Source organism: Anomaloglossus baeobatrachus, chromosome 4 (assembly GCF_048569485.1).
Source record: "Anomaloglossus baeobatrachus isolate aAnoBae1 chromosome 4, aAnoBae1.hap1, whole genome shotgun sequence".
In the NCBI taxonomy this organism is placed as follows: Eukaryota; Metazoa; Chordata; class Amphibia; order Anura; family Aromobatidae; genus Anomaloglossus; species Anomaloglossus baeobatrachus.
The window spans coordinates 169566322-169710500 of NC_134356.1; the positions used below are offsets into that span (position 1 = coordinate 169566322).

Consider the following 144179-nt stretch of genomic DNA (forward strand, 5'->3'; position numbering starts at 1 on the left):
TGCTGCCAGGGCTAATAAAATAATGGGATGTATTAAAAGAGGTATAAGTGTTCATGAAAAAAATATAGTTCTACCTCTGTACAAGTCACTAGTGCGACCGCACGTAGAATACTGTGTACAATTCTGGTCACCGATATATAAGAAGGACATAGCTGAACTGGAGAGGGTGCAAAGAAGAGCGACCAAGATTATTAGAGGAATGGGGGGGCTGCAATACGAAGACAGGTTATTAAACTTGGGTTTATTTAGTCTGGAAAAACGAAGGCTTAGGGGAGATCTAATCACAATGTATAAATATATGAGGGGACAGTACAGAGACCTTTCCAAAGATCTATTTACACCTAGGCCTGCGACTGGAACACGGGGGCATCCGCTACGTCTTGAGGAAAGAAGGTTTAATCATAATCACAGACGAGGATTCTTTACTGTACGAGCAGTGAGACTATGGAATTCTCTGCCGCATGATGTTGTAATGAGTGATTCACTACTAACATTTAAGCAGAGCCTGGATGCCTTTCTTGAAAAATTTAATATAACCAGTTATGTATATTAGATTTTATGACAGGGTATTGATCCAGGGAACTAGTCTGATTGCCGGATGTGGAGTCAGGAAGGAAATTTTTTCCCCATTGGAACTTGTTTGCCACATTGGGGTTTTTTGCCTTCCTCTGGATCAACATGTTAGGCTACAGGTTGAACTAGATGGACTTAGAGTCTCCCTTCAACCTTAAAACTATGATACTATGATACTATGATACTCTTTAATGGTTTGGCAGGATTAGTGCTCTCAGGATGACGGCCTTACCGCGACTGCTATACTTAATACAGACGGTTCCGGTCTACATCCCGGCAGCTTATTGGGCCAAGATACAGAGCTTATTCAATCAATTTGTCTGGTCAAAGAGACGCGCTCGCAGTTGTAGTGCAGTTGCAGTGCAGTTGCAGTGTCTTAACAAGGACCAGGAACGCGGGAGGAGCGGATTTGCCCGATTGTAGGCGGTATTACATGGCAACCGCCTACGCCAGGGTCCTGGACCTTCTGCACTGCTCTGGGTCTAGGCTCTGGGTCGGCATGGCGCAAGATCTATGCCCGTTATCAATACCGACCCTGCCGTGGACCTGGCCTCTCCTCACCAAACATAAAATTGAAATGTCTTATAGCACCAAACAAACATTGAAAACGATACACTCCATGTCATCACGCAATCTCATGATCCAACCTAGAGGACCCCTTATGCCACTAACTGACAATCCAGAGTTTCTACCGGGAGCATTGTCCAATAATTTTCTGGGCAGCACGAAACTAAACCCCCTGAGATTAAATCAGGTGACCCCGGAGGGATCCCTCCTTCCGCTCCGGGAGATTGTAGAGAATCGGAACTTCAGAATACAATTTAATTTTGAATACGCCCAACTCAAACACTTCATAACCTCCCAGGACACTGTCATGGCCAACCATCCTTGCTCACATATATTATACACACAGACTATATATAAGCACACACTGTATAATATATATATTATATAGAGATATACACACTGAATGCAGCATATATTACACACACACATAGACTATATATAAGCACACACTGTATACAATATATATTATATAGATATATCATATACACACTGAATGCAGCATACAGTTAGGTCCAGAAATATTTGGACAGTGACACAAGTTTTGTTATTTTAGCTGTTTACAAAAACATGTTCAGAAATACAATTATATATATAATATGGGCTGAAAGTGCACACTCCCAGCTGCAATATGAGAGTTTTCACATCCAAATCGGAGAAAGGGTTTAGGAATCATAGCTCTGTAATGCATAGCCTCCTCTTTTTCAAGGGACCAAAAGTAATTGGACAAGGGACTCTAAGGGCTGCAATTAACTCTGAAGGCGTCTCCCTCGTTAACCTGTAATCAATGAAGTAGTTAAAAGGTCTGGGGTTGATTACAGGTGTGTGGTATTGCATTTGGAAGCTGTTGCTGTGACCAGACAACATGCGGTCTAAGGAACTCTCAATTGAGGTGAAGCAGAACATCCTGAGGCTGAAAAAAAAGAAAAAATCCATCAGAGAGATAGCAGACATGCTTGGAGTAGCAAAATCAACAGTCGGGTACATTCTGAGAAAAAAGGAATTGACTGGTGAGCTTGGGAACTCAAAAAGGCCTGGGCGTCCACGGATGACAACAGTGGTGGATGATCGCCGCATACTTTCTTTGGTGAAGAAGAACCCGTTCACAACATCAACTGAAGTCCAGAACACTCTCAGTGAAGTAGGTGTATCTGTCTCTAAGTCAACAGTAAAGAGAAGACTCCATGAAAGTAAATACAAAGGGTTCACATCTAGATGCAAACCATTCATCAATTCCAAAAATAGACAGGCCAGAGTTAAATTTGCTGAAAAACACCTCATGAAGCCAGCTCAGTTCTGGAAAAGTATTCTATGGACAGATGAGACAAAGATCAACCTGTACCAGAATGATGGGAAGAAAAAAGTTTGGAGAAGAAAGGGAACGGCACATGATCCAAGGCACACCACATCCTCTGTAAAACATGGTGGAGGCAAAGTGATGGCATGGGCATGCATGGCTTTCAATGGCACTGGGTCACTTGTGTTTATTGATGACATAACAGCAGACAAGAGTAGCCGGATGAATTCTGAAGTGTACCGGGATATACTTTCAGCCCAGATTCAGCCAAATGCCGCAAAGTTGATCGGACGGCGCTTCATAGTACAGATGGACAATGACCCCAAGCATACAGCCAAAGCTACCCAGGAGTTCATGAGTGCAAAAAAGTGGAACATTCTGCAATGGCCAAGTCAATCACCAGATCTTAACCCAATTGAGCATGCATTTCACTTGCTCAAATCCAGACTTAAGACGGAAAGACCCACAAACAAGCAAGACCTGAAGGCTGCAGCTGTAAAGGCCTGGCAAAGCATTAAGAAGGAGGAAACCCAGCGTTTGGTGATGTCCATGGGTTCCAGACTTAAGGCAGTGATTGCCTCCAAAGGATTCGCAACAAAATATTGAAAATAAAAATATTTTGTTTGGGTTTGGTTTATTTGTCCAATTACTTTTGACCTCCTAAAATGTGGAGTGTTTGTAAAGAAATGTGTACAATTCCTACAATTTCTATATTTTTGTTCAAACCTTCAAATTAAACGTTACAATCTGCACTTGAATTCTGTTGTAGAGATTTCATTTCAAATCCAATGTGGTGGCATGCAGAGCCCAACTCGCGAAAATTGTGTCACTGTCCAAATATTTCTGGACCTAACTGTACCCTTTCTTCCCTTTTTCCGACCTGCTCTTCCCCCTCCACTTCCTGACTGCCACTTTCCTTTACCTTTCTTCTTTCTTTTTACTATCTTCTATGGTTTAAAATGATTATCCATGTTCTATTGCAATCATTTATATTCCCCTATGAAGCCCATGACGGTTTGTTATCGCTCAGACTGTCGTGGAGTATTTATTTGTTACAACATGGATTCGTGTTCTGTGCATGTATGCCTTTGAAAAATTCAATAAAACTTTAAATTTGAAGAAAAAAAAAGAAGAATGCGCAGCCACGCCCTTATATGGAATGTTGGCGTGTCACAATGCAGACAGGGAAAGAGACAGACACAGACAGGGAAAGAGGCAGACACAGACAGGGTAAGAAACAGACATAGACAGGGTAAGAGACAGACACAAAGAGACAGGCACAGACAAAGAGACAGACTGACAGGGAAAGAGACAGACCGGGAAAGAGAGAGACAGGTTAAGAGACAGACACAGACAGGTAAAGAGACAGACACAGACAAAGAGACAGAGACATACACATGGAAAAAGACAGACAGGGAAAGAGAGGGAGACAGACAGGGTAAGAGACAAAGACAGGTAAAGAGACAGACACAGGGAAAGAGACAGAGGGAAAGAGACAGAGGGAAAGAGACAGACAGGGAAAGAAACAGACAGGGAAAGAAACAGACAGGGAAAGAGACAGACAGGGAAAGTGACAGACAAAGAGATAGAGAGACAGACAGGGAAAGAGATAGACACATAGGGAAAGAGATCGAGACAGACGAAGAAAGAGACAGAGACAGACAGGGAAAGAGACAGACAAAGAGATAGAGAGACTGAGAGATATATACAGAGGGGGAGACAGACAGGGAAAAAGATAGAGAGAGATATATATATATATATATATATATATATATACAGAGGGGGAGACAGACAGAGTATGGGAGAGAAACAGAGAGACAGTTACTATCCCGGGCAGCCCTGGGTGCTATGTTGTGAGGTGAAATTTTAACCCAGCGCGTTCCAATTTAGCAATCAATATTGCCCCTATCTACATAATGGGGAAAAAGTGAAATGAAAAGTGTTGGGGGCAAATTGACAGCTGCCAGATGTGAACAAGGGGGACTTAAAGAATGAGAGCGATGGCGCCAAAGAGTATATACCGTACAGCTGCTAAGGTGGGGCCCCAACATGGGATACTCACCACACTCGGGGATATGAACACACACAAAATGCGCCACACACTACCACGTGCTTGAACACATATACCACCTGCATACCTCCCAACCGTCCCGGATACAGCGGGACTATCACGCTTTGCATTGTTTGTCCCGTTGCCACGGGCGGGATGGCCGTCTCGCAGGCTCCGCCCACCCACTCTCTCCCCGCCTCCCTGCTTTTCCCTCCTACCATCCTAACACGTGACGTGGCATAACAGAGAGGAGCGCGCTGCCCGAAACTGCTCTGTGCTGCTGCTAAGGTATGTAAACATAATCTCCCCAGTGCTGATTCCCCTCCCTCCCCCCCCCGGCCGGAGCCTCTCTGTGCGGTCTGAATAGGATAACTGAAGTGAGCACTAATATATATATTATGAGTGCAAGCCAAAAATTACATACTATATACGGATAAGGCTGCACATCAAACTTAGATAATAGTATAATGCCTCAAGCATATGGACAAATATTGGAATATACAATGAAAAATGCTACTTGCTAATTTGAACATGTGAATAATGAATTGCATACCTGCCATGAATATTAGGAAAAAGGAGATATTTAGCAATCGCATTGATCAATGTAACTGAGCCCCAAGGCCTCGTCAAGGCATATCTCTATATTGGGGTCCCTAGCTCTGTGACCCTAACTGTGTGTCATCTCATTGCAATTAAAAACTGCTATGGGTGGAGAGGGGTAACTAAGGACTTTCTTATATAGGAGATGGAAAAAACATGGCCGAAAGGGGCGGAGCTGTGTTCACATTCAGAAAAAAACTACATATAATATAATCTCTGTGCGGTCGGCCGTCCGCCTGTCTCTGCGGTCGGCCGTCCGCCTGTCTCTGCGGTCGGCCCGGCCGCCTGTCTCTGCGGCCGGCCGCCTGTTTCTGCGGGCGGACGGCCGCCTGTCTGTGCGGGCGGACGGCCGCCTGTCTGTGCGGGCGGACGGCCGCCTGTCTCTGCGGGCGGACGGCCGCCTGTCTGTGCGGGCGGCCCGCCGCCTCTCTGTGCGGTCGGCCGGCCGCCTCTCTGTGCGGTCGGCCGCCGCCTGTCTGTGCGGGCGCCCCCCGCCGCCTGTCTGTGCGGGCACCCCCCGCTGCCTGTCTGTGCGAGCGCCCCCCCGCCGCCTGTCTGTGCGGGCGCCCCCCGCCGCCTGTCTGTGCGGGCGCCCCCCGCCGCCTTTCTGTGCGGGCGGCCGGCCTCCTGTCTCTGCGGGCGCCCCCCGCCGCCTGTCTGTGCGGGCGCCCCCACCGCCTGTCTGTGCGGGCGCCCCCCACCGCCTGTCTGTGCGGGCGCCCCCCACCGCTTGTCTGTGCGAGCGCCCCCGGTGCCTGTCTGTGCGGGCGCCCCCCGCCGCCTGTCTGTGCGGGCGCCCCCCACTGGCTGTCTGTGCGGGCGCCCCCCCACCGCCTGTCTGTGCGAGCGCCCCCCCGCCGCCTGTCTGTGCGGGCGCCCCCCACCGCCTGTCTGTGCGAGCGCCCCCGGTGCCTGTCTGTGAGGGCGCCCCCCGCCGCCTGTCTGTGCGGGCGCCCCCCACCACCTGTCTGTGCGAGCGTCCCCGCCGCCTGTCTGTGCGGGCGCCCCCCGCCGCCTGTCTGTGCGAGCGCCCCCGCCGCTGCCTGTCTGTGCGGGCGCCCCCCCGCTGCCTGTCTGTGCGGGCGCCCCCCGCCGCCTGTCTGTGCGGGCGGCCGGCTGCCTGTCTCTGCGGGCGCCCCCCGCCGCCTGTCTGTGTGGGCGCCCCCCACCGCCTGTCTGTGCGAGCGCCCCCCGCTGCCTGTCTGTGCGGGCGCCCCCCACCGCCTGTCTGTGCGAGCGCCCCCGGTGCCTGTCTGTGCGGGCGCCCCCCCGCTGCCTGTCTGTGCGGGCGCCCCCCACCGCCTGTCTGTGCGAGCGTCCCCGCCCCCTGCCTGTGCGGGCGCCCCCCGCCGCCTGTCTGTGCGAGCGCCCCCGCCGCCTGTCTGTGCGGGCGCCCCCCGCCGCCTGTCTGTGCGGGCGCCCCCCGCCGCCTTTCTGTGCGGGCGGCCGGCCTCCTGTCTCTGCGGGCGCCCCCCGCCGCCTGTCTGTGCGGGCGCACCCACCGCCTGTCTGTGCGGGCGCCCCCCACCGCCTGTCTGTGCGGGCGCCCCCCCACCGCTTGTCTGTGCGAGCGCCCCTGGTGCCTGTCTGTGCGGGCGCCCCCCGCCGCCTGTCTGTGCGGGCGCCCCCCACTGGCTGTCTGTGCGGGCGCCCCCCACCGCCTGTCTGTGCGGGCGCCCCCCGCCGCCTGTCTGTGCGAGCGCCCCCGGTGCCTGTCTGTGAGGGCGCCCCCCGCCGCCTGTCTGTGCGGGCGCCCCCCACCACCTGTCTGTGCGAGCGTCCCCGCCGCCTGTCTGTGCGGGCGTCCCCCGCCGCCTGTCTGTGCGAGCGCCCCCCCCGCTGCCTGTCTGTGCGGGCGCCCCCCGCTGCCTGTCTGTGCGGGCGCCCCCCACCGCCTGTCTGTGCGGGCGGCCGGCTGCCTGTCTCTGCGGGCGCCCCCCGCCGCCTGTCTGTGCGGGCGCCCCCCACCGCCTGTCTGTGCGAGCGCCCCCCCCGCTGCCTGTCTGTGCGGGCGCCCCCCACCGCCTGTCTGTGCGAGCGCCCCCGGTGCCTGTCTGTGCGGGCGCCCCCCGCCGCCTGTCTGTGCGGGCGCCCCCCACCGCTTGTCTGTGCGAGCGTCCCCGCCCCCTGCCTGTGCGGGCGCCCCCCGCCGCCTGTCTGTGCGAGCGCCCCCGCCGCCTGTCTGTGCGGGCGCCCCCCGCCGCCTGTCTGTGCGGGCGCCCCCCGCCGCCTGTCTGTGCGGGCGCCCCCCGCCGCCTGTCTGTGCGGGCGGCCGGCCGCCTGTCTCTGCGGACGCCCCCCGCCACCTGTCTGTGCGGGCGCCCCCCGCCGCCTATCTGTGCGGGCGGCCGGCCGCCTGTCTCTGCGGACGCCCCCCGCCGCCTGTCTGTGCGGGCGCCCCCCGCCGCCTGTCTGTGCGAGCGCCCCCCGCCGCCTGTCTGTGCGAGCGCCCCCGGTGCCTGTCTGTGCGGGCGCCCCCCGCCGCCTGTCTGTGCGGGCGGCCGGCCGCCTCTCTGTGAAGGCGGGCGGCCGGCCACCTGTCTGTGAAGGCGACCGGCCGCCTCACTGTGCGGGGGACCGGCCGCCTCACTGTGGCTGCCTGCGTGTCCGTGCTGGAGGCCCGCCGGCTGCCTGCGTGTCCATGCTGGAGGCCCGCCGGCTGCCTGCGTGTCCATGCTGGAGGCCCGCCGGCTGCCTGCGTGTCCATGCTGGAGGCCCGCCGGCTGCCTGCGTGTCCATGCTGGAGGCCCGCCGGCTGCCTGCGTGTCCATGCTGGAGGCCCGCCGGCTGCCTGCGTGTCCATGCTGGAGGCCCGCCGGCTGCCTGCGTGTCCATGCTGAATGGGTGTGGATGGGGAGTGGATATGGGCGTGACTGTGAAATGGGTGTGGTTAGGGGGCGAGGCCTAAAAATTTGCCACGGCGCGCTATGCGCGCCGCAAACTTTATCCCTCTTTTCCTTCTTTAAAAGTTGGGAGGTATGCACCTGTCTATTATGTGTATGTGTGAGCTAATATATACTTTCAAGGGGAGGGCTTTCTGTTGCCTGGAGATTTATCAGGCTGCCAATAGCAACCAATCACAGCTTAGCTTCTATTTTGCTACAGTTAATTAATCTGAGCTCTGATTGGTTAATATAGGCAACAATTTAATAATTACATTTCTATCTGTTTTGTGTTTTTTGTGTGCAGAATAACATTTTTGTTAATACATTCTATTTTGTTAACAGCAGTTATTAACCCGGGCGAAGCCGTGTAGTACAGCTAGAATATTATAAAGAGCTATACACACTGAATGCAGCATATATTACACACACAGACTATATATAAGCACTGTATACAATATATATTATATAGAGCTATACACACTGAATGCAGCATATATTACACACATAGACTATATATAAGCACACACTGTATACAATATATATTATATAGAGCTATACACACTGAATGCAGCATATATTACACACACAGACTATATATAAGCACTGTATACAATATATATTATATAGAGAGCTATACACGCTGAATGCAGCATATATTACACACACAGACTATATATAAGCACACACTGTATACAATATATATTATATAGAGCTATACACACTGAATGCAGCATATATTACACACACAGACTATATATAAGCACTGTATACAATATATATTATATAGAGAGCTATACACGCTGAATGCAGCATATATTACACACACAGACTATACATAAGCACACACTGTATACAATATATATTATATAGAGAGCTATACACACTGAATGCAGCATATATTACACACAGACTATATATAAGCACTGTATACAATATATATTATATAGAGCTATACACGCTGAATGCAGCATATATTACACACACAGACTATATATAAGCACACACTGTATACAATATATATTATATAGAGAGCTATACACACTGAATGCAGCATATATTACACACATAGACTATATATAAGCACTGTATACAATATATATTATATAGAGCTATACACACTGAATGCAGCATATATTACACACAGACTATATATAAGCACACACTGTATACAATATATATTATATAGAGAGCTATACACACTGAATGCAGCATATATTACACACAGACTATATATAAGCACTGTATACAATATATATTATATAGAGCTATACACGCTGAATGCAGCATATATTACACACATAGACTATATATAAGCACTGTATACAATATATATTATATAGAGCTATACACGCTGAATGCAGCATATATTACACACACAGACTATATATAAGCACACACTGTATACAATATATATTATATAGAGCTATACACACTGAATGCAGCATATATTACACACAGACTATATATAAGCACTGTATACAATATATATTATATAGAGAGCTATACACGCTGAATGCAGCATATATTACACACACAGACTATATATAAGCACACACTGTATACAATATATATTATATAGAGCTATACACACTGAATGCAGCATATATTACACACATAGACTATATATAAGCACTGTATACAATATATATTATATAGAGAGCTATACACGCTGAATGCAGCATATATTACAGTGTCACAGGCTATATGTAAGCACACACTGTCTGCAATATATATTATATAGAGCTATACACACTGAATGCAGCATATATTACACACAGACTATATATAAGCACACACTGTATACAATATATATTATATAGAGAGCTATACACGCTGAATGCAGCATATATTACACACACAGACTATATATAAGCACTGTATACAATATATATTATATAGAGCTATACACGCTGAATGCAGCATATATTACACACACAGACTATATATAAGCACACACTGTATACAATATATATTATATAGAGCTATACACACTGAATGCAGCATATATTACACACAGACTATATATAAGCACTGTATACAATATATATTATATAGAGAGCTATACACGCTGAATGCAGCATATATTACACACACAGACTATATATAAGCACACACTGTATACAATATATATTATATAGAGCTATACACACTGAATGCAGCATATATTACACACATAGACTATATATAAGCACTGTATACAATATATATTATATAGAGAGCTATACACGCTGAATGCAGCATATATTACAGTGTCACAGGCTATATGTAAGCACACACTGTCTGCAATATATATTATATAGAGCTATACACACTGAATGCAGCATATATTACACACAGACTATATATAAGCACACACTGTATACAATATATATTATATAGAGAGCTATACACGCTGAATGCAGCATATATTACACACACAGACTATATATAAGCACTGTATACAATATATATTATATAGAGCTATACACGCTGAATGCAGCATATATTACACACACAGACTATATATAAGCACACACTGTATACAATATATATTATATAGAGCTATACACACTGAATGCAGCATATATTACACACATAGACTATATATAAGCACTGTATACAATATATATTATATAGAGAGCTATACACGCTGAATGCAGCATATATTACAGTGTCACAGGCTATATGTAAGCACACACTGTCTGCAATATATATTATATAGAGCTATACACACTGAATGCAGCATATATTACACACAGACTATATATAAGCACACACTGTATACAATATATATTATATAGAGAGCTATACACGCTGAATGCAGCATATATTACACACACAGACTATATATAAGCACTGTATACAATATATATTATATAGAGCTATACACGCTGAATGCAGCATATATTACACACACAGACTATATATAAGCACACACTGTATACAATATATATTATATAGAGCTATACACACTGAATGCAGCATATATTACACACATAGACTATATATAAGCACTGTATACAATATATATCATATAGAGAGCTATACACGCTGAATGCAGCATATATTACACAGACTATATATAAGCACTGTATACAATATATATTATATAGAGCTATACACACTGAATGCAGCATATATTACACACACAGACTATATATAAGCACACACTGTATACAATATATATTATATAGAGAGCTATACACGCTGAATGCAGCATATATTACACACACAGACAATATATAAGCACTGTATACAATATATATTATATAGAGAGCTACACACACTGAATGCAGCATATATTACACACAGACTATATATAAGCACTGTATACAATATATATTATATAGAGCTATACACACTGAATGCAGCATATATTACACACACAGACTATATATAAGCACACACTGTATACAATATATATTATATAGAGAGCTATACACGCTGAATGCAGCATATATTACACACACAGACTATATATAAGCACTGTATACAATATATATTATATAGAGAGCTATACACTCTGAATGCAGCATATATTACACACAGACTATATATAAGCACTGTATACAATATATATTATATAGAGCTATACACACTGAATGCAGCATATATTACACACACAGACTATATATAAGCACACACTGTATACAATATATATTATATAGAGAGCTATACACGCTGAATGCAGCATATATTACACACACAGACTATATATAAGCACTGTATACAATATATATTATATAGAGCTATACACGCTGAATGCAGCATATATTACACACATAGACTATATATAAGCACTGTATACAATATATATTATATAGAGCTATACACGCTGAATGCAGCATATATTACACACACAGACTATATATAAGCACACACTGTATACAATATATATTATATAGAGCTATACACACTGAATGCAGCATATATTACACACATAGACTATATATAAGCACTGTATACAATATATATTATATAGAGAGCAATACACGCTGAATGCAGCATATATTACACACAGACTATATATAAGCACTGTATACAATATATATTATATAGAGCTATACACGCTGAATGCAGCATATATTACACACACAGACTATATATAAGCACACACTGTATACAATATATATTATATAGAGCTATACACACTGAATGCAGCATATATTACACACACAGACTATATATAAGCACACACTGTATACAATATATATTATAAAGAGCTATACACACTGAATGCAGCATATATTACACACACAGACTATATATAAGCACACACTGTATACAATATATATTATATAGAGCTATACACACTGAATGCAGCATATATTACACACACAGACTATATATAAGCACTGTATACAATATATATTATATAGAGAGCTATACACGCTGAATGCAGCATATATTACAGTGTCACAGGCTATATGTAAGCACACACTGTCTGCTATTTGAGACTGAATAAGAACTGGATGTTCGAAACGCGTCCTCTCTGACATGGGCTTGACCACTATAGCATGGACTTTTTAATGATAAGAAAATAAAGGAATTTTTATTTTAAAGAACAAAATGCCTGGAGTTTTGTGCTGGTGAAACCCTTCAACCATTTTCTATATATAAGCACTGTATACAATATATGTTATATAGAGAGCTATACACGCTGAATGCAGCATATATTACACACACAGACTATATATAAGCACTGTATACAATATATATTATATAGAGAGCTATACACGCTGAATGCAGCATATATTACACACACAGACTATATATAAGCACTGTATACAATATATGTTATATAGAGAGCTATACAAGCTGAATGCAGCATATATTACACACACAGACTATATATAAGCACTGTATACAATATATATTATATAGATGTCAGGGCCAGGTGGACGGGCAGACCCAGGAGGTGGATCCACTGGGCCGAACTCCTAGATGGTGGTAAGGGGTCCGGTAGCTGGAGCACTATAGACAGCAGAACAGTCCGTGCACACGAGGATAACGGAGAAGTCCCTGGGACCACGGAGTCACTGGTGGTAGTCCGGGTGACGCAGCTCAGGTTCGGAAGCCGAGATGATGTCAAGCGGGGTCCGGAACCTTTGGAGCGAGATGACGGGTCACTGCAGGGATCCGAGATGGTATGGACTGTCAGGATGGCAGATGGACAGCGTTCGGGGTTCGGGATTCGGTCAGGACCGGATGGCGAGGCAGGCAGGGCTCTACAAGAGAGATAGGTGAGTATATCACAAAAACACCAGGAGACCTGACTCCTAGCTTAGGAAACACGAAGATCAGGCCCCGCCCCCTTGGACAATAAACCCCTTTATACCCTGTACCTGTTTTGCATCATTTCCTGTTAATGGACGCTGGCCCTTTAAGAAAGGGTCAGTGACCGCGCGCGCGCCCTAATGCGCATGCGCGCGGCCCGGGTGCCAGAAGCCAGGGAAGGAAGCTGAGAGGAGGACGCAGGGGAGCCGGCCAGGACCTGGGAAGCCGTCGGGCGCCGGGAGCGGAGACAAGGGGGCCTGGGAAGGACGGGCACCGGAGGCTGGAGAGCGGGGAGCGTGGCAGGTGAGCCGGGGAGCGGAGCTGAGGACCCGGGGAGCGGAGCAGAGGACCCGGGGAGGGGAGCCGAGGACCCGGGGAGCGTGACAGTACCCCCCCCCCACGCCCCCCTCCCCGCAACCGGGACATGAAGGCACGGATCAGAGGAGTGCCCACATTCTCCCTGGGCTCCCAGGACCTATCCTCAGGACCATACCCCTCCCAGTCCACCAGGAAGAACTGTCGACCCCGTACGGTCTTCATGGCCACGATATCCCTTACCGCATAGATGTCGTCATCGGCAATAGGTGGAGGAGCCGGACTGGCAGCAGCGGAGAAGGGACCAAGGACAACCGGCTTGAGCAGGGAGACGTGGAATGAGTTGGGTATCCTCATCGTGGCCGGGAGCTGTAGCTTGTAGGAGACCTCATTGATCTTGTTGAGGACTTTAAACGGCCCGATGTAGCGAGGACCCAGCTTGTATGATGGTATCTTCAATCGGACGTACTTGGAAGCAAGCCAGACGAGATCTCCAGGAGAGAAACACGGAGGGTCCAGACGTCTCTTGTCTGCGTGTCGTTTCATCCGTAGGGAAGCACGCCCAAGGGACGCCTTGACAGAGTCCCAAATGGTTGCAAAGTCACGGGCTACATTATCAGCAGCAGGGACATCCGAAGAAGGGGATACAGGCAATGGGACAGAGGGCTGGAGTCCGTAAACGACATGGAAGGGAGAGCTGGAGGACGACTCACTGATGTGGTGGTTATGGGAGAATTCAGCCCAAGGAAGAAGCGTGGACCAGTCGTCGTGATGGGCGTTGACATAGTGACGTAAAAAAGAGGTCAAGATTTGATTGACCCTCTCCACTTGGCCATTAGACTGAGGATGGTATGCAGATGAAAAGTCCAGAGTCACTCCCAGATGTTTGCAGAGAGCCCTCCAGAAGCGGGAGGTGAACTGAGTTTCTCTGTCGGATACGATGTGTAATGGAAAGCCATGCAAGCGGAAGATGTGATGTATATAGGCATCCGCGAGTTCTTGAGCAGAGGGCAGTCCAGCCATAGGGACGAAATGAGCCATTTTAGAGAACCGATCCACCACGACCCATATGACTGTGTGCCCGGAGGACAATGGCAAGTCCGTAATAAAGTCCATCGCTATGTGTTGCCACGGAACTGAGGGTATCGGCAGAGGCAGAAGACGGCCATATGGCAGGTGTTTGGGCGTCTTGTTCCTGGCACAAGAGGAGCAGGCAGAGACAAAAGCAGCGACGTCCGTGCGAAGGGATGGCCACCAGTAGTGACGTACAATCGCACTCCAAGTTCTCTTCTGACCAGCATGACCGGCTGTTTTCGAGGCATGACCCCAGTGTAACACTTTTTGCCTGTCTGTCTCAGAGACATAGGTCTTCCCGGGCGGTATCTGGGCCAGGGTGACAGGGGCCACCGGAATGATTTTGCTAGGACAGATGATGGGTTGGGTAGTCTCTTCCTCCTGCTCCATGGGCATGAAAGACCTGGACAAGGCATCAGCGCGTACATTCTTGTCCGCGGGTCGGAAATGGAGCTGGAAATCAAACCTGGCAAAGAATAAGGACCACCTGGCTTGCCGTGGGTTCAGTCGCTGAGCGGACCGTAGGTATTCCAGGTTCTTGTGGTCCGTGTAAATAATCACGGGGTATACTGCTCCTTCCAGAAGGTAGCGCCATTCCTCCAGAGCCAGTTTGACTGCCAAGAGCTCTCGGTCACCGATGGTGTAGTTGCGTTCAGGCGCTGAGAAGCTCTTGGAGAAGAATCCGCAAGTCACCATCTTCCCGGAGGAGGACTTCTGCATGAGCACTGCTCCGGCTCCTGAGGAGGAGGCATCCACCTCCAAGGTGAACTGGCGGTTTAACTCCGGACGGTGGAGTACAGGAGAGGAGGCAAATGCCCGCTTCAGAGAGCCAAACGCGGCGTCGGCCGCCGGGGACCAGTCCTTGGGATTAGCCTCTTTCCTGGTCAAAGCGGAGAGAGGAGCAGTCAGAGCAGAGAAGTGAGGGATGAACTGGCGGTAGTAGTTGGCGAATCCCAGGAAGCGTTGGATTGCCTTCAGTCCAGAAGGAGGAGGCCAGTTGAGAATGGAGGAGACCTTCTTTGGATCCATCTGCAGTCCAGTATCAGAGATGATGTACCCCAGGAAGGGGAGAGAAGACTGCTCAAAGACACACTTCTCGTACTTGGCGTACAGGCGATTCTCTCTCAGTCTTTGTAGAACCAGTTGTACGTTCTCTCTGTGGGTCTGGAGGTCCGGTGAGAAGACAAGATTGTCATCCAGATACACTACTACACAGACGTAAAGAAGGTCCCGGAAAACGTCGTTCACCAGTTCTTGAAAGACGGCTGGGGCGTTACACAGGCCGAAGGGCATCACGCAGTATTCATAGTGCCCATCGCGCGTATTGAACGCGGTCTTCCATTCGTCCCCAGAGCGGATGCGTACCAGATTGTAAGCACCCCGAAGATCCAGCTTGGTGAACACACGAGCTCCTCTAAGCCGGTCAAACAATTCGGGGATGAGCGGCAGAGGGTACTTGTTTTTTACGGTGATTTGATTCAAACCCCGGTAGTCTATGCATGGGCGTAAGTCGCCCTCTTTCTTCTTGACGAAGAAGAAACCTGCTCCAGCAGGAGAGGAGGATCTCCGAATGAATCCCCTTGCCAGGCTCTCTGTGATGTAAGTAGACATGGCCCTTGTTTCGGCTGGAGACAATGGATATATCCGTCCTCGAGGTGGTGTTGTTCCAGGGAGCAGGTCGATGGCACAATCGTAAGGACGATGTGGCGGAAGTACCTCGGATTGCTTTTTATCAAAGACGTCTGCAAAGGACCAATAGGCCGAGGGCAGCCCCGGTAGGTTCTCTGGAACCGGAGGTCGTCGGATGGGTTGTATAGTCTTCAGGCACTTCTCATGGCACGAAGAGCCCCATCGGGTGATTTCGCCAGTGCCCCAGCTGACTGACGGTTCGTGTGTCCGTAACCAGGGAAGTCCCAGCAGGATTTGATGGGACATGTGTGGGAGGACGTAGAAAGCGATGTTCTCGGTGTGCAGGGCACCGATACGCAGTTCCACCGGCTTGGTGATCCAGGAGATGGTGTCAGAGAGGGGTCTCCCATCCACAGAGGCAATCACGAGGGGCTTGTCGAGTGGAGTAACAGGCACCTGGTACTTGTCCACCGTGGCCTGCTGGATGAAATTGCCTGCTGCCCCGGAATCGAGGTATGCCTCAGCCGTGAACCGCGTCTCTCCCGTTGTCACTTGCACAGTCCACGTAACCGGGTCTGAGAGAGTCCCAGCACCTAGGGTGGCCTCTCCTACCAACCCTAGGCTTTGGAGTTTCCCGGCCTCTCTGGACAGGAGCGTAGCAGGTGTGTGTCCTCTCCGCAGTAAAAGCAGAGGCCCTTGGCGAGCCGCTCAGCTCGACGTTGTTCAGACTGCCGCACTCTGTCGATCTGCATGGGCTCGTGAATGGGAACCCCAGCTGTCGATGACTGAAGTACGGCGGGCTTCTGCGGAGGAGAGGAATGCCGTACCGGACGTCTCTCACGGGACACTTCCTTGGATCGCTCCTGAAAACGAATGTCCACTCGAGTCGCAAGGGCGATCAGGGCATCCAGGGTGGTCGGTACGTCACGACCCGCCAGCTCGTCTTTAATTCGCCCCGAGAGTCCTTCCCAGAAGGCGGCGGTTAGGGCCTCGTTGTTCCACCCGAGTTCCGAAGCCAAGGTGCGAAACCGGATGGCGTATTGGCCCACCGTCAGAGTCCCCTGACGTAACCGGAGAAGAGACGAAGCGGACGCGGAGGCGCGTCCGGGCTCATCAAAGGTGCCACGGAAAGCCTGCAGGAACTCCTGGATGTTCGTGGTCACAGGATCCCCCTTCTCCCACAAGGGGTTCATCCACGCCAGTGCCTCACCCTCTAGATGGGACATGATGAAGGCGACCTTGGCTTGATCGGAGGCAAACAAATGCGGCAGCTGCGTGAAATGAAGGGAGCATTGGTTTAAGAATCCCCTGCAGGTCTTGGGGTCTCCGGCGTACCGGGGTGGTGAGGCCAAACGAAGTCTGGAAGTATCTGAAGATGTCGCCACGGGAGCTGGAGCCGTGGACTGACTAGTGGAAGCCCGGGATGCTGAAGACGTAACTGCCGCTTGTAGCGTGTTCAGGCGGGCGTCCACAGAAGACATGAATTGCAGCATGCGGGTCTGAGTCTCACGCTGGCGTTGGAGTTCCTCCTGTACGGCTGCTAGTGCTGCAGCGGGATCCATGGCCTGATCTTACTGTCAGGGCCAGGTGGACGGGCAGACCCAGGAGGTGGATCCACTGGGCCGAACTCCTAGATGGTGGTAAGGGGTCCGGTAGCTGGAGCACTATAGACAGCAGAACAGTCCGTGCACACGAGGATAACGGAGAAGTCCCTGGCACCACGGAGTCACTGGTGGTAGTCCGGGTGACGCAGCTCAGGTTCGGAAGCCGAGATGATGTCAAGCGGGGTCCGGAACCTTTGGAGCGAGATGACGGGTTACCGCAGGGATCCGAGATGGTACGGACTGTCAGGATGGCAGATGGACAGCGTTCGGGGTTCGGGATTCGGTCAGGACCGGATGGCGAGGCAGGCACGGCTCTACAAGAGAGATAGGTGAGTATATCACAAAAACACCAGGAGACCTGACTCCTAGCTTAGGAAACACGAAGATCAGGTCCCGCCCCCTTGGACAATAAACCCCTTTATACCCTGTACCTGTTTTGCATCATTTCCTGTTAATGGACGCTGGCCCTTTAAGAAAGGGTCAGTGACCGCGCGCGCGCCCTAATGCGCATGCGCGCGGCCCGGGTGCCAGAAGCCAGGGAAGGAAGCTGAGAGGAGGACGCAGGGGAGCCGGCCAGGACCTGGGAAGCCGTCGGGCGCCGGGAGCGGAGACCAGGGGGCCTGGGAAGGACGGGCACCGGAGGCTGGAGAGCGGGGAGCGTGGCAGGTGAGCCGGGGAGCGGAGCTGAGGACCCGGGGAGCGGAGCAGAGGACCCGGGGAGGGGAGCCGAGGACCCGGGGAGCGTGACAATAGAGAGCTATACACGCTGAATGCAGCATATATTACAGTGTCACAGGCTATATGTAAGCACACACTGTCTGCAATATATATTATAAAGAGCTATACACACTGAATGCAGCATATATTACACACAGACTATATATAAGCACACACTGTATACAATATATATTATATAGAGCTATACACGCTGAATGCAGCATATATTCCACACACAGACTATATATAAGCACTGTATACAATATATATTATATAGAGCTATACACGCTGAATGCAGCATATATTACACACAGACAATATATAAGCACACACTGTATACAATATATATTATATAGAGAGCTATACACGCTGAATGCAGCATATATTACACACAGACTATATATAAGCACTGTATACAATATATATTATATAGAGAGCTATACACACTGAATGCAGCATATATTACACACAGACTATATATAAGCACTGTATACAATATATATTATATAGAGAGCTATACACGCTGAATGCAGCATATATTACACACATAGACTATATATAAGCACTGCATACAATATATATTATATAGAGCTATACACACTGAATGCAGCATATATTACACACAGACTATATATAAGCACTGTATACAATATATATTATATAGAGCTATACACACTGAATGCAGCATATATTACACACATAGACTATATATAAGCACTGTATACAATATATATTATATAGAGCTATACACGCTGAATGCAGCATATATTACACACACAGACTATATATAAGCACACACTGTATACAATATATATTATATAGAGCTATACACACTGAATGCAGCATATATTACACACACAGACTATATATAAGCACTGTATACAATATATATTATATAGAGAGCTATACACGCTGAATGCAGCATATATTACACACATAGACTATATATAAGCACTGTATACAATATATATTATATAGAGAGCTATACACACTGAATGCAGCATATATTACACACAGACTATATATAAGCACTGTATACAATATATATTATATAGAGAGCTATACACGCTGAATGCAGCATATATTACACACAGACTATATATAAGCACTGTATACAATATATATTATATAGAGCTATACACACTGAATGCAGCATATATTACACACATAGACTATATATAAGCACTGTATACAATATATATTATATAGAGAGCTATACACACTGAATGCAGCATATATTACACACACAGACTATACATAAGCACTGTATACAATATATATATTATATAGAGAGCTATACACACTGAATGCAGCATATATTACACACAGACTATATATAAGCACTGTATACAATATATATTATATAGAGCTATACACGCTGAATGCAGCATATATTACACACACAGACTATATATAAGCACTGTATACAATATATATTATATAGAGAGCTATACACGCTGAATGCAGCATATATTACACACACAGACTATATATAAGCACTGTATACAATATATATCATATAGAGAGCTATACACGCTGAATGCAGCATATATTACACACACAGACTATATATAAGCACACACTGTATACAATATATATTATATAGAGCTATACACACTGAATGCAGCATATATTACACACACAGACTATATATAAGCACTGTATACAATATATATTATATAGAGAGCTATACACGCTGAATGCAGCATATATTACACACATAGACTATATATAAGCACTGTATACAATATATATTATATAGAGAGCTATACACACTGAATGCAGCATATATTACACACAGACTATATATAAGCACTGTATACAATATATATTATATAGAGAGCTATACACGCTGAATGCAGCATATATTACACACACAGACTATATATAAGCACTGTATACAATATATATTATATAGAGAGCTATACACACTGAATGCAGCATATATTACACACATAGACTATATATAAGCACTGTATACAATATATATCATATAGAGAGCTATACACGCTGAATGCAGCATATATTACACACACACAGACTATATATAAGCACTGTATACAATATATATTATATAGAGAGCTATACACGCTGAATGCAGCATATATTACACACACACAGACTATATATAAGCACTGTATACAATATATATTATATAGAGAGCTATACACACTGAATGCAGCATATATTACACACACAGACTATATATAAGCACTGTATACAATATATATTATATAGAGAGCTATACACGCTGAATGCAGCATATATTACACACACAGACTATATATAAGCACTGTATACAATATATATTATATAGAGAGCTATACACACTGAATGCAGCATATATTACACACAGACTATATATAAGCACTGTATACAATATATATTATATAGAGCTATACACACTGAATGCAGCATATATTACACACATAGACTATATATAAGCACTGTATACAATATATATTATATAGAGAGCTATACACACTGAATGCAGCATATATTACACACACAGACTATACATAAGCACTGTATACAATATATATTATATAGAGAGCTATACACACTGAATGCAGCATATATTACACACAGACTATATATAAGCACTGTATACAATATATATTATATAGAGCTATACACGCTGAATGCAGCATATATTACACACACAGACTATATATAAGCACTGTATACAATATATATCATATAGAGAGCTATACACGCTGAATGCAGCATATATTACACACACAGACTATATATAAGCACTGTATACAATATATATCATATAGAGCTATACACGCTGAATGCAGCATATATTCCACACGGCGATGTTTGTGTGCACAGCCTCAGTCTCCTCCTCGCTGTGCTCCCTCCCCCTCCATTGGGCAGTGTTATCATCTCTGGATCATTCTCCCATCTGTCTCCTCGGCCGCCGCCGTTTTGCTGTGCTCGCTCTCGGGTCTGTACTTGGCCTCTGTCCGTGTCACCTCCATCTGACATGTCGGAGCAGAGCAGCAGTAGATACCAGCAGGTGAGTGCGAGGAGGGGCGGGAGGTGTCTGAGCCCGGGAATGAGCCGCCATGTACTAGGCCCGGCGCGGCTCTACTGCAGCCTGAGCCCCGGAAGCCAGGCGGCCGTGTCTGCGGATAGGACCGGCGACACCGACATACAGGAGATACAGACATACGTGTATGTGCGCTGCCACGTATGATATGGGCTCTATATACATTATATACGTGTATGTGCGCTGCCACGTATGATATGGGCTCTATATACATTATATACGTGTATGTGCGCTGCAACGTATGATATGGGCTCTATATCCATTATATACGTGTATGTGCGCTGCCACGTATGATATGGGCTCTATATCCATTATATACGTGTATGTGCGCTGCCACGTATGATATGGGCTCTATATACATTATATACGTGTATGTGCGCTGCCACGTATGATATGGGCTCTATATACATTATATACGTGTATGTGCGCTGCAACGTATGATATGGGCTCTATATACATTATATACGTGTATGTGCGCTGCCACGTATGATATGGGCTCTATATACATTATATACGTGTATGTGCGCTGCCATGTATGATATGGGCTCTATATACATTATATACGTGTATGTGCGCTGCCATGTATGATATGGGCTCTTTATACATTATATACGTGTATGTGCGCTGCCATGTATGATATGGGCTCTATATATAATATACGTGTATCTGCGCTGCCATGTATGATATGGGCTCTATATACATTATATACGTGTATCTGCGCTGCCATGTATGATATGGGCTCTTTATACATTATATACGTGTATGTGCGCTGCCATGTATGATATGGGCTCTATATATATTATATACGTGTATCTGCGCTGCCATGTATGATATGGGCTCTATATACATTATATACGTGTATGTGCGCTGCCATGTATGATATGGGCTCTATATACATTATATACGTGTATGTGCGCTGCCATGTATGATATGGGCTCTATATACATTATATACGTGTATCTGCGCTGCCATGTATGATATGGGCTCTATATATATTATATACGTGTATCTGCGCTGCCATGTATGATATGGGCTCTATATATATTATATACGTGTATGTGCACTGCCATGTATGATATGGGCTCTATATATATTATATACGTGTATCTGCGCTGCCATGTATGATATGGGCTCTATATACATTATATACGTGTATGTGCGCTGCCATGTATGATATGGGCTCTATATACATTATATACGTGTATGTGCGCTGTCACGTATGGTGCTGTGCTCTCTATATACATTATATACGTGTAGGTGCGCTGCCACCTATGGTATGCTCTTTATATACATTATATATGTGTATGGGCACTGTTGCCTATGGTGCTGTGCTCTATATACATTATATGTGTATGTGCGCTGCCACCTATGGTATGCTTTCTATATACATTATATACGTGTATGTGCGCTGCCGCCTATGGTGCTGTGCTCTATATACATTATGTGTATGTGCGCTGTTGCCTATGGTGCTGTGCTCTATATACATTATGTGTATGTGCGCTGTTGCCTATGGTGCTGTGCTCTATATACATTATGTGTATGTGCCCTGTTGCCTATGGTGCTGTGCTCTATATACATTATATATGTGTATGTGCGCTGTTGCCTATGGTGCTGTGCTCTATATACATTATGTGTATGTGCGCTGTTGCCTATGGTGCTGTGCTCTATATACATTATGTGTATGTGCGCTGTTGCCTATGGTGCTGTGCTCTATATACATTATGTGTATGTGCCCTGTTGCCTATGGTGCTGTGCTCTATATACATTATATATGTGTATGTGCGCTGTTGCCTATGGTGCTGTGCTCTATATACATTGTGTATGTGCCCTGTTGCCTATGGTGCTGTGCTCTATATACATTATATATGTGTATGTGCCCTGTTGCCTATGGTGCTGTGCTCTATATACATTATATGTGTATGTGCCCTGTTGCCTATGGTGCTGTGCTCTATATACATTATATATGTGTATGTGCCCTGTTGCCTATGGTGCTGTGCTCTATATACATTATATATGTGTATGTGCCCTGTTGCCTATGGTGCTGTGCTCTATATACATTATATATGTGTATGTGCCCTGTTGCCTATGGTGCTGTGCTCTATATACATTATATATGTGTATGTGCCCTGTTGCCTATGGTGCTGTGCTCTCTATACATTATATACGTGTATGTGCGCTGTTGCCTATGGTGCTGTGCTCTCTATACATTATATACGTGTATGTGCGCTGTTGCCTATGGTGCTGTGCTCTCTATACATTATATACGTGTATGTGCGCTGTTGCCTATGGTGCTGTGCTCTCTATACATTATATACGTGTATGTGCGCTGTTGCCTATGGTGCTGTGCTCTCTATACATTATATACGTGTATGTGCGCTGTTGCCTATGGTGCTGTGCTCTCTATACATTATATACGTGTATGTGCGCTGTTGCCTATGGTGCTGTGCTCTCTATACATTATATACGTGTATGTGCGCTGTTGCCTATGGTGCTGTGCTCTCTATACATTATATACGTGTATGTGCGCTGTTGCCTATGGTGCTGTGCTCTCTATACATTATATACGTGTATGTGCGCTGTTGCCTATGGTGCTGTGCTCTCTATACATTATATACGTGTATGTGCGCTGTTGCCTATGGTGCTGTGCTCTCTATACATTATATACGTGTATGTGCGCTGTTGCCTATGGTGCTGTGCTCTCTATACATTATATACGTGTATGTGCGCTGTTGCCTATGGTGCTGTGCTCTCTATACATTATATACGTGTATGTGCGCTGTTGCCTATGGTGCTGTGCTCTCTATACATTATATACGTGTATGTGCGCTGTTGCCTATGGTGCTGTGCTCTCTATACATTATATACGTGTATGTGCGCTGTTGCCTATGGTGCTGTGCTCTCTATACATTATATACGTGTATGTGCGCTGTTGCCTATGGTGCTGTGCTCTCTATACATTATATACGTGTATGTGCGCTGTTGCCTATGGTGCTGTGCTCTCTATACATTATATACGTGTATGTGCGCTGTTGCCTATGGTGCTGTGCTCTCTATACATTATATACGTGTATGTGCGCTGTTGCCTATGGTGCTGTGCTCTCTATACATTATATACGTGTATGTGCGCTGTTGCCTATGGTGCTGTGCTCTCTATACATTATATACGTGTATGTGCGCTGTTGCCTATGGTGCTGTGCTCTCTATACATTATATACGTGTATGTGCGCTGTTGCCTATGGTGCTGTGCTCTCTATACATTATATACGTGTATGTGCGCTGTTGCCTATGGTGCTGTGCTCTCTATACATTATATACGTGTATGTGCGCTGTTGCCTATGGTGCTGTGCTCTCTATACATTATATACGTGTATGTGCGCTGTTGCCTATGGTGCTGTGCTCTCTATACATTATATACGTGTATGTGCGCTGTTGCCTATGGTGCTGTGCTCTCTATACATTATATACGTGTATGTGCGCTGTTGCCTATGGTGCTGTGCTCTCTATACATTATATACGTGTATGTGCGCTGCTGCCTATGGTGCTGTGCTCTCTATACATTATATACGTGTATGTGCGCTGCTGCCTATGGTGCTGTGCTCTCTATACATTATATACGTGTATGTGCGCTGCTGCCTATGGTGCTGTGCTCTCTATACATTATATACGTGTATGTGCGCTGCTGCCTATGGTGCTGTGCTCTCTATACATTATATACGTGTATGTGCGCTGCTGCCTATGGTGCTGTGCTCTCTATACATTATATACGTGTATGTGCGCTGCTGCCTATGGTGCTGTGCTCTCTATACATTATATACGTGTATGTGCGCTGCTGCCTATGGTGCTGTGCTCTCTATACATTATATACGTGTATGTGCGCTGCTGCCTATGGTGCTGTGCTCTCTATACATTATATACGTGTATGTGCGCTGTTGCCTATGGTGCTGTGCTCTCTATACATTATATACGTGTATGTGCGCTGTTGCCTATGGTGCTGTGCTCTCTATACATTATATACGTGTATGTGCGCTGTTGCCTATGGTGCTGTGCTCTCTATACATTATATACGTGTATGTGCGCTGTTGCCTATGGTGCTGTGCTCTCTATACATTATATACGTGTATGTGCGCTGTTGCCTATGGTGCTGTGCTCTCTATACATTATATACGTGTATGTGCGCTGTTGCCTATGGTGCTGTGCTCTCTATACATTATATACGTGTATGTGCGCTGTTGCCTATGGTGCTGTGCTCTCTATACATTATATACGTGTATGTGCGCTGTTGCCTATGGTGCTGTGCTCTCTATACATTATATACGTGTATGTGCGCTGTTGCCTATGGTGCTGTGCTCTCTATACATTATATACGTGTATGTGCGCTGTTGCCTATGGTGCTGTGCTCTCTATACATTATATACGTGTATGTGCGCTGTTGCCTATGGTGCTGTGCTCTCTATACATTATATACGTGTATGTGCGCTGTTGCCTATGGTGCTGTGCTCTCTATACATTATATACGTGTATGTGCGCTGTTGCCTATGGTGCTGTGCTCTCTATACATTATATACGTGTATGTGCGCTGTTGCCTATGGTGCTGTGCTCTCTATACATTATATACGTGTATGTGCGCTGCTGCCTATGGTGCTGTGCTCTCTATACATTATATACGTGTATGTGCGCTGCTGCCTATGGTGCTGTGCTCTCTATACATTATATACGTGTATGTGCGCTGCTGCCTATGGTGCTGTGCTCTCTATACATTATATACGTGTATGTGCGCTGCTGCCTATGGTGCTGTGCTCTCTATACATTATATACGTGTATGTGCGCTGCTGCCTATGGTGAATGTGTTCTGTGTATTCACCATATGTTCTGCAACCTATACTGATTGATTTTATATATACAGTGCATATATATATATATATATATATATATATATATATATATATATATATATATATATATATATATATATATATATATATATCTCTATATCTCTATATCTCTATCTCTCGCGTAACAGCACTTCAGCCAATTGCTGGCAAATTTCTGAAGATTAGTCCTTCTTTGGGGAGCCTTTGGAGGAGTTTTTTTCTTTTTTCCTAAGGCTATATGCGCATTCGGCAGTTTAAACTGCACCTTGTCCAAGAGAGCCTGGAAATTGTAAAAAAACCCAAACCCCTGCTTGTACTGATGGTGCGTTTGTTAATTCTGAATTTGATGCGGTTTTTTTTTTTTTTTGGTAAAAAATAGTGATGATTGGACCGGACTGTGAAGTCCGACCCCTGCGGATTGAAAAGCACCCGCGGGGGTTGGACACACGGGAAATAAAAATAAAGTAAAGCTAAAGGAAAAAAATAATAAAGCCAGCGCAATTTACTTACCGAGTCACCTGCGCGGCTGTAAACTGCTCCCGCAGCCGCTCAATTTTCTAAAGCCACTCATTAGGCTCATGCTTATTCACTGCATCCCCCGCCCACCAGTGTCTGTGATTGGTTGCAGTCAGACAGCCTGTCTGTCTCTTCCAATCACAGAACCGGTCTGCTAATCTATAACATACAGTAAAATAAATATTTAATAAAAAAAAAATGGCGTTGGGTCACCCCAATTTTGATAAGCAGACAAGATAAAGCCAGACAGCTGGGGGCTGGTATTCTCAGGCTGGTGAGACCCATGTTATTGGGAGCCCCCAAGCCTAAAAATATCAGCGTGCAGCCACCCAGGATTGCCCATTGATTAGATTCGACAACCCCAGCACTTTACCCGGCTCTTCCTGATTGCCCTGGTGCGGTGGCAGTCGGGGTAATGAGGGGTTAGTCTCAGCTCACAGCTGACACAAAGTCCTAAATTAGTAAGGGGAGGTGTCTGAGAAACCCCGTCACTAATCTGCAAGTGAAAAGAAATAAACATAAACAGCCCAAAAATCTTTTATTTGAAATAAATACAAAGACAGACCCTCTTTCACCCCTTTATTTACCCCCAAAATGTCCCTGCAGGTCCGACGTAATCCACACGAGGTCCCACGACGAATCAACTCTGCTACATCTGAGCCTGGAGAGACTGAAAACATACTCGATGGCTCCAGGAAACACTGACAAGTGGGTCCTGGCTGGCAGCAGTGACATTACTCACTTCACCGGGTTCTCATGATATGACCTCTGGGGACCTGTGTACCGCACTCTGGTCACCGTACCCCCCCCTCCCCTCCTTCCTCGGCCAACATTGTCATTGTTAAAGGGCTGGCGAGGTTAAACAGTGACAGTGCGCGGCTGAGCCTAATGAGCGGCCCCGAAAGAAGAATGAGAGGCCGCGGGAGCAGTGTGACAGCCGCGCTGGTGTTCGGTGAGTATGAAGCGCTTGCTCCTTCCACCTTTTGCGCACGGTTCTGGTCCCCATAGATTATATGGTGATCGGCATCCGGCCAGATACCGGGGATCAATCCACGAGTCAGCGGGAGATTGATCTGCCAGTCCTCCCATTACTAGTGAGAAAGCACGGACAAGACGCAAAAAGATAGTACGTGCTTTTTTTTTTTTTTTCTTTTGGCATGTTTGCGACCGATAAACTGCAAATAAAAAAACTGCAATGTGTGCACAGCAAATCTGACTTATAGACTTTGCTGGAAAGTCAAGACTTTCTGACATCAATACTGCACTTAAAAATGCAAATGTAGCGTGCGCGTATAGCCTAAAGGGTTTCCTGAGCCTGTGTTTGATGACATTTTGAAGGTTTTTTGTTTTTTTTTTGAAGCCTTCTTTGCTGCCCTTTTATTAGACAGTGCCTAGTTTGGAGTGCTTAAAGGGAACCTGTCACCAGAATTTTCGCTATTAAACTAAAAGATTCCCCTTCTGCAGTTCCTGGGCTGCATTCTAGAAAGGTTCCTCTTGCTACTGGCCCCCCTTTCAGACCTAAATAACAACTTTATAAAATCGTACCTTTTGCTATGGCAATGACATTTGCTGGCCCCGTGGGCGGGCTGTATTTCGTCCGTTATCCCCCTCCTGCCCCTGTTCGCCGTCCCCCAGCGTTTTATTTACATAGATGAGGCCGCCACCCTCATCTTCCGCAGTGCTCCGGGAGTCTCGCGCATGCTCAGTGGCACTATTGCGGGACTGAGCACTTTTTTCAAATCGCGTGCGTCGGTGATGTTATTGCGCAGGTGCGAGTTTATGGGCGGCGCTGTGAATGTCATCACCAGCGTCATCCAAGTACCCGCCCATAATCTCGCGCCTGCGCAATAACATCACTGGCGCTCGCGATTTGAAAACAATGCTCAGTCCCGCGATAGTGCCACTGCGCAGGCGCGAGACTCCCAGAGCACCGGCCTCATCTATGTAAATGAACACTGGGGGACGGTGAACAGCGGTAGGAGGGGGATAACGGACGAAATACAGCCCGCCCACCGGGCCAGCAAATCTCATTACCATAGCAAAAGGTAAGATTTTATAAAGTTATTTAGGAAACCCGAATAACAACTATTCGGGCTTCCCATAGACTTACATTGCGCATTGAATATTCGCATAGCGGCGACCTATTCGTCGGATAGTCGCGAAGCCGAATATTTGAGGTATTCGATCATCCCTATTAAGCATGCATGGCGCACGGATGTCGTCAGTGTGCTGTGCATGGTTTTTCACGGAGCCATTGTATGGGTCCATGTGTCTGTGCTGCTGGTGAAAAGCGGACATTCCTCCTTGTGGATCACAGGGACACGGTTTGTGTGAAAACGTGGAGGTGTGAAGATCCCCTTGTATTGTCATTAGTATGCATGTGAACACGTCTCTAGTAGGTATGAAAATGGATGCCACACTTACTGGAAACACAGACTTGTGAAGGGGGCCTAAATCTGTGTATATGGTGTATTGTCATTGTGTCAATATACTCACCTACCACCGTCTTCTCTGGCATCCAGCACCGTTCTGCTCCTTTTTTCAGTGACGTCACTGTGTAACTTTGTTGGTCCCATCTTCTAGTGGGGCTCCAAAACGTTGCTCACTTGCTTGGCCTGGCGTAAAACTGCCCACAATCTCAACATGTTTGCACGGCTGTGAGCTGCCTAAATATTTTGTGACATTTCCTCCTTTATTTGCGGAGTCGGCTCCAGAGTGTGTCACTGCCGGGACTCCCAGTGATCAGCTGTAATCTGTGGGAGCTATGCCAATGTCTCTGTGGTGCCACTGCATGACTTAAAGAATAATGAAACTAAGACGTTATTCCTGGACAATAAAAATAGCATGCAATTACTTTCCAAATCCCTGCTGTTTCCTCATGTGTTTGCCTGCCTTTAGTAACATTGATGTACTCATTTGGAGTACAGATGATTGCAGTGAGAAGGTCAGCAGCCGACTCTTCAAAGTCTAGTGCTAAGGCCGGGGTCACCATTCGATGTGAGAGCCTTGGATGATATGGTGATGATGAGTCTGCTCCGGCTCTGCTGCGAGTGTGAGCCCAGTGTCATTATACTGTGATCTGATGCTCACATGCCAGAACCGGAGCACAGGTGAGGAGATTAATCTCTCCATCTTCTCCACTGTCTGTCTCTGCATATATCGGACCGATAGTATCACAAATCCATTCACACATCTGTAAGAATGACGGGTTTGAGAATGAGATCTGTGCAGTGTAAAGCCCAACCTATTCTGATCCGATGTTCCGGATTACAATAGGGCATACACAGGCGGTCTGTGTGCTGTCTGATGGAAAATTGGGCAGCACACGGACATTGCACCTTATCCAAAGAGTAAGGGCTTATCAGGTGTCTGATATTGTGAAAAAAAATGGATCACACCCGGCCTGTCAGAAAGGAGAAGGTGGAGGAGCTTTTTTTCTCTCTACAGATGAATTTTTTTTTTCTTACGCCTGGTAAAAATGGACATCTGAATGAGGCCTCAGCTGACACTTTCACTGCGATCACCTGTGCTCCAATAAGTACAACTGGTATGAATGCAGCTGAAGTCCAGCAAATAGACTGGGGGTAAGCAGGGGTTTGGAAGCCACGGACATGCAATTCTTGGCTAACGCACCCTGGTTTTAGAGGGGGAAAAATAGGAAAATAAAATTTTAAGCAAAAAATGTGGGCATGACACACTGTTATGGGGCGAGGATCTGCTGCTGACACTGTTATGGAGGTGGTGTCCACAAATTCTCTACTAAGGTACTCCATCCTGGTAATGATCCTCCTGCCTTGTATATGATCCCCATCCTGATAAATACCCCCATCCTGGTATGTGCCCCCATCCTGGAATATGCTCTCATCCTCGTATATGGCCCGCATCCTGTGGCACACGTAAAAAAAATAAACGCTTATACTCGCCTTTCCTCACTCCACTCAGCATCGCTCGTTCTCTTGTCTGTGCCAGCAGCAGCGCCGCTGACCTGTGTGGAGCTATGATGTCATCCCTGTGCGCACCTCTCTCCACACACATCAGAGGCCAGGCAGACAGGAGGACATCGCGATGCTGCAGGGATTGGTGGCTGGTGAGTATACTTATTCACTGCCCCCCGCGCTGATGATGATGATGATGATGCGCGGGGGGCAGTGAATATAGCCGCACATGATCACTCCAGGCTGTGGGAGCCAGGGATGATCACGCGGGCCGGCTGTTTAGTATGCGCGCACCCCCCGCCCATCATCCCGCCCACCTCTCAGCGCCGGCTTCAGGGCTGAGATGATGGGCGTTGGGATGCAGTGCATATGAAAAGAGGCAAATGAGCGGGCCCACATGGTCACTGTAGGCACTGCTACAGCCTGCTACTGCCTCTGATGACCCCCTTCCCCGCAGCCATTGGACTATAAGATGCACCCCCCCTACTTTCCCCAAAAATTTTGGGGAAAAAAAGTGCGTCTTATAGTCTGAAAAATACGGTACATTGCATGATGCTATGTCAGGCTATGTGCGCACGTTGAGAGAGGGGAGCCAGCACGATCTGAAATTGACATGCATCATATAAAAAGTGAAATTCACAGATTTATTCCAACTGTACTACAATAAAAAAAAATGAGATTTTTATCAAATAATTGATCAATTTTTTGAGCCACCCCTGCCAACGTCACGGCAAATCTCAATAGGGGGGTCCTACTCTACATTCTGTATTTCATGTGCCATGCGGCCTCCTAGATAAAGTTAAAAGCAGAACCATAATAGAGCACACATACCTGTAACCTGTATATAACCGCTTCTATGTTGCAAAAAAGGCACTTGTGGATAGAGACCAGCCCAGGTCCCAGCATGTGGAGCAAGCTCTGCACTATACCAGGACTATATCAGAACTGATCCTCCCAGTGTCAACCAGCAACCATTGATAAAGGCGAACCAGATCCAAGATGGTGCCTAATTAGCATTGCCTGTGGAAAGGGGTGAGGTAACTGAATCTGAACAGCTACCAACAGGAGGAATACATAGCAAACCAAAATCAGGCGTGCATGGCATGGTGGTGACCGGCCACCAGAATTTGTAGCATAACTACGACCAAACAGAGAGAGAGGGGAGCCAGCACGATCTGAAATTGGCATGCATCATATAAAAAACCAACCCCCTGCTCGGTGCAGCATTCATTAAACCATCTCATAAAGTTGTCTGTCCAGCTTTTGTTTGAAGACTTCCAGGGTGGATTGATTTAAATCACGCCGATTTAAATCATGATTTAAATCACGATTTAAATCAAAAGATTTTTTTCTATTTAAATCGGATCGATTTAAATCATGATTTTAATCATGATTTAAATCACTGATTTAAATCAAAAGGTTTTTTTTTAATATAAATCACGATTAAAATGAGAAGTGAGAGCAGTGTGCATGTGCGCCCATAGTTACACGGACGAAACTAGGGGCAACGATCTAACGCCAGGGTGAGGGGGGGACCCCAAAGTAAGTAAAAATCTTTTTTGTTTTACTATATGTCAATAGGTAGGTGTTTAAAAGCAGCATGTCTTAATTGTGTAAACTATTAATAGCCTCCACATTTTGTTCATACTGCTCCTTTAATTCCACACTTCTAGCTTGGTTTCAGTTTTGGTTTAGTTTCTTTTTCCCTGCATTCAGTTGACATGCCCAAACTTGTTGGATAGTCAGCAGTACTTGGCTCAGGCTGTAGTACCATCAGCAGTGCTTGGCTCAGGCTGTAGTAACAATCAAACTTCATAAGTGATCTGTGTGAGCCATGGCAGCAGGTCGTAAGAGAGACCCTATTTGGGTTCATTTTGTTGAGATGTCAGCAGCAGATCTTGGAAAGAAAGGTGCAAGAGCAAAGTGCAAATGCTGTCAAAAGGATATCCAAGGACTTGTTTGCCGTTTGAAATCACATTATGAAAACTGCAACCAGAAGGGAAATGAAGATGTTGATAGTGATACAACTAATGTCAATGAACCCCCACAGCTTCTTATGCACCAGGAGCCTAGTACTAGTGGTAAGTCTGGCAATTAATTTACAACCTATTTTTTTAACAGACATTTTACTGGGATGGTTAAAGTCTATGAAAAGAAACATTTCTAGCACTGGTAGTTCTGGAGTATAGAATTTAAATTTATGTTAAGGCAATATTTCACAGAAAATTAACGCTAAAGGACATGTGCACCTTTATTTTTTTAAGGTGCACATGTGTCCCCCCCGCAGCGCTCTTACCTCCGATCCCCGCAGCGCTGAGATCCGTGGCTTCGTTTTGACCGTCCGCCTCCCGTCCTCCGGTTGCGGCCTACTCGCAGTGATCCAGTGGCGTGACGTCAGCGGGCCGCACGCTCCATTGAAATGAATGGACGCGCGCTCGCGGACGGGCAGAACGAAGCCACGGATCCCCGCAGCGCTGACATCGGAGGTAAGAGAGCTGCGGGGGGAGGACATGTGCACACTGTGACTGGCTGCACCTTAAAAAATAAAGGTGCACATGTCCTTTAAGTAAAAATAAAGTGTGTATACGCTTATTTTTTTTTTATTGTAGGCTGCAATTCACTTTTGAAGTCTGCCAAATTGACCATTTTAAAAAAAAAACATTTTTAAAACTTTTGTGACATAATTTTTTTCAGTTGCTGAGGCTCTGATATTAGTTACCAGTATTACAGCAACCTCACCGGAAAACTTGAGTAGCATAACTTTTGAGACAGCCCTTATAGGACGAGGACCATTACATTGTTCAAAAAGTTTGTTTCAATATTTTCGTTATATTTCTTCAAATACGCAGTCGATTTATATTTTTAATTTCTGTGCTTTCAGGGTCAAATATGGCTTGTGCTGCACGTGACAATCAATATCTGGGTACAACTTCAACAAAGCAGCCCAAAAAAAAACTTTGCGTGCAACAAAGTGTAGAAAAATTCATCTTAAAGACTACGACGAGCCAGAAAGAACATTTTGATGAATTAATTGCTAAATTCATATTTGCAACCAATTCTTCTTTCCGACTAGTTGAGCACCCATTGTTTGTACAAATGATCGAAGGAATTAGACCAGGCTACAAACCACCAAGTAGATTTGATATCTCAGGAAAACATCTTCAGGCTGTATACGACATAGAAAGAGCGGCTTGTACAAAATATTTGAAAGACAAGGTTGTTAACATGAGCTTGGATGGTTGGAGCAACATCCACAACGACCCCATAATTTGCACTTGTGTCACAACAGAAGATGGTGAAACTTACCTTACAGACACAATCGACACATCTGGAAATTCACATACTGCTGAATATTGACTTGAAATTGCTAAGAACTCAATTCACCAATGCCAAGAACAGTTTGGATGTAAAGTAAGGAGCTTAGTTACTGATAACGCAAGCAATGTGGCAAAAATGCGAGCGGAACTGGCACAGGATGACACAAATGTCATTACATACGGTTGTTCTGCCCATTTGTTGCATCTTTTGGCAAAAGACCTGTATATTTTGGGTGTCAAGGAACATGTTGTAGAAATTGTTAAATATTTCCGCAATAATCATTTTGCACATGCAACCTACAAGGAAATGGGAGGACTGAAGTTGGTTCTACCACAAGATGTTAGATGGAATACCTTGGCTGACTGCTTGGAACTGTTTATTAACAACTGGTCAAAATTACTGTCCATTTGCGAAACACATCGGGATAAAATTGATGCTAATATACGAAGCAAAGTATTAAATCTTGGTGTGAAGAGAAATGCCGAGGACCTTTTGGAAAGGTTAAAGCCAATATCGATTGCGTTGGATAAAATGCAGAAAGATACTGCAACCATAGCTGATGCCACAGAAGTTTGGAAAGATTTAGAAGGTTCTCTAGATCTCTTGAACCTCTCAAACAATGTAAAGGTTGCAATACAGCACCGCAAGGACCAAGCATTAAAAGAAGAACACTATTTAGCCAATATCTTGCATCCCATCTACAGAGGGAAAAAATTATCTGAGGCGGAAATCAACTCTGCAATGGAGTGGCTCGCCAATACTAACCATGACATTGTGGCAACTGTGCTGAAATTGAAGTGTGAATCTGCACCATTTCAAAAATACATGTTTGCAGATAACGTCGTTAATGAACTAAAACCACTGGACTGGTGGAAGTCGCAATCACTTGTTCTTCCAGCAAAGATAATAAATCTAGCTACTCAGCTACTGACTGCATCGGCTTCATCCGCAGGAGTAGAGAGATTGTTTTCTTCATTTGGTTTTGTGCACACAACAGTCCGAAACCGCTTAGGAACTGCTAAAGCAGGATAACTGGTTTTCCTATTAAAAGTCCTAAATAAACAGTAGGCTTAAAGGACTGATGTATTCACTGAAGATGTTTGCTTACTTCAAACGTTAGAGATAGGCTATTGTTAAAAAGTACTTACTCTCTGTAGTTCAATTCTGAGTGTTTAATAGTGCAAATAAAAATTATTAGGTTTCATAATCAACTGTTTTAATATTTTTATTTGTGTAAAACAATTAGATTTGCAAAAAGACAAAGTTTTGCTTGTGTACAACTTGATTAAAAAATCTGATTTAAATCAAATGATTTAAATCAAAAAAATCTGATTTAAATCAAAAAAATCTGATTTTTTTTAAAAAAATCAAGATTTTTATCCACCCTGAAGACTTCCATTGAAAGAGAACTCGCCACCTCTCATGGCAGCCTGTTAAACCCATTGATCACTCTCACTGTCAAGTTTTGTCCAATATCTAATGTGCATTTTCTCCCTTTCAGTTTCTTTCCATTGCTTTGCATCTTTCCTTGTGCAAATTAGAATAAGGATGATCCCTCTATAGTGTGACAGCCCTTGAGATATTTGTGATACTTGTAGAGATCTATTAGGTTTTACCTTGGCCTTCTTTTTGCAAGCTAAACATTCCCAATTCCTGTAACCGTTCCTAATAGGACATGGTTTGTAGACCAGTCACCATCCTGGTCGCTCTTCTTTGAATTTGCTACAGTTTGTAGATGTCTTTTGTAACATGTGATGCCCAGAACTGGACACAGTATTCCAGATGAGGTCTGACCAAAGAGAAGTAGAGCGGGATAATTACTTCATGTGATCTAGCCTCTATGCTTTTCTTAATACATCCCAGAGCTAGGTTTGCCTTTTTTGCTGCTGCATCACACTGCGGACTCATGTGCAGTCTGTGTTCTATTAGTATACCCAAGTCTTTTTCACAGGTGTTATTGTTTAGTTCTATTCCTCCAACTCTGTGCTGCTATTGTTGTTTTTCTTGCCTAGATGTAGAATTTGCATTTCTCCCTGTAAAAAATAATTCTATTAGTCGCTGCCCATTTTTGTCAGCTTATCTAGATCCTTTTAAATCCTTTCTCTGTCTTGACTAGTGTTAAGGTCCAGTCACACTAAGCAACTTACCAGCGATCCCAACAACGATAGGGATCGCTGGTAAGTTGCTAGGAGGTTGCTGGTGAGATGTCACACTGCGACGCTCCAGCGATCCCACCAGCAACCTGACCTGGCAGGGATCGCTGGAGCGTCGCTACACAAGTTGCTGGTGAGCTCACCAGCAACCAGTGACAAGCCCCCAGCGCAGCGTGGAAGATGCTGCGCTTGGTAACTAAGGTAAATATCGGGTAACCAACCCGATATTTACCTTGGTTACCACCGCACGGAGCTACACGTGCAGAGAGCAGGGAGCAGCGCACACTGAGCGCTGGCTCCTTGCTCTCCTAGTTGCAGCACACATCGGGTTAATTACCCGATGTGTGCTGCAGCTAAATGTGCACAGAGCAGGGAGCAGCGCACACTGCTTAGCGCTGGCTCCTTGCTCTCCTAGTTACAGCACACATCGGGTTAATTAACCTGATGTGTGCTGCAGCTAAATGTGCACAGAGCAGGGAGCAGCGCACACTGCTTAGCGCTGGCTCCTTGCTCTCTTAGTTACAGCACACATCGGGTTAATTAACCCGATGTGTGCTGCAGCTACATGTGCACAGAGCAGGAGCCGGCACTGACAGTGAGAGTGGAGGAGGCTGGTATCGAAGGTAAATATCGGGTAACCAAGGACAGGGCTTCTTGGTTACCCGATGTTTACATTGGTTACCAGCCTCTGCAGGAGCCGGCTCCTGCTGCCTGCACATTTAGTTGTTGCTGTCTCGCTGTCACACACAGCGATCTGTGCTTCACAGCGGGAGAGCAACAACTAAAAAATGGCCCAGGACATTCAGCAACAACCAACGACCTCACAGCAGGGGCCAGGTTGTTGCTGGATGTCACACACAGCAACATCGCTAGCAACGTCACAAAAGTTGTTCGTTAGCAGCGATGTTGCTTAGTGTGACGGGGCCTTTAGCCCTCCTAGCTGTGCATCGTCCACATATTTAATTAGTTTAATAACCAAATATCCATATAGAACAAGGGGGAGATAAAGTCACCCCACACTAGCACACTCTGGAAAATATGAAAAAAACAGAGTAAGGTGCAAAATAAATAAATTTATTGTGACCAATTGCAGGAAGATTGGAAGATATTTTGAATGTATTAGTGTATGTCTTGTACCATCATTTGTATTATCCACGTCACACATTGTCCATAGATTGATCTGCCAAATCTTCCTGATGTGCCATTGTTCACAATAAATTTATTTATTTTGCACTTTTATCTGTTATATTTCTCCTGTGTTTTTTTTTTTTTTTTCTTCTCAAATTTAATTAGTTTACCTAGAGTTCCTTTATATGGATCATTTATAAAAATGCTGAACAATACTTAGGCCAAGACAAAGCCTTGAGGTACCCCACTTGAAACACTTTTCCATTTAGATTTGCTACCATTTGTTGCCTCTTTTTGAGTACCTTCACTAAGCCAGTGATAAATCCACCTAACTGTAGCCTTGTCAATCCCATACTTGGTCATTTTTTTAATAAGGATAGTATGAGATTCTTTATTAACCCTTTCATGACCTTTGACGGATATATCCGTCATGGAGCGTGTGACGTTGAGCCCCACCCCTGCCGCTGGTAGGATGCGGCGATCCACGCACATATCAGTTGTTTTCAACAGCTGACATGTGTGCCTACTTGTTACGAGTGGAATCGCATTCCACCCGTAACATTAACCCCTTACATCTCGCTGCCAAATTCTGGCAGCGAGATGTATATACGCGCGGCCATGATTTTCACTTACCGCCGCCCCCACCGGAAGTCACGTGAGTGGTTGCCATGGTAGCACAGGATCATGTAATGACGCCTGTAGCTATGACGAGTCACTTTCGTTTTCACTCGGCCCGGAGCCGAATGAATCAGGAAGTGACTGTATCTGCTGTTTACAGCTGTATAGCTGTGATCAGCAGATAGGGCAGAGCGATCGGATTGCTGATCTCTATAGCCCCCTAGGGGGACTAGTTAAATAAAAAAAAGTAAAAAAAAAGTTTAAAAAAAAAAACAACCTAAAGTTCAAATCACTCCCCTTTTACCCCATTGAAAATTAAAGGGTTAAAAAAATAAAATAAATACACACATATTTGGTATCGCCACGTTCAGAAATGCCCGATCTATCAAAATATAAAATCAATCTGTTTGGAATTTTTTTGCCACTACGCCGTTCACCAAATGCCAAAATTACGTTTTTTGGTCGCCGCAAGTTTTACGCAAAATGCAATAACAGGCGATCAAAACGTAGCATCTGCCAAAAATGGTACCGTTAAAAATGTCAGCTCGAGACGCAAAAAATAAGCCTTCACTGAGCCATAGATCCCAAAAAATGAGAACACTACGGGTTTTGGAAAATGGCGCAAAATGTACGCCACTTTTTTATTGGACAAGCTTGTGATTTTTTTTTTAACCCCTTAGATACAAGTAAACCTATACATGTTTGGTGTCTACAAACTCGCACCGACCTCAGGCATCATACCCACACATTAGTTTGACCATATAGTGAACACTGTGAATAAAACATCCCAAAAACCTTTTCCAGTACACTATATGGTACAACTTATGGTTTCATTTAAAATTATGACTTGTCCCGCAAAAAACAAGCCCTCATATGGCAAGATTGACGGTAAAATAAAAGTTACGGCTCTCGGAAGAAGGGGAGCAAAAAACGAAAATGCAAAAACGGAAAGTGCCCGGGGGCTGAAGGGGTTAAATACTTTGCTGATGTATCTACTGTATTTCCCTGATCCACCCAGTCAGTGATTACATAGAAGGAAATTAGAATAGTCTGGCATGACTTGTTTGCTACAAACCCTTGCTGGCGATGGTTAATAACTGTATTCTTATCCAAGTACTTACATGCTGTTTAATAACTTGTTTAAAGATCTTTCCTGGTATAAAGGTAGGGTTCACTGGCCTGTAATTTCCTGTCTCTATCTTCTTTCCTTATTTGAAGATAGGTACATTTACCCCTCTCTAATCTTCTGGGACTTCTGTTCTCCAGGAATTTTTAAAGATTCTGGCTAGAGGTTCTGCCATTTCCTCTGTTATCGTTCAGTACCCTAGGATGGGTACTCTTCCTCTTGTAATCCAAAATAACGAGATCGCTGCCTCCTAAATTCTTAGCCACCTTTACTTCCTCAACCATTTCCTCCCTGTTAGTAATAATTAGGTCCAAGATGGCAGATCCCCTTGTTCTCTTGTCTACCTCTTGAAAGATAAAGTTGGCAGTGAGGGAAGATACTAATTTTCGTGATCCATTACTTTTGCCTGAGAGAGTCCCAAGAAATATCTGGATAGTTAAAATCTCCCATGATCACTATGTCATACTTCTTCTTTTTTTCTTTTTAGGGCAAAGACATCTGATGTTACAAAGTGTTCATCCATATCTTCAGTGTCTCCAGATGGCCTATAGTAAATACCTACAATAGTGTGCTTTCTGTTCTTCTTTCCTTGGACGGAGCCGCTGAGCTCAGTTGTTTTCTGCAGTGTTGTCAATGTGACATCAGCGCTCTGCAGCCATTATCAGCCATCGGGAGCATTAACACAAAGTAATAAGAATATATGCTTCAGATTTATTATTTAATGGGAAATATAAGAATCTGCCAAAATATACCTGTCAGGAGGGCTTACTGGTCCTCTATCAACTCACAAGTCTGTAGTCACTCTATGTGAGGGCAGACTTGTGAATATTCACATTAAATTGTTCACTGTGAGGAGTCACAGTGTTGTCGTAGCTGGGAACGGTGGGCACATGACCTCAGGTATGAAACTATCCATACTCCCCGCCAGAATCCAACTAGACTGTTCCTGGCCTTGCGCAATACACTTGCATTGAGTGTGCCAGAAAAAAGTTGCATTGGATGCTTGTAGTCATGTGCCCGCTGTTCTCAGCACTGACATCAGGGAATCCTCGCAGTGCACGCGTCATGTGCCCGCTGTTCCTGGCACTGACATCAGGGAATCCTCGCAGTGCACGCGTCATGTGCCCGCTGTTCTCAGCACTGACATTAGGGAATCCTCGCAGTGCACGCGTCATGTGCCCGCTGTTCTCAGCACTGACATCAGGGAATCCTCGCAGTGCACGCGTCATGTGCTCGCTGTTCTCAGCACTGACATCAGGGAATCCTCGCAGTGCACGCGTCATGTGCCCGCTGTTCCTGGCACTGACATCAGGGAATCCTCGCAGTGCACGCGTCATGTGCCCGCTGTTCTCAGCACTGACATTAGGGAATCCTCGCAGTGCACGCGTCATGTGCCCGCTGTTCTCAGCACTGACATCAGGGAATCCTCGCAGTGCACGCGTCATGTGCTCGCTGTTCTCAGCACTGACATCAGGGAATCCTCGCAGTGCACGCGTCATGTGCCCGCTGTTCCTGGCACTGACATCAGGGAATCCTCGCAGTGCACGCGTCATGTGCTCGCTGTTCTCAGCACTGACATCAGGGAATCCTCGCAGTGCACGTGTCATGTGCTCGCTGTTCCTGGCACTGACATCAGGGAATCCTCGCAGTGCACGCGTCATGTTCCCTCTGTTCTCAGCACTGACATCAGGGAATCCTCGCAGTGCACGTGTCATGTGCTCGCTGTTCTCAGCACTGACATCAGGGAATCCTCGCAGTGCACGCGTCATGTGCTCGCTGTTCTCAGCACTGACATCAGGGAATCCTCGCAGTGCACGCGTCATGTGCCCGCTGTTCTCAGCACTGACATCAGGGAATCCTCGCAGTGCACGTGTCATGTGCTCGCTGTTCCTGGCACTGACATCAGGGAATCCTCGCAGTGCACGCGTCATGTTCCCTCTGTTCTCAGCACTGACATCAGGGAATCCTCGCAGTGCACGCGTCATGTGCCCGCTGTTCCTGGCACTGACATCAGGGAATCCTCGCAGTGCACGCGTCATGTGCCCGCTGTTCTCAGCACTGACATTAGGGAATCCTCGCAGTGCACGCGTCATGTGCTCGCTGTTCTCAGCACTGACATCAGGGAATCCTCGCAGTGCACGCGTCATGTGCCCGCTGTTCCTGGCACTGACATCAGGGAATCCTCGCAGTGCACGCGTCATGTGCTCGCTGTTCTCAGCACTGACATCAGGGAATCCTCGCAGTGCACGTGTCATGTGCTCGCTGTTCCTGGCACTGACATCAGGGAATCCTCGCAGTGCACGCGTCATGTTCCCTCTGTTCTCAGCACTGACATCAGGGAATCCTCGCAGTGCACGTGATGTGAGGATTCAGATAGAGTAACTGCAGACTTGTGGATTTAGACTGGACAACCCTTTTAAAAGTGCTGTCTGAACCACAGGCAATATGTATCAGAACCTGGCTGTGTAATTTCAGCCAAGTATGTTTTTCTCTGAAATGGACAGATAAAGCTTCATTTAAGGCTGGGGTCACACTAGCAAGAGAATCGGATGCGATATGCTAATGACACTTGGCCCCGACTCTGCAGCGAGTGTGATCAGTGTCATTCTCTCACATGTGAGTATCTGGTCATAGGTGCAGAGAAGATGGAGACTGCCCCTGGATATCATGTGTGCAGTCCGATGTTTCACACGCATCCATAGACTTGTATGGGTGCGTGTGATCCAACCCTGAATGCCAATCACACCATGCAGCGATTTCCCTCTGCCCCCCCCGCAGTTTGTGTAGAGCTGAGGAAAAACTGTCAGATCTGACCTGCATCATTGAATAACAGGGGGCCAGATGTCCTCACATTGCACTTATCTGGTTTATACGCTATATGTGAGCGAGACCTATACGCCATCCGGGCATCATGCTGCACAAGTGACTAGTCCAGAAGGCAGGTCTTTGGTGTCCTCTCCCAGCCTCACTCAGTTTTCAGTTTCCCTTCCAAGGGGTTACCCGGTGACAATATATTATCCCCTATCCACAGGTCCGGTGCTAAGCTATTGTCGTTGGGGTCTGACCTATGACCCCCACTGATCAGCAGAGGTTTTATTTCTCTTAGAATGACGTGGCAGGGCACATGCATGACCACTGCTTTATTCATTCTCTGTGGGGGTCCTCCATTGTACCGGGCATATAACCGCCCCTTCTGCTGACCGGTGTGGACAGATACGTGTATTTACAGGACAATCCTTTTAAGAATACATAGTGTGAAGAACGTACCTTTGGTGTTCTATGTCCCTGTATTTATTACTGTGATTCTTGGATCTGTAGTTTTTGAAGAGGATTTATCATCAGAAAATGATCTATTGATTTAAATAGCTGCGAATTTCCAGACTTCTGCTTACTATGGACCATGTGGCTACTGCTAACAGCCGGTAAGGAAAGATGGCCTCCCCCATAATCCTATCCAGAATGTGACATAAAAATAGCAAGTTACCACAGAAGTTCTGCCTCCGCATCTACTAGAATGCTCGATTCTACCGTCTTATTCCCGGGGATAGTCCTCTGCTGCGCTGGGCTGTGTGAGCCGGCTTTGATGTGAATGGTAATGCTCTCATAGACCTGTAATTACAGCAGGAGTGTTCCATAACGTCCCCACAGCGGTACGCACAATGTGCAAGTGGAAATGCAGGATATATCCCACTGTGCTTCACTATTTGTTTGTTGTGTCGCAGCATAAAATAGTCTGCTTTAGGCCCTGTGCGCACTGGAAAACGGAATTTTCTTAAGAAAATTCCGCAGGGTCTGAAAGATTACCGCACCCGCAGTAAAAAAACGCTGCAAACCGCACCCGAAAACCGCATGCGGTTTGCCGTGGTTTTACCGCGGTATTGTTCGCGGTATTGCCGCATGCTGGTTGGTACATGTGCTTTAATGCATTCAATGCAATAAAGCACATTGAAAAAAGAAAAAAAAAATTAATTTCCTTCTGAGATAGATAGTAGACAGAATAGATAAATAGACAGACAAATAGATAAATAGAGGGATAGGCAGAGGACAGATCGCTGCATTTCTCCCGAGCGGTAATGTGAGTTCACATTACCAGCCGTGGGAAATGCCCTGTGGTTACCTTTGCTGTCTCGTTGTGAGTCTGCATTCAGCTGTGTGTCAGTCGCGGCTGGATGCAAGCATCGCAGGACGTGGATTATGCTGGAGATGTGTGTTTCGGGGGGGGTTAATAAACGGGTAAACCAGGGGCTTTTTTGTGTTTTATTTAAAATAAAGGATTTTTCGGTGTGTGTTTATTCACTTATGGGTTGATCATGTCAGCTGTCACATAGATGCTAGAAAACAACAAGAAATGAATAATTGGGTCCATATTATTAAACACCTATATATATGAAGGGTCACCAAAAGAGAGCACAAAAAGAGAACACAAAAAGAGAAGAAAGAGAGACCTTCAACCATACATGATTACCGCACCAATGTCATAATAAATCCAGGAAAATTCCATTTCATGATCATAAGGTGCAATTTAATTCACATATAACAATACAATTTACCAATAGATTTAAAGGGATGTCATTTGGACACACAAAGTGCAGAAGTGCCTGTAAAAAATCACACCCAGGGAGGCGTGCCTGAAAAGGCAGATCCAGGGGTTTAATAAACCATAACATGCATGGGGATTATTGTAATTGCAAGCATGCAGTATTCTGTAGTACAACCATTGTATACAATTACATTACATCAGGTTAGCTGAGCATAAGATAATAACCACTATTCAGCAATCACAGCTCATGATAAAACATGATAACAGAATGGAACATTATCCTTGCATATGAGAAAGTGCATACAGAACAAGCTATTATCTCCATGTATGGAAAGGTGCTGTCACAGCCTGAATCATAGCCATGGCAATTGGGAAACAATAAGCTCCCTTGTGAATATAAGAGGCTGGACCGGCAGATAGGATAACCTACCACAGTAACCCCAGGACCTGGTACAGACACACCACCCTGCACCTCGACGCGTTTCGCTGTCGCTTCGTCGGGAGGTGCAGGAGTGATGTGAGTGGCTGCTATATATCCGAAAATATATCCCTTACCGTCCCTCATTGGCGCGCCGCAGCAATCCGATGCCCATCCTCCACACTGACCGGCGTCCCGGAAACCGAGGTGCGCATGCGCGCAACCCAGAGTCCTGGTAGGTCGCCAGACAGAAAGGAGGAGGGGAGATCGGACGGCCGTGCGCGCTCAGGACGGAAGCCGGTGACACCATATTTAGAGAGGGCAAAGAGATGGGCAGCACGATAATGCAGCACATAGCAGCAGAGACAAATAAGATCACATATACAGTAAGTCAATTTGTTAAACAACATAATAATGATGACGAGGATCCTTCTATTAGCAGATCTCTGTTGTGCTATAAATCCATATGAAACATATAGTTGTCTCTCTTCACTCTCCAGTGTCTCCCTTCTGGTAACCAATCAAATCAGGGGCAGCAGCCAGTCACATCTAAAAAATCATGTAATGGAAAAACATAAAAATTAATTAAAAACAAAAAATAAAAAATGGTGTATAGCCACCGGCACAATCACCCACAACCAATGCAGAGCCACGGTTAGTACATTTAGTTCTGTTCAAGCAGATCAATTCAAAAACGGCTTGTAACTAATCATGTCATTCAAACCCCTTGGTTTAACGGTGTCAAGTATAGTTATCCACCGAGTTTCTCTTTTAAGTAGTGTATTTTTAAGGTCACCACCTCTAGATCCAAGATGAACTTTATCAATTCCTCTGAACTTTAACAAACGCCAGTTACAGTCATGACATTCTTTAAAATGTTTAGGAATATTTTTTAAAAGGAAAATATCCTCTGGCCTGTGTAGTTTGGCCGCGTTTTTGATATCCCGGATGTGCTCCAAAATCCGCACCCTGAATTCCCGGGAAGTCAGCCCTACATAGACCAGACCACACGGGCAGACCGCCCAATAAATAATGCCTGACGAACGGCAGTTGATGAATTCTCTGATTTTATAGACATTTTTACGGCTTGAGTCCCAAAACTCCACCGCACGATCCATCTGAGGACACGCGCCACAATCCCCACAAGATCGAGAACCCCAGTTGGAACCCCTAGAACTGCCAAAAAAATTAGTAACAGTGGGAGTATAATGACTCCTCACAATTTGATCCTTTAATGTTTTTGATCTTCTTGGCGTAATAGCAGGTGTCGGACTTAAAATGTGAGATAAATCACTGTCAGTCTGAAGAATTGACCAGTGTTTTCTGACAATGTCCGACATCTCCCTCCACTGGGCATGGTAAGGGGTGATAAAGCGAATGACTTCATCATGGCACTTAATATGAGTTTTAAGTAATTCCTCACGTGGAGTATCCCTAGCCCTAATGTACCCATCTTGTATGGATCTATGATGGTAATGGCGGGCCCTGAACCTCTTTTTTAATTCATCAGATTGCTGCTCAAACAAGGCATCACTAGAACAGACACGTCGAACACGTAAGAACTGGCCAATAGGTATAGACTTAATCACCTGGGTTGGATGTGAAGATTTTGCGTTCAGGAGTGAATTCACCGCTGTTTGTTTACGAAATAAATCTGTGCATAAAGTTCCATCATTCCCTTTAAAAACCCGCACATCAAGGAAGTCGATTCTCTCACTGCTGTGGACATAAGTAAGATGAATATTAATAGAATTAGTGTTGAGTCGCTGCATAAAGGTGTCAAGCTGATCAATCTCCCCCTGCCAAATCAAAAAAATATCATCGATGTAGCGCAGCCACATGTGGACTGCGCCCATCTCAGAATCTGGAAAATAAATAGACCGCTCCCAATGTCCAAGAAAGAGGTTCGCGTATGAGGGCGCACAAGACGCCCCCATCGCAACTCCTCTCTCTTGGAGATAGAAGCGGTCCTTAAATAGAAAAAAATTATGAGTGAGAATAAATCTTAAAAGAAGCAGGAGGAGATCAATCAGCCGGGCATCCAACCCAGTGGTTTTCAGAAAAAAATTAACCGCTTCAACACCGTCATCATGCTTTATAGATGTGTATACCGACTCAACATCAGCGGTTATCATTACCACATCAGTTTCAAAGATTATACCATCAAGTCTATTTAGAAAATCGGTAGAGTCCCGGATGTACGAGGGAAGGGTATTAACCAAAGGTTTGAGGTAATAGTCAAGGAATCTGCAAGCAGGTTCACATAGACTGTTATTGCCAGAAACGATCGGTCTCCCTGGCGGACAGATTATGTTTTTATGTACCTTTGGTAGAAAGTAAATTGTGGGTACAATAGGATGTTCCACTATCAGTCCCTCAAAAATGGACTTAGGTATGATGTTTCTCTCAAATGCCAGAAAAAGCAGATCAAAAAGTTCACTCTGATATTTCCTTAATGGATTAGTCTCTAATTTAGTGTAACAGCTGGTGTCATGGAGTTGTCTAAAAGCTTCTGCTTCATATTTCTCTTTTCCCCACAATACTACATTCCCCCCCTTGTCGGATTGTTTTATGACAATATCATCCATATTTTTTAGTTCTTGCAAAGCCACTCGTTGATTACGGGTGAGGTTGTCATGTGTACGCCTACGAGGTAGGCGTCTAAATTCCTGTGTTACCACTTTCGTAAAGGTATCAATCACAGGACAAGTCGACAAGGGAGGAAATGCAGTAGATCTTTTTTTAATAAACGAGGGAAAGCCTGCCATGCTTCCATCCTCCTGTTCTGCCAATAGTGACTCCAATGTTCTCACTGCCTCCAATTCTTCAGGAGATAAGTCAGAGTGCAAACTCATCTCTTTTTTCCTGAAATACTTCTTAAATAGAAGCTTACGACCAAATAGATTAAGGTCCTTGATGGCAGTGAAAACATCGAAGTCAGCTACAGGTGAAAAAGAAAGACCCAACTGTAACACCTCAGCCTGATCATTTGTTAACAATTTGTCAGTAAGATTAATTACCTTAAGGGTATCCGCTGGGTTAGAGGATTTTTGTGCATTCTGGCGCTGCTTTTTCTTTGCAAAATTTCTCGTTTCCATCCTATATGTGAAGGGATTGTGTCTTCCATGACTACCAAAGGGAGGGCGGGAATGTGATATTCCCTCACCAGAGGAGAGTGATTCCGTGTTCGACTGTGACTTGGAGCGACTATTAGACCCAGACTTGAAGAATTTGTTATGATGCCATCTGAAAACATTCCCATTTTGATAATCAGTGACATCACGCTTGAATTTATGTGCCTTTTTCTGTTTGATATCTGCCTCCCATTCCTCAAATTCTTTGGCCAGCTCCCTGTCAAAATCTGAGAGGGCAGTTTCAGACATATTCTGCTTCAACTCATTATTGATTTTCTCAATTTCACATTCAAGTTCTTGAATTCTCTTTTTGTCATAACCTACAAGAAGCTCCAGCATGGTTCGGGAGCATAACATGCAGGCCTCTTCCCACCTGGTTTTGAACATATCATCATCTACCACAAAGGCAGGAAATGTCTGAATACGTAGCCCTCTTGGTATAATATTTTTACAAAGATATTGCTCTAGTGATGCCTTATTCCACCACGTCTTGGTCCGCTTGAACAGAAAGTTTTTCAATTTAACCTGGAGCTCGCGGTGCTGCACTGGGGGCGAGGGGCCAGGCTGGCCATCACCATTTCCAAACACATCCGACACCTGTGTTGCCCAATTGGCATCCCGACCTCGATAATCCATTGTTGGACCTATATTCCCCAAGAAACCAGAAAACAACAAGAAATGAATAATTGGGTCCATATTATTAAACACCTATATATATGAAGGGTCACCAAAAGAGAGCACAAAAAGAGAAGAAAGAGAGACCTTCAACCATACATGATTACCGCACCAATGTCATAATAAATCCAGGAAAATTCCATTTCATGATCATAAGGTGCAATTTAATTCACATATAACAATACAATTTACCAATAGATTTAAAGGGATGTCATTTGGACACACAAAGTGCAGAAGTGCCTGTAAAAAATCACACCCAGGGAGGCGTGCCTGAAAAGGCAGATCCAGGGGTTTAATAAACCATAACATGCATGGGGATTATTGTAATTGCAAGCATGCAGTATTCTGTAGTACAACCATTGTATACAATTACATTACATCAGGTTAGCTGAGCATAAGATAATAACCACTATTCAGCAATCACAGCTCATGATAAAACATGATAACAGAATGGAACATTATCCTTGCATATGAGAAAGTGCATACAGAACAAGCTATTATCTCCATGTATGGAAAGGTGCTGTCACAGCCTGAATCATAGCCATGGCAATTGGGAAACAATAAGCTCCCTTGTGAATATAAGAGGCTGGACCGGCAGATAGGGTCTGAAAGATTACCGCACCCGCAGTAAAAAACGCTGCAAACCGCACCCGAAAACCGCATGCGGTTTGCCGTGGTTTTACCGCGGTATTGTTCGCGGTATTGCCGCATGCTGGTTGGTACATGTGCTTTAATGCATTCAATGCAATAAAGCACATTGAAAAAAGAAAAAAAAAATTAATTTCCTTCTGAGATAGATAGTAGACAGAATAGATAAATAGACAGACAAATAGATAAATAGAGGGATAGGCAGAGGACAGATCGCTGCATTTCTCCCGAGCGGTAATGTGAGTTCACATTACCAGCCGTGGGAAATGCCCTGTGGTTACCTTTGCTGTCTCGTTGTGAGTCTGCATTCAGCTGTGTGTCAGTCGCGGCTGGATGCAAGCATCGCAGGACGTGGATTATGCTGGAGATGTGTGTTTCGGGGGGGGTTAATAAACGGGTAAACCAGGGGCTTTTTTGTGTTTTATTTAAAATAAAGGATTTTTCGGTGTGTGTTTATTCACTTATGGGTTGATCATGTCAGCTGTCACATAGATGCTGCCATGATCAAGCCTGGACTTAAATGGCGGCGATCCGCTGGCATTTAACTCGTTATTACCTGGATAGCCACCGCATCACGGCATCTGGAAGAGCCGTGGACACTCCGGTACTGTCGCATACTGGATGCGACAGTCCCGGGGCAGCTGCGGCTGATATTTTCGGTTGCGGGGGGGGGCATTAACCCTGCCCCTCGCCCACCCCAGCATAAGAATACTGGGCTGCCGCTGTGTGCTTACCTTGGCTGGACGGTAAAAATACGGCGGAGCCCACGTGGTTTTTTTTTTTTCTTTCTATATTTCCGTTTGCTTTCTATGTGTAATCTATGTGTCTGTGTCTGTGTGTTAGTGTGATCTGTGTGTATTCTATATGTCTGTGTATGTGATCTGTGTGTGTTTTATTCTCTGCACGGCTTCCTCTTCCTGTCATAATGACATCACTTCCCTGCAAAACCGCAGACAGGCGATGTACATTACCGCAGATAAACCGCGAAATACCGCAGGGAATAATGCAGGAAAACGCAATGAACCGCACAGAATTTGCTGCCTGCGGGATTTCACGATTACATTGCAGTCAATGGAGTGAAATCCTGCAGCGACGTGCAGAAAAGAAGTGACATGCAATTGTTTTTGCTGCGGGAATCCCGCAGCAAAACATGCAGCTGTCAAATTCCGCATAGTGCCCACAGCATTTTTTTCCATAGGTTTTGCTGGTGATTCACTGCAGAGATGTTATGAACATTTTTTGCAGCAAAATCGCAGGAAATCCGCGGCAAAAACCGGTAAGTGCGCACAGGGACTTGGGCCTCTTTCACACATCTGTGAAAATCATGCACGTTTTTCATGGACGTGTCAAAGGTGCATATTGCCCTCCGTGTGCTGTGTTTATGGCACATGTGTTCTCCGTGATAACACACGGAGAACAGGAACTTTCTGCTCACCTGTCCCTGGCGCTGCTGTCTGTGGCGCTGATCTGTCACACGCTGCTGCTTCTGACCCTCAGTGGAGTGACTATGCGATAAGCATAATGAGCGGGGGTCAGAAGCAAGTGACAGCAGCGGCAGAGACAGCAGGGCTGGAGAAGGTGAGTATAGAAATTCTTTTTATTCCACAGACACGTGTGTTTTCTCCAGTGCGTCTCACACGGATCACATCCATGCGGTCTGTGTGACACCCATGATGCCGAGAAAAACTGACATGTCTACGTGTGGAGCACACGGACAAACGTATGCTCCACATGGACACACAGTCCATGGCAAAACACGCACGTGAGCGCAGACACATTCATTTTAATGGGTCTACATGTGCCCGTGTCTCCGGCACGTGAGGAAAAGGACAAAACACGTACCGGAGACACGGACGTGTGAAGCAGGCCTTATGTGTAATCTGTTGTATTTGGTATTCTGACGATAATCCTATCAAATGTAAAGCATTCACTAATAATATTAGTATCCAAAAGAGCGTGCCAGTAATGTGAGTGCCTGTACCCAGCATGTTTTCTAGTGCTTGTGATCATTGCCTGATATATACCCTGGATATTACCCAATAATCGAGTGCAGACCACGTCTTCAGCAGGATCGGTCGGCATAATGCAGATAGTACTAATAAAGGGCATTAACAAAATACTGTCATAAAGAACAAACTACAAAGTACATACAGTTCTATAGTACTATAGACGTTCATATAGAAGTGGTCACTCCCTAAAATTAATAATAATCAGATACCATTGCATAATTTACATTTCTGGGATATACCTCAAATATGACAAGTGATCTACAGAGAACAGGAACATTCTGACTATTATGGCTGGTCTTATGGTCATTCAGAAAACTGTAGGATTTCAGTGGATAGTCACATTGATGAAATAATCATTCTATAATGACTAACTCTAATGCCATTACTGTATGGAGTGGCTAATCGGGTGAGCCAGTTCCATGCAATACATAGCAGGCTGGACCTGAGGGCAACGTATGCGCCCACCATAGATTAGAGCAGGGTTCTAGCTGGTGAGCTGTAATCACACTTATGTCTGATGTGCTCAGGGCACTGTGCGGCTCTGCTGAAAGCAGGCTGGCATTACCTCTCAGACCGGAGCAGTCTGTCTGGGGCTACACCTGTATCAGACGTAATGGCAGCTCTGATGTCACTGCACAGGTAGTAACGGGTGAGCACAACAGACAGAAGTGTGATTACTGACACATTTCCGGACACGCAGTGTGGGGGTGGGTGGTGGTGATGGTGGTGGAGAGTACAGCAGTGGACACCATGCTAGGAGAGCTGAAAGAAGGCTTTGTAATGTGACACAGCTAAACTCAGCTGCACTTCCCCTCCCCCCCACACTGACTCATGCAGGAGGCTAGACCTGGGGATCAGGGCTGTATCATTACATCTCCCCTACTGAGAAATCTGCTCTGCGCTATGGTGGGGGCGTGTTCTTTTTTGCTGTGTGCTTATGATTGGTCATCCAAGAGGCAGAAGTACTTGCCCCAGGCGCCAAATATTTGTTTGCTAATATCTCTTAAAGAGAGGGACAAAAAAAAACAAAAAAAAAAACCCCCACTTTTTATTCCACTTTACAGCCATTTTTACTTGGTGTGTTCAGTTCAACAATTTGGTGAAAGGACCTGGTTAGCACAGAAGTGTCTGTGTGTGTGTCTGCATGGCATTATGTATTTCTGTAAAGGTGGGCCGTTACCAGCTTGATGAGCCCCATATGCTGGATTATTGGGGGCAGTGTAGCCCAGCCCTATAAATGTCCCTCTGTCTATGAGGCTTTGTTTGAGCATTGCATAGTGGCTGGACCTGATGTCATATTCTTTCTTTCCTAATGTGTTCATCTTCACCATACTTTTATGAATTTTTTTTTTTTATTGGTTATTCTATCATTCTATCATTATTGTCACATTCCTTTTAAAGGGGTTTTTTTTGTAGAATATATATTTTTCCAAGCGGCTCTGAAGGGTTTAAAAAAAAAAAAAAAAAAAATGCACTACCTGAACCCAGCAGCTGTTTCTCCAGCTGTACCCATCGCTGCCCGCCAGCCTCTGTTGGAGTCCCAGCACAGACATGTGACTGCTGCAGCCAGTCACTGCCTGTGGTTGATGTATTACGTAAGGCTATATTATTACTAGAAGGTGGCCCGATTCTAACGCATCGGGTATTCTAGAATTTACGTATTGTGTAGTTAATGTATGATTTTTGTTATATATATGATGTTGTTGTGTGTAGTTGCCAAGTGTTTGTGTAGGGCACTGTAAATGTTCTGGGTGTTGTCTGGGTGGGTGTGAGAGCGGTGTTGTTTGTGGAGCGCTGTGTGTCTGCAGCATTGTGTGTGGTGCTGTGTGTGTTGCGCGGTTTGTGTGGGTGTGGCTGTGGGGTGCGTGCGTGTGTTTTGCGGGAAGGTATGTTTTGTGCAATGTGTGTGTTGCGCGGTATGTGCGTATATTTGTGTATGCCGCGGTATTTGGGTGTTGTGTGGGTGCGGCGTCGTGCTCCATCCCCCATGCTATAATAGTCCTCCTATTATACTCAGAGAGGAGTATAATAGGAGGACTATAATGGGAGGAGTAGTCTTGGGGAAAGAGGAGTATAATGGGAGCAGTAGTCCTGGGGGAAGAGGAGTATAATGGGAGGCGTAGTCCTGGGGAAAGAGGAGTATAATGGGAGGCGTAGTCCTGGGGGAAGAGGAGTATAATGGGAGGAGTAGTCCTGGGGAAAGAGGAGTATAATGGGAGGAGTGGTTCTGAGGGGGGAGGTGTATAGGTGCCCAACTTGGGGCGGGGCCGAGCGGGCTAACGCGTGCCAGGGGCGGGGCCGAGCGGCCAATCCATGCGGGGGGCGGGGCCAGGCCGAGCCCAGCGGCCAATCCGTGGGGGGGCGGGGCCAGGCTGAGCCCAGCGGCCAATTCGACAGTTGTCACTGTAACGACACTGTCACTGTAACGACACAATTTTGGAGCAAGACAGACAGACAGAATAAGGCAATTTTATATTTAGATGCTTGTCATCCTTCCACAAGGGTCACATTTTATGCTGCCCTCCCTAGTGTGCACTCACCTGAAATACCTTTCTATTCATACCTGACCATCCGTCCTTCAATGCTCTTGATGTGAAATACCTGACAATGATCAGACTTTGCTGCATTAGTAAATGGAGCAGTGCAGAAAAGCACTGAGAAATAGAAAAGCCTGGCTATAAATAGTAGGCCGTGCTAATCTAATCCGAGCAGTGAGATATCCCCTTTACAGAACCCGGCGGGCTTTGGCAGAAATCCACTTAGAGCTGCAGAGTTACTTTGTCCTTTGGCACGGCTCTGTCTTGTGCCACTCTGAAGCAACGCAAAATGAGCCTCATTAGGGCCCTCTGTTCATAAACCCCCAGCATATAGCTATATGATACATTGTGTCTGAAGGGACAATACAGTAAACATTTTTTTTCCCCAAATACTAACATTGGTGCAATGCCCTTTCTAGAGAAGTTTACATTGTACAGTATATACTATTGGCTCACTGCAAACTGGGGTCATGGCATCCATCTGCAATAGAATCCATGACTAATCCATTGTGTTTTCCCCAGTAGACTTCTAATGAATGTTAGGTCTACCTCTTCTTACTTGATATTGTAGCAAGACATGCCGCACTATTGTGACCAAAGCACCGGACACCGGACAGAAACTAAAGTGAGTGTAGTGGGAGCCTTCCACATTACAGTGGGCATACAAGTGATGGTCTCCGACGTCCAGTCACTACATGTAACATGGTTTACATGCTTATCGGTGTATTACCCATCTGATTCTTCATCCCTTCAGTTGTATCCATCCCCTGAATACTCTGTAGGTCTCTTCTCGCCATGTTTTCTTGATTTCCACGGCTTCTTTAATTGGCTTGATGTTGATTCCCGTGTCATTCTTGATGGTATCCAGCCCAACTGACTTTTCCTCCCTGCTACTTCTACCATTGACCTTGTCAAGTAGCTGCTCATTCTCTAATGAATTTGCCTTCAGCACATGTTCAGTTTCTATCTTGCCTTCCAGGGACAATTCTGCGTCCATGTGATCAAGAACATCTTTCTTGGTGGTCCTAGCTGTCCATGGGATTTTTAAAGGTTTTCTCCAACACCACAGCTCAAAGGTGTCAATGTTTCTAATGTCTTCCCTCATGAGTGTCCATGCCTCACAGCCATATGTGGCACTTGGGAATATAATAGCAATGACCAATCTTTGACAGTGATTGAGACGTCCTGGCACTTCCATATTTTTCCATGTTGCATGCCTTTGCGGTCAAACGACCACTACAGTTAATGAAGGACCCAAGAAAACAAAGTTATCCACCACTTCTTTCTTCCTCGTTGATGATGGTCAGGATTTTGGTCTTCCAAAATCTTGAATCAGTGATAAAAACTTGTGTTCGTGTACTAATTTATCCACTCTCACAAACTGATCTGTCCACCACTACAGCCCCTATTTGTACTGATTTTTGGAATTGTGCAAATGGGGCACACGCTGGCAATATTAATGGCGTTCTAAAGACTCATCTGGATGCTGCACAGAAAATCTGTAGAATAATTTGATTGGTGTTGTCGGTTTGATATCAGAAGCTGATTTCATCCCTTTAAAAAAAAAAAAAAAAAAATTCACTTGGTCTGCAAAAAAGCACAGACATGTGAATGTCACTGTTGTCCATATCTGGTATGGATTCTATGTGTGGGAATCGTGGCTAGAACGTGGATCTGAGAAACATACTTGAGTCTTTAAGTCGCCAGTAAACAGTACTGAAGGATCTGTGTGTATCCAACACTCCTGCCGGGCATCTAGCTGAGGGCTTGTTATCCAGCCACCCTTTATGCTAAACTCTAAAATGGGATGATGGCACCTGAGTATCCGCCACTGGACACATTCCACAACACATTTTAAAGGTGTTTGTGCTGGTGACGGGTGCGGTGCATGTAGATATCGTACTGCTTTTAATATTTTGTATTATGCATATGCATACACTGGCATACCGTAATGGTATGGCACTTTTGGGTATATAATATAGTGGTGTACTGCTATCGGGCTATGCGGCCCGTATATCGGGTGGGCCCACTACACCCCTTCTTGGCCAGTGTCTGTTTCAACGATATTTTCATCCTCAGGATACAGGTACAATGGTGCTGGAGGGATCTATTGGCTCGCTGCTCCCGCTATTCGGCCTGTGTGTCTGAATCCCAGCACAGCAGGTATGATTACACCCCGCTGTACAGACTAGAGCACTGCATTAGGGCAACAAGGTTGATTTTTTAAAATGTATCCATTACTTGTGGGTGAAAATGTGGGGTCATCATTCTGTTTGGGTGTGCTGTGGGAGTCATTATACTATGGGTGCAGTGGGTGTCCTGTTGGGCCATGATGCTATGGGGATATAGTGCTGTGGGGTTAATATACCATGTACGTTATACTGTGTGTGGGAGAATGTGTAGGCATAAAACCATATGAAGGGGCTTCATACAGCACCCTCCACACATTATAATGACCACCACAGTCCCCCACCTCCTACACACTGACAACTCATAGTGTGTGTGTGTGTGTGTGTGTGTGTGTGTGGGGGAGCCATCATACTGTGTATGTGCAGAGCTTTGGGGGATCATACTGTGTGACTGGGGTCATCATAGTGTGTATGGGGAAACTATGGGGACATCATACTATGGGGGAGCACTGTAGGGACATTATACTATGGTGGCTCTGGGGACATCATACTATGGGAAGGCACTGTAGTGGCATCATTCTTTGGTGGCTCTGGGGACATCATACTATATGGGGGCACTGTAGGGACATCATACTTTGGCTCTGTGGGTTCATCATACTATGCATGTGGGAGTAATCTTTTGGGGTGGAGTTCACTGTGTGGGTATTACACAGTGTAGGGGCAGTTTTGAATGCATCATACTCTTTGTGGACACTATATATTGCTGTATAATTTCATACAGAGGTCACATAAAGCTATACATTGCAGTTATGTGCAGTTGGATCACTTACAGCTCTTCTTCCAATGTCCTATAGGACCTATAACATCTTTCCTGTGACAGGCTTAGCACATGAGCCGGCCTGGCAGGGATGAGGACGAGCGTCTGTCACAATGTGTGGTTAGCTATGCATAGGGAAGTTACTTATTTATACGGTATAAACCATAACCCTTTATACATAAAGCCGGTTCCGGATGGAGATACCATTTCCCGCCCACGCTATTATAAGCAGCATAGAGTGCATCAGTCTGGTTTAGCTGGGGCATTTTGCAGCATTTTGGTTATTTAATAACCTTAGTTATATTTCTGAGATCACTTTCCACCATTGCTTCCAGACACAGTTTGGAAAGTCGGCACATCGGAGCGCTCCATATTATGCTGCCTCATTTCTGGAGAAATGGATGAGATTAGGTAATGTAAGGCAGGAAGAAAACATGTTCCTGATGTACAGCTTTTATTCTATTAAGTGCTCTCAGATGAAATGCTAAGATTACTGAATAATATATAAGATACTGCAGTTCTGCAGGGAAGAAGGGGTTACGTGCATATGCTGCGCTTGCTTTTAAAGAGAACTGCTCTGTAAAAACATCATGTTACTAGCAAATATGAATGGAATCGGAAGTAATCATTGTAGGCCTGAAATCCTTCTGGGGCTCTCATTTCCACTTTATATTTCATAAAAGAATTTGGTCCCTAAAAGCTGCTTATGGGGACTGTGTGTGTAGAGACTTTGCCCACTAGTATATGATGTATACCCATGGGACCCCAGTGATATGATGTAGTCCCTCAGGTTATGCAGTGGTCATAGACATGCAGTTTTGTGTCGCCCATAAAATATATATCCTGTGCTTATTAAACTTGCTCTTTCAGGTCATCCTAGGGACTATTACTTGATCTTTCAGGTCATCCTAGGGACTATTACTTGCTCTTTCAGGTCATCCTAGGGGCTATTACTTGCTCTTTCAGGTCATCCTAGGGGCTATTACTTGCTCTTTCAGGTTATCCTAGGGACTATTACTTGTTCTTTCAGGTCATCCTAGGGACTATTACTTGCTCTTTCAGGTTGTCCTAAGGACTTAGTACATGCATAGAAAGCAGTCATTAGTGCAGCTAAAGTTGCTTCTGTGATATGATTCTTGCAAATAAGTTAAGGTGCATTCCCAGGACCGTAACGTCCAGCCTGACTGAGTTTGCTGACCGACACCTACCGCCTCATTAATGCCTATATTGCTGTAAAGCTGACCATACACGTTAGATGGCTGTTGGCCAAACGGTCTTTCGGCTGACAGCCATCTCTCCTGTCTTCTCCAAACACGTGAATGCTTGGCTTGGTCAAACGTTCCTCTGCCATACTAAAGAATCAGGTGTTGCAATTCCATTTGTCAGATCTTTTCTCTCCTGACCTCATCTCTTGGAGCCCACACACGTTATCGGCTGACTTTTATCCAGTCTGTATGGAGGCTTAGACACGTTCCTCCATGTGCAGCTATTCAGGCATGGTGGTGGCCTCCATTATCATCTGCTTTAAATGTGTCTGTTGCAATGCTTTTATACAATGATGTTTCTGAATTGCAGTCCTTACCGATGTTTCTAATCACAGTTACAGAATGAAGAAGAACCCGTAGAAAGTCCCCAGGCTGCGTCAGACGCTCCCCCTCCATACAGCAGCATCGCTGGAGACAACGCAGGTGAATTCATTATGTTCCATTATAGGAAACATGTTAAAAATGTAAAGCAGAAACATACACATTAGTATCAGTACAAGCACCGCTCTCAGACCAGTCATATGTTACTGATCTTATCTGACGGCCACAAGGAAGATAGTATTGTCAGTTGTAACCCAAGTTTCCATAGCTGGGGGTTTCTTTTTATAAGCCATATAGACTTGATTAACTTATTAAAGTGGCTTATCCATATGTATTACATATTCACAGGAGCTTTCTTAAACATGTAATAGGTGGGTCTAAGACCCCCAACTATCTTTTCATGGGACTACATTGAAGATATGACACTGATACAATGTACAGTGTCAGTGTACAGCTTGTATAACAGTGTAAATTTAATGTGCCCTCTAAATAACTCAACACAGCTATTAATGTCTAAACTGCTGGCAATAAATGTGAGTACACCCACCCGCAAGTGAAAATGGGCAAATTTGCTCAATTAGCCATTTTCCCTCCTCAGGGTCATGTGACTCATTAGTGTTACAGATTTGAGGTGTGAATGTGGAGCACACGCTCTTACTGGTCACTGGAAGTTCATTATGGGACATCATAGGAAAAAATTCTGAGGCTCTGAAAAAATAATTGTTACTCTATGTAAATATGGCCTCAGCTATAAGTAAATTACCGTATTTTTCGGACCATAAGACGCACTTTTTTTCCCCCAAGTGTTGGGGGAAAGTTGGGGGTGCGTCTTATGGTCTGACTATAGGGCTGCGGCTGGGAATGAGGGTGCTGCGGGTCATCGGGGGCACGAGCAGGCAGCAGCAGCGCCTGCCGTGACTACGTGGGCCCGCTCATTACATATGCACGCCCATCCTCCCGGCCATCTCTCAGCGCTGAAGCCGGCACTGACAGGTGGGCGGGAGGACGAGCGGGGACGCGTGCATAGCAAAGAGCCGGCCGCATGATCACCCCTGGCAATTACAGCCTGGAGTGATCATGTGCGGCTGTATTCACTGCTCCCCGCGCGTCATTACCAGCGCGGGGTGCAGTGAATCAGTACACTCACCCGTCCCCGTGTGTGGAGCCGCCCCCCCTGCTGCACACGATGTCTTCCTGTCTGTGCCGGTCAGCTGATCTGTGCTGTGCCGGTCAGCTGATCTGTGCTGTGCCGGTCAGCTGATCTGTGCTGAGCCGGTCAGCTGATCTGTGCTGAGCCGGTCAGCTGATCTGTGCTGAGCCGGTCAGCTGATCTGTGCTGAGCCGGTCAGCTGATCTGTGCTGAGCCGGTCAGCTGATCTGTGCTGAGCCGGTCAGCTGATCTGTGCTGAGCCGGTCAGCTGATCGGCACAGACAGGAAGACATCGCGATGCAGCAGGGGAACGGCTCCACACACACAGATCAGCGTGCCAGAGAGGAAGATGTGATCGGTGCTGCAGGGAGTGAGGAAAAGGTGAGTATAAACGTTTATTTTTTTTCTCTGTGCTATAGGATACAGGCCATATACCAGGATGGTATATGAGCACGATGGGGGCATATAGCAGGATGGGAGTATATGAGCAGGAGGGGTATGTGAACAGGCTGGATGGGGGGGGTATGTGAACAGGCTGGATGGGGGGGGTATGTGAACAGGCTGGATGGGGGGGGTATGTGAACAGGCTGGATGGGGGGGGTATGTGAACAGGCTGGATGGGGGGGTATGTGAACAGGCTGGATGGGGGGGTATGTGAACAGGCTGGATGGGGGGGGTATGTGAACAGGCTGGATGGGGGGGGTATGTGAACAGGCTGGATGGGGGGGGGGGTATGTGAACAGGCTGGATGGGGGGGGGGGTGTATGTGAACAGGCTGGATGGGGGGGGGATGTGAACAGGCTGGATGGGGGGGGGGGGTTATGTGAACAGGCTGGATGGGGGGGGGTTATGTGAACAGGCTGGATGGGGGGGGTATGTGAACAGGCTGGATTGGGGGGGTATGTGAACAGGCTGGATGGGGGGGGTATGTGAACAGGCTGGATGGGGGGGGTATGTGAACAGGCTGGATGGGGGGGGGTATGTGAACAGGCTGGATGGGGGGGGGGATATGTGAACAGGATGGATGGGGGTTTATAGCAGGATCATATACAAGGCAGGAGGATCATTACCAGGATGGGGTACCTTAGTAGAGAATTTGGGGACATTACCCCCATAACAGTGTCAGCAGCAGATCCTCGCCCCATAACAGTGTGTCATGACCACATTTTTTGCTTAAAGTTTTATTTTCCCATTTTCCTCCTCTAAAACCAGGGTGCGTCTTATAGTCCGGTGCGTCTTATAGTCCGAAAAATACGGTACTAACACCCTGAAGCTGAGCTGCAGCAGAGTGGCCAAGACCATACAGCGGTTTAACAAGACAGGTTTCATTCAAAACAGGCCTTGCTATGGTCAGCCCAAGAGGTTGAGTGCACCGTCCGATCTAGAGGTTACCTTTTCTAAATAGACATGAGTTCTGCCAGCATTGCTGCAGAGATTAAAGGAGTAGGGGGGTTAGCCTATCAGTGCTAACACCATATGCTGCACACTGCATCAAATTTGTATGCATGGCTTTCATCCCAGAAGGAAGCCTTTGCTAAAGATAATGCACAGAAAAGACACCAAACTGCTGAAGACAAACAGACTAAGGGCATGGATTACTGGAAGTATGTCCTGTGCTCTGAGACCAAGATAAAACATATTTGCTTTAGATGGTTAAAGCGTGTGTGGTGGCAACCAGATGAGGAGTACAAAGACAAGTGTGTCTTGCCTATAGTCAAGCATGGTCATGGGAGTGTCATGGTTTGGGGCTGCATGAGTTCTGCCAGCTGTGGGGAGCTACAGTTCGTTGAAGGAACCATGAATGCCAACATGTGCCATGTACTATAACAAACTGAAGCAGAGCATGATCTCCTCCCTATGGAAACTGAGCCGCAGGACAGTATTCCAACATAACGACCCCAAACATACCTTTAAGATGACCACTACCTTACTAAAGAAACTGAGGTTAAAGGTGCTGGACTGGCCAAGCATGTCTCCAGAGCTAATCCCTTCTGAGCAGGGTGGAAAGAGGCTGTGTTCCCCATGTACACGCAGACATGCACATGCAGTGATACACATACAGGCATATGTACATATACATATTTTAAGAAAAACTCACAATAATGGTAAAAGCTGTGGAAAAAGAAGCACAATACCCAATAAAACCAACCGGTAATGAAAGGTAAAAAACACCTATAGGAGTTGTGCCAGTCACAACCCCTAGAATCGCATGTAGTTGCTGGTAAAAAAGCTGCAGCCCCGAGCTTAGTAATAGGCTGATGAGAAGGGGAATCGGGTTGTATTCCGCGCTATTTACCACTCCAGAAATAATGCTTGATTAATGTTTTTGTTTTCTTTGTCGCTCTATTGGGAGACCCAGACAATTGGGTGTATAGGCTATGCCTCCGGAGGCCGCACAAAGTATTACACTCAAAAGTGTTAAGCCCCTCCCCTTCTGCCTATACACCCCCCGTGCTCCCACGGGCTCCTCAGTTTTTTGCTTTGTGCGAAGGAGGTCAGACACGCACAGCACAGCTCCACAGATTAGTCAGCAGCAGCTGCTGACTATGTCGGTTGGAAGAAAAGTGGGCCCATATAGGGCCCCCAGCATGCTCCCTTCTCACCCCACTCTTGTCGGCGGTGTTGTTAAGGTTGAGGTATCCATTGCGGGTACAGAGGCTGGAGCCCACATGCTGCTTTCCTTCCCCATCCCCCTCAGGGCTCTGGGTGAAGTGGGATCCTATCGGTCTCCAGGCACTGAGACCGTGCTTCATCCACAACTCCTGTGGAGCCTGCTGGATAGGAGCCGGGTACAGTTCAGGGACATGGCCCTGCTACGTGAAGGTACTCTGTATCCCTGTGGGGACCGCGCACGGCAACACCTCAGCTTTGCTGGGTGTGCTAGTGCACCGGGGACCGCGGCGCTGACCGGGTTAAACTGTGCCATTACACACTCAGCGTCGCTGAGTGTGTTTATATGTAGGGGCTACCGCGCTAACCGCCGCTGCCATGGGAAACTGCGGCGCGGCTGGGACTTGTAGTTCGCCGGGGACTTCGGCGTCGGCCGCGCTTTTACGGCGGCCACGCGTATACTCGAGTCCCCGGCTTGCTTGCGGCCTAGTTTCCCTTTCTCCCGCCCTCAGCCCTGACAGGCAGGGGAAGGGCGGGACGCTGCACGGAACGAGCAGCACTGAGGGCTGGAGTATGATTTCCATACTCCACCCCCCTCACTGTGCACAGTGTGAGCACCTCGGCCACGCCCACGGCTCCCTCCTCTCGTCAGGACGCCGCAGCCATTCCTGTCAGCTCCTCCGACGCTGCAGAGAGGGATTAACCCTGGGAGACCCAGACATGGTCTCTGGTGGCCTCATAACCGCTTTAGGCGGATGGTAAGCAGCACCTGTGGTGCTAGCCCCATGGTGCTGTAGTGTATTGATACATTATTTGTTTATAGTATATATTTTACACTGTATGAGCACAGTTCATTCTGGCTATATACCCTAGTGTGTTACTCAGGGAAAACAATAGCATGGCGCCCACAAAAGGCAGGGGTGCCAAAGCACAGGCTTATTATGCTGCCTGCGTCGCTTGTACGACCCAGCTGCCGGCAGGTTCCATTGACCCTCATTGTGTGCAATGTTCGACCCCTGTGACACTTCTTCAGCCAGGGCCTCTGCTAAGAGGGGCCCAGGGGGAGCCACCTGTTGACACTGGCCTAGTGATGGGGACGGAGTTTGCAAAACTCTCTGAGACTATGACTAAGATACTAGAAGCCTTGCAGTCCAGGCCGGTATCTCAGCAAAGGGACTCTGTTGAATCATTGTTCCCTGGCCCCCCTCAGTTGGACCAACAATGTCCTCCCGGGGTATCTCATACATCCCAGACTGAGGGTTCTGACTTAGACCCCAGCCCCAGACCGACTAAGCGGGCTCGCTTAGAATTTCCCTCGACATCATATTGTTCAGGGTCTCAGCGGGGGGAATCTCTGGTTGATGATGCGGAGACAGCGGATCAGGATTCTGATCCTGAGGGCGCTCTCAATCTTAATACCCCAGACGGGGACGCCATAGTGAACGTTCTTATTGCGTCCATCGATCAAATGCTGGATATTTCTCCCTCAGCTCCTCCGGCGGAGGAGTCAGCTTCTCTTACACCGAGTATGTTTCTGGACCACTCTGATTCAGAGAGGCAGTCCAGATTCATCATGCTTGTCCAGATAAACGGTTTTCTAAGCGCCTTAAGGATACACGTTATCCTTTTCCCCCTGACGTGGTTAAAGGTTGGACTCAGTGTCCCAAAGTGGATCCTCCAATCTCCAGACTGGCGGCTAGATCCATACTTGCAGTGGAAGAGGGGGCCTCGCTCAAGGATGCCACTGACAGGCAGATGGAGCTCTGGTTGAAATCCATCTATGAAGCTATCGGAGCTTCTTTTGCCCCAGCATTCGCAGCCGTATGGGCGCTACAAGCTATCTCAGCAGGTCAAGCGCAAATTGAAGCAGCCACATGCACGGCCGCGCCACAAGTGGCACCCATTACCACCCAGACCTCGGCAATTGCGTCTTACGCTATTATTGCTGTCCTGGACTCTGCGAGCCGTACGGCGGTCGCGGCCGCCAATTCGGTGGTACTCCGCAGGGCCTTGTGGCTACGGGAATGGAAGGCAGATTCTGCTTCCAAAAAAGCGCTTAACCAGTTTGCCAATTTCTGGCGACAGGCTGTTTGGCGAGCGTCTGGATGAAATCATCACACAATCCAAGGGAAAGGATACATCCTTACCCCAGTCCAAACAGGACATACCCCAACAGAGGAGAGGGCAGTCGAGGTTTCGGTCCTTTCAGGGCGGGGCAGGTCCCAATTCTCCTCGTCCAAAAGGTCTCAGAAAGAACAAAGGAACTCTCAGGCATGGCGGTCTAAGTCACGTCCTTAAAAGGCCACCGGAGGCGCCGCTAACAAAGCGGCTTCCTCATGACTTCGACCTCCTCTAGTAGCATCCTCGGTCGGTGGCAGGCTCTCCCGCTTTTGCGACACCTGGCTGCCACAAATAAAAGACCGCTGGGTGAGAGACATTCTGTCTCACTGTTACAAGATTGAGTTCACCTCCCGTCCCCCGACTCGATTCTTCAGGTCATTCCCGCCTCCCTAGCGAGCCGAGGCTCTTCTGCAGGCGCTGTGCACTCTGAAGGCAGAAGGAGTGGTGATCCCGGTTCCTCTTCAGCAACTGAGCCACGGTTTTTACTCCATCTTGTTTGTGGTCCCAAAGGAGGACGGGTCTTTCCGCCCGGTACTGGACCTGAAACTGCTCAACAAACATGTAAAACCAGACGGTTCAGGATGGAATCCCTCCGCTCCGTCATCGCCTCAATGTCCCAAGGAGATTTCCTTGCATCGATCGATATCAAAGATGCTTATCTCCACGTACCGATTGCTCCAGAGCCCAGCGCTTCTTGCGCTTCGCCATAGGAAACGAACACCTGCAATTCGTGGCACTGCCGTTCGGCCTGGCAACAGCCCCACGGGTTTTTACCAAGGTTATGGCTACTGTAGTAGCGCTCCTACACTCGCAGGGTCACTCGGTGATCCCGTACTTGGATGCTGATCAAGGCACCCTCTCAAGAGGCATGCCAACGCATCCTCGACGCTTCCCTGGAGACTCTCCAGGGTGTCGGGTGGATCATCAATTTTCCAAAGTCAAATATGACACCGGCCCAATCGCTGACATATCTTGGCATGGAGTTTCATACCCTCTCAGCGATAGTGAAGCTTACGCTGTTCAAGCAGTAGGCACTACAGAAAGGGGTACAATCTCTCCTTCAAGGCCAGTCACACCCCTTGAGGCGCCTCATGCACTTCCTGGGGAAGATGGTGGCAGCAATGGAGGCAGTCCCTTTCTCGCAGTTTCACCTGCGTCCCCTTCAATGGGACATCCTACGCAAATGGGACAGGAAGCCGTCGTCCCTCGACAGGACCGTCTCCCTCTCTCAGGCGACCAAAGCTTCCCTTCGGTGGTGGCTTCTTCCCACTTCGTTATCGAAGGGGAAATCCTTCCTACCCCCATCCTGGGAAGTAGTCACGACGGACGCGAGTCTGTCAGGGTGGGGAGCGGTTTTTTCCCCACCACAGGGCTCAGGGTACGTGGACCCAGCAAGAGTCCTCGCTTCAGATCAACGTTCTGGAAATACGGGCAGTGTATCTTGCCCAGAAAGCGTTCCAGCAGTGGCTGGAGGGCAAGCAGATCCGAATTCAGTCGGACAATTCCACAGCGGTGGCATACATCAACCACCAAGGCGGCACACGCAGCCGGCAAGCCTTCCAGGAAGTCCGGCGGATTTTGATGTGGGTGGAAGCCACGGCATCCACCATATCCGCAGTTCACATCCCAGGCGTGGAAAACTGGGAAGCAGATTATCTCAGTTGCCAGGGCATGGACGCAGGGGAATGGTCCCTTCACACGGACGTGTTTCAGGAGATCCGTTGCTGCTGGGGGGTGCCGGACGTCGACCTCATGGCGTCCCGGCACAACAACAAGGTACCAGTGTTCATGGCACGGTCTCAAGATCCCAGAGCTCTGGCGGCAGACGCCTTAGTTCAGGATGGTCGCAGTTTCAGCTCCCTTATGTGTTTCCTCCGCTGGCACTGTTGCCCAGAGTGTTACGCAAGATCAGGACCGACTGCCGCCGCGCCATCCTCGTCGCTCCAGGCTGGCCAAGGAGGTCGTGGTACCCGGATCTGTGGCATCTCACGGTCGGCCAACCGTGGACACTACCAGACCGAACAGACTTGCTATCTCGAGGGCCGTTTTTTTTTTCCATCTGAATTCTGCGGCCCTCAACCTGACTGTGTGGCTATTGAGTCCTGGACCCTAGCGTCTTCAGGGTTATCTCAAGACGTCATTGCCACTATGAGACAGGCTAGGAAACCAACGTCCGCCAAGATCTACCACAGGACGTGGAAAATTTTCCTGTCGTGGTGCTCTGCTCAGGGTTTTTCTCCCTGGCCTTTTGACTTGACCACTTTTCTGTCCTTCCTTCAATCTGGACTGGAAAAGGGTTTGTCGCTCGGCTCCCTTAAGGGACAAGTCTCAGCGTTCTCTGTGTTTTTCCAGAAGCGCCTAGCCAGGCTTCCACAGGTACGCACGTTCCTGCAGGGGGTTTGTCACATCGTTCCTCCTTACAAGCGGCCGTTAGAACCCTGGGATCTCAACAGGGTTCTGATGGTTCTTCAGAAACCACCATTCGAGCCAATGAGAGATATTTCCCTCTCACGACTTTCGCAGAAAGTGGTTTTTCTAGTAGCAGTCACTTCTCTTCGGAGAGTGTCTGAGCTAGCAGCATTGTCGTGCAAAGCCCCTTTCTTGGTGTTTCACCAGGACAAGGTGGTTCTACGTCCGGTTCCGGATTTTCTCCCTAAGGTGGTATCCTCCTTTCATCTTAATCAGGATATCTCCTTACCTTCTTTTTATCCTCATCCAGTTCACCAATGTGAAAAGGATTGGCACTTGTTAGATTGGGTGAGAGCACTCAGACTCTACATTTCTCGTACGGCGCCCCTGCGCCGCTCGGATGCACTCTTTGTCCTTGTCGCTGGCCAGCGTAAAGGGTCACAGGCTTCCAAATCAACCCTGGCTCGGTGGATCAAGGAGCCAATTATCGAAGCCTACCGTTCTGCTGGGCTTCCGGTTCCCTCAGGGCTGAAGGCCCATTCTACCAGAGCCGTGGGCGCGTCCTGGGCTTTGAGGCACCAGGCTACGGCTCAGCAGGTGTGTCAGGCGGCTACCTGGTCGAGCCTGCACACTTTCACGAAGCACTATCAGGTGCATACCTATGCTTCGGCGGATGCCAGCCTAGGTAGACGAGTCCTTCAGGCGGCGGTTGCCCACCTGTAGGAAGAGGCCGTTTTACGGCTCTATTATGAGGTATTATTTTACCCACCCAGGGACTGCTTTTGGACGTCCCAATTGTCTGGGTCTCCCAATAGAGCGACAAAGAAGGGGGGAATTTTGTTTACTTACCGTAAATTCCTTTTCTTCTAGCTCTAATTGGGAGACCCAGCGCCCGCCCCTGTTTTTTTGTGTACACATGTTGTTCATGTTGAATGGTTTCAGTTCTCCGATATTCCTTCGGATTGAAGTTACTTTTAACCAGTTTATAATTCTTTTTCCTCCTTCTTGCTTTTGCACCAAAACTGAGGAGCCCGTGGGAGCACGGGGGGTGTATAGGCAGAAGGGGAGGGGCTTAACACTTTTGAGTGTAATACTTTGTGCGGCCTCCGGAGGCATAGCCTATACACCCAATTGTCTGGGTCTCCCAATTAGAGCTAGAAGAAAAGGAATTTACGGTAAGTAAACAAAATTCCCTTCTTTTTGGGGGTTTTTTTATGCAAAGGACTACGCGTTTCAGGAGTACTCCTGAAACACGTAGACCTGTGCATGACAATAAAAAAGACATTAATCAAGCATTATTTTTGGAGTGGTAAATAGCACGGAATACAACCCGATTCCCCTTCTTATCATCCTAAGAAAAACTCACAAAAATACATATAAACAGTCATATACAATGACTTAGATAGATATACACATAATACATGCGCACACAAACACATTAGAGATATTATTAATATGGCAGAGCAGCAGCCTTGCTCACCTTTCCACTTGTCTCCTGTCCAGCTCCTCCCAGGCACGTGGCAGGGCACGCTGCTTGATGGCCGTTACTTTACACCGTGCACTGTGCTGCTGTGTCTTCTAGCAGTAACGCTGCCAGGCCGGCACTGCTCCTTTAATTCTGTTTGTGTGCTGGCCTGGCAGTGACACTGCTATTAGACATAGCCATACAGTGCACACTGAGACTGTTATATATACATAACAGGAGACATGGGGGCTACAGTATATAAATTACAAAAGGGTCTGGTGGTAAATACACCACTGGGGCGCCTAGACATCACTGGGGCATTACGGGGGCTATTGGGGGACAAACATTTTTCTTGGGCCAGTGGGTGGGATACACATACTGGGGATGTTGGAGGCATACATATACTTTGTGTGGAACCAGAATGCATTGCGTGCTAACTCTATCCACGGATGAACCCCGTCCTGCAACGCATGTGCACTCAGAGTTCAGTAATGAATGCTGCATGCTCATGCTTTGTGGTTTTAAAAGGCCCGCAACCAACAAAATGTGGCTGCTGGCCCGAGCACTGCAGTACCTGGGAATCTGCCCAGGGGGGGCTCAAAAAAGGTGGTGACCTCCTGCCGACAGCTGGTGCCTCATCCCCACCCCGTCTGTACAGGGCACTGACACTTGCCCAGGTGTGCCGGGTGCTGACGCCAACCCTGCTAATGAGCATATGTAGGGCATCCTCAATCAGAAGGTGGAGGAGGGCAAGGTCTCTATCATCCATCAGCTCCGTGATGTCATCATGGAGTAGTGGAAGAGGATCCAGTGTCTCCTGTGAAGCTTTAGTGAATGCCCAAGAGAGTTAAGGCAAGGCTTGAAAATAATGGTGACTTCATAAAATCTTGACACTTTGGGCCCAATTTGGCCATTTTCACTTTGGGAATGGACTCAATTTTGTTGCCAGTGGTTTAGACATTAATGGCTGTGTGTTGAGTTATTTAGAGGGCACACCAAATTTACACAGTTATACAAGCTTTACACGGATTACTTGACATTGTATCACAGTGTCATCTTCAGTGTTGTGCCGTGAAAGATATAATAAAATATTTACCAAAACGTGCATAAATCTGATACTGTATCTCCTTATCTCTAGGCATGTATTTACTAAAGTGTGCATTTTGAGAATATTTGTTACGTTTTTTCTTCATCAGAATATTTTCCATTTTCTTTGATTACAGCGTTTTTTGACTATAAAGATGAGCCAGGATTTCCAAAACCACCGTCATACAATGTGGCAACATCACTCCCCAGTTATGATGAAGCAGAAAGGAGTAAAGCAGAAGCCACAATACCCTTGGTTCCTGGAAGAGTAAGTCTTCAAGTTTAATACTTTATTTTACTGACCTCAATTCTTGGAATTTTGGCTGTTCTTCATGGTATAGAGTAAAGGGAGTGGCTAAGAAAAGCTAAACATGGGCTAGATGATTATTATAAAATGACTGGCCTTTTATATAGGTAGCCTTGAGAATGCTTTAGGGACACTCCTGCAGGTATGGGGTTAATCTGCAAGTTAATAGCGAACTTAACCAGCTAGCAGCCGGCATTTAGAGCCCTGCTTCCAGGAGGAATTGAGCTTTAATTCCTCCCGGCAGTGTTCAGCTTCCAGACATAGAGGTAGTGCTGGAACGGGTTCAGTCACCGCTCTGTGTATAGTGAGTGGAGGCTGTAACAACGTCCTCGGCACTGACTGACAGCTAACTAATGCGGAGCTGGCTGTCAGTCAGTGCCACGGGTGCGGTTACAGCCGCCACTCACTGTACACAGAGCGGTGACTTAACCCATGCCAGCACCACCTTTATGACTGGAAGCTGAATGCTGGCGGGAGGAATAAAGTTAATTTCCTTCGGCAGCTGGGATCTAAATTCCGGCTGCTAGCTGGATCAGTACACTATTAACGTACAGATTAACCCCATATCTTCAGGTTAATAGCATTTTAACACATGACCGGTTCCCTTTAAGGTGAATCTGTTAGTCTGAAATATTGGCAGGATAAATCACAGAGGTTACAAAAAACTACAGTATCTGTAAGCCTGGAAACACACTTGCGAGTGACTTGCATCACATCACCCGGCACAGCCAGCTTCTCTCCTGACAGGAGCGGGTCGGCTGCATGTATTTCTTTGCAGCTGAGACGCTCATGTCCGGAGAGCGTCATGACGTGCCGGGTGATGCCATGTGAGACTCGCGTGAGTTGTGCACTAGCCATTTCCACGTTTGACTATGGCCTTACTCTGAAACACTGGGATGTTTCAAAGGAAAAGCAGATGGAGAAACTAGTCCGGCACGGTGAGAGTAGTCTAAGACAGTTTTGATTCTCTGCAGGGTTACTCCCTCCGGCTTCTTATCTCCTAGCTTTGCTAGCTTTTTCACCTGTTTGTTTGTAGGGGAGACCTTTAAACTAAGCCGAACTGAGCACTGAGAAGCCAGAGGTAACTATCCTGCCATTGCCTAGCTTTTCCTGAGCCTAGCTGATTTCTTAGGCTGAAACATAGATTTCTGTGAGCGCTATTCTGTATTTATGTTGCCCAACATCCCTTTGATGAAGGAAAAGATGTCCAGTGCTCCTAGGGAGCTGCACACCATATAATGCCACGCACCACTTTCATAGCTGTAGCAGTTGTGCCATGTTCATTCTTGCAAATTCAAGCATTTTCTTCCGTTTTCTCCTATAGTTCTAGGCTATGTGCACACGCTGAGTATTGGTTTCAGAAATTTTCGGTGCGTTTTTGATGCAAAAAAATGCATGCGTTTCTTCCTTGCATTTTTCATGCATTTGGGGTGGAGAAAACACAGGCAAAAATGCTACAATAATTGCTGTGCTGCAGTTTATTTTCTGCACCAACTCTTCAAGGGAAAAATAAGTAACTGTGCACAACACTTCAGGATTCACAGGGACTCTGCTGGCATTGGGATAGGCATGCAGATTTGTGACCAAACTGCACCCAGAAGCGCACAGTGTGCACATAGCTGTAATGTGTTATATTGATAGTGAAGACTTCTTCCTTGGGTTACTGTCTTGTTCTAATAAGTTACTTTCTATATCTGGCAGGATGACGATTTTGTGGCGCGGGATGATTTTGATGATGCAGACCAACTAAGGATAGGAAACGATGGAATTTTTATGCTCACATTTTTCAGTAAGTATGTAGATTGAGATGTCCTATGCCATGCTCCTTGCATTTTATTGCTCTAAGCCATTCCACACTTGTAATGTGTTTGTCACCTGTTGGGGGGCAGATGCCGCCTGTGCTCCGCTCGCTGCTGTTTAATGCTTGATCTGCCCCTGTCTGTCTCCGACAGAGGAACTTTAGGCACGTGATACTTCCTGGGCGCCCATTACACCTCCCTCCACCCAACTCTGATGGATTGCCATGGCAGTTGGGACCCGGTTGAAGTCCACTTCTGTGAAGACAAACCACGGCACGTGGTTCACAACTGACTGACTGTGGTTTTTGTGATAGACTGCACTAATGCGGTATTGCAGTACATAGAAAAAGCAATCAGATGGTCAGTGCTGGTTCAAGTCCAGTAAAAAAAAACCCCAAAAAGTTAAAAAGTAAAAGTAAAAAATTTGAATCTCCCTTAACCCCTTCACGACCATGGACGGATCTTTCCGTCATGGATCGTGTCCCGGTAAGCCCCGCCCCCTGCCGCGGGCAGGCGGCGTGGATCGGCACACATCAGCTGTTTTCAACAGCTGACATGTGTGCCTACATGTTCCGAGTGGAATCGCATTCCACCCGGAACATTAACCCCTTAGATCTCGCTGCCAAAGTCTGGCAGCGAGATCTATATGCGCGCGGTCATGTTTTTTACTTACCGCTGCCCCCTCCGGACGTCACGTGAGTGATCACGTGACGTTCGGTGGTTGCCATAGTAGCACAAGGTCATGTGATGACGCCTGCTGCTACTAAGTTTCACTTTCGTTTTTCCTCGGCACGGAGCAGAGGAAAAAAGAAAGTGACTATTTATGCTGTTTACACCGGTATAGCTGTGATCAGCAGATAGCGATCAGCAATCGGATTGCTGATCGCTATAGCCCCCTAGGGGGACTAGTAAAATAAAATAAAAAAAGTAAAAAAAAGTTTTAAAAAATTAAAAAAAAAAACAAAAAACCTAAAAGTTCAAATCACCCCCCTTTCCCCCCATTGAAAATTAAAGGGTTAAAAAAATAAATAAAATATACACATATTTGGTATCGCCGCGTTCAGAAATGCCCGATCTATCAAAATATAAAATCAATTAATCTGATTGGAATTTTTTTGCCACTACACCGTTTACCAAACGCCAAAATTACGTTTTTTGGTCGCCGCAAGTTTTACGCAAAATGCAATAACAGGCGATCAAAACGTAGCATCTGCGCAAAAATGCTACCATTAGAAACATCAGCTCGAGACGCAAAAAATAAGCCGTCACTGAGCCATAGATCCCAAAAAATGAGAACTCTACGGGTTTCGGGAAATGGCGCAAAACGTACGCCACTTTTATTGGATAAGCTTGTGAATTTTTTTTAACCCCTTAGATACAAGTAAACCTATACATGTTTGGTGTCTACAAACTCACACCGACCTCAGGCATCATACCCACACATTAGTTTGACCATATAGTGAACACCGTGAATAAAACATCCCAAAAACTATTGTGCCATCACACTTTTTTTTGCAATTTTTCCACACTTGGAATTTTTTTGCTGCTTTCCAGTACACCATATGGTAAAACTTATGGTTTCATTTAAAAGTACAACTTGTCCCGCAAAAAACAAGCCCTCACATGGCAAGATTGACGGAAAAATAAAAAAGTTACGGCTCTCGGAAGAAGGGGAGCAAAAAACAAAAACGCAAAAACGGAAAGTGCCCCGGGGCTGAAGGGGTTAAATAAGGATCGCAGCTCCCCTCAAAAGAGAAAAGTGATCAAAACATTGTTTATACCACAATATAATATAAAAAAGTCAGCTTATATCCAAGAATAAGCCTCACACGGGCCCATCAGCTGAAACATGGAAAAGTCATGGATCCTTTATAGATCTGGTCATTGGTTTTTTTATTGTGAAAATATAACCTCAAAAATAACTATTTTTCACCATTTTTTGGAAGTTTTTCAAACTTTTCAGTCCATTGTATAAGAATAGATGGTGGCATTCAAAACTGCAGCTTGTCTCCCAAAACACAGGGGACAATAGAAAAATAAAATAGCTATGGAGGAAAAAATAAAAGCGCAAAACCCCCAAAACAAACCAAAAATAGGCGTAGTGGGGAGAGGTTATAAAGGTTTGTGTGTTAAATGTGAGGCAGAAAATGTAATACGTCTTGTAGCAGTCAGTGTGGGGAAAATCCGCAAGTGACGTCACCCAACTTTGGTGACATCAGCGGGGTCTCAGCATCTGGACGCATGGCCATCATGGCAAATAGATGCTTGTCCAAAGTCTCAGAAGGAATAAAAAGCCAATAGTAAATATAAATTACATCTCCCGTCTTGTCCTGTCACCTCTCCTGACGCCTGTTTAGGAAATAACTGTTTCCACTAAAAGAGTTTTCCCGGCTTATCAAGAAAGTCTGCAGTTATGCTATGTGACTGCAGAGTTGTGAATCCTAACGTGCAGTGTGCGCTGTCCAGATTCTCCGGTGCACATGGCGAGATTGAGCAGTATGCATACTTTCAATCACATTCTGACTAGACGTGCGTGGCCTTACTTAATACACTTGTATGGAGTGAGACCGCTCATGTCTAGTTGGAATGTGGCCGGGAGCATGCATATTGTGTAATTGTGCTCACATGAGTGCTCGATCTCGGGCACCGCAGAATGTGGACAGCGCATGCTACACGTTAGGATTCACAACTCTGCAGTCACATAGAATAATGGCAGACTTTTGTGAAAATGCCTTGACAATGTAAGACTGACAATGTAAGGCTATGTGCCCACGGGACAATGGACCCGTGGATTTTGTTGCGGAAAACCTGCGGATTTATTTGGATTTTCTATATAAATCCGCAGTTTTTAGCAAGTACAGACACTCCCCATGTTATCCTAACACTTAACTGCATGTCAATTATTTCTGCAGAATTACCTGCAGATGTCCCGCCTCTCCACTATGGAGTTAGAGGCCAGGACTTCCGCAGGTAAGTCGCACGAATGTCCGCAGGTTTACCGCAGATATTTAGCTGGAATCCCGCAGCTATGGATAACTAAGGATTCCGGGGATCAGCTGTGCGAAACCTGGGGACGTACCTGCAGATATATCCGCGGGTACATTGTCCCGTGGGCACATAGCATAACAGTTCTGCACCATTCTGTTGCTCTGTAATTTCTACAAATTTATGAAAACATTGACTGGGTTGGCTAGTTGGAGGGGTTTCTCTGTATGCTATGCATTGACTGGGTTGGCTAGATGGAGGGGTTTCTCTGTATGCTATGCATTGAATGGGTTGGCTAGTTGGAGGGGTTTCTCTGTATGCTATGCATTGACTGGGTTGGCTAGTTGGAGGGGTTTCTCTGTATGCTATGCATTGACTGGGTTGGCTAGTTGGATGGGTTTCTCTGTATGCTATGCATTGAATGGGTTGGCTAGTTGGAGGGGTTTCTCTGTATGCTATGCATTGACTGGGTTGGCTAGTTGGAGGGGTTTCTCTGTATGCTATGCATTGACTGGGTTGGCTAGTTGGATGGGTTTCTCTGTATGCTATGCATTGAATGGGTTGGCTAGTTGGAGGGGTTTCTCTGTATGCTATGCATTGACTGGGTTGGCTAGTTGGATGGGTTTCTCTGTATGCTATGCATTGACTGGGTTGGCTAGTTGGAGGGGTTTTTCTGTATGCTATGCATTGAATGGGTTGGCTAGTTGGAGGGGTTTCTCTGTATGCTATGCATTGACTGGGTTGGCTAATTGGAGGGGTTTCTCTGTATGCTATGCATTGACTGAGTTGGCTAGTTGGAGGGGTTTCTCTGTATGCTATGCATTGACTGGGTTGGCTAGTTGGAGGGGTTTCTCTGTATGCTATGCATTGACTGGGTTGGCTAGTTGGATGGGTTTCTCTGTATGCTATGCATTGAATGGGTTGGCTAGTTGGAGGGGTTTCTCTGTATGCTATGCATTGACTGGGTTGGCTAGTTGGAGGGGTTTCTCTGTATGCTATGCATTGACTGGGTTGGCTAGTTGGAGGGGTTTCTCTGTATGCTATGCATTGACTGGGTTGGCTAGTTGGAGGGGTTTCTCTGTATGCTATGCATTGACTGGGTTGGCTAGTTGGAGGGGTTTCTCTGTATGCTTTGAGCCCGTTCAGCCATTGCTGACAGTACCAGTGTGAACGGACACTCCCCTTTGACATAGGAAAAGTAATACCCCGTTGTAATAAACTCAGGAGAAATAACAGAGGAACGGCACAAAGCAGATTTATAGTCAGAGGCTTCAGAATTGTTATATTAGAGGAAAGTATGGAAGACAAACTGTGAGGTGCTTTTTAAATGTCTGTCTAGGATAAGAGGAGTCCCTAGTGAATATGGCCCATGTACAGGAGATCGTTTGGTCCTCTACGCTGACTGCTTATATTTATAGGGGTTTCTAGGATCAGTGAGCAGAGTTTGCCCCGGACACTGCACCAGATGACTGTGGGATTTGCTCCTGAATGGGACTGAGCTGCAATACCAGAATATCGCACACAGCCATGATTGCGGTTTCTTAAAATAAAACTGCCATTTTTGTTTTAGTATTTTTGGTTTTCTTAGGTGAAGCTTGTCATTTTTAATAAGGTGAATGAGTAAGGCTATAGTGTAACCAGTCCTAACATCTAAGTGTCCATGTTCCTTTCCCAGTGGCATTCCTGTTTAACTGGATCGGATTCTTCCTCTCATTCTGTCTGACCACTTCAGCGGCTGGAAGATACGGGGCTATTTCTGGATTTGGCCTCTCCTTGATTAAATGGATCTTAATTGTGCGAGTAAGTGTTGTTGAGGATCTTTTCTATTGTCTGAAAACGAAAGAATTTTGTAAAGCACCGCTCCATTTTTTTTTTCTTTTTGAGCGCTGGAGTGGTGCTCAAGTCCCGTGCTCCGGTCCTGGGCCTCATCTCATGCCTGTAACTTCAGAAATTACACCACAAGCTGTCAATGCAACTCTATGGGAGCCAAAACGAGGCTCTCATAGAGATACATTGATTTGTGACCTAATGAAACACTGGAGCTGCTGGCATGGTACAAATTGCCGGAGACCGACCAAAGTAGTGGCGATAGAAGAGGAAGATGCCAGGCGGAAAGTATGACACTGGCACCACTGCAGAGATGAAATAAAATGTGTATGGCATATGCTACAATGAGAATATTCAGCTCTTCAGTCACCTGGAGTTTAGTAATGAGGATCCTGGTGACCTCGTCCACAGGATATTAATCACAGAACTACATTTTCAGCCAATCAGCACAGAGGTGTAGACTAAGCATTTTTAAAATGTATTTAATATATGCAAATAAGTTAAAATGATTATCCCCTGAGTCACCATTACATGGCCAGGTATGTCAGTCATTCAGGTAATGAGCTGCTTGTCTCCTCACGTGCAGCATGTGTACTATAGCCGTCACCATCCCTCCTAATGCCGACACATAGTGTTGAACTAGAATAGGTGTTAGTCTGGACAACGTTTCCACATTCCATGGAGCTTCACTGATGTCTTCTGAATGAGGAGTCATTGTAATAACACATGCTGGACACTGCTGTGTGTTACAGATCATAAAGCAGAAAAGCGCGGCTGTTATCACATTATTATTAATGATGGGGATGAATTTTATCTCCTTTTAGAACAGGGGTGGGAAATTAATTTTCCTGAGGGGTCACATTGGAGACGATGAGAGCTGAGCAAATAGGCAGAATTATTATTTTTCGTTATTACTGTCATTTACAGTATGTATAATAATAACACACAGCAAATAAGATCACTATGCATCACTATGCTGGATTTTGTAATAAGTCAATAGTCCTGAGCGTTATTATTTTAGATTACGTTACATAATATTGAGAATTAAGCTTACTAGCTACTACTGCTAATACATGCTGCCATAGGGCTTATTGTAATGTGTGCTTCTCAGTAGCAGCTAATCAAATACATATAATTTACTGATGTTTCTAAAAAACAAAATCAGTAATTTATACTGCTCCTATTCAGCCCTTGTAGTTTGATCAACGGCCCCCCATAGAGTAGGATGTCACCCGCACAGACAATATTAGGCTCACATACACCGTATCATTCAGTATGATCAACCCACAGATCCACACATAGTATGATGACCCTCACAGCTTCCACATTCAGTACAGGTTCCGTACACAGTATGATGTGCCCATCACACCCCCCGCCACAGTATGATGTACCCTACAATTACCACCTCCTTGCCAAGCACACAGTATGATGGACCCCACAGTCCTCCCGCACACAGTATGATGGATCCTACAGGTTCCGCACACAGTATGATGTGCCCACCACACCCCTCGTCACCCTAGGTACCCTACAATCACCACCTCCCCCTCCCACACACAGTAGGATGAACTCCACAGTCCTCTCACACACAGTATGATGGACCCCACAGTCCTCCCACACATAGTATGATGGACCCCACATATTCTTCCCACAAGTGACTGACAATAATAAAAACAAATACTCACCGTTTTTACCCTGGCGCCCTGCTCTCATCTTTGCTGTGCAGAACCTTAATCTACTGATGTCATTGCGTCTGCTACTCTGAGTTTTTAGTCGCACAAACTGAAGGATGTAAGAGGGAGCTGATGTCTTCCTGTTCCAACTTTTTTTTTTTTTTTTTTTTGCGGCCTCCGCATCCCTAAAATGTGGATACCCTTGAAATTGTGATGCCTGATGAGAATATTGTAGGGCCTTTTAACACTGGACTTCGTGAGTTCACATGCATTTCACCAGTATTTCCAACTGTGGACTACACCAGGCCATGAGACAGACAGGAATAGCCAATGGGTCGGATGTGGCCTAAAGGCCGCAGTTTGCCCAGGTCTGCTGTGGAATATAATAATCTTCAATAGCTCTACAGATCTATAGTGGTGAACACATGCAGAATGTATAAGTACAATAATCCACTATAAATGTGCAAATGCAGATATGCCGTAGAAAAGTGCCCTGTCTAAATGTGCTAAAGGGATGGGCTGCTGAGTGTTAGAATTGTTGTTGTCATTGTTACTGGTACATAAAACAATAAAGTACTACATGAAGTACTCTAATATTTACTTCAATTACTGACCTCTCTATAAATCTCCACCATCTTGTGTGACACTGAATTAGGCGGGTTTCACATGTCTGCAGTTTATGGACAGTGTAGGGGTCACAATATCTTTTCACCAGAACTCAACACCTTCATGTATGTCTGGGAGACCAGGCCGGAGCCCCAGGGCCATCTCCATATCAAACACACATCATGAGTTACGGATGTGAGAAGCCTGCTTTACCAACTAAGAATGACTATGTTCACATGTGGTTAAAGCAATGGATGCGGTGTGCATTCACCACAATGCTGGCAAACCTCTAGTTTAGGATGCCACCCACTACTTCTCAAGAACATGGAGTGTGGACCACTGTAGAGCACACATCACTGTCATTCGTACAGCACGCCTCCATTTGTTACCTAGGAGAGATTATGTTGGATATTAATTATCCCTTAATACGGTAGTATAGGTGATGGAGGATACATTTTCAGTTTGGGTGGAGACACGCTTAATGGCATCTTTCCAGGCAGTAGAGTGTTTCATTATTGCTTACATTTTTTTGTCCTTTGAGATGGAACCATCAAAAAGGCAGAGAGACCTTGTAAGATTGCATTATATATGCCCAATTTGGCAAATATGATACTCACCTATTGTTATTGGTGGAATTATGAGAAGGGAGATTAAAATTCATTCACATACAAAGTGTAAGAATAGTAAAGGTACATTCACGTTGTGGGTTTGTTGGTTTTTTTTTTTAGTTTTTTTTTTTTACATACAGCTTGAAGCAGACCCTCTTCCAATTCCACATAAAAAACGGTGTGAATGTACCCTAGATTACACTGTGCAAATCAGGTTCAGATCTGTTAACGCTCAGTCATTAATGCAGAATTTGCCCAGTTAACTTCCAGACTGTGTGAAACAATTGAAAATGGTTATTTATGGCTTTTTAAAGGGAATCTGTAATCAGGTTTTTGCTACCTCTTCTGAGAGTTACATAATGTTGGGAGGTTTACTGGATGAAGCAGTTGTACACAGCTCAGAAGGCTAACTCCACCCACACCACAGCCTCCTGTGTACATTGTATATTGACAGTAAGCTGCTAACAATGTGGAGTGGGATTAGTGCACATGCAGACGTAGTCCAGGCAGTGATCCTCTGCTGATAAAACACTCATACTGAATCAACAGAACACATCCCTCAAATCATTCTCAGCCCCTACTTCATGCTTCCCTCAGACTACATAGCAAAACCCTGCTGACAGATTCCATGTAAGCTTCATTAAGATGTGCACAGACTGATGCACTGACTCTTAACCTGAACTTAACAGCCTCCTTAGAGTGTCACATTCATGTTAGGAGACCTGCATCCAGTCCGCGCATCAGTCTGGGCACAGACATCTTAATAAGGCTTGATGTGCAGGTTGAGCTGTAGATGTTGTGCCAACCATTTTTCTTACTGCCTCCCATCTCTTTTCCAGCCTTCTGCGTTCCTTTGTACGAAGGACTTGCTATAGCTAAGCCTGACCTCTAGTGGCGAAGATGTGCATAGCAAGTCTAGAAGTGAATTTAGTCCATAGACTGCCCATACTGTGTTAATATTCAGATATAATAAGTTCTACCCTTTGTGTACATGATAACATGCTGATTTTTCTCTTCCTACAGTTTTCTACCTACTTTCCTGGATATTTTGATGGACAGTACTGGCTCTGGTGGGTGTTCCTGGTACTGGGTAAGTATAAGTCTTCTAGTATTTTTACTCGATAGAAAGTGGAATTTTGGGCAATATATTGCAGCACAGTGACCCACTTTTACTAATAAAGGCTCATTTTTCACCAGTGAAACTGCTAAACTACTAAAAGGCATATCCTGCATTTGAAATCTTTTTCGCTTTATATGAGGATCTTTACAAGTTCACCACTAATTTTACACATTCTTTGATTAATAAGTTACATAGTTACTTAGGTTAAAAAAAAACTAAGTCCATCTAGTTCAACCTTCCTCCACCAGTTCTACATTTGGTCACTAAGTCACATATAACCAACAATGTTGTATGTACTGAGGAAATCATCCAGCCCTTTTTTAAAAGCTGTTATAGTATCTGCCATTACTACCTCTTGTGGTAGGGCATTCCACAGTCTGACTACTCTAACTGTAAAGAACCCTTTCCTATTTAGCTGCCGGAATCGCTTTTCTTCCACTCGCAGTGAGTGCCCCCTTGTCCTTAGTCTTTGGAAGAAATAAGTCATGTGCCAGTCCTTTATATTGACCACACATGTATTTATACATATAAATGAGATCTCCTCTGAGACGTCTTTTTTCTAAGCTAAACATATCTAACTTTTTCAGCCTGTCATCATATGGGAGGCCTTCCATTGCTTGTAATAGTCTAGTTGCCCGCCTTTGAACTGACTCTAACTTCTGAATGTCCTTTTTAAAATGTAGAGCCCAAAACTGGATCCTATATTCCAGATGTGGCCTTACAAGTGATTTATAGAGGGGTAATAATACGTTGGGATCACGGGATCTAATCTCTCTTTTTATACACCCTAGAATCTTGTTTGCTTTTGCAGCTGCTGCTTGACATTGAGTGCTGCTGCTCAGCTTATTTGTAATGAGAATACCAAAGTCCTTCTCCTGATCTGTAGTCCCAACTTTACTTCCATTTAATGTATACGCAGCTATAGGATTACTCCGTCTTAGGTGCATTACTTTACATTTATCAATATTAAATCTCATTTGCCAAGTATCTGCCCATTCTGACATCTTATCCAGATCTTTTTGTAATATTGTACTATCAAGGTCAGTTTTTAATATCCTACATAGTTTGGTGTCATCAGCAAAGACTGAAACTTTACTAACTTTACTAGCAATCCCATCCACAAGGTCATTAATAAAAAGATTAAAAATAATCGGTCCTAGCACAGATCCCTGCGGCACCCCACTGCTGACTATAGTCCATTTAGAGAATGTACCATTTATGACTACTCTTTGTTTCCTATCTTTTAGCCAATTCCTTACCCAGTTGCATATAGTTTCCCCTAGTCCTTGCTTCTGGAGCTTTAGTATAAGGCTATTATGTGGTACAGTATCAAATGCCTTTGCAAAGCCCAAATAAATCACATCAGCTGCATTAACAATATCCAGATTTGCGCTTACCCCCTCATAGAACCCCAACAGGTTGGTTAGACACGACTTATCGTTCATGAATCCATGTTGTCCGTCAGTTATTATATTATTTTCTGCAATATATTTTTGCATGTCATCCCTTAAAATGCCCTCAAAAACTTTGCCTACTACTGATGTCAGGCTTACTGGAGGGTAGTTGCCGGGATCCACCCTCTTACCTGTCTTAAATATCGGTACCACATCAGCAATCCTCCAATCCTGAGGCACCAACCCTGTTACAAGCGAGTCTATGAAGATGAGATACAGCGGTCTGTCAATTACTGAGCTCAATTCCCTCAATATTTGTGGATGAATGCCATCTGGCCCGGGGGATTTGTCAATGTTTAATTTACTCAGACGTAGGCGTACTTCTTCTTGTGTTAAATTAACATCAGGTGCTGAACTTTGATTTTTGACTTGCTGAATGATCCCTGGTACAGTCAGTTCCTTGGTGAACACGAATGAGAAGTGCCTGTTTAATATCTCAGTCTTTTCTTTTCCTCTATAACTAACCTGTTATTATATTTTAAGGGGCCGATACCATCCTTTTGTTTTCCTATTGGCATTAATGTATTTATAAAATATTTGGCATTTATTTTAATGTCCTTAGCGATTTTTGTTTCAGTAGCTAATTTTGCTTGCTTGATTTCTTTTTTTACATTTCCTATTGATATCTTTATACTCCTGCAATGCTATTTCTGTATTCTCAGCCTTTAAGATTTTAACCCCTTAGTGACGGAGCTAATTTTGACCTTAATGACCAGACCAAATTTTGCAATTCTGACCAGTGTCACTTCATGAGGTTATAACTCTGGAACGCTTCAACGGATCCCGGTGATTCTGAGATTGTTTTTTCGTCACATATTGGACTTCATGTTAGTACCAAATTTAGGACAATATTTTTTGCGTTTATTGAAGAAAAAAATTGAATATTGGCAAAAATTTTGAAAATTTAGCAATTTTCAACTTTTGAATTTTTATACCGTTAAACCAGAGATTTCTGTGACACAAAATAGTTAATAAATAACATTTCCCACATGTCTACTTTACATCAGCACAATTTTGGAAACAAAATTTTTTTTTGTTAGGAAGTTAGAGGGGTTCAAAGTTTATCAGCGATTTCTCATTTTTACATCAAAATTTACAAAACCATTTTTTTAGGGACCACATCACATTTGAAGTGACTTCAATAGGCCTAGATGACAGAAAATACCCAAAAGTGACACCATTATAAAAACTGCACCCCCCAAAGTACTCAAAACCACATTCAAGAAGTTTATTAACCCTTCAGGTGCTTCACATGAACAAAAGCAATGTGGAATGAAAAAAAGCAAAAATTAAATTTTACCTAAAAATGTTGCTCTAACCCAAATTTATTCACTTTTAGAAGAACTAACACAACAAAATGGACCCCAAAACTTGTTCCCCACTTTCTTATGAGTGCGCCAATACCCCACATGTGGTCAGAAACCTCTGTTTGGACAAATGGGAGGGCTCGGAACAGAAGGAGCAATATTTGAATTTTGGAAAGCAAATTTGGCTGAAATAGATTGCGGGCACCATGTTGCATTTACAGGTCCGCTAAGGTACCTAAACAGAAGAAACCCCTCACAAGTGACACCATTTTGGAAACTAGACCCCTCAAGGCTTCTATCTAGGGGTATAGTGAGCATTTTAGATCCACAGGTACTTCACAGATTTTGTTAACGTTACGTTGTCATATTGAAAATTTTAATAATTTTCTCAAAAATGTTGCTTTAGCATCAATTTTCTCACTTTTTCAAGAGGTAATTCCAAAAATTTGACCTCAAGGTTTGTTAACCACTTTTTTATGAGCGCGGTGATACCTCACATGTGGTCTGAAACCTTTGTTTGGACAAATGGGAGGGCTTGGAACGAAAGGAGCAATATTTGAATTTTGGAAAGGAAATTTGGCTGAAAAAGATTGCAGGCACCATGTCACATTTGGAGGACCCCTAAGGTACCTAAACAGCAGAAACCCCACACAAGTGACCCCATTTTGGAAACTAGGCCCCTCAAGGAATTTATCTAGATGTTTGGTGAGTACCCTGAACCCCCAGGTGCTTCACAGAATTTTATAACGTTGAGCCATGAAAAAAAAAAAAAAAAATTTTACCACAAAATTGTTATTTCAACCAGGTAGCTTTTTTTTTTACAAGAGTAAAAGGAAAAAATTCAGCATAACATTTATTGTGCAATTTCTCCTGAGTTTGGCGATACCTTATATGTGGTGGAAATCAACTGTTTGGGCGCATGGCAGGGCTCGGAAGGGAAGGAGTGCCATTTGACTGCAAAATTGGCTGGAATCAATAGCGGACGCCAGGTTGCATTTGGAGAGCCCCTGAGGTGCCTAAACAGTGGAGGTCCCCCACAAGTGACTCCATTCTGGAAACAAGACACCTCAAGGCTTTTATCTAGGTGTATAGTGAGCAGTATGAATCCACGAATACTTCACAGAATTTGATAAGCTTAGGTTGCCATATTGAAAATTTTCATTTTTTTCACAAAAATGTTGCTTCAGCATCAAATTTCTCACTTTTTCAAGAGACAACAACAAACCGTGGACCCAACAGGTTGTTATCCAATGTCTTATGAGCACAGGGATACCCCACATGTGGCCAAAAACCTCTGTTTGGATAAATGGGAGGGCTTGGAATGGAAGCAGCACCATTTGAATTCTGGAAAAGTTGAAATAAATTGCGGGCACCATGTCACATTTGCAGGGCCCCTTGGGTACCTATACATTAGAAACCCCCACAAGTGACCCCATTTTGGAAACTGGATTTTATTCAGGAGTATAATAAGCATTTTGAATCCACAGGTACTTCACAAAAATGTTGCTGTAGCAACCAATGTCTCACTTTTAGGCTATGTGGCCATGAGCCAGCGACACGGCGTCTAGTACACAGTGTCAGCCTCCTGCAGAGATGTGAGTGTTGTCCACGGGAGAACGCAGCTGCCCATGCCCACGATTTGGGTTCAGGCCGCTGTGGAGCTCTATGCTACCTGCAGAGAACACTCATCTCCGCAGCATAAATTGACATGCTGAGGCTCGGGAAGCTGCGCCACAGGTCAGTTTATGTGGCGGAGAAAAGAAGCACATTGGGCAAGCACATTGGGCATGGGATTTCTAAAAATCCTTCCACTGTGCTTCTACTGCACAATGCAGCGTTATGGACGCAGGGAAAACACTCTGCGCCCAAAACGCTGCAAATCCCGATTGTGGGCGCACAGCCTAAAATGCTACAATGGATGAATGGATACATGTCAAACATATATAACGTCCCACCCCCTGCATATTCTAAGCTGGCGCCCTTTAGTGCCTTTCATGTGGCACTAAAGGGTGCCTAGCCTTGTATTTAGCCCCCCAAAAAAATAATAATTAAAATAAACGACGTGGGGTCCCCCCCATTTTTGATAGCCAGCTAGGGTAAAGCAGACAGCTGTAGCCTGCAAACCACAGCTGACAGCTTCACCTTGTCTGGTGATCAATTTGGAGGGCTCCCCAGGCGTTTTTTTTAAAAAAAAAAAAACGTGGGGTCCCCCCCAAATTAGATCACCAGCCAAGGTGAAGCGGACAGCTGGGGTCTGGTATTCTCAGGGTGGGAAGAGCCATGGTTATTGGACTCTTCCCAGCCTAAAAATAGCAGGCCGCAGCCGCCCCAGAAGTGGCGCATCCATTAGATGCGCCAATCCTGGCGCTTCGCCCCAGCTCATCCCGCGCCCTGGTGCGGTGGCAGACGGGGTAATATATGGGGTTGATACCAGCTGTAATGTCACCTGGCATCAAGCCCTGGGGTTAGTGATGTCACAGCATCTAAACAGATACCCGACATCACTAACCCAGTCAAGTAATAGACAAAAAAAAAAGACAAAAAAAAAATTTATTTGAAAAAAAAACTCCCCGAAACATTCCTCTTTCCCCAATTTATTGAAAATAAAGAAATTACGGTCGCTGTAATCCGCTGTAATCCGTGAGGTCCCACGCCGACTCTGGATCTTCTAGAATATGGGGGGCACGTTCAGGGAACGTATCCCCCATTTTCTGGAAGAGCAAGCTCTCCATGAGCAGTGTGGGTGCAGTAATCTGAGAATACTGCACTCACACTGCCCCGGTCCAACTTAGGGCAGAGTGACCTGCAGTAACCTCATTCCAGAATATGAGGGGCACGCTCACAGAACGTACCCCCCATTTTCTGGAACAGCAGTCTCTCCATGTGAGGACCACACTCCTCACATGGAGAGACTGCTGATTACTGCACTCACTCTCCCCCGGTCCACAGTGGAGCAGCCTGTGCATCAGCGACGTCAGCGTCCCTGCAAGACTGACGTCGCTGATGCACAGGCTGCTCCACTGTGGACCGGGGGAGGAATCCAGCTGACAGCCGCTGTCTGCGCATGCGCCGTCAGCATTCAAGAAGGAGGCGGCGTGATCGCGGGACGGATCACCAGACAGGTAACGTATGACCGGGGGCTCGGGGGCTGGGGGGGGGGTGATGGGGGGTGACCTAGTGGGACCTGGGGGGACCTGGGGACACCTTTCTGCCGCATGTGACGTGTCACATGCGGCAGAAAGAGCAGAATGAATGCGGGGGAGGGGGGGTGGCTCTGGAGACCCGGAGGGGGCTCCGGTGACCAGAGGGCTCCGGTGGACCGGAGGAGGGGTCAGGGGGAGGACATTTCCCTCCGATCTGAAATGTTTGATCATTTCAGATCGGAGGGAAATGAATGCAGAGCCGGCGGCGGCAGTTTTCAGCGCGCGTCGGCGCCATCTTGCACGCTCCGGAGGGGGGCTCTGAAGAACTGGAGGGGGCTCCAGGGACCAAAGAGCTCCGGTGTACCGGAGGAGAGGTCAGGAGGGGGACATTTCCCTCCGATCTGAAATGTTTGATCATTTCAGATCGGAGGGAAATGAATGCAGAGGCGGCGGCGGCGGGAGTTTTCAGCGCGCGTCGGCGCCATCTTGGATTTTCCGGAGGGGGGGGGGGGGTGTTGGATGGATTTCTCCGGTACCGGGGGCTTTGGGGGCACTAAGGGCTCACATTTATTTCTCATCTGACATGTTTGATCACGTCAGATGAGAAATAAATAAATTTTACCAGCCATTTTTTGTTTTTTTATGTTGTCGCCGGTATACGGTGTATACCGGCGATCGCATTAACGGGGTGCATACAAAACACCCCGATTCATAATCTGGGGGGTCTCAGCTACCCCCGGTAGCTGAAACCCCCGAGATTTTTCGTCACTGGGGGGCGCTACAGGGTTTTTCCGGCCTGACGTCTCAAGACGTCGGAACAGAATAAGTACCCTGTTTTTCCGACGTCTTGAGACGTTAGGCCGTCGCTATGGGGTTAAACATCCTTTGTTGTTGTTTTATTTTACTTTGTACAGTCTTATTTATCCATAGTGGTTTCTTTTTATTCCTGGACATTTTATTACCAGAGGGTATAAGTTTTTTACAGGACTCTAGCAGTATATCCTTAAACTTACCCAATTTATGTTCGGTATCCCCAGTTACCATGACTTTGTCCCAATCTACACATTTAAGCTCTTCCCTTATTTTGCTGAAATCAGCTTTCCTAAAATTCCAGGTTTTAGCATTTCCCCTTTGAAATGTTCTATTGAATATTACTTTGAAGCTTACCATATTATGATCGCTGGTGCCCAAGTGCTCCCGAACCTGTAGATCTGAAATTGTATCCGGTCTATTTGACCGGACCAAATCTAGCAAATTATCTCCCCTGGTCGGTTCATCTACCATCTGAGAGAGGAAATTGTCTTGAATAGTAGATAAGAACTTACAGCTTTTAGCAGAACCAGAAGATTCTATGTCACACTGTATGTCTGGATAGTTGAAATTCCCCATAATAAGAACCTGATTATTATTAGTATTATTATTAGCTGCCTTTTCAATTTGTTGCAGCATTTCACCCTCTATTTGTTCAGGTATGTTAGGAGGCTTATAGCAAACGCCAATTAGCAGATTTCCGTTATTACCATCCCCATGTATATTTACCCATACTGGCTCTACATTGTAGCAGCTCCCCCTATGTGGTCATTGAGTACAGCTCATAAGTTAGATTTGATAAATATACACACCCCCACCACCTCTTTTGTCTTTCCTGTCCTTCCTGAATCTAGCATAACCTTCTAAGTGTGTCACTCAGTCATGGCTTTCATCCAGCCAGGTTTCAGTAATGCCCACCACATCATAATCCATGGTTGACATAAGAGTCTCCAATTCATTAATTTTGTTTGCAAGAGTTCTTGCATTTGCCAATAGACATTTAATACTATTAACACCTTTATTACTCCCAGCCTCCCTACGTTCCTTGCATGTCCCAGCCCCCCCCAATCCTTCATTGACCCCATACTGTCTCACTGTCTCTATCTGCCCTATCTATGCGTGCGCACACAGCCTTAAGGGGCATTCACATTGCACTTGCCATGTATGTTAGATGTATTCTTTGAGATAAGTTCGCGAAACACACCTGAAACATATGCTACTGTATAAGTACACAGTGGTGTACATTGCTCATTGCCTGTCATGTTAATAAAAAAAAAGTAAAAATAGTGTACTAATGTACAATGGCACCAATGAAGTCCATAGGGTGAGACTTCTACATTCCATTGGAAATACAAATTCAAGGAATATTTGAGAACCCGGTGGAGGAGCCACCACAGGTTCACAGCAGCTCAAGAAACATGGTAACAAAAAGGAGAACTGTTGCAAACATTGCTGAAAAAATATCGCAAGTTTATTATACAAACTTTCAAAGTGCAAGTGCAATACAAAAAGTCACATTGATCATAATGTAGAAAAAAGAGGATGGGGACAGGTGGTGTAAGCAGAACAGTGGCCTGGTACGGACAAACAGGAAATGGATGTTCCCAAGGCAGAAATAAGGGCTCCTAGATCCCTGACATATGAAAAAAGTAGATGGATACACTGGATAAGAGATCTAAAATCATGTAAGGGTAGACCTGTATAGGATTGCTCTAGCAGTGAGCACCTAATACATAAAAGTATTATCCAGAAGTACATAGGCGTATTAGAACGAGTCAATGTCAGTGGAGGAGCTGGGCAATAGTGCCCGTATAGGGGAACATAATTACCTGAGTCCGGTGGTAAAAGGAGGCCCGACGTACGTTTCGCGGCTTACCAGCACGCCGCTTGCCGCTTCATCATGGGGGAAAGTGAAAGTGAAGTCCATAGGGTGACTGGGGGAGGCTATGACTAAATCTACTGTACATACTATGCGTGCTGTAAGCGCAGTGTGAATGCCCCTTTATTATATATGACTTACAGCCTGACAATCAGCTTGCCCAAAGCGAGGGCAGTGTCCTACCCATGCCATGTCATTTACATTACACTTTCCCCCCCACTTATACTTCTTATCCTATACCTTTGGATTGTGGAGCAGTAATCTGTTTGCTGTGTCCGTTATGTTGCAGATAATGTATTCTCATATACATACAATATTTTTTTTCTTCTAGGATTCCTCTTGTTTCTTAGAGGTTTTATCAATTACGCAAAGGTTCGGAAGATGCCAGAAAACTTTTCCACTCTTCCCAGAACTCGGGTTCTCTTTATTTATTAAAGGTAAGTCATTGGACGGAAAATGGTACTGTGCATGTACTACACAGTGTACTTAGTAGCCTCTTTATAAGGTAAACGCGCATTTATAGAATACGTTCAGTAGCCTTTTTATATAGTAGACCCATCAAGTGGCATATCAAATGTTTATGCCATGAATGCCTAAAATCTGTTTGGTATCCAGGTTCCACTCCCAGAATTTCCACACATCTCGAGATTGCTCTTCTCTCCCAATCAATACTCTAGAGAGGAGGAGACCCTGCACACCTGTAACTTTTTCCATTGATGTCTATGGGTGTTGTAGTATTTGGCTGCATGTCACATTTCCATAAGTCTGTCTGCCCCCTAACCCCTCAACTCCAGGTCTGTCTGCACAGAAGCTGCTGCATGTGTAGTTACGTAGACATTCATTGTGATTTTATATGTATCTGCAGACAAGCCTCCTGAGTGTAGACCGATCCGGGGTGGGGGCAGAGCACACATAAACTGACTGCTTTACAGAGACTGGCCATGCTCCTGCCATTCCCCGGATCTCGTACTTATTAGAGGCAGATATTATCTGGTAGCTGGCTGTTACTAGTAGCCAGGAGCAGGCCCCTCTGATGTGTGATGTAACATCCCAGAGGGGAGGGGGAACCCAAGGAGCAGCTTTAGTGTCACACTGAATTGCAAGTACTGTTGGCATTAGAAACAGCACTATTCATTCTATCTTTATAGTTTATGAAGGCATGGACATTAGAATACTTTATCTTCCCAGAGTACCCTTTAAAGCAGCCAGTTGACTTGGGTCAATGGATTTTTTTCGTTGCCACAGAACAGGCCCCTTGACACAGGCCGAGGAGTATTGTAAAGTCCATCTACACATCTTGACTACTTTTGGAGGATAACACCTCATGATCTAAAGCTCAAACGATTTAAAGCCCTGTGACCATATCAGCTAATTGAGCTGCAGTGCTCTGCATGTTCTGTAGAGTCCACACAGTAGAGCAACTGTGGAATGTTCTCCTGTCCGGATGGATTCTCCAGTCTGTCCTGAGTGCAGCAGTCGGGCTGATCTATCTATTCCACCGCTGCCATTTCTTGCAATTTACAGCAATACACTTTAGAATACATTTTAAAATAAAAGTTCACAAACGTCTCCACTATTTTGCACTGCCATTATGTCCTGTGAAGAGCTTCTACTCTAGAGGGATTATGGTTGGAAGCTACAGGCGTCCAAGAATATAGCGGTTTGCAGGGAATCTAGAGCACTTGGTTTGAGTCTTGGGGACTGCTTTCAGAACACTTATAGGTTTTATATATGGCAAAGTTTTCTCCCGTATGTCATTATCATTCATGCTGCTGGTAAGGTAGTGGGGGAGGATATGTTTGAACACCACCACACCTCTTCTAACCTCTTATATGTAGTGCTGGTAGCTGATTTTGAAGAGTTACAACTGCTGACTTTAAAGTTGCTTGCGCCATTTTAAATTTTTTTTTTTCCCCCATCACCCATGATATCACCTGAAAGACAGAGAGCGGGTCCTACCGTTTCACTGGATAGAATGTCCTAGAATCCAGCAGACAAAGGAGCCTGGGGAGTGACAAGAACAGCTGTGAAGCATGGGACACCCTTAGGGTGTTCTGAAGACGTCCCTAATAGGAACTGCAGTTAATATATTGACCCACTAGGCTCACGAGATTTTAACATTAGCTTAAAGCAGTCTAATACTGCTCTCCGATATCTCATGTCAGAGTCTGATGCTTCGTTAGCTTTCAGCCTAATGTCTCGGGTTCGACTTGGGTCTGCCACTTCATGATGTGGTTCCGGCCTCTTTCTTTCTAAGACTTCATTACCGTATGGCTTGCAGCCTGGTGCCATTAAGCTTTATTCCATAAAGGCGGAATTCTAGATAATATTGTCCTAACATTCAATCTCAAACCCTAATTAAAATATACAATTTTTATTGATATTCATTAAAATTTCCAAAATATCCACAAAACAAACACAGACACATTAAAATGTTCCAAAATACAAATTGGAACAAATTTTTGTTAATTCTTGGATAATATTGTCCTACTATAAGACTTTAAGGGGGAAGTCAGTCAGTTCTAACTTTAGTAATATGCATTTCTGTTCTAAGTCTGGTGAGTCCAGCAAAGTCTACCCTTGTTGGATGTGGACGTTGCACTACATTGACACCATTAGAAACATGCTCCACCAACATTGCAGGACCTACGACAACGTATCACAGATGCTTGTGCAAACGTGTCACCTACCATATTGCACAACGTGCAGCTATACAGTATGCTGTTCAGAGTCCAGATGTGCATTGCAGATGACGGTGGCCACTTTGAGCATCAAAGTTAAAAGAGCGCCATATGCGTGACCAGCATTCAATGTTTGGGGGGGTCATGGGTTTCATATCATAGCATTTCTGTATGCAAGGTGTTGATTCGTATTGAATTGATGATGCCCTACAATTTTTTTTAATTCACTTTTTTTCTCGATCTCGTTCCGTTTTCGAGATAAAAATGCTAACTCCGTTGTTTTCCACCAGGTAGCGCTATAGGTGGTTTCATTGCATGGCTACTTTACTATACCTAGACACCACTTCTATGCCTATAGCTGCCGCCGTTCTCAAGTTAATAGCGGTGGACAGGATATGGGTGGACACACTGTATATATGTTTACCTTGTGTGTCTGGTTATATATTCACTTGAATATATGCACCTTACTATTTATTAGTTATCTATTTATTAATTGCCCTTGCGCTCAGAAATACAGCATGTCCTTGTATTTTATGTCTTTCATGTGAGCACTCCATTTTTCCACACGTGCCCTTGTTTTAGGATTTTGTTGCTGTCACTGTACTCTAGATTATCAGTTCTGTACTATTTTTTCGGTAATACAACCTTCAAATTTTAGCCCGTATCTCGGTTTTTCTCCTTTTTGTTGTACATTATTTCACCAAGGGTCTATTTCATTGTCCAACATGTACACATACCCTTACAAGAAAGTAGATTTAATTGTTTATATATTTTAATTATTGGTGATGTCTATGTATGTTTTAATACTGTGGTATTATGGTATATAGTATAAGCCATTCGTAGATCGGAGGTTCAAGTGAAGTAAAATGATTTGCCTGATTCAGGACTACAACTCAGCCTGCCAAAATCCAGTCATACTACAGTTATGGGGAGGGGAAAAAGAAAAAAGTTATAACTATTGAAAAAAGGGGAGGAATAAAATTAATTTGTTGTGGAGGGAATGGGTTAAAATAATGTTAATTAGTAAGTGGTGCAAAATTATGAGCTCAACACCTTTCTTAGCTGCTGTTCCCTTTAAGATGTGAACATTTCTGGCAAATCTGCACCAAAACATTAGCTGAAATTGTTGGCACATTTGTAGACTGCCTGGTCCACATTTGCACTGTCTTTTACGCTGCATTACCTATAATTTTAGGAGTCTGTGATACTGCTTTTCAGACTGGCATCAATGACATCTCAAGGTCCTCATACAGCCTACATTGCTGTTGGCTGAATGATCATTCTGCCGACTACTATTATTCCTGACCCCAATATATACGGTAACACTATGCTTGGCCGAACGCTCCGGTGTGCTCTACGAGAGCCGCTGTCGGACTCCTTTGGCCATGGCTTCTCTCCAGGGAGTACAAAAGGATCGGCTGTTGGAATTGCAACATTCTCATAGTCCTCTTCCCAGACATCATCATCTGCCGGACAAGAATGGGAAGCCCCTCGGGCACAGTAGATTGGGATTAGCGTGTGCAGACAACTTTAGGGGCGTTCGGATCACTTTGGTGTGGATTTCTGGGGTGACTTATGCAGGCCACAGTTATTACTTGTGCATCTCCGTATAAACCTGAGCTTAGCACTTCTTTACTCATGATATGAAACGTACCACTCAGTGACATAGTTTCATAGTTTCATAGTTTCATAGTTTTTAAGGTTGAAGGGAGACTCTAAGTCCATCTAGTTCAACCCGTAGCCTAACATGTTGATCCAGAGGAAGGCAAAAAAACCCCAATGTGTCAAATAAGCTCCAATGGGGAAAAAAATTCCTTCCTGACTCCACATACGGCAATCAGACTAGTTCCCTGGATCAATACCCTGTCATAAAATCCAATATACATAACTGGTAATATTATATTTTTCAATTAATGCGATCAGGCTCTGCTTAAATTTTACTTGTGAATCCCTCAATACAACATCATACGGCAGAGAGCTCCATAGTCTCACTGCTCGTACAGTAAAGAATCCTCATCTGTGATTATGATTAAACATTCTTTCCTCAAGACGTAGCGGATGCCCCCGTGTTCCAGTCGCAGGCCTAGGTGTAAAGAGATCTTTGGAAAGGTCTCTGTACTGTCCCCTCATATATTTATACATTGTGATTAGATCCCCCTAAGCCTTTGTTTTTCCTAACTAACTAACCCCAAGTTTAATAACCTGTCTTGGTATTGCAGCCCACCCATTCCTCTAATAATCTTGGTCGCTCTTCTATCTACCTGTAAGATTATGCTATTTATAACCTTCTATACTTTTGCTAACAAGAAATGCATCCATTCCTCTCTTAAATTCATTCAGTGAGTTGGCCATCACCACTTCCACAGGAAGAGAGTTCCAGAGCCTTACTGCTCTTACCGTGAAGAACCCTCTTCTATGCTGATGTAGGAATTTTCTTTCCTCCAATCGAAAAGAATGCCCCCTTGTTCTTGTCATAGTCCTTGGTACAAACAGATCATGGGAGAGATCTCTATATGGCCCTCTGATATATTTGTACATATTTATTAGGTCTCCCCTAAGTCTTCTCTTTTCTAGAGTAAATAGACCTAATTTTGATAACCTTTCCGTGTATTGTAATGCACCCATTCCATTTATTATTTTAGTAGCCCGCCTCTGAACCCTTTCAAGTTCAGAAATGACTTTCTTCAGCTCCGGCGCCCAAAATTGCACACAATACTCCAAGTGTGGTCTGACTAGTGATTTGTACAGAGGGAGAATGATGTTTTCATCTCGTGCCCCCAGACCTCTTCTAATGCATCCCATCACCCTATTTGCTTTGGTGGCTGCTGCCTGACACTGGGCACTCCAATTTAGATTCTTATTCACTAAGATGCCTAAGTCTTTTTCCATGTCTGATTTCCCCAGCAGTTTCCCATTTAGTAAGTAATCGTAGCATCTGTTTCTCCTTCCCATGTGCATAACCTTACACTTATCTGTGTTAAACCTCATTTGCCATTTTTCAGCCCAATTCTCCAATTTACTCAAGTCCATCTGTAGTTGCAAACTGTCCTCCTTTGTGTTAACTACCTTACATAGTTTTGTATCATCTGCAAATACTGATATTTTACTCTGTAAACCATCCACCAGATCATTAATAAATATATTAAATAGTAGGGGGCCCAATACAGACCCCTGTGGCACCCCACTAGTAACCCTGGCCCAATCTGAGTATGCACCATTAATAACCACTCTTTGTTTTCTACCACTAAGCCAGCTACCTACCCATCTACACACATTTTCCCCGAGCCCAAGCTTTCTCATTTTACTTAGCAGTCTTTTATGTGGGACAGTGTCAAATGCTTTACCGAAGTCGAGATAAATGACATCCAATGCTTCTCCTCGGTCCATGTGAGAGCTTACATCCTCATAGAAGCTGATCAGGTTAGTTTGACAGGAGCGATCCTTCATAAATCCATGTTGATATGGAGTTAAACAGTTATTAACATTGAGACATTCCATAATAGTATCCCTTAAAAACCCTTCAAACATTTTACCCACAACAGATGTTAAGCTTACCGGCCTATAGTTTCCAGGTTCCCTTTTGCACCCTTTTTTGAATATTGGTACCACATTTGCTAGCCGCCAATCCAGTGGAACAGACCCAGTTTCTATAGAGTCTTTAAATAAAAGGAATAGAGGCCTGTCTATCACATTACTTAACTCCCTTAATACCCGAGGGTGAATGCCATCAGGGCCTGGTGATTTGTCAATTTTAATGTTACTAAGTCGGTTCTGCACTTCTTCCTGGGTTAGGCAGGTCATACTTAATGGGGCATTTACATTATCACTCTTCATTTCCCCTGGCATATGCTTTTCCTGTGTGAACACAGTTGAGAAAAAAGTATTTAAAACATTTGCTTTTCCCATATCGCTTTCTATGATTTTACCCTCATTATTCTTTAAAGGGCCAACACATGAACATTGTGTCCTGTAACATTCTGTGACTTAACTAATGTCGTGCGTGACGCATACAATTGGGAAGTGGACACTTCTCGGTGTGACCTTCCATATCCGCTTCTCATTGCAGTGTTTTCGTCCCTGCCTTCCTGCCTCTACAGAACACCATCTGATGAAAAGCAATGGCACCTGCAGGAAGACACTCGCAGTACCACGCACCGAAGAGTGAAAAATATCTGCTTTATAAAAGAAGTGTAAAAAAAAAAGTCCTTTAAAATAACTAAACATCTTTAATAGGTAAAATAACTGGTCGAGGAAGGAGAAAATAAGCATTTCCTTTTGTTTGTTTTTAGGTGTAACCTTTGAATAGTTTTTGCAGAATTCTGTTGTTATTCTTCTGGAATCATTAGTGGCTACTGTATAAATCAAAGCTATTGCAATCGAGTTTGTGAATTACTAATAAAGCCTTATATATTGTTTGTAAGACACAAAGACAACATTGACCTGCACTCCTTCTGCCAGCAGAGGGCAGTCTCGCTTTACCTTGTTTTTCCATACTCTCCATCCTACTGCCGTACAAATGTTTCTTGTGTATTGTATTGTGTTCCGCTTTGGGAGGGGGAGGGGGGGCTAGTATACAAGCTTTAGACATTGATCTCTTAATTCACAGCGCAATCTCTAGATTATACTAGACTAGCTTTTGCAAAGGAAGGATGCTTGGAGTTAAGATCTACTATTTCTAGTATGTATTCATCTCCATGTAGATATGCACAGTGACCGGAAACCTGATCCATGAGGTCGCAGCATTGCAATTTACTATTTGTGATGTCGGGAGGTTTCAATCTTATGAATGTAAAAAAATGGTGACCTCTGTCGTGTAAGGGTCACGTTAAACGTGGACGCTGCTAAACCCAAGATAAGTTTAGAAATGCTGTACTAGTCCTGCATGTGTCATTGGGATTTAATGATGAGTTCTAGCTTCTTTAAGTCATAACCATGAGAGGTTATATACAGTATATGAAAATTTATATATATATTTTTTCTGAAAAAGATTCAATCTGTAGAATTTTGGCCAATATATTCTAAGAATGAAAAGTACACTCCGGACAAGGGCAATTGGTACATTTTATTTAGTGTGTGTGTGTGTGTGTGTGTAATATATATGTATTAGACACGTACGCAAAAACTCCTCTGTATAACATACACTCCTCTTTATGACATACGGCGTTTCTTCAGGTAACAATGGCAGCGGATGCTTTTAACATTCTATATACAGTTTTCTGATCCAAGCACAGGACTGGATTCAAAAGACAGAAACAGAAGTCTTCCCTTTTATACGTTACTAGCTTTTCAATTCCTCTCCTAGCTATATCTCAAAAAACTGTATCGACAGTCTGTGTGATTGCGGTCTGATAAGTATACAGACAAACTGCTGCATGTAAGGAAGTGCTCACATGTCCGGTCACACATCCATTAGTTTTTTCGTTTTAGGAGCAGACCATCGTAATATGTAATCCATTGCATTAGTTATTCTCGCAGAAGCAGAGGGACCCCATTATTTATTACGACATCCTTCAGGGTCCCATATTTTTGAAAGGAAGAAAAATGTCCTGCTTGTAAGCCTTTTTCCCCCCATAGTAAAAATATGGTCACCAAACACACCCCATAGTAACCAATGGGCCCCCCTGCTTGCATTTGCTTCACTAGTGCACTGGATCAGTTATTAGGTTTGTCTACTCCTAAAGAGGAAGAGACAGAGTCTGAACACATGTGAACAGGACCTATATGTAATTTTTCTCTATAGCGTACCCAATGAATTATTTTTTTCTTTTATACTGTATGTCAGCAGACGTTAATGGCGTTTGTGGAGCATTTGTTGAAATATAACTGGATGAGCTGGAATCAGGTAATACACTGCATAATGATGGCCCAAAAGCTTGACTATTCCAACTGGAATCAAATCTATACAAATAGAAACCCTAATGAGACAGTATTTCATGGGGAAATTCTAAGTTTTCTCATCACATCTCAACAGATCACACTAGAGAAATCTTTGGGTTTGAACCTTCACTGAATTCCAGAAAGAAGAAAACACCATATGAGCACCCAAATCCCTTTTAAGAATGTGATTGCGAGTTTGGGGTTGTCTGTTCTATACTTTTGGGAATTGGAGACTATCCGAGCACTACCATGCTATTGATGTGATCTGCTAATAGCTCTCCGCTAGTGATGAGCGAGCACTACCATGCTATTGATGTGATCTGCTAATAGCTCTCCGCTAGTGATGAGCGAGCACTACCATGCTATTGATGTGATCTGCTGATAGCTCTCCGCTAGTGATGAGCGAGCACTACCATGCTATTGATGTGATCTGCTAATAGCTCTCCGCTAGTGATGAGCGAGCACTACCATGCTATTGATGTGATCTGCTGATAGCTCTCTGCTAGTGATGAGCGAGCACTACCATGCTCAGGTGCATGGTACTCATAACGAGCAGTTAGGCGCTGGGACAGGCGTGACTCAAGTACCTGAGTATAATGGAAGTCAATAGGGATCTCGAGCATTTTTCTGGAAGATTTCCTCATTGACTTCCATTATACTCTGTAGATGATTTGAGCCCATCTGAGCATCCAACTGCTCACTACAAGTACCGAGCACTCAAGCACAGTAGTGCTCGCTCATCACTAGTTACGAGAACCGAGCACCCGACTATGGTAGTGCTCACTCATCACTAACTACGCGTACCGAGCACTCAAGCACGGTGGTGCTCGCTTATCACTAATTACGAGTACCAAGCACCCGAGCATGGTAGTGCTCGCTCATCACTAGTCTTCACAATTTGTTAGAAGATCGTTGTAAGGCTGGATTCTCCTTCAATTGTTAATGATCCTTTTCCTAATTTTATATCGTTTTGGAGATGGTGGAGATTGTACGTGCCCTTTAATTTTATCCTGTAATGGACACATGGTGAAGGTAGACATTACCTTCCATAATGGTAACCGTATGGAGTGATTAGGTCGTATATACTGATTGTCTTCATCATCACTATCTTCTGTACTTTTGGCAGCCTGCACGTTAAGATTTATTGTTTAAGATTTTAATTAACCTTTGAGTAGAAAAGCCATTTCTTTGCAATTCTAGTAAAGACATTTTAATCCAAGAAATAGTTGTAGACTATTCTGATTATATTGCAGTCATTGGCAAAAGAAGATGGCATCTCCACTGAATGCACATTCTGCTGTCATTGGCTTTAAAGGGAATGTGGCTGTGGGTTTTTGATATGTAATCTGATAGCACCATAATGTAGGAGCAGAGTCCCTGATTACAGATATGTGTCAATAAAGCCCCCGTCACATTTAGCGACTTGCCAGCGATCCCAAAAACTATGCGACCCCGATAAGGATCGCTGGTAGGTCGCTGGTGAGATGTCACACAGTCAGACCTTACCAACGACTCAGTAATGATACAGGTCGCAGTAGCGACCTGTATAACAATCTCTGCTGTCATTGGGACCCTGTCACACAGTGTCAAACATAGCGATGCGTCCTGCCGAGCAGGACATCGCCTTTGAAGAAAATGGTTCAGGACATTCAGCAAAGACCGGCGACCTCACAGCAGGGGCCAGGTCATTGCTGGATGTCACACATAACGAGATCACTAGCACGATCGCTGTTGCGTCACGAAAACCGTGACTCAGCAGTGATGTCGCTAGCGATGTTGCTTAGTGAGACGTGGCCTTTACTAGGCAGTGTTTTGCCGTTTCATTACAATCAGCATTTTATCAGCAAGAGATTATCATTACATGACAACTTGGCAAGTGCAGGAGAGTCCAACCAGCACTGATTAGCAGATATTTCTCACTATACAATGTACACAGAAAGCTGTGGTGGAAGTGAAGTTATACACAGGCCAACGATGGAGCACTGCTATTTCTGCAACAGAGTAAATGATACATTGCTGGAATCTGGGTCTGTCTCTACCTCATGGGTATTGTCAGATTACATAGCAAAAACCTGCTGACAGATTCCCTTTAACCTGCACACTGGGACTGGAAAATTAAGTAGCTGGATGTATTTTTTTTTTATTTAACATAAGCCGGGCTATCTGCTATGGATTGGATGGGGGTCATACATAACCTATGTGTACTTTCATGTGATTTTAAAATCTGTAAGCAAAACCATTGCATTTTGTGTAGACTGATATGCACCTTTATTTGCCGTGGGGCAATTCACTTTAAAATTTTACTATGTTAAAAATGTAAATATAGCAGAACATTAATAAATGTCACTTATGTAGCAATTCTCAGAGTATACTTATTTCTGTCTTTACTGGTCTGTTATGTGAAAATATGCTTTCTCTACAATACAATGCAGTACTTCATGTGCTATACTGTATATAATGAACCATCAGCTCTAAGAAGGTGTTCATAGGATGGTTTTGCACTGGTCACTCTGCTGGAGTCTAAGATGGCCCCTGGTTTTAATTTGGTCTTTTCTGCAAGGTATTAGAGATGAGTGAATCCTTTGAAGTTTGAATTAACAGTCTTCACCGAATTTTCTCAGAAAATTAAATTTGAGGCAAATAAACTTGCTTGAATCTCATTACTAGAAAATTGCTCACAAAATACAAGTGCCAAGTGGAGAAAGAGGATTCTGCGGACCATAAGAGCATAAGAAAAAGAGACTTGCTTAGTAACTCTGGAAATGGAAGATGCTGTGCTGGGAACTGATAAACTATGATGACCCAGGTACTGACCACCCTCTATACAAGGTGTGATAATCCACTAGATGTCATAGCTGCAGGGCATTATGGGAAAGCCTGGATGCCCTTCCCAAAATACATTAGCCCGCTCTCCGATGCTTCAGCGGAGGAGGAACTTGTACCAGAAACTGTATTTATTTATGAACTGCAAATTGAATCCAAAGTTTGAATTTGTGTTTTAAGCTTAATTTTAAGAAATTGTTTTCAGTTCCTCCAGATCGATCCTCTCATCTCTACAAGGGACCCCTGGCTGCATCTAGAGAGTAGCTGCTGAGTAAGTGAGCAAGCGGAGACAAAAACACTAGCTGAAGTCTAGAAGACTGAAAAAAAAAAACCAAAACGTCCACAATTAAAGCTTATTTATTACACTTGCTTATATAGTGCCATCATATTCCATTGCGGATTACAGACCTCCTCATCACTGTTCCCAATCTCCATCATTATGTCTTTGGAGTGGGGGAGAGCACCCAGATGAAATCCTTGGTGGGATTTGAATCCATGAAAAGGTGCTGCACAGAGACCCACCAGCTCCTTGCATTGCAATACACTGCCAATCAGAGGCCAGTAGCTTGTGTCAGCATGGCAGTCACAGGCGGGGCATGGCGCAGTGATGTCATGTGCCAATGTTGGGCAAGCCGAAGTCAGCTGCTGGCTCTAGAAGAGGATGCCATGTAATTATATTTTTGTAAATATGTTAAGAGAAAAACATTATTACTGGAAAGGGCTTAGGATGGTGGGCCTTATTAGAGGAAGGGTCCCTGGATGGGGTCATTATTATTGCAAGGGGGCCAGGATTGGGTATATTATACCAGGAAGGGGATCGGGATGAAAGACACTAAGCCAGGAAGGGCCTTAACATGAGGGACATTATACTAGGAAGGTGCCAAGATGAAGCATATTATTATATTGGGGTGGGGGTTAAGGGGAACATATGTCTTTAAAGGATCTAGAATGGTCTAGGGGCCATATATCTGACCAACATGCAGGTAGGGGCCCAGGTCCAACTTTTGCATCCGGGCTTATTACATTCTAGTTACACCACTGCCCAGTACCTTAGTGCAACAATGCTAATCACTGAGCTGCCTTTTAAAAATGGTATATCTAGGTAACAGCCTAGGAGGTCAGACAATAAATAGACAGAGCATAGTGAGAGAGTCAGTGGTCAAACCAGAGTAGCTATTCTGGGATTAATCCAGAAGAAATTCAGGGACCGAAAACAACAGTTTAAATAAGCACCACGTATATTTACAGAATACAACAGCTGGCACAGTGCATACACTTGGGTTGATGGGAACACTGATTTTCCACTTAATGGGCAGTTTGCCTGCTGACCGTTTACCCTAGATGACCGGTTGCTCAGATGTTTCCATTGGCTGGATGCTCCTCTCTTCCTGGTAAGGTAGCCAGTGGGCCTGGTAGAGGACACATGCTAGAATTTGGTAAGGTATGGTAACTTTGTGACACTACTACAATCTACTTTTCTTTGTTCTAGTACACGTTTCTGTACAGAACCTGAGGAAGATTCTGTCCTTCCAGCTGCACATGCCTAACCTTTTATATGTCATGATTACCTATATCTTTATGAAACATCTGCTTAATTATCATCAATACCTTTTTTTATATTTAATGACATTTCTGGGGCTATGGAACAAATTCTTACTTTTCCATAGTTATGGTCTCAAGTTACAATGGTCCTGCCTGAAACAAATACTATTGTAACTTGAGGGACCACGGTATTTTTTGCTGGATCACATGATGCATCACGTCCTACCTCCATTTGTATCTATGTCTCGCAATACTCGTCCTTTGCATTGCCACACCTATCTGTGCTGTTTAATCTGCTAGGCCATGCAGAAAATGATGTGTACTTGTATAAGACTAACAATGGCTACCCAGCCAAAGCTTGTTGTAGGATATGATCCCTGGCACACACCTCTTCTCAGTGTTCTCCCTACCGCCAGAGAATGGAAAACAATTTGATCCCTTCACAACTCCCCGGATGTATTTAATGTACCCCGCCTAGTGAAATGTGTTATTTTGGTTTGCACAGCCAAGGTATCTTTTACACCTGGAGGCTGTTTGCTAACAAAGGTCACACAGGTTGTCCCACCGACAAGATTCCTATGGGAAGCAATTGAAAGATCTGAATGCTATGTTTTCTTAACTGTGTTTGTCTTCCTGCTTTGTTTGTGTCTTGTGTATTTTCAGTATCTCAATCGAGCGAGTTCAGGAAACCGCACCTACTTACAATTTCAATGGCTTTGGCCGGAAGATGATATCATTAAGAACACCTCTAGCTTAATGTAACTTAATGTAAATGCATAGAAAAGAGGACAACTGCCTTACAATACTAATTAAACTAATACAATTGTTGCTATTATTATACTTTTATATGGACAAATCAGTGGTTTCCTTCTTCCAAACAGTGTGGATCACATCATTTCATGGCTCAGAGACATGTGGTATGGACATCCCCATGCTGCAACCTCTGGCTCCCTAGGTATTTGTGAAATTTAGGGTTCGATCACATCTGCTTATAATAACTTGGTCCGATTTTCATCCAGCAGAGTAGGATGAGGGAAATCTGTTTGGGATTCCATATGTCATGGGAGTGCTATGTATCCATATGCAATGCATTTCTTTTTATCAGCAGCTATTATTCTACAATCATTTACATTACCATTTCCAGTGTTCAGTGCTACAGAATGGTAATATATCCGAAAAAAATGAACTTCTTAGTTTTGAAATGAGTGAACGGGTATATTACCACCCTGCCACCAGAATTGCTAATTAATGTTGAGTTTATTTCAGGTCGTCATGTTTCTGGGAGCTACATCCCCTTCCTCAGAACCAAAGAAATACATGTTGTATTTCTTTTGTCCTTAGGAAGGGGACGTAGTTTCCAGAAACGCGTCAACCTGAAATAAATAAACTCAACATTAATTATCAAGTCTGGTGGCAGCGAGGTAATATATCCGTTCACTCATTTCAAAGCTAAGAATTTCCACGTGGGTACTGCGGCAGCTGCCATTATCTCTTCAGGCTTACAGAGGGGTTGTGCTTTTCACAACCCTGCCAGGTGAGTGTCTCTTCATTTGTACCTCACTTTAACCAGTTAAGACCCAATTGCGCTCTTCATTAATATAGTCGAAAAAGATGAACAGCACACAGATGTTCCATGTGTCTTCCAATTTTTTTCTTGCACCCATAGACTTGCATTGGCGAGTGTCAGCTGTTTGACACGACCATATGAAGCATGCTGCGTTTTTGTTTTTTGTTTTTTTTTCCCCCCTCAGGCTGAATACAGTTGATGAAAAAGATCACAGATCTGCACTGACTCACTGAATAACATTGGTGCGAGTGCAATGCAATGCGATTATATTTTTAATCGGACTGCACTCACTGTAATTATACGCAGATGTGAGTGAACCCTCAGGATATTTGTTTTTTCTACCACTTCGGAAGTAGAGAGGAGAACCATGACATTGGTTACAGCAATAAGTAAGAAGCAGTAGACGTGGAATTATGCACATGGGTATGTTAGATATGTGCATGATAGGATTAAAAAAAAAAAAAGTTTAACTAACTTTAGCACACCCTTCTTTATTATGTTGACAGACAGAAAACCATCAGGTTACCTCCATCAAGCACCTGCTTTTTTACGCAGACAGTTCCTACATTAAAGCGACGTTTTTAAATCTGATTCTCAGTTTTTCCTTTTTTATTTCTGTGCTGATCCGTTCTAAAGTTATTATTATTATTATTATTTATTTATAGAGCACCATTAATTCCATGGTGCTGTACATGAGAAGGGGGTTACATACAAAATACGTATACAAGTTACAGTAGACAGACTAGTACAGAGGGAAGAGGGCCCTACCCTTGCGGGCTTACATTCTATAGGATTATGGGGAGGAGACAATAGGTGGGGTGTAGGTCAGGCGGCAGCTCCGCACGGTGGTCGGGCGGCAGCTCCGCACGGTGGTCGGGCGGCAGCTCCGCACGGTGGTCGGGCGGCAGCTCCGCACGGTGGTCGGGCGGCAGCTGCGCACGGTGGTCGGGCGGCAGCTGCGCACGGTGGTCGGGCGGCAGCTGCGCACGGTGGTCGGGCGGCAGCGAGTTCATTGTAGATTGTAGGCATTTCTGAACAGGTGCGTTTTCAGGTTCCGTTTCAAGTTTGCAAGAGTAGGGGATAGTCTGACGTGTTGAGGCAGCGAGTTCCAGGAGACTGGGGATGCTCGGGAGAAGTCTTGGAGTCGGTTGTGTGAGGAGCGAATGAGAGAGGAGGAGAGGAGGAGATCTTGGGAGGACCGGAGGTGACGTGTTGGAGTGTAGTGGGAGAGTAGTTCGGAGATGTACGGAGGGGAAAGATTATGCACAGCTTTGTAGGTCAGTGTTAGAAGTTTGAATTGGATACGGTGGAAGATTGGAAGCCAGTGGAGGGACATGCAGAGCAGCAGAGTTAAGGATGGACTGGAGAGGGGCAAGCGTGTTGGCAGGGAGGCCACAGAGGAGGATGTTACAGTAGTCGAGGCGGGAGATTATGAGGGCATGCACTAGCATTTTAGTAGATTGCAAATTGAGGAAAGGGCGGATTCTGGAAATATTTTTGAGTTGAAGACGGCAGGAAGTGGTGAGGGATTGGATGTGTGGTATGAAGGATAAGGCAGAGTCAAAGGTCACTCCGAGGCAGCGAACTTTGGGTACTGGCGAGAGCGTGGTGTTATTTATTGTAATAGATAGATCAGGTGGAGAGTGTAGGTGAGACGGAGGAAAGATGATTAGTTCAGTTTTGGCCACATTGAGCTTTAGGAAGCGAGAGGAGAAGAAGGAGGATATAGCAGATAGACATTTCGGGATTTTGGACAGCAGAGATGTGGCATCTGGGCCAGAGAGGTAGATCTGGGTGTCGTCGGCATATAGGTGGTATTGGAAGCCATGGGACTTTATGAGTTGTCCCAGGCCAAATGTGTAGATAGAGAAAAGTAGGGGTCCTAGGACAGAGCCTTGAGGGACGCCAACAGAGAGATGGTGGGATGAAGAGGTTGTGTGGGAGTGGGAGACACTAAAAGTGCGATTTGAGAGGTATGAAGAGATCCAAGAGAGGGCGAGGTCTCTGACACCAAGGGAAGAGAGGATCTGTAGTAGGAGGGAGTGGTCAACGGTATCGAAGGCTGAGGACAGGTCTAGGAGTAGGAGTATAGAGAAGTGCTTGTTCGCTTTGGCAGTAAGCAAGTCATTTGTGATTTTAGTCAGGGCAGTTTCGGTGGAGTGATGTGGACGGAAGCCGGACTGTAGGTTGTCAAAGAGAGCGTTAGAGGAGAGGTGGGAGGAAAGTTCAGCATGGACATGCTGTTCCAGGAGTTTTGAGGCAAGTGGGAGTAGTGATATGGGGCGGTTATGCCCCCAGTGTTAAAGATGCAAATTTGCCCTTCAAACAAATGGGCATATTCACGCTATTCCCTTCATTAGCTGCGTGGAGCTGACAGGAGCGGCAGTGTCTTCTGCTCCGGTCACCTTCATGCAGCACAGCTGGAAGCGACGCTGGACCATCCTGGAATACGCCGGACATGGAGGCCTTTTTCGGGCTTATAAAATTGGTGAACAAGGCAATTTGTTAGTGTTTTTTTTTCTAATAAAGGATTGTTCGGGTGTGTGTGTTTATTTACTGTAATTTACAGATTAATCATGGAAGGTATCTCGGGGAGACACCTGACATAATTAATCTAGGACTTATTGGCAGCTATGGGCTGCCAAAAACTCCTTATTACCCCGAATGCCAATGCACCAGGGCAAATCGGGAAAAGCCGGGTACAGTCCCAGAACTGTCGCATATAATGTATGGCGATAGGGTAATGTGCAGGGTGCCAAGGAATGCCCACTAGGTGTCAGTGCAGACCTTTTTTCAGCCGAGCACTTAGAGAAAAGCTTTATCCAGCAGGTGGCAGTGCAGAGCTCTGTAAAAGCTTTCCTGTTTTTTTTAAGGCAACTGCAACACAGTTTCCCGCCCTCTCCTTCTTCAGCTCTCAAAGCCTGCAAAATGGCGTCGCCCACATGGAGCCCTGGTGTCCCGAGGGGGACGCAATCACAGCTGCTGCACCTCTGGAGTACAACTACTCTGTCACTTGGAAATGCCCACTTCTCCTCAAGGACACTATCTCTCATGTGTCTGAACTGGGACAGCACTGAAGGTGAGACTCAGGGCTGCACTCTGACTATGTGGAGGTGCTATGGCATTTCAGGGAGGGGGGGCCAGGGATCTCCTTCTCTGGGGGAGAAGGCCTTACCTCCACTGTGTCTCGGTGTGTGCTAGGAGCTGTCCCACGGGTATAGTTCCAATCTCAGTGTTCTGCTTGGAGCCCTCCTGGAGTTATGCTCCCAGCCTAGGTCTGTGTCCAGAGCTTGGGGTGATAGCTGGAGATCCTGGCTTGCACCTTGCTGGCTACTTAGGGGTGCTGAATCCTACAGGTATCTTCCAGGGTAGCAGGGGACCCAAGTTAGGGTGTTTTGCAGCAGATTGTAAAGTTTAAAGAGGAGGTTTTGTGTTCTAAAAGCAGGAGCCCAAGTGAAGTGCTTCTTCCCTGTTAGGTGCCTAGGCCACGCCCCCTATTCTTTCATATTTTTATAAAAACTGTGTTTTTAATTTTTTTATTTATTTTATTAGTCCCCCTAGGGAAATATAAGGATCAGGAGTCTGATCGCTTGTTCATTTCTGTTGATCTGGGCTGCACAGCTGTGATCAGCAGAAATGCTTCTTTCCTGTCAGTGCCAGCGCTCTGTCAGGTCTCACAGGAAATACGTCATGGTAGCAACAGGAATCATCACATGACTCCGAGCTACCATGGCAACCATAATCTCCCAGCGATTGCGTCACAGGGCTCCGATGGCAGCGGGGAATGGCGTGGCCAATTAAATCACGTCACATTTTGATAGCATGATCTAAGTGAAAAGCAGGCATGGGTGGATCGCGGATCCACCTGCGCCTGTTAGCCCCACATGTCTATTGGTCAAATCAGCAGAAGTGTGGGGGGTCACAACCAATTCACGGCAGCAACCGGTGGCAATTACCTCGACATTACCAAGGACAAACTGGGGTCATAAAGAGGTTAACCAAAAGCACAAGGTTATTAAAGATAATTTATCTAATAGAGTAGACCTTATATGTAATGTACAGCTTTTACATAGTGTAGATTAAGGTGTCAGATCTGCTTTAAAATAGAATTTTGTAGTTTTAAAATATTCTAATTTAAAATAAATACTACCAAGTTTGCATAAGAATATTTTATATTTTTTCTGTTTATAATTATTGTTTATAAAACAATGTGATCGGCAGTGCTGAATGGGTGTGAATGGGGAGTGGTTATGGGTGTGACTAGTTGTTAAATGGGTGTGGTTAGGGGTGTGGCCTAAAATCGTCGCCGCGCGCCAAACAGTTTGTTACTCTTTCCTTTCTTTGAAAGTTGGGAGGTATGCAGTAGTGAAGCACTCTGGCCTAAAGTGCAGGACCATGTCCCGCACCCTGCCAGTACTTTAACAGTGACAGTGCCCGCATGGATGTGCATGCTGCCCCACATGCCCCAGATGGCATTGTCAGTGTTAAAGTGCAGGGCTTGTCCCGCTCCTCACCAGCACTTCAACACTGACAATGCCATCCGGGGAGAGCGGTGATCACAGTCTGCCATCTGCTTTGAGGTGGGTGTGTGTCAGCAGCTGCTCCTGGCAGTGCACACAGCTCTGCTAGGAGGAGCTATCGAGGTCAGTACATGCTGTGGTGAGTGGTGATCACAGCCCGCCATCTGCTTTGAGGCGGGTGTGTGTCGGCAGCTTCTCCCGGCAGTGCACACAGCTCAAAGCAGATGGTGGGCTGTGATCACCACTCACCGCAGCATGTTCTGACCTCAATCGCTCCTCCTGGCAGAGCTGTGTCCACTGCCAGGAGGAGCTGCCGATACACACCCGCCTCAAAGCAGATGGCGGGCTGTGATCACCACTCGCCGCAGCATGTACTGATTTTGATATCTCCTCCTGGCAGAGCTGTGTCAGAGCTCCTTGCAGTCAATCACACAGGCTGGGGGTGCATCTGACTGCAACCAATCACAGAGGCCAGGAGGGCAGGGAAAGCAGTGCATATGGATGAGTGATGCTCGGACCAGGGAGGCCGCAGGAGCAGCGTACTGCCGCACGGGAGCAGTTTACAGCCGCAACGGAGCCTCAGTAAGTATGAAGCGCTCGACTCATTCTCATTTTCTTTATTTTTTTCATTTCATGAGTGATGGATCATCCACAAATAGAGTTAGGAAAAAAAGAAGTATGCCGCTCCACAGGCCTCTCCCCACCTCCTCCCATCATTAAACACATCCCCCCGTTTATCAAACAGCACCAAAATCCTATCCAACAGCATAATATGTTATTAGAAAAGCATTTTGGAAACCACAAACAGTTACCTAACATAGTCGAACATTACTGATTTTTCACAAAAATGCTCAGGTACCCGAGCTCGAACAGAACAGGCAAATGCTGATACCGAATTTGAAGTTGGTGCATGCAAACCGACAAGTTCACTCATCTCTACTGCTGATGGATCAGTCCCATACCATTTTTTGCTGGAGGTGTTATGCTCCAGGGTATATAGCTGCCTATTATTCTATGACCTCAGAGCCCATGGACAGCAGCATAGGCCGGTGATGCTTGTACTTTGCCTACTCTGCTTGCAGCAGTGTTCCTCAACCTGGCAAGGTGCCCTAGGTATCGGTAAATGCGGTTCATGTTACTGTACTTCTGGAGTTTGGTGACTTTGAAAAGGGCCATACTTCCAGATAAACTGGTCCCTGGGAAGGTAGTTAGCATAAGTGCTAAGAACTATCCTGTGGCCCGGGTAGACATAAACACAAACTGTGAATCCACGTCCCTTGATCCACGTCCCATGATGTAGGAGTACGTGTAGGAAGCCCGGCTGCCAACCAGGTCACAACTAATGAAACCGTGTCATATAATGCGGCCAATGAGTCTCCATTTTCGGTGCTGGTTGGCGAGAAGAATGAGGAAGCATACCCTGAAGCCAACTTCCCTGAGCTGGGGGTGTCCAGGGAAATCCTTGGAACTGCCCAACTCAAGGATTTAAAGTTGAAAGCTGCCCTGAAGAAAGTGGTGGTGTTAAATGGCGTTCCTCAGATGGAGGGAGCTGATGGTCGATTTCCTCATTAGCCATGAATGGGATTTGTTATATCGGGTGACCAAACAAAGACGGGAGGTAATAGAGAAGTTGCTGGTGCCTTTGTCTTAAGGTCCAGTCACACTAAACAACTTACCAGCGATCCCAACAACGATAGGGATCGCTGGTAAGTTGCTAGGAGGTTGCTGGTGAGATGTCACACTGCGACGCTCCAGCGATCCCACCAGCAACCTGACCTGGCAGGGATCGCTGGAGCGTCGCTACACGAGTTGCTGGTGAGCTCACCAGCAACCAGTGACCAGCCCCCAGCGCCGCGTGGAAGATGCTGCGCTTGGTAACTAAGGTAAATATCGGGTAACCAACCCGATATTTACCTTGGTTACCAGCGCACGCAGCTACACGTGCAGGGAGCAGCGCACACTGAGCGCTGGCTCCCTGCTCTCCTAGTTACAGCACACATCGGGTTAATTACCCGATGTGTGCTGCAGCTAAATGTGCACAGAGCAGGGAGCAGCGCACACTGCTTAGCGCTGGCTCCCTGCTCTCCTAGCTACAGCACACATCGGGTTAATTAACCCGATGTGTCCTGCAGCTACATGTGCACAGATCAGGAGCCGGCACTGACAGTGAGAGCGGCGGAGGCTGGTAACAAAGGTAAATATCGGGTAACCAAGGACAGGGCTTCTTGGTTACCCGATGTTTACTGTGGATACCAGCCTCCGCAGAAGCCGGCTCCTGCTGCCTGCACATTTAGTTGTTGCTGTCTCGCTGTCACACACAGCGATCTGTGCTTCACAGCGGGACAGCAACAACTAAAAAATGGCCCAGGACATTCAGCAACAACCAACGACCTCACAGCAGGGGCCAGGTTGTTGCTGGATGTCACACACAGCGACATCACTAGCAACATCGCTGCTACGTCACAAAAGTTGTTCGTTAGCAGCGATGTTGCTAGCGATGTTGCTTAGTGTGACGGGGCCTTTACTGATGCAGGGTGCTAGACATGGCTCATTAACATGTGTAAAGTGGTTATCTGGGTGTAGACAATATGCAGAGGTGGATCTTCCAACGGTTCTACTTACCTGGGTGCTTCAGAGAGATCCTTAGATACTGTCTGTCATGTCCCACGTGCCAGCTAACCTCCCCAGAAGCTCGTTTCTGGGATCCCCTAGTTTCATTGCCCATCATCGAAAATTCCATTTGATTGCATTGCAATTGATTAAGACCCTTGGTAAAATCTGCCAGAAAACAGAAGTATATTTTAGTGGACCTTGATTCTGCCATCTGGTACCTGGAGGCAGTGCTGTTAAGATACTCCTTTGCCAAGTATATCATTCGAGAACTGGTCCATATATTCTCATGAACTGGCCTGCTGAAAGAGATACTAACAGACCAGGAGACACCTTTCAAGTCAAAGGTCATGAGGGAGTTGTTGCAAAGCACTGCAAATTGAGCAACTCAGGACCTTAGTATACCATCCACAGACAGACATCCTGATGGAAAGGTTTAATAAATCCCTTAAGGCAATGTTAAAGAAGGCAGTAGAGAAGGATGGCAGAAACTGGGACTGTCTTTTTCCATACCTGTTGATCTCCATCATGAAAGTCCCACAAGCCTCTACATGATTCTCCCCATTTGAACTCCTGGATGTGGCTAAAGAGTCCTGGCAAGCTGAGATCACACCCTACAGGAGAGTCAAATGTGGCTCAGATGAAAGACAGGATTGCCAATGTGTTGCCCATCATGAAGGAGCAGCTGCTCAAGGCACAAAATGCACAGACAAGGGTGTATAATAGGTCGGCTAGGGTGGGGCAGATCAACCCAGTGGATAGAGTACTTGTGCTGGTACCCACAATGGAGAGCAAATTCTTTGCCAAGTGGCAGGGCCCCTATGAAGTGGTTGAGAAGAAGTCAACTATAAAATGTACCAACCAGGAAGAAGAAAGCCTTACCAAATCTACCATGTTAACCTGATCAAGTCTTGACAGAACAGGGAATCCGTGGAAGCTTCTTGTCTGGTAGCGAAGTCTGAAACCAGCTTGGAAGACATTAAGGTGTCAGAAACCTTGTTCCATTCCAAGAATCAACAGTGTCAAGAGTTGTTGCATCAGAGCAAAGATCTATTCTTTGAATTACCAGGTTGTACTCAAGACATAGAGTATGGGGTACTTATATAGAACCTCATGTTCACATCAACCTGAAACCATATCGAATCCCAGAAGCCTGGCAAGAGGTTATCTTGAAGGAGATGCAATGGATACTGAGCCTGTGAGTCATTCAAGAGTCCAAGAGCGGCTGGTCCAGTCCCATAGTGTAGTTGCCAAAGCCAGATAGCGCTTCTGTAATGACTATAGGAAGCTCAATGAGGTCTCTAAATCTAATACTTAACCGATGCTCCAGGTGGATGAGCTCATCAAAAGACTAGGACCGGTGAGGTACATAGCCACCCTTGATCTCACAAAGGGTTATTGGTACATTCCACTGTCCAAAAAAGCCAAGGATACGACAGCCTTCAAGACACCAGATGGATATTATCAGTATGACACAATGCCTCTCAGGTTGCAAGGGGCTCCAGCTACCTTCCAGAGAACCACTGAGCCTTGGCCATCACATGAAATATGCAGCAACCTACTTGAATGATATCGTCATATTTAGCCAAGATTGGAGAAGTCACTTGAACAAAGTCCAAGCAATACTTGAGGCTCCGAGGAAGGCATTTTTTACCATCAACTCTAAGAAATGTACCTTAGGGATGGAAGAATCCAAATATTTTGGCTATCTCATATGCAGTGGTATTATCAAACCGCTGGTAAATAAGATAGAGGTAATACAGAGCTGGCCACATTCCCCTCTCAAATAAACAGGTCATAAGTGGTAACCGGAGGTCAAGGGGGATTTCAGGAACTAAAGATAGCAATCTGTAGACAACATTATTGGTAGTGTCCAACTTCAAGAAAGAATTCATAGTCCAGATGGATATGCCAGATGTTGGGTTGGGTGCTGTCATGTCCCACGAGATAAACGAGGAGGAGCACCCTGTCATCCATCTGAGCAGAAAGTTGTCCTTCTGTGAGAGGGACTACTCTGTTGCAGAAATAGAGAGCTAGGCCATCAAGTGGTGACTGGAAGCTTTAATTTATTATTTGCTAGGCCGAATGTTTAAGCTTTAAACTAGTGTCTGACCATGCCCCACAGAGATTGATGTGAGAGAAAAAGGGGAATGGAACAATGCCTAGATGACAAGGGTCGTTCCTGGTCCCTTAAGATTTTAATTTCCAGGTCGAGCATAGGCCTGGGAAACATCACAGGAATGCTGATGCCCTGTCAAGGGTACATTGTTTTGCTGGCAGAAGATACCCAGCCCCCTGGCTTTGGGCAGGAGTGGGTATGTAAGATGGCAGCTGGACAGGTGCTGGATGGAGTGTATGTGTCACCGAGGTGCCTAGCCTTGGTAAAGTGAAACCTGGAAAGCAGGCTTGATCACCTATGGTGCTGAGAAGGTTTTTAATGGGCTAGGATTTTGGGTCTCGGTTTTAGGAGTAGCCAGAAGTGCAGGGTGTGACTGACTGCTCTGATACCACCAGCCCAGATTTGCCAGGCTGACACTTAAAGCACCTGAGCTCTCTCAGATTGCGGTCTATGCGTGGAGAGGGGAAAAGAGAGCTATGTCTTCTGCGTATATCTTACTGCTGCCAGATTAATTGATCCCTTACATATGCTATACACAATGTAGCTAATGAAAATCTCCCTTTTTGAGACCAAGAGCTCAAGGCCCCCAAGCAATATAACTAGTGGTAAAAGGGAACCTTTAATGTTTACTGCTAGATGGTTAGGAACCTCCCCTGTTACATTTTCTCAATGCAAATCAAATAGGATTTAGATTTTCAGTAGTATATAAATTGGTAGTGCAACGAGGATCTTGACTCATTGTAAGGAATGTCAAAGCACTGCTCATGTAGGTGCAAGATAAAATTGCTTTTAACAACTTCACTCCTTTAATCCGTGCACTGAAACAGCACAGTGCCTTTGAAATGGGTAAGTCAAGCATGTCATCCTTAGAGTAATGGGTTTAAGAGGAACTTCACAGGGGTCTTGTTGCTACAGTCCCCATGAGGTATCTTGGCTTTTTTGCCAGAAAGAGGATGTATAGTTTAGCCTCGTAGTCTTCACTAGAGAACCCTGATTGAATATTTGTCACTTCACTGCATTACATCCGTGATTTTGACACCCATTTCCAGGCAAAATCGCTACAAATTAGACAGTTGATTTAATCCTATCACAGATTGTGAGGCCTCCAATGTATAGCTAGGGCATATGCAGCTGTTGTTGATACTTGTTGCAATATATACAATATTTAAAAGGACTGACAATGGCATTTTGGGGGAGATATATACTCCAGCAGACATAAAACAAATAAAAAGTCCAATGATTGTGTTGGTTCTGGTTTTCCTCCCAAGCCTCTCCGCCTTGTTTCCTTTCTTGGAAGACCCCAATTCCAAGGTCAGGTGGATGGATTTGTGGGTCTACAAACATTTGGAGCAGGGCAGCAGCTTACCCTTCACAGTTGGGAATGAGGATAATACTTACTGTTATATAATAAAGAAATGTACTATAATTTTACACTTTTGAATGCTTTCCTTGATACAGAAATGAGATTATGATCACATTCACATTGAACATTTGCTTCCCAGCCAATTAATACATACTGTATACTGATATATTAATACTTTATATAGAAATCCTAGGTACAGGTGCATTAAACTAGAAATGAAAGATAAAAATGAAGATATAATATATAATTTTTCCAGATATGTAAATTTAAGCAACATGCAGAAGCAGGGCAGAAATGGAGCCTCCTGCAGTCAGTTATCTTACAGCCAGACTGCTATGCATCTAACACACTCACACATATGTATAGTAGAAAACGGGAATGAACGATCGCACTCCACAGATCCTTGTACAGACTAAGGGGTGCTTTACACGCTGCGACATCACCAGCCCCCGTCCATGCGACATTTGATGATCGCTGCCGTAGCGATCATTATCTCTACAGCAGCGTCACACGCACATACCTTTTCAGCGACGTCGCTGTGACCGCCGAATAATCCCTCCTTCAAGGGGGAGGTGAGTTCGGTGTCATAGCGATGTCACTGCGGCATCACTAAGCGGCAGCCCAATAGCAGAGGAGGGGCGGAGATGAGCGGCCGGAACATGACGCCCACCTCTGTTACACGTCGTGGCTCTCTTGTTGCAAGGAATGAGGTGGTCCCCCATTCCTTGTCGGCCACGAGCCCTACTGCTCAGCAGCACCAAAGGTCTGGGAGACTGTGCAGTCTGCAGGAGTTGCCTTCTCAGAGACACAGCAGAAGGGTGACACCTAGTGGTTCTCCCCTTGCAGGGAATGGAGCGGTCTCCCATCCCTTGCCTGCCACGAGCTCTCCTGCTCAGCATCATGGAGGCTCTGGGAAGTTGCACAGTGTGCAAAGAATAGATGCTCAGGGAAGCAGCAAGACTTCCCATGTCTCTGCACATTGTGAGACCAGGGATCCCGCCTTTATGACCCAGAGGCAGGAGGATGAGCATGTGCTCCACGTGACGTCTTCTGATTCGCTCACTGATATCACACGGCCCCATGATGAGGCTGGTGATGTGCTGAATCCTGACTGGCTGGGCCAGGACGTCACGAACCCTGATTGAGTCACGCCCGTCTCGCGCCCGCCCTTGGGTGGAGCTACACCTCCTTAAAAGCTCCCCCTGCCATCATGGCGGTGCGCGACCGTCCTTCTATGTTTGGATGTCTGGCAGCGTGCTGCCACGCCACGCCACGCCACGCCACGCCACGCCACGCCACGCCACGCCACGCCACGCCACGCCACGCCACGCCACGCCACGCCACGCCACGCCACGCCACGCCACGCCACGCCACGCCACGCCACGCCACGCCACTGTACAGACGTCATTGTCTTTCGTGGGCTTTGCCCTTGCTGCTCAGGCAGCACCTGGTTTGCAGGCCGTGTTCCTGCCTTGCTGCTCCGGCAGTATCTCCTTCAACAGGCCGTGTTCCTGTCCCAGGTGAGCTCCTCGAGTCTCCACTGGACTCACCTGGTTATTGAAAGCACACGTGCGTGGGCACCTCTGTGCTACCCTCGTGCCATATCCTGTGACTCCCGCTGGCACACGTGCGTAGGCACCTCTGTGCGTCCCCGTGCAACAGGTACACCGTACGAGAAGCCCCGAGCCATACAACCCTCACGGGTTAGGGCGGACCGGTGTACATAGATCGTCTGTGACGTTCCAGACGATCACTAGTAGCAACCCGCTCACTCTTTCCTGACCATAGCAGCGGTCCCTTACACCGCACAGTGGACCTTGACCGGCGGAAGCTGTCCATTTCCCATCTTGGCACGCTTCCCCGGGTCCCCCTCGTAACACACCTCCTTCCTTCCTCATTGCCGGTGGACGCAGGTAAGAAGATGTTCGTTGTTCCTGCGGCGTCACACACAGTGTGACGCCGTAGGAACGATGAACAACCAGCAGCATGTACCACCAACGATATTCTGAAAAGGAGCGACGTGTCAACGATCAATGATTTTTGACGTTTTTGTGCTCGTTGATCGTTGCTCCTTGGTTTCACACGCTGCGATGTTGCTAACAGCTCCGGATGTGCGTCACTAACGACGTGACCCCGACAATATATCGTTAGCGATGTCGCAGCGTGTAAAGCACCCTTAAAAGACCTTAGCTGCATTGCCACATAGATATTTTCATAAAATTCACGACTGTTGTGGCAGCATCAGGTTCTGTTCAGATTACAGATTCTAACACTCTGCGTGAGAAATTCTCTGGTGTCTGGCATCAATGCATGCAGACAGTGGCATTGACCATGAATATAGGCAGACTAGCAAAAGTTAATCCCTGCAAGTCTGCTTGTAGTGTCTTTCCTCTTCCCACAATCGCGTACAAGATTTCTCCCGTGCATCCCCCATACTCTGGAATGCTCTACCTCAGCACATCAGACTCTCACCTACCGTGGAAAGCTTCAAGAGGAACCTCAAGACCCACCTCTTCTAACAAGCCTACAACCTACAATAGCCCTCAGTCCAGTAGACCACTGCGCAACCAGCTCTGTCCTTACCTATTGTACCATCACCCATTCCCTGTAGACTGTGAGCCCTCGCAGGCAGGGTCCTCTCTCCTCCTATACCAGTCTGTTTTGTACTGTTAATGATTGTTGTACGTATGCCCTCTTTGTTACGAACCGGCGCCGCCATAGCCGCAAGCAGCCTGCTGCGGTTCCTGTTGCGCCCAGGCGCCGGCTGCCATTCTTGGCCGTGCCTCGGGTCGTCCAGTTGGCTGTTCCTTCCACCACGTCTAAGTGTGGAGAGGCGGCTAGTGCGCATGCGTGCGCCAATTTACCCCAGCCAGAGTTTAAGCCCGGTGTTTTGCCTAGTGAGCATGCTCAGCCTGATTGTGTTATGTCTGAGACTAAGTCCTCAGTTCAGGCTACTGAGCATGCTCCCACAATTAACCCTAACAGCCTCTTTGCACAGGTACTTGGACTTCGTGCTGTGTCTAAGTTCTGGGATGTGCCTACTGAGCATGCTCAAACTGATAGTCTGCTTTCTGAGCCTGTTGCTCAGGCTACTGGGCATGCTCAGGCACTTAGTGCATCAGAGGCTAGGTCCGGTAAGGACCTCACTGAGCATGTCCGTGAGGTGGCAGGCCCTGATAGGGCAGAGGGTGTCAGGTGTCCTGATGACGTGGCAACTCCGGACTGGCTTGCAGAGGCCCGCCCCTATGATCTGGCACCTCAGTATTGGTCGTCAGACGATGACTGGTGAAGTGTTTGGGGCGTGGCTGCCATGAGGTCATCAATGACGTGGCGGTTCCGGATAGGTCGCATGTGACGTCACTGATGACATGGCACTCTGCTATTGGACCTTGGTGGTTCCACCCTGGGTTTAGGGCGGACCCAGGTTATAAAAGGGGCTGGAGACAACATGGAGGGGCGCAGTCTTCACTTTTGCTCAGTCAGAGCACACCTCCATGTTAGAGCCTCATTGCGGCATAAGCCTGTGTTGGGAAGCGGTAGGTAGGGTTAGGCGAACGGTGCCTGTCACACCAAGATTCGTGGCTCGGCACATCAGGGTCAGGCGCCGTGCTTCCCTCCTGCCGTTCCAGTCTTGCTATAGCAGCCCAGTGGCGTTAACTGGGCTGCGGCTGCTGTGCTTCCTGTCCGATTGTGCCCCCTATGCACACAGACAACGCACCTGCTGCGCCACCTGTCCGATTGTGCCTCCTACGCACACGGACAACGCACCTGCTGCGCCACCTGTCCGATTGTGCCCTCTACGCACACGGACAACGCACCTGCTGCGCCACCTGTCCGGTTGTGCCCCCTACGCGCACGGACAGCGTACCCCAGGACCCCTGTGGAGTTAACAGGGTGTTCCTTATCCTCCTCGGCTTCCCGGTCAACGCTACTGGTGTACCCATCTGGCCTGACGTGTCCTACACACACGTGGCCAGGCGAGAGGTGGCCAGAAACGCTAATCGGAGGACCGCTCGGCCTGACGTGTCCTACACACGTGGCCGACAGGGCGCTTTCGTGGCGGTCTTCCGGTCAACGCTACCTGGTTACCACCCGTCCTGACGTGTTTCCTGCACACGTGGTTGGTGTAGCGCTAGGTGCACCAAAACGCTAATTGGGTTGTCGTCCGGTCTGATGTGTCCCAACACATGTGACCGGTTCCCAGAGTTCCTGGGTTATCTCAGAGCCATCCAGCTCTATAGTCTCCGCCTAACCCTCAGGTGCCAGCAGCTCCTTTGTCATCTGGAGCACGGTGGGCCCCGACTGGCGATTAGGATATATACCCCCTGGTCCTAATCTGCCGGTCCCCCCGTAACACTCTTTCACTTGTAAAGTGCCATGGAATAAATGGCGCTATAATAATAAATAATAATAATAATAAAAAATACATACCCAAAGTGATGTAAACTGAAATTATGTACAAGGAAGATAACCTGGGAAGGAAAAGAATACTAACACACAGCAGGCACTCAACTAGTGTTTACTCAAAAGTAGAGATGAGCGATGTTCAAGGTTCGCCAATTTCATGTTCGAGTGATTTTGGGGCGTGTTCGAGTCGTTCGACAAACTCGAACGATTTGCTAAAAGTTCGGCAGTTCGAGTTACGTTCGAGAACGGTTCAAGCACCAAAAGCGTGGCTTTTCACAGTAAGTATGTGCGCACCTTTCATATCTGCATGCGTCCTGCGTCCCCAGCACAATCCCTCTCTCTTTCCTACTCACCGATCACGGGCGCCTCGCTGCATGGCTGTCACAAATCTCCAGCGGCATTTCCTTTTTTGAAAATGGCTGCCGCTTCATTATTCAATTAATTATTCCGTACTTTCCCCGCCCACTGGCGCCCATGATTGGCTGCAGTCAGACACACCCCCACGATGAGTGACAGCTGTCTCACTGCAACCAATCATAGCCGCCGGCGGGGGCAGCTCTATATCGTGCAGTAAAATAAATTAAAAAAAAAAAAAATGTGGTTCCCCCCATATTTGATACCAGCCAGGATAAAGCCACACGGCTGGAGGCTGGTATTTTCAGGATGGAGAGCACCACATTATGGGGAGCCCACCAACCTAACAATATCAGCAGGCAGCCGCCCAGAATTGCATCCTTTTCGGGATCTGCTCTCTCTTTTTTTGAGTAACCAATACGGAATGATCAATCCTTTTATCCTTCCTTTCAAGACATAAACCTTTTCCCTTAATAACGTAATGTACAACATTTCCACAGATTTTTTCCCTTTTTGTTTTCATAAGCGGCAAGAACACAGCATGTTCGATCTCAGCACAAAAAACTCCTTGCCCTCTAACATTAGCGGGATCCCCTCTTCATGCTTCCCCCTTGTAGGCATCGGGGCTCCTGCATCACTCTTTCACTCAAGCACGCGCCTGCTGCTTTTTTCCCACGCCTTTGAACTCACATCACCTTTCATTATGAGAAACCGCTCACTCCTCTCACATCACGCATGCGCTTTACAACTTTCCCACGGTCTGAACTCACCTCACCTTTCACCACAGGATACCTGCTCTTTACGCATGCGCCTCTTCCTCTGTTCATACTGTGTGTACACTACTCTCCAGGAGAAACCTTGTTCTCTAACGTTCCCTACTTCATCCCAAATAAAAAGGAAAAAATCATAAACACCTCATTAGAAATTATAAGGAACGAAAAAATCCTGAGGACACCCCATAGTAATTATAATGAATGAAAAAATTCCTGAGGACACTTTTTTGAGCCACTGCCTTCCAGTATTCCTCCAAGGCAGAGTAATGGTTAGGGAGACAGTCTCCCGTCCTTTCCCAACTTTCTTTCCGCGGGTTCAAACCCTGTTCCCCCCCCTCTCCCCCACCCTTTTTTAATTCCATGCTCACCAAAGTAAAATGCACAAATAAATACAAAAATACACTTTTTTATTGCTGATAAAACAGTTCTTTATTATATATCCTTTTCCACCATTTCACTGTGTTTGGCAGAAAAAAATTTTCCTTGTCAGCCAATGTACTAAAGCACGTAGAATTTGTGTTTTTTTTTCTTTTCTCTCTCTTTTTTTTCCTCAATCATGACGTAGCTTTGCTCCTCGTGGCTATGAGTCATGGGGAGATGAGGTCATTCCTGGATACGTGGCCTCACCTGGAAATCTTTATTTAAACCCCTGTTTTTTCTGTATTGGTATGTTTCTTTTTTTCCCTGAAGAAGAAGGCGGACATGCCTTTGAAACGCGTTGGAATGGCTCAATAAAAGAATACTTTTGAACACTCCAGCTTTGTGGTTTATAGCGCGGTATGCAACCCGTCTTCCATTTCCGATTTATACAGTAACCTTCACCTTTGACGGGGCCGCTGCTGAACCACTTCAGCACTCATATACATCTGCACAGGGGTTGTGACTGGCACAACCTGACCAGGTGAGTGCACCCATTTTCTCTACCTCTCAAACCCAAATACCGGGTAAGACCCTATTGCGCCTTTTCTTTCCCTGCCACAGATTCTCTCTCTGGACTGTCATTATATGTTGAATGTAAAAATGTTTTCTTCATATGCCGATAAAAAAACGTACCAAATTACTTCTATGATTAACTGTGGTTCAGACCATGTGGTTTATTTGATTTATTGCACGATGTGTCAACTGCAGTATATTGGCAGCACTTCATGTTCCCTAAGAAAAAGAATATCCGAACATATCTATGATGTGAATAATATTACTTCTAGGAAGTTGTCTAGTGCCTCCCAGCACTTTCATGATATACATGCCGGTAGTTTTGATGGCATGAAAGTTTGCGCTATTGAGAAAGTAAAACTTCTTAAGAGAGGAGGAAACTTAAAGGATATTCTTTTTCAGAGGGAAATTAAGTGGATTTTTCTAAGGGGTACCAGAACTCCCACAGGCTTAAACAAAAGAAATGAAATATTGTTTGCTTATTAATGCAGCTATTCTTTTTGAAATTCACTCCTATGTTACCGTGTGTGAATATCTGCATAAAAAATGTTCCCCTCACAGGATTAATGCTTTAGTGAAAAGCTCTTTCTATTTGATTAAACACATGTTTGGGTCTTTACTCCCTCCTTTTTAAACAAGTCCTGTGAGTACATGCTTTAGAGATTGACTAAGAACCAAGTGTTTGAAACGCGTCCTCTCTGTCTTGGGTTTGTTTCACCCCAACCTGGACTTTTTAATATGTAAATAATAAAGAATCAACGTTTTAAAGAATTTCCTGTTTGGACTCAAGTTGCTGGAATATCTTCCTTCATTATTACCAAAGAATTGCCGACTTTTTCCTTGCACGGTCCACAGGTCTCGGTCTCCTATCAAACAGGTGAGCTGGGTAAAACCTTCATTCCTCTTACTAGTCCTGGATGGAGTATGCTGAGCCTTGTAGTTCTGCAGCTGCTGTCTGCTGTCTTTCTGTATGGAGGAGAGCAGACAGCAGCTGCAGAACTACAAGGCTCAGCATGCTCCATTCACTAGTGTATGCAGGAGAGCAGACAGCAGCTGCAGAACTACAAGGCTCAGCATACTCCATCTAGGACTGTATGCAGGAGTTTTTTGCCCCCCAAAAAAATTATGTGGGCTTCGCCATATTTTTGTATGCTAGCCAGGTACAGCAGGCAGGTACGGCAACCCCCAACCCCCAGCTGCCTATTTGTACCTGGCTGGGAACTAAAAAAATAGAAATTAAATAATTAAAAAAAAAAATCAACATAGGGTTCGCCCCATTTTTGTGTCCAGCCAGGTACAACTACGCAGCTGTGGATTGGAATCCACAGCACGGGTTGGCCCGAGCTTTCTGGGCACCTCTGCTGTGAATTACAGTCCGCAGCTGCCCCAGAAAATGGCGCTTTCATAGAAGCGCCATAATCTAGTGCTGTATCCAACTCTTCCAGCAGCCCTGAAGCCGGGTGGCTTTCTGGGTAATAATGAGTTAAAACTAGCTTTGTTTTACTAGCTAGTATTAAGCCAGAGATTCTTAATGTCAGGCAAGTTTGAACCAGCCATTAAGAATCTCCAATAAAGGGTTAAAAAAAAGACACCACAGAGAGAAAAAATACTTTAATAGAAATAAATACACAGACACACTTAGAGACTCCATGTTTATTACTCCCTGTCAGCCCTCCACGATCCTGCTCTTCTGTCTTCTTTCTCCTTCAACCATGCAGCTCTGCTACATCAGACAGCGCTGTATGGGAGGAAGAACGCTGCTGCTCCCGTGCAGTCTATTCACTCAGTAAGTGAGCAGAAGCTGCGTGCTGTAAGTGGTGACGTCAACGCTGACAGGTGGGTCACCATAGCAGCGGTGCTCCGATCACGTGATTCCCGGTGCCGCAATTCACCGGCTGTGGCATCTAGTCCTTGCATGTGGACTGACTCTGTAAAGAGCGCCCACATGCATGGACGGGGAAGTCGACCATGTGCCAGAGCATTTCGCTGGTACACGGACATGCTGGAACGATCACCGCGTACCGGGAGATGCACTGACAGGACCTAGCTTGACGTCTAGCCATGTTACCAGTCTGTAGCCAATGGGATAATAGACACGTGACTGGTCACATGCTATTTTGATGTCACGATAGGTCCTATCATCAGTGCTGGAGGACGCAGTGATTATCAGAAGGAAAAGTGGCGGGAGACAGAGTGCAGGACGCGTCGCGGGGACCTGTATGTGTTATAGCAATGTTTATTAACTGTATGTGTACATGTATAATGTGTTTTTATGTGTTTGTGTTTGCCTTCCATCGTTTTCAATGGGGTTCGAGTGGTTCGTCGAACGGTTCGTCGAACGTTCGTCGAACGGAGCCTCTTTTCGACGAACCGAACCGGACTCGAACGCTAGTGGGGTGGCTCATCTCTACTCAAAAGTAAACACCCTAAGCTGAAGGGCTGGAACTCCCAGAAGTAAATCCACATATAGATATAGCCAGACAGGAAGTGAGGTGGAAGTGAACATATTTAACAATGGGGAAATTTGAGAAACTTGCTGAGGAGCACATTGAGAAGGGAAAACCAATAATAATAGAAACCATCAGGATTTGGCCAGGAAAGAAAAAGGCAATAGCCTGGCAGACACAGGAACCGACCATTAAACAGAAAGTCACCAGATTACAGCCTCATCACAGTAAAATTTCTTTCTATATGATTCTTCTTTTTAATCCTAAATAGACAAAATAAGACTAAAGTGGAGGAGATTAAAAGATGAGCAACTGGCACATATAAAACATTTTCTGCATTTTTACATGTCTGGTTTTTCCAGAAAGGGGTTGTATCTTGAATACTACAAAGTATATATGTCCAATTAGAACATAAGAGGTCCCCTCTTTAAATCAGAGTGTAGCTCCCCTGAACCCCTCAGGACACTACTAGGTACTGCGTCCTGTCATAGATGCAGGGCCTACCCCCAGGGACCTGGAAGCTCAGTGCTGGTACCAACAAAGCACATATCCTCAGTTCCCTCTCCCAATCGGGGGTGACTGATTAGTTGGGGACCCAATGGATGGCCACCTAGGGGTGAATCTGATCCAGTAAACTAGCCAACAACCCGGGGGGAGGAGTGAGACAGTAAGTTAGTCAGTAGTGACAGGGGTAGGAGACGGACGTGTCTTGAGACGGGGTCGTGTAGCAGTGACCCGACTGGTACAGGAGAGTGGTTGCCAGGGAGAGTACAACGAGGTACCCCTGGAACCAAAGCACCGACAGGCCACAGGGCCCTAGGTTAGGGAAACGCTTTAAGCTGCCTGACAAATACCTGCACAGTGAAGAGACCATCCAGGACCTCTTTGACCCCGAGAGTCCGGGGGCACCAGCAGTAATGATAGAGCCAGGGACTGGGACAGAACATCGACCCTACAGGGTTCACACTGCCCGTCGTACGGACTAGAGTCTGATGACATACAGAAGGGGACCCCCAGATGCTCCAAGCCACGGGGTTCCACAAAACTACTGAGAGGTGTAGGGGAAAGAAGTCACCAAGTTACCACACCGGCACTGGGACTACAGGAAACAGGGTTCTGAACACAGCCATCCAGCATTACCATCGCTGTGAGTAAACAAAAGTTGCACTGCATTCCCATCGTGTGGTCTCCGTTCTTTCCACACCGCACTCCATCATCCACCCCTGGGGCTCAGCCCTACTTGCGGAGGGCCTAACATCCAAGCTGTTATCACCACCAGTCCCAGCGGCCATAGACTGTGCAGTGGCGGCTCCATCTACCTAGCCACAACCTGCAAGTGGCGTCACGATATAAACTCTTTCATCTCCCCTGTATATAACGCCTTTTAAAGCGACTCCCAGGGTAATGGAACCGGGCAACAACCATTACACACTCATGACACAGCATCTCCGTACATATACGGCCTGGAACCCAGTACCCCATAGCCCTGGGGCGGGTCAAGAGCAGAAAGGAGTTCTGGTGAACTCTGACCTTTGGCCACTACCAAAGGCAAAGCTAGGAGTTCAAGTCAGGGTGGGGCAAAACATCTGAACGGGCCCCTAACCAATGGTTTACCCTTATACATATTTATTGAACTTTTTTCCATCACTGAGTGCCATGAAATCTGGGAAAATTGTTGTGTCCTGGATCACGCTGCCCTGTCAAAGATTTTCTAAATGTGTGATTGTTTTAAATACATAATCTGCACTGTGTTTTCCAAAAGTATGTTTTTCTGTATTAATAAAATATTTAGTAATTATTTTGGATCCACTTGGGTATCAATTGATTTTCTATATAAAAAACTGAGTCATTTACAGGAAAAATTCTTTGATTGGGACCATAGTATACACTGTAATTATTGTATTATGGATCTGATTATTCTAATTCTTAAAATTTAACCCTGTATATATGTCCAATTAGAACATAAGAGGTCACCTCTTTAAATAAGAGCAGAAAGCAGTTCTGGTGAACTCGGGCTTATGGACACTACTAAAGACAAAGCTAGGGGTTCAAGTCATGATGAGGCAAAACATCTGAGCGGACCCCTAACAAATAACCCTGATTACATATAGAGTGGCAGACCTTAAAATGGTGTCACGTTGGTAGGTGTGGACCCACTGTCATAGGCCCCTGGAGGTGCATGACTATCAGATTTGAGTATCTCTCGGGTCTTCACTAAAGCCTCTGAAGGTGAAGATAGGCTGGACTACCAGCAGACCCCAGGAACCACTCCAGTGCAGGGAGACCTGACATGAGGAGAAGTCGCTTGGGGACCACGGTGAGTGGGGTGAAGCTGAGGAGGTATGCAAGTAGCTGCTAGGAGAAAACGCTCCAGCGTGACAGGGGAACAGATATTCTCTGCAGGTTCTCAGGATTTCTCCTCAGATCCAAATCCCTTTAGTCCACCAGATAGAATATTTTTAGTCTCCAGGATGTCCTGAACTTCGAAGACATTCCAAGGGACCCTCAGGGACAGTGGTAGTGAAAGTAGCATGAACTTTAAGAAGTGACTCAAGACCACTGGCTTCAGGAGTGAGACATGAAAGGCATTTGGGATCCGTAGATTCACATCGAGTTGAGGATGGTAGGTCACTGGATTAAGTTCCCTGAGGATTTTTTACAGGCCAAGGTACTAAAGAGCAAACTTGTACAAGGGCATCTTAAGGCAAATATTCCGGCATGACATCCAGATTTTATCCTGGGGAAGTACTGAGGTGGTGACCCTCTTTTCTTGATCACATGAGTCTTCATTGGAGATATGGCTTTAACCCCTTCAGCCCCGGGACACTTACCGTTTTTGCGTTTTTGTTTTTTGCTCCCCTTCTTCCGAGAGCCATAACCTTTTTATTTTTCCGTCAATCTTGCCATATGAGGGCTTGTTTTTTGTGGGACAAGTTGTACTTTTAAATGAAACCATAAGTTTTACCATATGGTGTACTGGAAAACAGCAAAAAAATTCCAAGTGTGGAAAAAGTGCAAAAAAAGTGTGATGGCACAATAGTTTTTGGGATGTTTTATTCACGGTGTTCACTATATGGTAAAACTGATGTGTGGGTATGATGCCTGAGGTTGGTGCGAGTATGTATACACCAAATATGTATAGGTTTACTTGTATCTAAGGGGTTAAAAAAAATTCACAAGCTTGTCCAATAAAAGTGGCGTACGTTTTGCGCCATTTTCCGAAATCCGTAGAGTTCTCATTTTTTGGGATCTATGGCTCAGTGATGACTTATTTTTTGCGTCTTGAGCTGAAGTTTCTAATGGTACCATATTTGCGCAGATGCTACGTTTTGATCGCCTGTTATTGCATTTTGTGTAAAACTTGCGGCGACCAAAAAATGTAATTTTGGCGTTTGGAAAATTTTTGCCACTACGCTGTTTACCAATCAGATTAATTGATTTTATATTTTGATAGATCGGGCATTTCTGAACGTGGCGATACCAAATATGTGTATATTTATTAATTTTTTAACCCTTTAATTTTCAATGGGGGTAAGGGGGGTTATTTGAACTTTTAGGTTTTTTGTTTTTTTTATTTTTTAAAACTTTTTTTTACTTTTTTTTTTATTTTACTAGTCCCCCTAGGGGGCTATAGCGATCAGCAATCCGATCGCTCTTATCTTTCTGCTAATCACAGCTATACAGCTGTAAACAGCAGATACAGTCACTTCCTGCTTCCCTGGCCTCTGGGCCGTGTGAAAACGAAAGTGAAACGTCATAGCTGCAGGCGTCATCACATGACCCTGTGCTACGATGGCAACCACCGAAAGTCACGTGATCACTCACGTGACTTCCGGTGGGGGCGGCGGTAAGTGAAAATCTTCACCGCGCGTATATACATCTCGCTGCCAGACTTTGTCAGCGAGATGTAAGGGGTTAATGTTACGGGTGGAATGCGATTCCACTCGTAACATGTAGGCACACATGTCAGCTGTTGAAAACAGCTGATATGTGTGCCGATCAACGCCGCCTGCTCGCGGCAGGAAGCGTGGCTTAACGGGACACGCTCCATGACAGATATATCCATCCATGGTCATGAAGGGGTTAAGGAGTGAAGCCTGGGTCTGCTAACAGATCTGTAGACAGTTGCCATGCAAGGCATCAGCTGCTGTTGCACCAGACGAAGCAGGCATAAGAGGGGGCACTTGACGATCCTGGGAATATACCACGAAGAATGGATATGCTCATGAAGAATATCCACATGCAGGTCTTTCAAATTATTGATCTTCCAAGCCATAGAGAGTTTATATTTGACTGTCACAGGATTAAGGATTTTAATTACCTTATATGGACCTGTCGCGGGCGGAGGAGGGGACGCTGCGCTCACCCACTGCTCGGGTCCGGCTGCTGCTGCTGCTCGGTGGTGGCTCGAGCGGTGGGCCGGATCCCCGGGACTCGAGCGGCGCTCCTCGCCTGTGAGTGAAAGGGGGTGGTTTGGTTTAGGGATATTGTCCGTGACGCCACCCACGGTTGTGGTGAGGTTGTGACACCACCGCTGCTCTGGACGGGGATCCCGGGAGCGGTGACAGGGAGCAGCTTAGATGTTGTTTTCTCCCCTCCGTGGGTAGGGGGGTTGGTTGTCCCAGGGCCCGGTGAGGGATAGGGATGGCAGGCGGGTTACGGGGCCTGGTGAGGTGCAGGTTCGCGGGGGCAGCGCTGTGCTGCACGGCACGGTGGTACTCACTCAGCCAGTAATTTACACGGAGTCTCTGGTCAAACAAACGGCTGGATGGACGGGTCCCACAGACGGCTGCGGTAGTTCTCCCAGTAGGTTGATGGTGACTGCCTTTCCCTGCACCTGTGTTGTGTTTACGGTTCCAATGGCTTCCCACCGGTAACCCGCTCCCCAGCTTGGATGGATGCTGAGGAAGCCCCGTTTGCCCGCAGGCTCTGGCCCTGGGAGCTGTAGCCTTGGTGGTGACTGTGTTTCCCTTGACGGTGTGAGCTGTTGCCTTCAATCGGGTCTTGACTGCTGGGAAACCCCGGAGGTTCCCTTCGCTAACGGATTTGACCAGTTTTACGGCGACTCCTAGCCTGGTCAGGGTCCGTAAGCCCTGCCAGATGGTGCTGGCTTCTCTTTGTTCCCCGATCCGGTACCGTCGGGCCACCGCCCGTCCCCGGTCCTTACGGTTCACTCCAATCAGCCTCTCCTTCAGACGGTCACCACCGTCTGTCAACCTTGCTGTTCCGTCCGGGCCACACACCCGGACGCCTTCAGTCTCCTCTGCTACCACATCACTTCCCTCCTCCTCAACTCCTCTCCAAAACTGAACTCCTTCCTTTTCCCGCCTCCAGGGCTGTGAACTCCTCGGTGGGCGGGACCAACCGCCTGGCCCACCCCCTGGTGTGGACATCAGCCCCTGGAGGGAGGCAACAAGGATTTGTGTTTGACCTAGATGTGCCTAGCCGGGGTGTGTGGTGTGTTGGTGTAGTACCTGTGATGATCTGGCTTGTCCAGGGCGCCACAGACCCCCATATTTGGCAGTACATTTTTTATGACACTTTTGGAAGTAATTTTTTTAGGAAAACCACCCAAATTCTCACACCCTAAGGACAGGAGCTGTCCTATGTCTGAGGTTCACAGTTTTCTTAGCCCAGTCACAAATAAGAAAAATATTTTTTTGGGGGAAGAAATCATCTCCTCCTTGGTACACAGGACTGCAAACTAGAAAAATTCCAAAAACTGTATGAAAACCTCCACAGCAAAAAAAAAAAGCGAGGTCTCGGCAGCCATAGAGGTAGAATTATTGAGAACGAACTCAGCAAGAGAAAAATTCTACCCATAAGCCAAAGGATGCATCAAGTGATAACTTGATATTGGACGCGCGTTCCTTATCTGATCAATTGTGTTGTTTATACACAGGCAGTTTTTCTGACCATAGGTGCTGTGGACTTTGCTCTTTTAAGGAAATTTTACCCAGTCCTCCTGATTAGACAAAACAAAACATTTTAAATATTGTTCTTCCTCCTGGTTTATCCTCTCTGTCTATCCATTAGTCTTGGGATGACAGCCTGAAGGCAATGACAGATTAATACAGTACATTAATACATTAGTACGTTAATACAAAAACTGCTCCAAAAGCTAGCAAAAAATTGAACCCCTCTTTTGGAAATATTCTTTGGAACAATAAACTCTTAGCTGTAGGCAATTTTTGAAATGTAACCAAATGAACCATCTTGCTGAAACAGTCCATGGCCACCTACACCACAGTATTATCACCAGAATTAGACAGATCAGTGACGAAGTCCATAGACAAATGGGTCCAAGGCTGAGATGAGACCTCGTTAGACAAGAGAAAACCTGCTTTGGCCTGATGAGAGGCTTTTGACCTGGCTCAAACTCTGCATTTATGGACATACTCATCACCATCCCTAAAACATTCGGCAATGAAAAAGACATAGAAATAGATGTCCAATTGGCAGAAGAACCTGGATACCCCGCCAACACAGAATGATGCACTTCGTTAGGAAGATATGTGCATAAAGAAGACGGTATAAAATGTTTGTTCAGGAGCAAACCCTCTAATGCACTATCCTGAGCATCCTTAATGCGATGTCTGAGATCTAGCCTCAAAGCACTCACTACCACCCCTTCACTAGGAATTTTGAGTTCTTGACAGGATTTTCTCCCTCAGCTCATGAACGAAGCTACATGACAAGGCATTAGCCTTAACATCCTTAGATCCAGGGTGATAAGTCACAGAAAAATCAAACTGAGCAAAACAAAGAGCTCACTGGGCTTATCTTGTGTTTAAGTAATTTGTGGCATCATCATACGGTTGGTTTTTATGATTGGTAAAGACCCTTACCCTATGACTAGCCCCCTACAACCAATGTCTCCACTCCTCAAATGCTCTCTTCACAACCAGGAGTTCTTGGTCACCTATTTCATAGTTGGACTAGGCTTGGGAAAACTGCTGAGATAAAAAAAAGCACAAAAATGAAGGTAGCCATCTTTCTTTTGCAAGAGAACAGAACTCATACCCACAGAAGACGCATCTACCTCGATCACAAAGGGCAGATCAACCTTGGGTTGACAGAGGACCGGACACTTAGAGACGGCTGTCTTGAGAGGGGCAAATGCTTTACAGCCTCAGTAGACCAGGAGGAAAAGTCAGTTTCCTTTTTGGTCATATCAGTGGGAGGCTTGCCTATGTCTCAGAAGTTCTTAATGAAGTTTCGATAATAATTTGCAAAACCTAAGAATTTCTGCAATGCTTTAAGGTTTGTGGTTTGCACCCTATTAAGGACTGACTGTACTTTAATCCTTCTGAAACCCTGATACAGAAGCCAAATGAACTAAAAAATGTACCTGCTGAACCTGAAATTGACATTTCTCCAGTTTGATAAATAGCTGATTGTCATGGAAGAATTTGAAAAACCTGTCGAACATACTCATGGTGCTCCTCACAAGAATGCAAGAAAAATCAATATGTTATCCAAATAAATCACCACAAATCTATTCACTAGAGAGCAAAAAATGTGATTCATGAAATTTTGAAAAACCGCAGGAGCATTAGTCAATCCAAACGGCATCACCAAATTTTCAAAATAATCTCAGATGTATTGAAAAAGATTTTCAACTTGTCACCTCTCAGGTTAAGTTTAAAAAACCATTTTGCTCCAGCCAACTAATTAAACAGGTCAGGTATAAAAGGTAAAGGATTAGGATTATGGAACATTATTTTATTTATCTCTCTAAAATCAAAACATTTACGCAACCCTCCATCTTTTTTCTTAACAAAGAAAACCACCCCAGTGACTGGAGAGGTGGATGGTTGTATATGCCACTTGACTAGACTTTTTTGAATATACTCTTACAAGGCATCTCTTTATGAAAGAGAGGGTTTAAAATTTTTTGCACGTGGTATAAATTTGATAGAGTATTCATATTACATATGTGCAGGAAGAACTTCACACTGAATCCTGGAAGTTGAGATCTCACAGAAACTAAGGGTCTAGATAAACAACTAGAAAAACTAAAGTACCCCAAATCTTAATCTCACAAGTCTACTAAGAAATATGTACTGCAAGAAATAATAGTTACTTCTTGACTTGTCAGCATGAATGTAATATCACACTGGTGGATGTGGACCCACTGCGCCACTGGCCAGGCTTATCCTGGAGAGGCGTGACTAAGTGTCCCCTGAGTCTTCACTAGAGACTCTGATAGTGAAGATAGGCTTGGCTGACGGTAGACACCAGGTACCACGTCAGGGCAGTCCCCAGGATTGCAGCAGCTGACTAGAGGATCAGAAGCGTAGGTATGAGATACCACAGGGTGAGACAAAAGCATAGTCAGATCGTCCAAGGTTGGGGCAGGCAGCACAGGGTCAGGGTACAAAATTGGGTTCAGGAGCAGAGAGGTCGGAGAGGAAAAGTAAGCAAGCCGAGTCGTTAAGGTGAGACAGAATATGGAATGCTTAAACTAGGAACTAGTAGGCTAGAAATCATGGTCAGTTAATGAGTGATGAGAGGAGTTACCTAAAATAGAACCTGATCACACAGGATAGATCAGGGAGCCCAATTTCAGCAGGACATGGCAGGGTTAAAATTCTGCAGAGACCGCCATATGATGACTGTACAGTTGTAGATATCAGTCCTGCAGAACATATAAGAGAGCACAATACAGTTTCAGATAGTGACTTACAGTAGATGTTCTTTCTTATGGAGTTGGTCACTTTTGCTACCTTTTCCATCTGGCTCAGACCGACATAACATATACCAGCCAAAACATATCTTCAGAGATTACAACAAAGACACATTTAACTTCTCACATTTCCAGCATTGTGCCCACTGATTCCCAATCTACACAAACTCCTAATCGTACTGATGCCCCAATATTGAGCCTCAGCTGTCCTATATGTCCCTATTACTGCACCTTCTGTTTGGTATGTAAAATGGCTCCTCTTACTGCCACACCTAATAAAGATCCCTCTTTTGAGCCCTCTAGATGGTGAAATTGCCCCTGAGAAAATATTAATGCTCTTTGCAAATGCCATAGAAAGCAGTGCCCACATTTTGCGCCCCATACCCTGAGTGCCCGTATAAAAATAATGCTTCACATGGGCCAACTTAACATTTAATTATGTCCCAAGTCCCCCAACGTACAGCTCCCATATACACAGTATGATGCCTCTACACCTCCCCTATACATAGTATGGTGGGCCCACAGCAGCACCTCTGAAACACTGTATAAAGCCCACCAGACTGTGATGGCCCAACAGTAGCCCTGAAACTATATAAAGAAAGGGCCGGAACAGAGAAATGAGCAGAGGCCCACATGACAGAGGTTGGTCCATGAGGGAATGGAGGGGGAGATTTAAGGGAAGGAGATGGGGGGAGGCGTGTGTGACACGGGGGGTATATATAGGAAAAGTGCAGGAAGAGAAGCCATTTTGGGGTGCCTCAAAGACTGCAGTCCCGCCCACCGGCCCAATATTTTAGGGGGTTTATTTAAAGGTTATATATCTATAAAACAAAAAAAATAAAAATAAAAGGTGTAAGAATCATTGGTTTGTTGGTGGGATTATTTTTGTGGGATTCATGTCACAGTGGTCATGGCGGTGGGGTGGGGTCCTTGGAGTTGGTAAAGTTATATGGATAATTCCCTCCGGAATGGAATTGAGGTATTTGGTGATTTGGCACTTAATGGGGCTCTGGACGGGTGTGTGCCCTTGAAGCTTGTAGTTACACATTTTGGGCCACTTATTGTGGCATGGTGCCCTTTGAGCTGCGGGTTCACGGCTGAGGGTAAAATAGAGATACCTTGTAATGTGGTGGTATGTGCCAGATCTGGTAGCTTCAAGGACCTCCCCCCAATTGTCGGTTATTTATTTGGTTATTGTTATTTATGTTAATAAAATGGCCGCTGAGGACAAATTTATTCAAAAGATGGTGTAGTGTGTTTATTTATATAGATAAGTAAAGGGGGAGGAGAGATATGTAAAAAAAAATAAGGAAGGAATGGAGGAATTGCGCCATACACTGTGATAGCCCTCACATTAGCTCCCACAATATATAATGGCCTCCACACTTTGAGTATGCCCCACATATATCCCTGCAATGTATGACGGCCCCACCCACACTGTATAAGGGGCCCTCACACTGTATGAGGAACCCCGACCTTAGCGCTCACCTTAACTATATAATGCCTTTCCCACATTAGCCGCCAAACTCTGTAGTGTCTGGATATTAATCCCCAAACTCTATAACAGCAGCACGTTAGTACCTAATCTGTATAAGGGCTGCTGTAACACTTATGTAGATACACAGTAATCTAATAACATGGAATATAATGAAACTGAGACAAGAGTTGGGGGAATACTCTGTAGTAAACAAACAATAAACACAGTGTAAAAAGGCAAGACTAACAGAAAGCAGCTACAAATTAAATGTAAGTGCAACCGCACTATTATGTGACTGTTCAGATAGCAAATACAATAACGCGTACAGCAACCAATACGCGGAAGTCCAGAATTAAGTATAAGACTCCGCACAACAGACTAGAGCATGAATGTCCAGAATATTGTAAGCACCTCAAGCAGAGGTGAACTGTCCAGAGAAATAAATGCAGCAAACAGGTGGTGAAAGTCCAGGGTAATACATATAGCAAACATGGATAGATGTCCAGGATATTGTTCACAGCAAAAAGGTGGTGAATGTCCAGTTTTATGAGCGCAGCAATAAATGGTGTAATATCCAGGATATTATCAGCACAGAAGCAAGTAATAAATGTCCAGAATAAAGTGCACAGAAAACAAGCCGTTTCAGTATACTACCTTGGACAGAACTAAGCCCCGCAAAAGTCCAGCACACCATCCCGTGATGAATGAGACCTGGATATGAACAGTACTGATTCAGAACATAGGATTAAGATGCAGTAGCAACAGGAAGTTCAGAGCAAGCCAGCATGATTTAGGAGCCAGTAGCACAAAATACTCAGGTAGGAAATTGACCCCGGACCGGGACTTAAAAGAAGGACAGACAGCAAGTTCAAGGGCTGGATGATGCAAGAGACTCCATCTTGGACAAGGACGAACAGACAACAAATTTCATGAAGAACCTGAAAATTTATAGACGCATATTAGTCCTCAAACTGTATAATAGCCCCTACATTTTATGAGGGACCCCAAGAGTAGTCCCTACAATGTATGAGAGCCCCCCCATACTTCCCACACTGTATGAGGGCTCCCCATTGTTCTTGATGCCCCCACAGTCCACCACAAGTTTTAAATAAAATAAAAAACATATACTCACCTAATCTAGGATCCTGCCGAGTCCACTGACAAGGTAACACGCTGTTTTAGCCCCAACACACGCAGAGGACATCAGAGTCCCAGCGCAATGACGTCACTGTGCCTGGACGACCTGTGCATTTGCCGGTTGCTCAGCCATTGCATTTCTTGCTGTTCTATAGACCGCAGGCTTAAAATGCCATGCGGTCTACAGGACTGAGAGTTGCAGTTCATGTCTCCCTGAGCTAATTTAGAGATTACCTGTAGTGGCGTGCTGTCCATGCCGATATAGTTAAAAGTAGCGGTGACTCTGGCTGGGCCCCTCTCATAGGGGATGGGGATCTCTCTTAGGAGATGGGGCAACCACCCCCTCTGCTGCCCCCAATAGCTACAATACTGGCTACTATGTATTACTTAGGGCCTGAATAATATTTTTGTGGGGGGTTGTAGCCACTTTTCTTTTTTGCTATATGGTACTCATTGATGTTCTTTTGCAACATATTGTTCAAAATGGTGCACATGGGTCATAAATGTTGCAAAAACTAAAAATGCTCGTTTTGTCTTTACCTGTTTTGCCATTTTTTAATGCAAGAAGTTCCATTATAATGTGTCAAAACTTGCCACTAAATCTCTGCCCTACATATACTCAATCCAGGAAGGGATTTTAGCACATTTGCACCAAAATTTTATGATGAATTAAGTGGAAATACCTGAAACTGCAAACCCCTGCTTACAACAGCAAACATGAAATAAACAGGCAAACATAAAAATTGGACATTAAAAAAAAGGTGTAATTTTCAAACAGGGGAAAACACTAAAAACTGGTGAAAAAAGGCTTAAATGTAACGATGAATGTGGTCCAAATTATAAAAAATATTTTGAACATTTTCAATCTTGTTAGAAAAGCAGCCAGTCAGCTTGGAATACTGAATTTAATGACACAACGATAATAATTACAGAGATTATTCTAAGTTTGCTCTGACACTGTGTACAAGATCACATCATTATCACACAGAACAGGTGGAGCAATGACAAACAACAATATGGCACATTGCTCAAAGCCAGGAGAACTACCTAATGACCATACCAGTTTTACAAGTGGAAATTCTTCATGACAGTAAAGCCACCATTGTGTTCTGAACTAGTGGCAACATCCAATTTGCAATTATGAGACCTTACTATTAATGTAATGACAGGGTGCGGTATCCGCCGGTGATTGTGTACATATAAAGAACACATGGGAAATGAGAACAGATCACATAATCCGAAAACCATGAGAAATTCATACCCCTGCCTAGATATTAGTGCTTCTTAGCCTGGAGCGCTAAAACAATAAATTTGGATTATGTCACAGTATGCCCCCTGTCCCAAAATTAATTAAAGGGAACATAAACCCCTTTTTTATTTTTAATACCTGCTATCAGCTCTTGAATGCAAGTCTGTCCAAGTTCCAGGCTCAGTGACATGACTTCCATGATTGAGATATATATATATATATATATATATATACTGTATACATATATATATATAGAGATAGATAGATAGATAGATAGATATACTGACTGTGTATATATACATATATATATATATATATATATATATATATATATATGTATACTGTATATGTACAGTATATAAGTAAAGTGTAACAATCTTCAATCTACATGTTGTACAACAGTGTAAATTTGGTGTACCCTCAAAAATAATTCAACACACAGCCGTTAATGTCTAAACCACAGGCAACAAAAGTGAGTGTATAACCCCTAAGTGAAAATGATCAAATTGTGGTCATTTAGCCATTTTCCCTCCCAGACTTATTAGGGAAGGCATGCAGACTAAAGACATTGATTACTAGAACCATGTCCTGTGGTCTGATCAGACCAAGATAAACTTACTTACTTGGTTCACCTGGCATTAAATGTATGTGGCAGCAACCAGGTGAGGAGAACAAATACAAGTGTGCTTTGCCTACAGTCAAGCATGGTGGTGGGAATGTCATGGTTTGGAGTTACATGAGTGCTGCCAGCTGTGGGGAGCAACAGTTCATTGAGGGAACCATGAATGTCAACATCTACTGTGACATACTGAAGCAGAGCATTATCCCCTCCCTATGGAAACTGGGTGGCAGAGCAGTATTCCAACATGATAATGACCCCAAACACAACTCCTAGACAATCACTGCCTTGCTAAAAAACTGAGGGAAAAGGTGCTGGGCTGGCCAAAAATGTCTCTACTTCTAAACCCTATTGAGCACTTGTAGGCAGGGGTGGGTTTCAGCCACTTCTCCCTGGTTTGGTGGAATCGGTTGTTAAAATAGCAGCCGGTTCCCCAAACCGGGAAGATCCCAAAGCCGCGATCTGGTTCTCTCGCCAGGAGGCAAGCAATTGCTCCCTGGGCTGCTCTCCCAGCTGTTGTATTGGTCCGTTATAACACACATGGCCTCGCACACTGAATTGTGCGCGGTCATGTCTCTTGCACTGTGATGTGGTCGGGCACACTGAGACATTAGGGGCAGACAGTGCTGATCGGCCGCATAGTACAAGAGACATGGCCGCGTGCAGTTAACAGTGCGTGGCCATGTGTGTTATAATGGCTTCTGTAGCGCGCGCTGCCTCCGTCCAGCCGCATCAGCAGCTACATCCCAGTGGCTAGAGGACCTGCCTGGGTAGTGGGCGTGGCCGTGCTTCCTCCCATCCACTATAACCATGCAGGCTTCACCCCCCCTCCACCTCCCCATGCGGCCCCCCTGCACCCCTTCATCTGGAGGTCCTACCTCAGACCCTCGCTTCAATTATAAACAACTCCAGGACAACATGGAGTTTCTTTCTGTCATCACCTGTGTTGGCTGCGGCCCTGCCCCTTCTGATTACATAGAAATTACATCAGCGCTGGTCCTTTAGCACACTGGGATTTACCATCAAACAAGTATGTGGGCCGCACGGGAGAGAAGAAAAGAAGTGTCCCCCATCATCAACAGTAAAAGACATCTCAGCATGTGTGTGTTTAGGATTGTGTCTGTCTATGTGTGTGTGTATGATTATATGTTTGTGAATATTTTCAAATAGGTATACGTTTCTATGTGACTATATCTGAGTATATGTATCTGTACACGGCTGTACGGTGTGTGTAAGAGACTGTGTGTATATGTATGTGTATATGGCTGTACGCTGTGTGTAGATGTTTATATGTATGTGTATACAGCTGTACGCAGGGGTGGGATTCAGCCGGTTTTGTCCGGTTTGGGCGAACTAATTTTTAAAATAGCAGCCCGTTCCCCGAAATGGCTACCGGCGATCCGGTTCCCTGTATTCACTTGAGTTAGTGTCTTTAAGACACTAACAAATGAATCCTCGTACCTCCGTACGTGCCACACTTCCGGGTTCACTGGAGCCTGTCTGCTCCCTGACCTGGTGTGCAGTGATGCACTGATGCTGCAGAAGTCACGGCAGCGTGGTGAGGTTGCTCCTTCTGCTGCCACCTGCCAGCATCAGTGTGCCTGTAGAGGCTATAATGGGATGGGATCTGCAGGGGAAAGAGGCCATAATGGGATGGGATCTGCAGGGGAAAGAGGCTATAATGGGATGGGATCTGCAGGGGGGGAGAGACTACATGGGATGGGATCTGCAGAGGCAAGGGATCTGCATATGAACAAGCATGACTGCTTTATACATTTACAATGGTGTTCCAGCAGTCTTTTTGATTGTAATGCAGTTTTTTCTGTCTGAGAACCCAGTCCCGCCCTTTAGCCATGTTTATTTAATTTTCTATATAGCCAGGTCCCTTGCTTCCCATACACAAGCAAGTTTCAACCGCACATAGAGGTAACATTTGGTTAGGTACCCATACACACAAGCAGGTTTTACACGCGTATAGAGGTAACATTTGGTTAGGGACCCCATAAATAAGATATTACTGTGAAGTGCTTAAGGGGCAGTAATGAGTTGATCAATACATTAGCTAAATATCTCTTTTTTTTTCAAATAATCCTCAGCAGTTATGCAATGTCACATTTCAAGTTTTCAATTTTTCATATGGCTAATTGTATTTTTCATTCCTTATGTATTATAAAGCATTTATGCTTGTTCATATTTCTCTGAATTTGGTTTGCAGCTTTCACTTCGTATAGATTGTGTATTTTTTGGCTAGTACCCTGTTCACATTTACAATTGTGTTCTAGCAGTCTTTTTGATTGTAATGCAGTTTTTTCTGTCTGAGAACCCAGTCCCGCCCATCAGCAATGTTTATTCAACTTCCTATATAGCCAGGTCCCTTGCTTCCCATACACAAGCAGGTTTCAACCATACATAGAGGTAACATTTGGTTAGGTACCCATGCACACAAGCAGGTTTTAACCACATATAGAGTTAACATTTGGTTAGGGACCCCATACATAAGAGATTACCGTGAAGTGGGTATGGGGCAGTAATGAATTGATCAATACATTAGCTAAATATCTTTTTTTTTTCAAATAATCCTCAGCAGTTATGCAATGTCACAGTTAAATTTTTCATATGGCTAATTGTATTTTTCATTTCTTATCTATATATATAATTGCCTTATTCTGTCTGTCTGTCTTGCACCAAAATGACATAATTACAGTGGCATCCGTCGCATTGGCTACTCGGCTCGGCCCGACCCTGCCCCCCGCACGCATTGGCCGCATGGCTCGGCCCGGCACCCCCTGCACGCATTGGCCGCTCGGTTCGGCCCGGCCACACCCCCCGCACGCTGTGCCCGCTCGGCCGTGCCCCGCGCACACTGTGCCAGCTTGGCCACGCCCCTGCACTTTCTGCCTGCTCGGCTACGCCCCCCGCACACTGTGTCTGCTCGGCCATGCCCCCCGCACACTGTGCCTGCTCGGCCACGCCCCCCGCACACATTGGGCACCTATACACCTCCCCCCAGGACTACTCCACTTATTAGACACCTCCCCCCAGGACTACTCCACCTATTAGACACCTCCACCCCGGACTACTCCTCCTATTAGACTCCACCCCCCAGGACTACTCCTATTATACTCCTCTCCCCTCAGGACTACTCCTCCTATTAGACTCCTCCCCCCAGAACAAATTCTCCTATTAGACTCCTCCCCCAGGACTACTCCACCTATTAGACTCCTCCCCCAAGACTACTCCACCTATTAGACTCCTCTCCCCCCAGGACTACTCCTCCTATTATCCTCCTCCACCCCAGGACTACTCCTCCTATTATCCTCCTCTCCCCCAGGAGTATTCCTCCTATTATCCTCCTCTCTCCCCAGGACTACTCCTATTATCCTCCTCTCTCCCCAGGACTACTCCTCCTATTATCCTCCTCTCTCCCCAGGACTACTCCTCCTATTATCCTCCTCTCTTCCCAGGACTACTCCTCCTATTATCCTCCTCTCCCCCAGGACTACTCCTCATATTATACTCATCACCTCCAGGACTCCTCCTCCTATTATACTCCTCTCCCCACAGGACTACTCCTCCTATTATACTCCTCTCTCCCCAGGACTACTCCTCCTATTATACTCCTCTCCCCCCAGGACTACTCCTCCTATTATACTCCTCTGTCCTCAGGACTACTCCTCCTATCATCCTCCTCTCTCCCCAGGACTACTCCTCTTATTATACTCCTCTCTCCCCAGGACTACTCCTCCTATTATACTCCTCTCCCCCAGGACTACTCCTCCTATTATACTCCTTTCTCCCCAGGACTACTCCTCCAACACACACACTGCACAAAACATACCTCCCTCCCAAAACACACACACACACACACACACACACACACACAAACCGCGCAACACACACAGCACCACACACACACAACGCTGCAGACACACAGCGCTCCACAAACAACGCAACACACAAACAACACTGCTCTCACACACCCCCACCCAGACAACACCCAGAACATTTACAACGCCCTACACAAACACTTGGTATATATATAAAAAACAAAAATCATGCATTAACTACACAATAAATTCTAGAATACCCGATGCGTTAGAATCGGGCCACCTTCTAGTGTATTATAAAGCAGTTATGCTTGTTCATATTTTTCTGAATTTGGTGTGCAGCTTTCACTTCATATAGATTGTGTATATTTTGGCTAGCACCCTGTTCACATTTAAGCCCGCTACACACGCTTCAATATATCTCACAATCCGTCGTTGGGGTCAAGTTGTAAGTGACGCACATCCGGCATCGTTTGTGAGGTATCTGCGTGTGACAGCTACATGCGATCAGGATTGAACGCAAAACCGTTGATCGCAAACACATCGTATCATTCTCTAGAATTGAGCGTTTTGTTGCACGAACCTAGTCAATTGTAACGTGTGACATCCCTCATACGATTTTGTTGTCTGATGCTATATGCGCAGGTGTGCGCTCTGCACCGCAGCTTAAAAAAGGTCTGCTTCAGAGCGCAGCTGAAAAGCTGCGTTCTGAAGCGCCTCACAATGTCTGTCATGCACTAATCTCTGTCAGTCCGTCACTATCTCTGTCCCTCACTCTCTGTCCATGTCAGTCTATCCCCCTCTCTCATATACTCACCAATCCCCGATCCCCGGCGCTGCACGGCATTCACACTGCTCCGGCGGCTTTTACTGTTTTGAAAAAGCCGGCCGCCCATTAAACAATTTCGTATTCCCTGCTTTCCCCGCCCACCAGCGCCTATGATTGGTTACAGTGAGACACGCCCCCACTCTGAGTGACAGGTGTCACACTGCACCCAATCACAGCAGCCGGTGGGCGTGTCTATACTGTGTAGTGAAATAAATAATTAAATAATTAAAAAAAACGGCGTGCGGTTCCCCCCATTTTTAAAACCAGCCAGATAAAGCCATACGGCTGAAGGCTGGTATTCTCAGGATGGGGAGCTCCACGTTATGGGGAGCCCCCCACCCTAACAATATCAGCCAACAGCCGCCCAGAATTGCCGCATACATTATATGCGACAGTTCTGGGACTGTACCCGGCTCTTCCCGATTTGCCCTGGTGCGTTGGCAAATCGGGGTAATAAGGAGTTATTGGCAGCCCATAGCTGCCAATAAGTCCTAGATTAATCATGTCAGGCGTCTATGAGACACCCTCCATGATTAATCTGTAAGTTACAGTAAATAAACACACACACCAGAAAAAATCCTTTATTAGAAATAAAAACACACACATATACCCTGGTTCACCACTTTAATCAGCCCCAAAAAGCCCTCCTTGTCCGGCGGAATCCAGGATGATCCAGCGTCGCATCCAGCGCTGCTGCATGGAGGTGACCGGAGCCGCAGCAGACACAGCCGCTCCGGTCACCTCCACACAGCAAATGAACACAGCCGCGCGATCAGCTGCTGTCACTGAGGTTACCCGCGGCCACCGGTGGATGCAGCGGTGGCCGCGGGTAACCTCAGTGACAGCAGCTGATCGCGCGGCTGTGTTCATTTGCTGTGTGGAGGTGACCGGAGCGGCTGTGTCTGCTGCGGCTCCGGTCACCTCCATGCAGCAGCGCTGGATGCGACGCTGGATCATCCTGGATTCCGCCGGACAAGGAGGGCTTTTTGGGGCTGATTAAAGTGGTGAACCAGGGTATATGTGTGTGTTTTTATTTCTAATAAAGGATTTTTTCTGGTGTGTGTGTTTATTTACTGTAACTTACAGATTAATCATGGAGGGTGTCTCATAGACGCCTGACATGATTAATCTAGGACTTATTGGCAGCTATGGGCTGCCAATAACTCCTTATTACCCCGATTTGCCAACGCACCAGGGCAAATCGGGAAGAGCCGGGTACAGTCCCAGAACTGTCGCATATAATGTATGCGGCAATTCTGGGCGGCTGTTGGCTGATATTGTTAGGGTGGGGGGCTCCCCATAACGTGGAGCTCCCCATCCTGAGAATACCAGCCTTCAGCCGTATGGCTTTATCTGGCTGGTTTTAAAAATGGGGGGAACCGCACGCCGTTTTTTTTAATTATTTAATTATTTATTTCACTACACAGTATAGACACGCCCACCGGCTGCTGTGATTGGGTGCAGTGTGACACCTGTCACTCAGAGTGGGGCGTGTCTCACTGTAACCAATCATAGGCGCTGGTGGGCGGGGAAAGCAGGGAATACGAAATTGTTTAATGGGCGGCCGGCTTTTTCAAAACAGTAAAAGCCGCCGGAGCAGTGTGAATGCCGTGCAGCGCCGGGGATCGGGGATTGGTGAGTATGAGAGAGGGCTGCTAACTTCAGTTACTCAGGAGATTAGCGGTCACCGGTGAGTCTTCACAGGTGACCGCTAATCAGGGCGCGACACAGACAGAGCCGCAGCATGACAATGAAGTCGGGTGAAGTTCACCCGAGTTCATTCTGACAGTGCGGCTCTGTCTGTGGCTGCTGTCATCTGCCATTCAGCTCTGCTACATGGCTGTCTGTGTCTGCTGTTAGCGGCCATGTAGCAGGGCTGAATGGCAGATGACATAGTAAAAACGCATCCCTACACATTACACATGCTTGGCAAGTCAATAAATAAAAAAAAAAAAAAGGTGCTCAATGCATACGTCACAGAACACATGATCTAAAGGATCGCACACAAAATTGATCAATTTAACATAGACTACTAACGCTCGTGTGACAGCAAATGAACGACCAACGTGAAATCTCATAGATCCCGTATGCAACCTGGGCGTGTCACATCGCAAATGCGATTGTACAACTAATTGCAACGTGTAAAGTGGGCTTTACAATGGTGTTCCAGCAGTCTTTTTGATTGTAGTATTTGCCCTAGACCTGACCTGATTTTTCCCTGCCTGACAGTGGACATTGATACCCTAAGATCACGGAATCAGCGACACGTCACTCATTGACAGCTGACTCTGTCCTTAACCCCTTCAGCCCCGGGGCACTTTCCGTTTTTGCGTTTTTGTTTTTTGCTCCCCTTCTTCCGAGAGCCGTAACTTTTTTATTTTTCCGTCAATCTTGCCATATGAGGGCTTGTTTTTTGCAGGACAAGTTGTACTTTTAAATGAAACCATAAGTTTTACCATATGGTGTACTGGAAAACAGCAAAAAAATTCCAAGTGTGGAAAAAGTGCAAAAAAAGTGTGATGGCACAATAGTTTTTGGGATGTTTTATTCACGGTGTTCACTATATGGTAAAACTGATGTGTGGGTATGATGCCTGAGGTCGGTGCAAGTTTGTAGACACCAGACATTTATAGGTTTACTTGTATCTAAGGGGTTAAAAAAATTCACAAGCTTGTCCAATAAAAGTGGCGTACGTTTTGCGCCATTTTCCGAAATCCGTAGAGTTCTCATTTTTTGGGATCTATGGCTCAGTGACGGCTTATTTTTTGCGTCTCGAGCTGATGTTTCTAATGGTAGCATTTTTTCACAGATGCTATGTTTTGATCGCCTGCTATTGCATTTTGCGTAAAACTTGCGGCGACCAAAAAACGTAATTTTGGCGTTTGGAATTTTTTTGCCACTACGCTGTTTACCAATCAGATTAATTGATTTTATATTTTGATAGATGGGGCATTTCTGAACGCGACGATACCAAATATGTGTATATTTATTTATTTTTTAACTCTTTAATTTTCAATGGGGGGAAAGGGGGGTGATTTGAACTTTTAGGTTTTTTGTTTTTTTTTTAATTTTTTAAAACTTTTTTTACTTTTTTAATTTTATTTTACTAGTCCCCCTAGGGGGCTATAGCGACCAGCAATCCGATCGCTGATCGCTTTCTGCTGATCACAACTATACCGCTGTAAACAGCAGAAATAGTCACTTTCTTTTTTCCTCTGCTCTGTGCCGAGGAAAAAGGAAAGTGAAACTTCGTAGCAGCAGGCGTCATCACATGACCCTGTGCTACGATGGCAACCACCAAACGTCACGTGATCACTCACGTGACTTCCGATGGGGGCGGCGGTAAGTAGAAAACATGGCCGCGCGCATATAGATCTCGCTGCCAGACTTTGGCAGCGAGATCTAAGGGGTTAATGTTCCGGGTGGAATGCGATTCCACTCGGAACATGTAGGCACACATGTCAGCTGTTGAAAACAGCTGATATGTGTGCCGATCCACGCCACCTGCCCGCGGCAGGGGGCGGGGCTTACCGGGACACGATCCATGACGGAAAGATCCGTCCATGGTCGTGAAGGGGTTAAAGACACCTGAAGCTATAAACCAAGTAAACCAAGTGTAACACAAAAACAATTAAAACATAAATGAAGTGCACACAGGCCAAGGGTGAGGTACAGGGCTAGGAACGTACAAACAAAGTCATCCTGGAATGATGGAATACAAGAAACAAAAAAGAATAATGTTTTATGTTGAACCTCTCCCAAACCTAAATAAAAAAATAAGAATTAACTGGGAAGGAATTCAAGCAAACTGCAGGGAATAGCAACAGCAATGTCTCAGTAAGAAAACCTTAACCGAGGAGCTGGGAACTCCAGACAACCATCCATCCAGAAATATAGCCAGCACTGTGGCATGAGTGTTGTAAGTATAAATAACCCCTACCAAAATGTAATTAGGCAAATCAAATGAGAAAGTGCACACACTTGACTAATCGTGAAATAGAAAGGCACAGCATAAGAAAGAAAGACAAAAGAGCCCTGAGCAGTCGGATCAACACAAAATAGGCTGTGGTCCAAGCAAGAGGAAAACTGGTCAACAACCAGAGATCATTGGTTTGATCCCTGGAGTTGAGCCATGACAACTTCCAATTGTAGTACTTATTATTTCAAGGTGTAGCGAATAAAATGTACTTTAAAAATAAT

The 144179-nt window shown here is 45.5% G+C and overlaps 1 protein-coding gene across 1 annotated transcript; it reads left to right on the forward strand.

Moving 5' to 3' along the window:
• The first annotated feature begins 21426 nt into the window (after positions 1 to 21426).
• Positions 21427 to 99052, forward strand: NDFIP1 (Nedd4 family interacting protein 1). Its single transcript, XM_075344588.1, has 8 exons — positions 21427 to 21589; positions 57795 to 57882; positions 68759 to 68889; positions 70630 to 70717; positions 75388 to 75512; positions 79447 to 79513; positions 88468 to 88573; positions 94884 to 99052. Exons 1-7 carry the CDS (start codon positions 21557 to 21559, stop codon positions 88569 to 88571), a joined length of 636 nt encoding a protein of 211 aa, XP_075200703.1. The 5' UTR covers positions 21427 to 21556; the 3' UTR covers positions 88572 to 88573; positions 94884 to 99052.
• The last annotated feature ends 45127 nt before the right edge of the window (positions 99053 to 144179 follow it).

What these genes read in the sequence shown, in the direction of transcription:
- NDFIP1 (XM_075344588.1), top strand. Translation starts at nt 21,557, where the DNA reads ATGTCGGAGCAGAGCAGCAGTAGATACCAGCAG. An exon ending in CATCGCTGGAGACAACGCAG is followed by an intron (nt 57,883 to 68,758) that starts GTGAATTCATTA and finishes CTTTGATTACAG; the next exon opens with CGTTTTTTGACTATAAAGAT. An exon ending in GTGGGTGTTCCTGGTACTGG is followed by an intron (nt 79,514 to 88,467) that starts GTAAGTATAAGT and finishes TTTTTCTTCTAG; the next exon opens with GATTCCTCTTGTTTCTTAGA.